At 45.0% G+C, this 137587-nt stretch overlaps 3 protein-coding genes across 9 annotated transcripts; 1 reads left to right on the top strand and 2 right to left on the bottom strand.

Moving 5' to 3' along the window:
• Positions 1–10473: 10473 nt before the first annotated feature.
• Positions 10474–63326, bottom strand: PAK2 (p21 (RAC1) activated kinase 2). 2 transcript variants are annotated; one of them, XM_077291225.1, is made up of 15 exons: positions 63168–63326; positions 28748–28959; positions 27637–27731; positions 26978–27128; positions 26800–26834; positions 26096–26200; positions 25606–25732; positions 25033–25096; positions 23514–23562; positions 22872–22984; positions 20468–20585; positions 18331–18430; positions 15869–16065; positions 15494–15631; positions 10474–14162 (listed from the first exon to the last, which is right to left on the bottom strand). In XM_077291225.1, exons 2-15 carry the CDS (start codon positions 28935–28937, stop codon positions 14076–14078), a joined length of 1569 nt encoding a protein of 522 aa, XP_077147340.1. In that variant the 5' UTR covers positions 28938–28959; positions 63168–63326; the 3' UTR covers positions 10474–14075. The 2 variants fall into 2 exon arrangements, with proteins under 2 accessions (XP_077147340.1, XP_077147341.1); XM_077291226.1 differs by lacking the exon at positions 63168–63326 and adding an exon at positions 37688–37810.
• A 3910-nt stretch (positions 63327–67236) lies between these two features.
• On the bottom strand, positions 67237–84594 carry PIGX (phosphatidylinositol glycan anchor biosynthesis class X). Of its 4 annotated transcripts, none has more exons than XM_077291229.1 (7): positions 84444–84594; positions 83929–84004; positions 80915–80972; positions 76559–76700; positions 75692–75902; positions 72803–72903; positions 67237–70274 (listed from the first exon to the last, which is right to left on the bottom strand). In XM_077291229.1, exons 2-7 carry the CDS (start codon positions 83996–83998, stop codon positions 70107–70109), a joined length of 750 nt encoding a protein of 249 aa, XP_077147344.1. In that variant the 5' UTR covers positions 83999–84004; positions 84444–84594; the 3' UTR covers positions 67237–70106. The 4 variants fall into 4 exon arrangements, with proteins under 4 accessions (XP_077147344.1, XP_077147343.1, XP_077147342.1 ...); XM_077291228.1 differs by having other exon boundaries at positions 84302–84454; XM_077291227.1 differs by lacking the exon at positions 84444–84594 and adding an exon at positions 84322–84434.
• A 21-nt stretch (positions 84595–84615) lies between these two features.
• Positions 84616–97950, top strand: CEP19 (centrosomal protein 19). 3 transcript variants are annotated; one of them, XM_077291233.1, is made up of 3 exons: positions 84616–84734; positions 87053–87219; positions 96133–97950. In XM_077291233.1, exons 2-3 carry the CDS (start codon positions 87084–87086, stop codon positions 96492–96494), a joined length of 498 nt encoding a protein of 165 aa, XP_077147348.1. In that variant the 5' UTR covers positions 84616–84734; positions 87053–87083; the 3' UTR covers positions 96495–97950. The 3 variants fall into 3 exon arrangements, with proteins under 3 accessions (XP_077147348.1, XP_077147347.1, XP_077147346.1); XM_077291232.1 differs by having other exon boundaries at positions 84722–84775; XM_077291231.1 differs by lacking the exon at positions 84616–84734 and adding an exon at positions 84829–84950.
• The last annotated feature ends 39637 nt before the right edge of the window (positions 97951–137587 follow it).

Below are 137587 nucleotides of genomic sequence, written 5' to 3' on the forward strand. Positions count from 1 at the left end.
TCCTGGCACCAGCCGCTTTCTGACAGTGGTGGTGCAGTGGCACATAGATGCTGCAAGGGAGCCTCCACTGCAGTAACTTTGATGGGAAAAGAGGCATGAGGGGCCACGGTCGGCGGCTTTTCTGGGTGAAGGCCAGGCTCTGGAAGAGGGTACGTGAGGGCGACACTCGGAGAGCGGACCCATTAAAGGATCCATCTCCCCTATGAGAGCCCAGGCAGAGGTTGCAGGAGGGGGAACAGGGAGTGTCGCCTGTTGATGATTTTGGGAGATCGAGACCTTAAAAGGCCCGGTCGCCCCTGGAATCCGAATAAAAAAATAAACAAAAAAATAAAATAAAATCGGGGTCTGAAACCAGACCCTAGTGCCTCCTACAGACTAAGCAAGAACTGGTTCACTAGAGAGCCAGCAGAGGGTGTATACTGTGGAGGAGTTAACTTTTTTTGTGTATTTGCTTAGTGTCCTCCTAGTGGCGGCAGCATAACACCCATGGTCCTGTGTCCCCCAATGAGGCGAAGGAGAAAGTAAATTTAAACCTACAATGAAGAGGTTGTCCACTATTTTATCATTGATGACCCATCCTATTCCAATCAATAGGAGGCGGATGTGCAGTACCCGGCCGCAGCCACCATCAGAAGATGCAGTAGTCACGCAATTGAGCACTTCTGCCGGAGGCCGATGACACAAAGAACAGCTGATCGGCGTGGGTGCCAGACTTCGACTGAGAAAACATTGATGACTAGAGATGAGCGGTGTTCGAGTCGAACTGTTTGCAAATTTCAAATTCGAGCTGTTTTGGGCAGTGTTCGAGTCGTTCGACGAACCCGAACAATTTGCTTAAAATTCGGCTGTTCGAGTCTCTGTTCGATAACTGTTCGTTCACCAAAAGCCCAGCTTGATTTGCACATTAAGACTGTTTATCATTGTTAATGGACTGTTTCAGTGCATAGTGGGCGGGGGATAGATCTGTGCTGAAATAACGCCAATCTCCATTTTTTTTTCTTTCCCGCATTTACAGAGGGGAGGTGCAGTCTCTCAGCCTATCAGCAGTGCGCACACACACAGCAATGTGCATGTGATGCACACAAGCAAGGGCATGTGTCATTGGCTGTGTATGTCACATGTCCTTGCCCTATAAGAACCAGCCATTTGCCCCGTCACCACCATTTCCTCACTGCTGCAGCTTAGTGTTAGACGGCACCGCTGCTGCTGTGGGCGCTATACAGCCTAAGAGTGTTTTTTTGCCAGCGAATTTTCTGAGAGATAGGTTTAGGGAGTAGGGAGTTGGAACTAGTTGTAATATCATCCCTTTTCAGGGTAGGTTACAGCAGTTCATAGCACTGTTTGCCAGGCAGGTCTGAGCCAGTGCTGTGCAAGTGTTAGCCACAGCATTTGGTGTAATCTAGCTCAGCCAATCCTTTTGGGCTAGTAGCATTGTCTGATACTCATCTGAGTAGCCCGCCTGTGAAGCTAGCTACACCGCCTGTGTATCTCAATTTTTACTGCATCTAACCCAGTAAATCGTTTTGGGGTTTTGGGCTTAGTAGCAGCGTCTGCACGACAGCAGCGTAGCCCGCCTGTGAAACAAACTATACCGCCTGTGTATCTCAATTTTTACTGCATCTAACCCAGTAAATCGTTTTGGGCTTAGTAGCAGTGTTTGCACGTCAGCAGAGTAGCCCGCCTGTGAAACTAACTACACCGCATGTGTATCTCTATTTTCACTGCATCTAATCCAGTTAACAGTTTTGGGCCTAGGAGCAGTGTTTGCACGTCAGCAGTGTAGCCCGCCTGTGAAAAACTATACCGCCTGTGTATCTCAATTTTTACTGCTCGGTTTTCATCCATCGGTTGTTGTGCCAACAACTACAGATACAGAGTTGCCAATTAGTTAAGCACTAAAATGAGTGGCAAAAGGCCTGCTGCTGGTGGAATGGGGAATAGGCGTGTTCGAAAGGGAAAAAAGGTTGTGTCCATGGGGTAGGTGGTAAAGCAACAGTAACATCTGCAGAGAAAGACCATCTTCCAGCCAAAGTAAGATGTCTACTTCTTTTCGTGGACAATCTGATATGATCCCTTTCTTACGACCATCGCTACAAGCATCGCCAAAAATTCCAGATGAGGCACAAAAACAGCAGGTGCTTGAACGGATATCAAGTGCTCGTTAAAGTGGGCTCTCCTCCATGTCAACTTCAACATCACAACTACTCCAGTCCTCAGAGTTGTCACCACAATCGCACTTGCTTCCTCACAGGTCCCAAGTCTCCAGCTGCCCGTCTGAGCATGGGGTAACACACATGGTTGAGTCTGTAGAGCTGTTTACGCATACTATAGCCGGGGAATCAGAGGTCTGCTCCAGAGCTTCTGTGATTCCAGATGAGGAAATGATCTGCACTGATGCCCAGAATCTTTGTGAGTCGGATCCAGGCCCAGATGAAGAAGGTTCTGAGCATAAATGTAGACCCTCGTTCCCAAACTGTAACTCCTGTTGGTGGAGACAATGAGGAAGATGATGAGGAGACTGAGATACCTGATTGGAACGAAAACTTGACTTTTCGGTCGGGGCAGGAAGAGGTTGGCTCTGAGGACGACGGGTGTGAGAACACACAGGATGATGATGACAAGGTTGTAGACCCCACTTACTGTCAACCCCCAGTCCATGATGGCAGCAGAGGAGGTGGAGGAGGATGCTAGTGACGAGTCTGACGACGAGGTAACGGTGCGCCTTCCTGGACAGAGACGGAGTACTAGAAGCACGTCATCAACTGCATCCTCAACCCCAACTGTGCCTCAGACCAGAAGTCGTGATGGCTCTTTAGGTCGCACGGGCTCTAAGCCTTGCATAGCCTGGGCAATTTTTGACATCGCAAAGGATGACCCAACTCATGTTGTCTAAGATTTGTCAACAAAATCTCAGTAGAGGCCAAAAAAATCACTAGCTTAAGTACTTCATGCATGAACCGTCACATGAATATGAGGCATAAGTTGCAGTGGAAAGCTCAATGTGCTACAATGCAGCCTAGTGGGCCGGGTCAACCACCGTCTGTCCCATCAAGTGCATCCGCGTCCTCTTCATCCTCTGTGACTGTGGGGACAGCAGTTGCACTTGGTTTTGGATGCAGACCTTCCACCTCTTTACCCGCAACAGCCAGTGTGATTGGCAGGTCGTCAGGACATTTGCAAGTGGAAACACCTGCTGGTGTTGAGCGCTCTCTGACATCGACACCACATTTTGATCAAGGCAACATAACATCTCCGTCTGCATCTTCCTCACAGACCAGCAGTATGCCGGGGACACCCTACTCCACTCCGTCTAAGCACGGCAGCCAGCCCTCAGATGTGGACAAGTAAAAGACCATTTCCTCCTAGCCAAGACAAAGCTAAGAGGTTGAATTTCTCCATCTGCAAGCTGTTGGCTACAGAAATGCTGCCTTTCCGCCTGGTGGACACAGATGATTTTCGAGACCTTATGTCCGTCGCAGTGCCCCAGTATCAGATGCTCAGTCGCCACTACTTCTCAAAGAAAGCTGTGCCTGCGCTACACCAGCATGTCGCATACAACATCACCGCTTCCTTGAGAAACTCTGTGTGTGACAGGGTGCATTTCACCACAGACACTTGGACGAGTAGACATGGACAGGGGCATTACATGTCGGTGACTGGTCACTGGGTAACTACGGCGACATCAGGAGAAGGGGCTGCTAAGTCTTGCCGTCCCCACGAGTTACTCGTCGATCCTCAGCATCTAGAAGTTCCTCCACTGCTTCTGCCTCCTCAACCTCCTCTCGGTCCTCCACCTGCACCCAAAGCATGTCTGGTAATGCCACCCGCATTGTAACTGCGCAGAAGGAATCCTGCACACCTCCTCACTATGCTGTCCCCAGGGCTCAATGGCATCAGGCAGTATTTACATTGAAATGTCTGGGAAATGTGAGTCACACAGCTGAGGAGTTGTGGTCAGCTCTGGAGACCGAGTTCCATCAATGGTTGTCTCCACTCAACCTGCAGCCAGGGAAGGCTGTGTGCGACAATGCTGCAAACCTGGGTGCGGCCCTTCGCCGGGGCAATGTCACACATGTGCCTTGCATGGCTCACGTTTTGAACCTGGTTGTCCAGCAGTTTTTATCCCACTATCCCGGACTAGATGGGCTTCTGCAGAGAGCAAGGTCGCTGTGTGCTCACTTCCGCCATTCGCATCCCGCAGCTCGACGAATTGCATCTCTACAGAAGTCGTTGGGCCTGCCAGTTCACCGGCTGAAATGCGATGTGCCCACACGGTGGAATTCAACTCTGCACATGTTGCAGCACCAACGAACCCTGGTGCAATACGTTATGACGTATAGCATGGGCCAACGAAATCAAGAGGTGGGGCAAATCACGCTGCAGGAGTGGTCTCAGATCAGGGACCTATGCAGCCTTCTGCAGTTTTGAAATAACAACTAAGATGTTTAGTGCTGACGATGCCATTATCAGCATGACCATTCCGGTGATTTACGCATGCTGGAGCACACCTTACAGTGTCTGGAGTCAGGTGGTGAAACAAGAGGAGGAAGAACAGGAGTCGTATGCGGAAGGCATCATATCTCCAAGGTCAAGAAGGTTGGCAGCACCAAGGCGGCTGGCATTGGAGGCTGGGGGAGACAGATTACCGAGGGCACATGGTAGCAGCCAAACTGTTGAGGAAGGTGCAGGAGGCGAGGAAGAAGTGGAGGACGAACTGGCGCTGGGCATGGAAGACTAATCAGATGAGGGAGACCTTGATCAAATTTCTTTTGAGCGAGGTTGGGGGGAGAGGGCAGCCGAAGGAAGCATGATTCTCACCTCGCACCACCAAGACAAGGACTTGGTCCTCCCGGACACAAGTGCTTTCTTGCTGCACTACCTGCAACATGACCCTCGGATTGTCAGAATCCGAAGTAATGCCGACTACTGGGTTGCCACACTCCTAGATCCCCGGTACAAAAGCAAATTTGGCGAAATAATTCCTGCCATAGAAAGGGATTCACGCATGCAGGAGTATCAGCAGAGACTGTTACAGAATCTAACATCTGCTTTTCCACAAAACACCAGTGGTGCACGTAGTCAATCTTTGAGTTCTAACTTGCCAACCGTGGGACTATCGAGTCATCATCACTCTAACCGTAACAGTAACATCGTATCTGGTGGTAACAGCAATTTTTTCCAATCGTTTCAAGATTTTTTTAGACCATCCTTTGCAAAGCCACAGGAGACAAAGTCTGACGCACAGCCAACGCCTAGAGAGGATGGTACAAGAGTATCTCCAAGTTAACATCGATGCCATGACTGTGGAACTGGACCTTTGCTTATTTTGGGCTTCCAATCTTGAAAAATGGCCTGAGCTCGCCACTCATGCCTTGGAGATCTTGTCGTGCCCCGCAGCCAGCGTTCTCTCTGGATGTGTGTTCAGCGCTGCTGGTGGTGTGCTGACAGATAAGCGCACGCGGCTGTCCAGTGACAATGTAGACAGACTAACGTTCATCAAGATGAACATATCCTGGATCCGCAAGGACTTTTCTACCCCTGTGTCATCTTGGGGAGACTAAAAAGCTTGGTTTTTGAAAATCACTTCACCGTTTTAAAAAACTCTGGCGAAATTGATGCCACTTAAGTGGTGTTTGTGGCCGAATTTTTTGAAAAAAATGGAGACTTATTTACTCCCCTTGCTGAGTTTTACATGACGTTGCCATCAATTCCAGGTGGGTGGGGTCGTCTGCAGAGTTGTTTACTCATACTATGGCCTGGGATTCAGAGGTCTGCTCCAAAGCTTCAGTGTCTGCTAGTCAGCAGAGTAGTCCAGCCACCCACCGCCTGTTTACCTAAGTACTATTTTTAATGGCATCTGGCCCAGGAAATCCTTTTGGGCCTAGTAGAATTTAGTGCTACTCAGCAGCATACCCCACCCATGAAGCAAGCTACACCGCCTGTTTACCCAGCTATTATTTTGTAACGGCATCTAGCCCTGGAAATCCATTTGGGCCTAGTAGAATTTAGTGCTACTCAGCAGCGTACCCCACCCATGAAGCAAGCTACACCGCCTGTTTACCTAACTACTATTTTGTAACGGCATCTGGCCCAGGAAATCCTTTTGGGCCTAGTAGCAATTTCTGCTACTCAGCAGAGTACCCCACCCATGAAGCAAGCTACACCGCCTTCTTTCTTTCTCAATCTAACCCCTCGGCTCTGGGGTGTCCTCTCCCTCAAGCTCTCTCCTTCTCACAGGTGGACTACCGCTTGTTTTCACACTGTGGCGAATCTTTTGGGCCCATGCATAAGAAGTCGTCGAGGTAATGGACAATATGTGCCGCCTTACAAATGTCCATGACGAAACATTTGAGGAAGCAACTAAACGCCTCAAATAGTGAGCAGGATATGGAGCACCCCATGGGCAAACAGCGATCTATGTAGTATGCTCCTTCACAGAAGCAGCCCAATGGGAGGACACTATTCGGAGGCACAGGTAGTAACCGGAACACCCCCTCAATGTCTGTTTTGGCCATTAGGGTGCCCCTTACCAACTTCTTGACCTGCCTGATTGCCTCATCAAAGGAGGTACAGTACATAGTACTGTACTTGGTTCCGCGTCGATGTTGTCGTTTACTGACCTGCCCCTTGGATATGACAAATGGTGGATTAGTCTGAATGTATTGGGTTCATTTTTTGGCACAACTCTCAACGGGGGTACCACTACGTCTTCTAAGGAAAGTGTTCTGAATGGACCCGCCGCCATTCTACCTAAAGATATTTATTTTTTAGTTTTTTTGTCAAAACGTCTGGGTGTTGGTAGAGTGAGTTTAGATTTTTACTCCAGCCTTTCTTGATTTTAGAAGGGCATGACATGCCTATATCCGTGTCTCCTCCTCCTTTTACTCCTGCACCTCTTTTCTTTTCGCATGACTATATGTAGTTGTGACTTTTCCATGTGTTTGTTGTGTCTTCTGAGCAGTTTGTCAGCTTTTGGTCACCTTTTAAGGTGTTTTCTATGTGTTTGCCTGCCATTGGTTTCAATGGGGTTCGACGGTGTTCGAATGTTCATCGAACATCCCCCTGTTCGACGAACCGACCCTGAACACTAGGGAGGTGGCTCATCTCTATTGATGACCAATCTTGAGGATAGCTCATCAATGATAAAGTAGTGGACAACCTCCATGTCTCACAATAGCATATTCAAAAATGAGACTCAAAAAGTGAAAAAAAGGCCACACCCCTAACTAGTATTGACTGCACAAAGGGAACAATACATCGATGATGTACAAAACAGTTGTCAAAATATCCCTTTTAAATTGAGTGATCTAAATGTACCGAGCAAGCTATAGAATATGTATTATGTAAAGTGCAAATATAAGCAATATAAATAATAATTGGTCATAGATATAGCCCGATGTGAGGCAAGCTTCATACTGTATTAAGAGCAAACCGTTAAGTGCATAGATGAATGTAAATGTTAGCAATAAAGTGGTCCTCTCGTTGGTGTGCTCATATCCCTGAGATCATCTGTCACTCAATTTTAAAGGGATATTTTGTCAGCAGTAGTGATGAGCAAGTATACTCATTGCTCGGTTTTCCCGAGCACGCTCGGGTGATCTCCGAGTATTTATTAGTGTTCCGAGATTTAGTTTTCATCGCAGCAGCTGAATGATTTACGGCTACTAGCCAGCCTAAGTACATGTGGGGGTTGCCTGGTTGCTAGGGAATCCCCACATGTATTCAAGCTGGCTATTAGCCGTAAATTATTCAGCTGCAGCGATGAAAACAATCTCTGAGCAGTCATAAATACTCGGGAGACCACCCGAGCATGCTGGGGAATACCCGGGCAACGAGTACACTCGTTCATCACTAGTCAGCAACTGTTTTGTGAATCACTGATGTATTGTTCCCTTTGTCGATTATACAGGTCTTGTACCTTCTGTACGGTCAATATTACCTGGTCTTTTTGCCTCCTGAGACTAATTTTGATATATATAATTTATAAGCCACCGTGAGACTTAATAAAGGTTAACACACTGGCCTTCATCAGTGCACTTGTTTTTTTTATAGGTTTATATGGCAAATAGAGATGTAGGATTCGTCAGTCTAGAGAACATGTTTTCTCTGCTCCAGAGTTCAGTGGCTGCTTTACACCACTCTATCCGATGCTTGGCATTATGCTTGGTGATCTACTGCATGCAGTTCCTGCATCACGGAAACCCTCGCCATAAAGCTTCAGGCTTACAGGCTTTGAATTGCACAGTTATGGAGTCAGCAAAAAGTTTAGGACATTTTTATGTGTATAGGTAACAGTATATGCGGCAGAATGCACCTTCGTCATCTTGCTCAGTTTTGATGCTGCCAAGGCTAGCTGTGGGTGTACTTACTAGAATAAATCTACAGCTCATTTCATCTCACCTATTAGATCGATCATATACAAAGTTCTGTCTGTAAGACATCTGGTTTAAATTGATATCAAAATCTGTATATTTCTCACCATGCTCAGTGTGGTCTAAATGGTGATACATCCAGCAAAGTTACTCCACAATGTGATGCCCAAGAAGAAAAGCCAACATATAGCTACAGGAATAACCTGCCAAAAGATGAAGGCCAGTTCAACGGCTCCTGCATGTTTTGCTAATGTTTATTCCATCATGGATAAAATAAGGTAAGTCTTAAGGTACCGTCACACTAAACGATATCGCTAGCAATCCGTGACGTTGCAGCGTCCTGGATAGCGATATAGTTGTGTTTGACACGCAGCAGCGATCAGGATCCTGCTGTGATATCGCTGGTCGTTGATTAAAGTTCAGAACTTTATTTGGTCGTCAGATCGGCGTGTATCGTTGTGTTTGACAGCAAAAGCAACGATACCAGCGATGTTTTACAATGGTAACCAGGGTAAATATCGGGTTACTAAGCGCAGGGCCGCGCTTAGTAACCCGATGTTTACCCTGGTTACCAGTGTAAAAGTAAAAAAAAAAACAAAAACAGTACATACTCACCCTCTGATGTCTGTCACACGTCCCTCGCTGTCCGCTTCCTGCACTGACTGAGCGCCGGCCGTAAGTGAAAGCAGAGCACAGCGGTGACGTCACCGCTCTGCTGTTAGGGCCGGCACTCAGTCAGTGCAGGAAGCGGACGCCGGGGGACGCGAAGGGGAGTATGTAGTGTTTGTTTTTTTACATTTTACACTGGTAACCAGGGTAAACATCAGGTTACTAAGCGCGGCCCTGCGCTTAGCAACCCGATGTTTACCCTGGTTACCCAGGGACCTCGGCATCGTTGGTCGCTGGAGAGCGGTCTGTGTGACAGCTCTCCAGCGACCAAACAGCGACGCTGCAGCGATCAGCATCATTGTCTGTATCGCTGCAGCGTCGCTTAGTGTGACGGTACCTTTATAGCACGGTCTCTGCATTGCTGGACTTTATGTTTTGGATGGAGACATCTGTGGATCCAGAGGGGATGTCCATGCAACATGAGTGTCCTCAAAACACCAACAGTGAGCAGCATTATGGTATGTTACAGCTAAGAGATGGTGCAAACTTAGACTAGACACTAAAGTTGGGCCAAGTTACAGTAGAACTGGTTAATCTAAAAAGTAGCATCAATAAATTGGCCCCATTATATCTACACTGCTCAACATTGGAAGTTGTGGAATTACGGAAACCACAGGATCCAGACATGTTGTTAATGATGTGCAAATGATAAAAAACTGGTACCAAAATTTCAAGGCACTTTGAGTCATTCAGCGTCATGTACGAGCGCCATGAAGAAGAATGTTCTGCCATGCTGAAGGCACACAAATCATTAAGATCCACTGCTAGCAGATGCTTTGCAATTGCCAAAGGCTTCCCAGATGGGAGGCAATTAGGGAGACTATGCAGGCCATGGTAGCACATTTAGGCCATGCAGCTGCTCACAGTAGCACGAGCAATATGCTTCCTGGCATTGTCAAGTTGAAAAATGTCTCCTAGGAAACACTGGCTTTTTCCATTACCAAATCAATGTAACAGCGAGCTATTAGCGCACTGGAAAGAAGACTAGAAGGTTCTGGCAACCGCACATTATGCCACCCGACACAAAAATGTCAGTAGTAGGACCGTTGTGATGCTCCCTCGTGAAGGTGATCCCATTCACTTCACTCTTCCGCTCCCAAAGGCTATTATGGTGAAGAGCAAAAAGGCAATGGAGGTCTATCTTCTTCAGTGATGAATCCTAGTTTTGACTTGGACACAATGATAGTGGGAGATGGGGCTGGAAACTACATGGGCAACTCCATTACAGAAAGCCATCTGCAGCACAGGGGAGGGCGTGGGACCTTTACAATAATGGGCAGGTTGTTTTAATGTTATGGGTGCATGGTGTATAATCTTCAAGTCCCGAATCTTGCCAGTGTTACTCTTACACCAAAAAAGCGCCGATCTCCCCTTAGTATACAATCTACACAAACACAATGCACTTCTAAAACAGCAATAATGAGATGGATACTTCTAAAATAAAACAAAACGTTTATTCCAAGCAAAGTTGACGCACACAAATGATTCAGTAGTTATTGCCGTAATTAAATAAAAAGATGGGATAAATTAAACAAGACAGGAAAAGGAAGTACTGCAGAGAATGGAACCACAAAAATATGTAACATCTGCATGCAAAAGCTACAGGGAGAAGAAGAACCATAAGACAGAAAGGCAAATATCTTGGGTTTTTTATGAACGGAGACCATACTCTTCCAAATATGAGACACTTGCCAAGTCTCATGACGAGGAACCAAGCAACTTCAACAAAGTAACCAGAAAGCCATTCCCATAGTCTGTGACCTTTATGAATCTCAAAGTCTTTCTTGGTTTAGGAGAAGTTGCGAGATCCCACTTCAGAGTGCCGTGAATGTTTGCAGTTAGAGATGCTGGTTCCTGGAGATGTCCAACTTTTGCATAGTTCTTTTGCATCTGGGACTTCAAGGAAAATATTACGCTTTGTAAAACACTTTTTTGAAACCCTGTGTGTATATTGTGAACATGAGGTCTCCCTTCAAGTCTCAAATGTTAATAAGGAACCAAGGTATTAATGCAAAGAAATCATTACAAATGCCCTACGTTTGTTAATGCAATCTCCGACAAAAACTCAAAAGGACACAACATTCACGTATTCATTCTCTAGATCCTCGCTATGTACATGCATTTCTAAGCATTATTTACGGGTGAAATACTACAGCCATCTTCACACAACTCGGATACAGTATGATTCGTCAAATGCGACAACTTCTATACTAAGCAGTAATCACAGACTGCTGCTGCCGATGCCACATCAATACGGACAGGACAGACGGCTTCCACCATGAAGCCCTGTAGGGAATCAAGAACAGTCTGCTTCATTCTATAGTTCAGTGAATACGTGTATAATTCTTAAGCAAAAAACTGACAAATGGAACCAATGACATTACCTGAATTGATAGATTCAACAGAAAATCACTGTATATTTCTATGGTTCTTTGTAATTGCAGCCCTTGATACCCACAATTATCAGCACCATAGGTTTGATATGTCCTCTTCTATTAAGCTGGCAAATCACTATAGACAGAAGTCGCTAATGCTCAACTAGCTGGAAATTATTATTCCCAAAGACACCCGACCGCCTCCATTTCAGTGTGGACAAGGGTTGATGCATTCTGAATGGGGAGAGGCGAATCAGCCATTCCATGTCACTTCTGGTCTCAGATCACGTCTGTGAACAAAAGGGCTGAGCATACTGAAATCCAACAACCCGATCCTATAGCTGAGCAAAAAGATTTGCAGGATGCTTATCCAAAGCACAAGTTGGCTCACTATAGTAGTTGGACCAGGAAAATCCAAACTTCCTCGGCTACCACTTGAATGCAGAAATCCTCAGGTGATTACTAGGCCTTTGTGAAGGCATGGTATTCTCAAGAGACCTAGTGACCAAGGCCATGGATTATGGATATAGACACCAGTCCTGGATCCTGCAAATCTTTTTGCTCATCTAAGACTATCCCCATCCCCCAACATCTACAGTCATGGGGAATTTGGGATATCTTGACGCACATTAAAGGGGAGATCCGGAACTTTGTTAAAAAAAAAAAAACTGTGCTTAAGCACCAGCAAGCAGGTAGTTGCTACCTACATGCCACGTTGGATTCTTTTCCGCCCTTCTCTGACGATGAGGCATGGGTTCTGACGTAATTCTGATTTAGATATGTACCCGTGGCTACAATCAGACAAGACACTGCTGTCAGTGTTGGAAGAATTATCTAAGGCAAAAACGGGGACAGGATCAAGCTGAGGAACTGAACACTCAGCAATGACATAGTCCTACACCAACTAGCCACGGAGGCCTCCAAAATCTCACTTCTGGGTTTGCCTACGGCTTTATCACCACCCTTGGACTAAATATTATTAGTTGAACAAAAGTAACGACTGTGCTTTCAGCCATATTAACTTTTCTATAAAAACCTTTCTTCCCAGCAGCACCGGGGAAGAGTAATGGGCTTTGAAAGTCAAAACTAACATAGATAGATCCTTCCCGAAACTGCAGCAGCACAAGGCCACATATGATGATCTAAAAACCGATCTGGAATAATAAATCCCAGCAGTTGATATGTTTAGAGCGTATAAGCGGAAACTGTAGATACCAGGCTGTTTGCCAACGTCAAAGGCACATATTACACAATCACACAGCTTGTTCAGAATAGGACAATGTGGTGTTTCTTTGTGCCATGTTGGTGTTGGCAGGGTCAGATATATTTCAATATAATGTCCAAGGCCTAGCTTCCACTTCCTGCTTGAAAAGGTGGCAGGGAAGCAATGCAGGGACACACATTGCGCCGTGTATCACGATACTAGAATTCCCTTTTGTCCAATGGGTTAGAACACAATGAAAGGATTAGGACATCTGGCAACTTCTTTACAAGTAGGACCGTATCTCACTTGTAGTTTCACTGAAGTTTTGGGACTTTTGGCACAAGCTACATCTCAACGCAAACTTTTAGAAGAAACTGGAGTACTGGGAAAGGCAAGAGAAAACTAACTTTTAACTGAGAGCGAAAGCTCCGTTGCATAAAATACTTTATGATGCTCTGGGGGATCTTAGTTGCCTAACATAGAATACTTACTCATAGGCACTTAATGTTGTCAATTCTTACAGTATTTTTGAAAGAACATTATAAAAATGTATCAAATCGAGTATAAAAAAAAAAAAAAACATCCTGCATAGAAAATGGTTGTAACTTTGGCACAACTTCCCTTAATGTGACATTATAGAAAGCATTTAAAAAAAAAAAAATCAGATGATTTTATCCTTGGGTGTTATGTTAAGAGCACTTGGAGATTACAAAAAGTGTCCATATTAATTACAAAAAAAAAAAAAAAAAAGAAGAGGAGAAGAGGCCACTGTTGTGAAAGAATCATTTTGCTCTCGACATAGCATGGCGCAAGCAAGGACAGTCCTCACTTCCTCAGCCCTTTCCCTACTGCAAAAATCAATGACGTAAGTATTAGTTAAGACGGTCTCAATTCACTTTCCCACCTGCGATATGCCTTACACATCATAGACCTGAACAGCGGTGGTCGGGAGCATCAATGAATTTCTCAGGACGCCGCTGTATGGGAGTGACGCATTCACGCTGCCCCAAGCACAAGACAGCGATGAATCCCAGGCACACGGGCAGCGAATGGAATAAAAAGAAGCCAGCAAGAGGTAAAAGCACCGGCACTGGCATGAGAGTTATTCAAGTATCAAGAAAAGGCCAGAAAACAAGAGCAGGCGTCTTCAGAGGGCAGAGACGTAGAAAGTTATTCCCACAATGCGGTTGGAATCCCAAAAAGATCGGGACCTGAAATGGCCACAAACAGTTCAATCCTTCTTTCAGGAAGAAAGACGCACAGCATGGGGGTGCCACATCCTCCCTCGCACTAAGTACGTTCACTGCCACGACAAGAAGAGAGCACCAATCTCTGGTCCGGTTATCTGTCGATTATTGCCTCAGCTGCCGATGAGCAGAGGAGGAGTGACACTTGTAAAATGTTAGGAGGGTTAACGGGGCCGAGGGCGTACTGGAGGAAGGTCTTCACTCGATGTTAGCGGTTGCCTTTCATTGCTTCTTTTGCAGCCAGGATGAGAGGAGTCAGGCTGGACAGTGGTTTCGCAAGTTTCAAGAACGGGTGCTGTAAAATAAAAAAAAAAAGGAAAAAAAAATTATTAAAGTATAACCGTGGTCAAAGAGAAAAAAAAAAAAAAAATAGAATGTTGACATTTTCCCAGTAACAGTAAGGCTATATTCACAGCTGCATTCAAAACGCAGGCTTGTCTATAGTACATATTTTATAAAGTTAGGTGTACTCAGTAAAAAGACATAGCTATACACAACCTCAAGAAATGAAATGAGGAAAGACGATATATTGCAAGTTTTTAAGATTAAAAATCAAATCTTTGTCATTAGAACATAGTAAAGAAAAAAATAAGTATTTTTGAAATTAAAGCTATAGAACATGAGAAAGCACGCTCGCACGGAAGTAAAATGCTAAGATTGACAATAATTAAATACACAGATTTGACTATGAAGCTTACTCAAAGTAAAACTTTTTTTTGTGCACACGCCACTCAGAGTGTAAAATAATGTATATGCGATATCTGTGTACTGTTTAAATTACAAGGGTACAACCTATAAAAAGACCCACAGTATGAATATAAAGTGCACATATAATGATGTGGACCACTAAGTTGCCAATGTAGACATCACAACATTATGAGGAATTAAATGATTAGAGGAGACCAGTGCAAGTCACTGAGTAGAACATGGGGCAAACTAAGCAGCATGCCCCTTCGGAAGAAGCTCATATGCGAAACGGCGCTGTCGGGGCAGGAGCACGCAGTGGTCAGGAACCATGCACATATCACTTTGTAAGTACCGTAACTTTCCTGAACTATGACTATACTTTATTTTTCCACATACTCAATGCAGCAGTGGGTAGCCGAATATATTTTTCGAGCATCGGGCACACCCAAGACAATCTGTTAGCACCCAAGCATGATAACTTATTGAGCACGTTCGCTCTGCACTAGTTTGAATGCTATCAATTTTTTTCCCTTCATTTGAATGAGCAAGTTTAAAATGTGACTTAGATTGGTTTTCTTTTTTGAGGACACTCTCTCCCCCCCCCCCCCCCCCTTAAAATTAAAAAAAAAAAAAAAAAAAATACAGAGTCGTGAACAGCACCATAAAGTATAGTGAGTGACAGCACCTGCTGGCTGTATAACACAGCCAGTGTCTGCTGGATTGATATTATCCCAGACCCAGAAATTGCATCAAAGAAGGCGACTATATCATAATGGTATGTGTCATATGTCTGGGAGGGATAGATCATCTCATCTCAGGCTGATGTAAAATGTAGAAGCAGTTACTAATTCTGTCATATGCAGAACAGATATTTTGCACCAAATATTCAGCCAATGTAAAAAAATATTTCCGTAAAGTTTGAGCATTTCTTCCACTAACCTGTAGGAGGTCTCTTGCTGATCCTCTCTTTTCTACATCCATCTCCAAAGAACGATTCAGGAAATCTCGGAAAATTGGTGAAAGTTTTTCAGGGTTTTGCAGTTCTGGGGTGCCATTAGTAGCAATCAAATACAAAGCCTGGGAAATAAGAAGAAAGTAATAGGAAATAGAACTTTCAAGAAGAACATTTTGATATTTCAAACTTTAGCAACTCCTCTTATATTAAATGTAAGGCTTAACCCTGAATTCTAATGAATAAAATATATATATATTTTTTTTAGCAGAAGACTACTACTCACTTTTATTAAAATCTAACATGGCAAGCCTTTTTCCTACATTCAGCAAACCACGTAGGGTGAAAACCATAGTACCTACCCTTAGAGGGTTCTCGTTGAGATAAGGTGGCTCTCCTTCCACCATTTCAATAGCCATGATTCCAAGCGACCAGATGTCTACCTTGGGACCATAGGCTTTCCTGGTCACCACCTCAGGTGCCATCCAGTATGGTGTCCCCACCATGGTGCTCCTCTTACTCTGCTCAGGAGTAATCTGGGCACAGAAACCAAAGTCCGCTGAAGGTGACAAAGGAAAAATAAAAGGTGATTAGTGAGAGTGAAAACAACGAAGAACTTCTGACATCCAGGTAATGGGAAATCACATTTTACAACATTATAACCAATACGAGTATAGACAAGCTATGAGTGCTGGTACGGTCACACAATCCATATACATTGCTCTACACACCCACATTTACCACAACATAAAAGATAAATTTCTAAAACCCAGAAGTGGAACCAAATACCAATATGGTAAACTGTTTAGCTTATTTAACCCTTAAGATCATAGTTATTGTCTGAAAACATTTTTGGTGTTACATGTATAAGAATTTTTGACATTTCTTTCCTCCACATCATAGATTTCTATTGATTTTTCCTTTTAATAATAATGCAATTTTCACACCTGGTGCTTGTGAAGCCCAAGAGTTTCCATCAGTTTTCTCATCATCCCAGGCTTACAATAATATTACTTTTATATACAACTGATCACACGGGAGCCACCAATCACAGCAGGCGATATCACAGCTCACCCCTTACCCCTTCACAATGACCTTTGCACCTGCTCATTAGACACTTCAGTACAAGATTGATAGTGTGTCAATTGCTTCTAATGTACATGTATTGTTGTAGAAACAACTGGAAGGAGTGTAAAACAGCCTCAAAGGCCAGTTGGAAAATGCAAGATATCAAAGTTTTTTAATGACACCCTGCTCATAAATCTGATTCATGACATCTCTGAACAGGCAGTACATGAGAGCTGACAGTGCTAAGTGCTAGGTGTTTGTAATGTGACACCACTAAACTCAGCTGCACTGTCCCAACCCCCACTGACATGCAGAATGTTAGATCCAGGGGATCAGTGCTGTATCATTACATCTCACACACCGAGAAGCCTGCTCTAAACTATGGTGTGGGTGTAAACATTTTTCCTTTGAGTGTTGAGGTCTGCTTATGATTGGATCAGGGGTCATACAGGGAGAAGTGCATGTCCCCAGTGAGAATTGTCTGATAACTTATTTGGTAGGTCTAAGTCTAACTTATTAGGTGGCAAATACTTTTGATTGCAAATCTCAGCAGCGAGGAAAATTAAAAAAAAAATATATATATATATATATATTTTATTCTGCTCTGCATTGCGATTCCAGTTCAACATGAAAGCTTTGGTGAAAAGTTTTATTAATAAAGATTGTGATATGGAAAAACAAATATTGCCAATTAACAAAAAAAAAATAAAAAATACATGTACATAGTCAATGACTAAAGACTGGAACATGCATGCTTGTCTTGGTGATAGAAGCTGTGATTTTATTTACAAGACAGGTTCTTATTAGAAGACACTGGATTTTCTTGTTACTACAGCACAGCATCCGACCTTGTGGCACTACAAGTTTCCATGCATCTTGTCTCCTGGTGACTGAGCGGACTTTCCAATATATTTGTTGAGTTAACAAGAAGTACAAGTCTAAAATAGCCTCAGTGGCAAGTGTGAAAATTGCAAGATTTCTATATATTTTATTTTAAATAAAGATTGTAATACGAAGGGGAAAAATACAAACATGTGACACAAAAACCTACATTTAAATAATAGGCTATTTTCTGATGACATTCCCTTTTAATTCAATTGTTACTAAATCTAATTTTTATTTCTTTTTTTAATTTTGACACAAAGTGTTGTAAATAAATTTAGGGATTTAACTTTATTCTTGTAAAAAATTTGTATCCGAGTGGCTTCCAAGAACTTGCTTTTCTGCCTCTTGTATATTTATCCGCATTATCAGAACGTAATCATTTGATGTACAGATGGGATCAGTGAAAGGGTGTGATTATCAAAATAATCTCCTCCAGCAGATTATCCCCAGAGTTAGTGAGACAGAGGTGCTGTGCCTTTTACTGCCATCATCAGTACTCCAAATGTGTGCGTTCTAATATCGATGTCGCTAATGGCAGGCAAACAGGGGAAAAGCCGGGGTTTGGAAGCCAATTACATGCAATATTTGTAATAATGGTCTCAACCTACATGAAAATGATCATCAACACCTGATTGGTATAATCAATTACTTTTACACCTGATCCTACAAAACCCCTGACCGTGTTGTCTAGAATAACTGACGTGGTTTTGAAGGTAAAGAGCGGTCACACCAAGGAATGATCCAACTCATACTTCTATTTTTGAAAGCATTCTTACTTCACAACACTTTTTCCCCACAACTACCTAAAACTTTTGCACAATAGTAATAGATATAATACCGATCTATAAATAATAATCTACGATATACTCACTAAGTTTGACAGAGCCGTCCATTCCTAAAAGTACATTATCACTTTTGATGTCTCTGTGGATAACCTGGTTGGCATGCAGGAACTCCAGTGCTTGCAAACACTAAAATCAGAACATTTTGCAAATAAATCTTCTGGTTACGAAAATATTATATATTGTTATAGTGTCATTTATTTCATGGCACTTTACATGTGAAAAGGGGTATACATAAGAGAAAACAAGTACAATAATCTTGAACAAAAACGAGTCACTGATTGGTATAAGAGGAGAGAGGACCCTGCCCGTGAAGGCCCAGTGTCTACAAAAGTTGGGTGAGGACAGGTAGGTGAGGACAGAGCTGGTCGCGTAAGCAGTATGGTAGAATGAGGGTTACTGCAGGTTGTAGGCTTGGTCTTCAGGTTCCTTTTGAAGGTTTCCATGGTAGGCAGGAGTCTGAAATGTTGGGGTAGAGCTTCTCCAGAGTAGTAGGAAAGGGGATACACAGGAATAATCTTGTATGCGATTTCGGGAAGAGGAGGAGAGGTTGCGTGCAGGTAAGTACCAGGAGACTAGGTCACAGATGTGTTGGGGGCACATAGGTTGTGGATGGCTTTGTATGCCATGGTTTGCGTTTTGAACTAGAGTCTCTGGGCAATGGAGAGCCAGTGAAGGGATAAAAAGAGGGGAGAAGCTGGGAAAAAACAGAGGAACAAGGGATTACTTGGGCAGCGAAGTTTTAGATTGGTGCAAGAGTGTTAGGCTGGGTTCACATTACATTATATGCGTCCGTTAGACGGACTACGTTACACCGTGGCATAACGCTGTGTAAAGCAGTCCGTTAACGCCGCCATTAAGTCCTGTGTCAGACGCATCGCTAGCGCACGCCCACAATGTGCCGTCATTGAGTGACGGACCCTGGAACGCGTTTCCGGGTCCATCACTGCTAGCACAGATAGAGCTTGTGCTAACAAGCACTTGTGTTAACAGCAGCCCGTTAACACATGCAGGAAGAAGTGATATGGGGCGATAGCTAGACAGAGAAGATGTGTCAGGTGAGGGCTTTTTGAGGGTGGGTGTGATCGAGGTATGCGTGAAGCATGAGGGGAAGACATGGGATGAAGACTGTGGTGAGGTTTGGGATGATGTGGAACGGGATTGGGTCAAGTGCACAGTTGGTGAGATGTAAAGAAAGTAGAGGGGAAAGTTGATCTTCCATAATGGTGGTGAAGCTGGTTTTGGAGGAGGGCGGCTGAATAGTTATGGGGAGGGGCTGTGGGGACTTTAGGCCAAAGCTTTGTCAGATGTTATCAATATTCTTGTTGAAGGAATGAGGCAAAGTCTGCACCCGAGATGAGAGGAGAAGAAAATTTAAAGTGTTATATAGCCTTAAGGGTTTTGAGCCATATCTGTTATGAGAGAAAAGTAGGTTTTGCTTTGCTGCAGCGAGCGCGGAAAGTAGTGAGGGAGTGAATGTGAAGGTAACCTGTCTTGTCAGATATTGCTCTTAACCGTATATCTGCAGATCAATAGCATTAGAAATGTGTCTGTCCACCTTACTAAGGAAGGAGCTCTCGGGAGAAAATAAACTCTCTTTCCAGGGAACCACAGGCTTTCAGTCATGCAGGTTTGCGGATGTGACTATAATCCCTGCTCACGTCACTGAAAGCAGTGACTGTAAGCATGTCCCAGCACTTTGACCAACTGCACTGCTGTAGGTATGTAGGGTACATCAGCCTGCATTTTTTCTCTATTACCCATGTGGCCGTGATAAAGGTCATGTGAACGAATTGTTTGGCTGACCATACAACATTAAAACCATTTTCCTTTGGAATCTGTAGTACCACAGCTCAATTTCTACCACTAAGCACCCAATCTGCTGTTGTGTGCTTACCATATTGTACTACTTCAACAAGATAAAATAGCAACGCTTTAAACCAGCATTGAATCACTATAGATACGGTAAGTTGAGTTTACCAAATCCACATGAAGTCAGTGTATTGTGCCTGTAATATGGTTTATGCTTAGTAAGGTGGATACAACGTTTTATTCCACGTGTCAGAGTATAGAAGAGGTCAGATATGGCCAAACTTTGCTGCAAGTGCTTCTGTGCTCTTCTCGTGGAGTTTCACCATGGTGTGCTTCGGTTACAGCTGTACATACCTCTCTACATACAGCTGCTATCTGTGCTTCATCCATGCAGGTTTCTGTTACAACATCAGTGAGCGAGCCACCGGCCAGGTACTCCATCACAACGAAGAGCTCATCTCCAACCAAGAAGCTGCAAAAAACAAAAGTATGAGACCAAGAGAAGGGGCTACAGAAGAAGAGAATGTCAAGAGACCGGGAGCAGGGGTTAAAGAAGAAAAGAGACTGTACGAACACAGGAGCAGGGGGTACAGAAGAGGAGACAATATATGAGACCGGGAGCTGGGGCTACTAAAGAAGAGGCACAATATACAAGACCGGAAGCAGGGGCTATAGAAGAGGAGCAACAATGTAGGAGACCAGAAGGAGGGCCTACAGGAGAAGAGACAATATACGAGACAGAGAGCAGGGGCCATAGAAGAAGAGACAATATACAAAACCAGGAGCAAGACACAAAGTATGACACCAGAAGCAGGGGCTACTGAAGATAGGTCACAGGCTACAGAGAAAGACACAATGTACGAGATCGAGAGCAGGGACTATAGGAAGAACAGAATTAACAGGGAGCAGAGATCATAACGTTACAACTGTGATGCATCTACAACAATCTACATGAAAGCCTATGAGTTATTCTATTATACCTCACTAGCTCCAATTCTGGTTTAGATATATTAAAAAGCCCTTACCAAACTGTTCAAATTCTGGAATGCGCACGTGAAGGTTATTCATGCATTGGGACAACACATTCTATTAGTCACGTTTGGTGCTCATTAGTGATGACCGAGTATACTCGTTACTTGGGCTTCTGATTGGGTGATCTCCGAGTACTTTGGCATGCTCGGAGATTTAGTTTTCGTCCCCGCAGCTGCATGATTTTCGGCTGACAGGCTGAATACATGTGGGGATTCCCTAACAAACAGGCACTCCTCACATGTATTCAGCCTGTCTAGCAGCCACAAATCATGCAGCTGCGGCGACGAAAACTAAATCTCCGAGCATGCCAAAGTACTCGGAGATCACCCGAGCATGCTCGGGGAAACTGGAGTAACGAGCTCATTTATAGTAATAGCATTTCAGACAATTGGAAACAAATATTTACTGTATATACTAGAGTATAAGCTGACCCGAGAATAAGCCGACCCCCCTAATTTTGCCACAAAAAACTAGGAAATCTTAATGACTCGAGTATAAACCTAGGTTAGAAAATGCAGCAGCTACCGGTAAATGTCAAAAATAAAAGCAGATAAAAATAAAAGTAAAATTAATTGAGACATCAGTAGGTTAAGTGTTTTTGAATATCCATATTGAATCAGGAGCCCCATATAATGCTCCATAGAGTTCATGATGGGCCCCATAAGATGCTTCATATTAAAATATGCCCCATATAATGCTGCACAAATGTTGATTATGGCCCCATAAGATGCTCCATAGAGACATTTGCCCCATACAAGGCTGCACAAATGCTGATTATGGCCCCATAAGATGCTCCATAGAGATATTTGCCCCATATGCTGTTGCTGCGATAAAAAAAAATAAAAAAATATCACATACTCACCTCTCGTCGCTCAGGCCGCCGGCACTTGCTATACTCACCTTCCCCGTTCCACCGCTGAGCGCCGCTGTGTCTTCTGCACTGACTGTTCAGGCAGAGGGCAGCGCGCACATTAATCGTGTCATCGCGCCCTCTGACCTGAGCGTCACTGCAGAGGACGCGGAAGACGGAGCGGCGCCGACGGTGGACCGTGGGACAGGTAAATATGCCCCCGTTATACTCACCTGCTCCTGGGGCGGTGTCCCTGGTTTTCCGGGCGCTGACAGCTTCTTTCCATATTGAGCGGTCACATGGTACCGCTCATTATAGTAATGAATATGCAGCTCCACCCCTACGGGAGTTGAGTCGGGTACGTATTCATTACTGTAATGAGCGGTACCACGGCTCAATCCTCTGCAGCTTTTAATGCAGGTTTAACTCAAACACTGCAGCATTTCAGAGACAGGCAAACCAGATCATATCATATAGCCAGCGCCTGATACATGTGTAGGTATATTTATATATTTGACTAGTGCCATTTTAAATTGTAATAGGTGGGGAATTAGTTGCACCCATCAAATAAAATGAAGGGGAAAATGCGTTTAGATGTCCCCATGAAGCCAGGTTCAGACATCTGTATGAAAAACAAAAATTGTAAAGTCAAAATTGCAGACACAACCGGCTCCGGAGCCGCCTTTTTGTACACGCAGTAGCCTAGTCTGTTATACTGAAGGAAATATTGAAGGCGGCAATAGTTATCATTCCGTGTGGGAAATCACTGGTGGGTACGGGGACATCTTATTTCTTTTACCTATTTAGCACTACCAGCTTAACCTTAGTGATACAAAAATCAGTGAACACGTTTTCAGTGGGACAGTAGACTTGTACCTGTCCAGGAAGTTTACAATATTTGGGTTCTTCAGCTCCTTCATCACAAGAATTTCATTTATGATCAGTTCTTTCTTCGGCTGCTTCTGGAGGTTGATTTGTTTAATCGCAACCTGTGGGGGAAAAAAAAAAAAAAAAACGTACAAAAAAACTGTCAAATTACAAAAGCCATAACCAGCACCCACTTCACATTTTATAGAAGGCATAGGTTTCAAATAAACAGCCCAGGCCATACTGTGGACTGCCGCAGAATGATGGTGTTGTATGAATAGATGCAATAGACTATGCACGTCTTTAGTATTTTTTTTTTCTGCAGAAAAACAGCTGCAAATACTCGAGTGTTGGCAGAAAAAACAATGCGGAACACACACACTTTTTTAGCAACTTTTTTTCTACCCATTTATTTCGAATGAATGAAAAACGCTACAAAGACACTGGAAGAATTGACACGCTGCACATATGAAAAAAAATGGTTTGATGGCTCAAATCCGCAAGCCAAAAATAAGCAGCAAACAGCGTGTGCATGAGGTTTCAGAAATTACATTCACTCTGCTGATACTGTAGAAAGCGGCTTTTTTAAAGGGAAAACAGAGTGTGAACAAGCCCATAATCTATGTTTTTTTTCTACAGGTTTAGTCTTACCTCTTGACCAGTGGCAACATCGATAGCAGTAAAGACAGTTCCAGAGGCGCTAAGAGGACAAGATAAATATGTCAGGGGTACAGTCCTGAGCTTAGCCAGTATTTGCCACATCAGATAGTGATTGGCAGTAAGCAACATAGATCTCTTTAACCCCTTCACACCTGGGCGAATTTCCATTTTCATTTTTTCATCTCCTTCCAAGAGCCACAAATTTTTTTTTACGTCCACATAACCACGAGCGCTTGTTTTTTGCAGGACGAGTAGTCCTTTTAAATGGCACCATTCATTCTATCACATGATGCACTGGAAAAAAAAAACTCCAAGTGCATTGAATTGTTTTTTGGGATTTTTTAGTTACCATAAAAAAAAAATAATAAATAATTTTTTTTTTTCTGTTGCAGCTTTCTGAGACCCAATGTTTTAATTTTCCAGGATCTGGGGTTGTGTGAAGGCTTTTTTTTTGCGCCTTCAGCTGATGTTTTTACTGATACCATTTCGGGCTAGATAAGAGGTTTTGATCCAGTTACTGCAATCTTGATGTGGCCAAAAGAAAAAAAAACAGAACTCTACCGGTTTTGTTTTTTTTTTTCTCGTTAAGCAGTTTACAGATTAGATTCATTTTATATTTTCATAGATCGGACATGAACATAGCGATACCAAATGCGTATTTTTTTGTTTGATTTTTATTAGGGCCAAGAGGGGATAGAGGTGTGATTTGAAAATGCGTTTTTTTTTTTTCACATTTAAATTTTTTATAGCTTTCTACTGTATTTAATAGTCCCCTTAAGGGACTTGAAGCTGCAATTATCTGATCGCTTGTCCTAGCAGAACTGAAGCGCTGCTATGTATAGCAGAAATCACAATCTCCTATGAACACCAGCCACAGGCTGGCTTCACAAGCAATTCACACTAACAGGTACGGGGGGCCATCAGCAGACCACCGGCTGTCATGGCAACTGCTTGGTGCCCTGTGATCAAGTCAAGGGGGCACACTGATGGGTGGGTGGAATGATGTGCCCCGTAACGGTGCGTGTTGCATGTCGTATGTCAGATTGACAGTGGCATTTAACAGATCAACACAGATCCTGAGAACTAAGGCTCCAAAATGTCTCATGCCTCCGGTCTTTTAATTCACTATGGACTGATGCCCATGTACAACATTTCGATGCAGAATGAATTCCGTCATAGTGCTACAGCCCCATTCTTGGGATCAGTGGTGGTCCACAGTTTAGGTGATACCCATTTTATTAGCCAACAAAACTGTTGTAGTAAGGGGATCTATAACCTTGTTGGTACATTTTGGTCAAACATAAGATTATACTTTCTACTTTACATCAGAAATTTGCAAATAAAATGGGAGAGCCCGGGGACTTCTATCTTAAGGACAGGACATAAGTCAGTGTCACAGTAGATCAACTTCTGAGACACCCAACCATGGGAGGACAGGAGGCCATGAAGGGTGACTAGACAATTCCTGCAGGCACTCCCACTTCAATAAAAGAATAATAAAGATCCTTACCCTTGACCAATCTTTTCATATCTGGTGTACTTCTTCTTCGGGTCACCTATGCTCACTATGGTTCCTGGAAAGACATAAGGCGGTGAGAACCAGAATACAAAAGAAGAATAGAAGTCTTATCCGTTTCTCATCTTCAAATTTTCTTACACAATGGGAAGACATTTTTTCTATGTCTAAATCATTAATTTCAGAGCATAAATAGGTAAGTTAGAACCATGCCATCTCAAAACCAGATTCAGAGTATACTGCACAGACAGCACAAGCAAACAATATGGAAGACAAAAAAGGTATTCATGTAATAAAACAAATCTGGTAGATTTGGGTCACATGGTAGCCATTGGGTCACAATGGAGAGAGCCGAGCATGTGGGACGCTGTTCCCAGAACAGGTGCAGGTCCCAGAGAAGTGACCGGCATCCATCAGACATTTAGATGTTACATAGGTTGACAGCCGTTCTTAAATCAGCAATATTTTTTATGGCTAAATTTACTGGTATATCCCCCATCACCATTAATTAACGCATATATACACAAACACATCTATAAAAGCTGCGCACAGCGACATATAACTCACGTAGCTTCTCCATGATCTCATCATCGCTCATCTTGGTCTTCTTCTTCTGCTTGTCCGCATTCCTTGCTGCGCTGTCAGCATCTCCAGCAGGGGGCGGTATTGGGTCAATTACAGATCGGGTATACATCTGGAGGGAAACCGATGAACACGTTTCTTACTTCTCCAAACTTCAGCCAAGCACCTATACCCTGCAGCCCTGCCACCAAGACGCCATACAGCAGGTGGAACATTTATTTTATCCGTCACACGATGGGGACATGCTTTCACGTTTGGAATAGGACAAGAGCGGTGAACAGGTGCCTCGTCTTTAATAGAGAGATGGTTGCAATTTCATATGGCTCAGCAGGTCCCAGAGGAGGGAGCCCCATTCATCAGGAATATCTGCCATATTAAATGGATGTGCCATAAAGGATTTTCAGAAGACAATTTAACCCTTTGAAAGCCATACGTTCAAGCCCAATTAAACTCATGGCTCGCTCTCAGTTCCTACCGATTTTGTATGTTCGGGTCGCGGAGCAATAACTGGAGGAACAGGATCATCGTCGTCATCATCCTCTGCGGTTCCTCTTGTAGGCTCAGATCCTTTAGCATTTGGCTAGGAAGAAAAAAAAGAAACATCACGTATGTTCAAATATGCAGAGAAAAATCTGCGGTGCCTCACAGTACCAGCATTGTGGGAGTGATATTACAAAATGTCATCCACATAATGCGCAGAAAATCTGCAGCAGAAGATGACCGTCGCTGTGCGGCTGATATTTACATCACGTCAAAGAAGCTGCAGACCTTTCCCAGCAGACACGTGACTTCTGTAAGAAACCACTAAATCTGCTGCAGAAACCCCGAAGCAGACACATTTTGCATGGATACCTTTGACATTGATAGAATTATTTTTATTAATATTTGTGGCAGTTTTGTGGGATGCATGTCAGACAGCCTCACAGCCAGCTATTTACACAGGTTGTATAGACTCCGTAACAGGTAAAGAAGTTTTAATCAGTATATAGAAACTTGATTTATTTTACATTTAGGAAGTGAAAGGACAATTATTAAAAAAAATTAAATGCAAAAGGTATCCATAGTCACGCAAGTCAGTAAATATCTGCAGACATGATGCCCGATGTGGAGGGTAGAGAAACTGAACTCCCCTTTAACCCTGTCATGTAAGCATAAAGGTGAAAATGTCCCGATACTTACTGCAGGTGACACGCCAGAAGGGAGGCCATCTTTATCTGAATAAACAACAAAAATGCTGTTAGGTGCAGTCAGCTGTGGAAGGAGTGGGGAATACTACAGGAAAGGTAGATTTGGCAGCTGCTCATTTTCCGTTTGGCAGAGAGGACGACATGTTACACCTGTGGTGCAGACCACTCACCTGGGGCGGAGAAGCTCAGGTATTTCTGTTTCGCGGTGTCCTTGGAGTCGTAGAACTTTAGCACGTCCAGCACGGCCTGTGGGTTCTTTTTCTGTTCGAGCTTGGTGATGTTTGAGGTCTGCAGCAGCCGTGCCCATTGCTCTGGCATTCCCTGCACAAAGCCACATGGAAAATGACATTGCTACATAACCGTCCATGGTACAGAGAACTGGAAATCTGCTTTGTTTAACCCCTTCCCAACTTAAGACCGTACCAGGCAGATGTCAGCTGTAATATACAGATGGAATCTGCCTGTAACTACAACGACAGGAAACCAGCCTAGTGGTTGGGAACGCCAATGAGCAGAGGAAACAGAGCTGTGCTCCTTTTTTTCCTCATAAATTGGTGGAGGTCCATGAGAGGAGATTGCCACCAGTCATGAAGTGATGGAATATCCTGATGATAGGCCATGACTTTATAGCATGGGAATTCTCCTTTACTGCAGTTTTGGGGGGAGCCTTTCCTTTTAAGTTCTTGTGCATGGACGTAAAGCCTACAGTGAATACTGAAGAGGGTAAGATACATCTTCCCGCTGGCATTATGGCATCTGGTCCTGGCAGACATGATTGATGTGTCTCTGTAAGCCCATTCTATGTGCAGTGATCACCCATATAACTTACGGTAAACTCTCCAGTCACGGCATCAAAGCCCACGTGTATAGTGTGCTCAAAGTCGGACGGCGGGGAGATCTCGGGACGTTCTTTCTTCTTACCCACTGTGATTACATAAAGAGGTAAACGTCTTACAAACTCATTAAAAATACAAATAAACATACATCCAAATAAGCTACTGTGATCACACACACAACAGTCCCCAATCTCAAGTTATCCACCAGGAGCAAATACATGTAAAATAACAATCAACCTGCAGCTACGGGGTTAATTTGCAGGTTAAGAGTGTTTTGATTCTGGCACCGTAAGCCCAGATGGCGGCAGCCCCAGTCTGTGTATAGAGAGACAGCAGTAACAGACCCCGTCACTGACTGACAGCCGGTATAGCATTAGAGCAGAGAATCGCTGGTTACTAAAAGATAGAACAGTACCTCTTTTAAAGGGGTTGTCCACTTTTATATTTTTAACTTATTCAGACCCTTATAAAATAAACGAAGGAAGCAATGTTTGCTTGACTGACCACCTGCCACTCCTGTACTGAAGCGGCTTGGTCCCCTGCTGGTCTCTATTACTGCCGTGCCTATAGGGACAAGTGACCCCTGTGAGACTGGCTGAGCCGTCATTACCCCTGTGTGTTGAGAGTAATAAGAAGTTGATCCCAGCAGGGAACCCGGAAAGTGTCAGATTGGGAGTAGCAAGGTATTAGCAACATGAGTCAGGTTTATGTAATGTAAGTTTTTTTTGTTTCTTTTTTTTGGCATTTACAGATATTCATCATGAAAAGAGACAGTCTCTGCTATATCTACATAAACCCTACATTGGCATTGTATATTTAAAACGGGTTGTCCAGTCAAGACAACTGTCTATCTGCTTTATGATTCCACTACCGAAGTCATAAAACGGAGGGATCCTGCATGACACAAACACCCCATACACAGCCAGATCTGTCTGTGATCCATGACGCCCCATATCCACCATGCAATACAATATAGCCCCCCATAGAGGAGTGACTGCTGCTCACGCATCCCCTGCCAGATCACAATGGAGGGAGGGTCCGATCCCTTCAGCGTGTTAGCGGATGTAAACTACTACAGCCCCTTATGTGCACATGTCCGCTCACCTTTCTCATTGTAAGAGAAGATGGAGATGATTTTGTTTCTGGAGGATTTCCTCTCTTCGGGGATCAGTGGCAGAGGCTTCAGGCTATGGTTGCTGGACAGAGGGTCTTTTGTCCCAGAGCTGAAGACGGCGCTGCTCATCCGCACTGGGGGGGCCGGAGGCTTATCTTCGAGCTCTCCATTATCAGACATGGTTTATGCAGCTGACAGAGACCTAAAGTGGAAAAATATATAAAATATACAGTCTGTCACAATACTTTATACACTGACATGACACAGCAATAATACAAATCTTTGGCAAGTCAAAGTGACATAAAATGAGGTTTTTCACTTCAAGAAAATAAACAACAGAGCAGATGCTCCCCTGCCTGGGTCCAGTGCTGGCTCCCGGCTACTGCTCGAGTCGCAGCGTTTTGACTGCAGCGGTGACATCCACCTACTGTGTAGCTCCCATTACCGCTGTAGCCAATCACTGTGCTTGGGCAGCTCATGTTGCCTAACTCAGCGTCTGAGCTCCGCGGCCTACTACAGCGGTGACGGGAGCTGTCACTCCGAAGTCACTGCTGCAGTCAAAACACCAAGACCAGGGCAGCAGCTGTGAGACAGCCATGGACCAGGGGAGGGGGTTCAGCTCTGTTATGTTACAGCTTTTGGGGGTTCCTGAAAGTGGCAAAATCCCTTAAACCAAGCGTCAAGTAGTAAATGATGCAACCAGAGAATCTTCAGAACCGGCGATCATTCTGTCTGGCTCACATTACCAGTCATTAGGTTGACCAGAAGTCTAAAGGCCCCGTGCAAATTGGATCATTTAGCCGACCACCAACTCACCCAATCTCCCCATAAAAGAGGCGGCTCAGTTGAGATTTCCTGTGTTCTCTGCAAAATTCTCCCAGACAACGTCTTGTCTCAGCACTGGAGAAAAGGATCGGCCCTGAAATTCCAACAGCTGGATCCCCCTAGCACCAGCTATGGGAAAGGGGGTGGGGAAGAATTGGGAGGCCTCCATATAGATCAGACTATCGGACAACTATAGGCTAATGCAGTGTTCCCCAACTCCGGTCCTCAAGAACCACCAACAGGTCATGTTTTCAGGATTTCCTTAGTATTAGCCAGGTGGTTATGGCAGTACCTGGACAGGCAAGAATTCCATCACCTGTGCAATACTAAGGAAATCCTGAAAACATGACCTGTTGGTGGCTCTTGAAGACAGAAGTTGGGGAACACTGGTCTAATGTGTATGTGTGTGGAGTTCAGACGACTACAGTCTAATGCGTATGTGTGAGGGGGATCAGCACCCCATAGTCTAATTCGTATGTGTGAGGGGGATCAGCACCCCATAGTCTAACGCGCATGTGTGAGGGGATCGGCACCCCATAGTCTAAAGCGTATGTGTGAGGGGAGCGGCACCCCATAGTCTAATGCGCATGTGTGAGGGGATCGGCACCCCATAGTCTAAAGCGTATGTGTGAGGGGAGCGGCACCCCATAGTCTAAAGCATATGTGTGAGGGGATCGGCACCCCATAGTCTAATGCGCATGTGTGAGGGGATCAGCACCCCATAGTCTAATGCGCATGTGTGAGGGGATCGGCACCCCATAGTCTAAAGCGTATGTGTGAGGGGAGCGGCACCCCATAGTCTAAAGCATATGTGTGAGGGGAGCGGCACCCCATAGTCTAATGCGCATGTGTGAGGGGATCGGCACCCCATAGTCTAATGCGTATGTGTGAGGGGATCAGCACCTTAGTCTAATGTGTATGTGTGAAGGGGTCACATGACTACAGTCTAATGTGTATGCGTGAGGGAGAGGGGGGTGGAATCAACCCCCTAAAGTCTAATGCGAATGTCTGAGGGGGATCAACCCCCTATAGTTTAATGTGTATATGTGAGGGGATTGGCACCCTATAGTCTAATGTGTATATGTGAGGGAATCAACCCCCTATAGTCTAATGTGTATGTGTGAGGGGATCGGCCCCTCCACGGCTTCCAAGTAACCACTTAGCAGATACTGAACATTTTAAGGTTTTCTGACATCAACATATAGATTCAATTCATTCCCTAAAATAACAGTGCATTGAGACGTGCCAATTTCATCTCATCAAGTGCAGCTTAACGAGTGACCGTCACCTTTTTAACAAGTCGCTCTGCGCTTCTTTTTTGTAATATGATCTTTCTGTCTCCATATAGTATGTTATTGGCAGAACACTTCCTATTTACTGTGTGCGATGTCCTACCGAGGACAATTACATTTTTGTAATCATGAACGATCCAACACCTGATGAATGAGCATTTTGCTTGTACGTTGGGCGATAACCGGCATTTTTTCACAGCCATGTATTTGGGAACAAGTGCTTGTTCAATCATCCAAATCCATGAAAAAGCGTCAGCAAACATGGACCTTCACTGCTGTGCTAGATCAATCTATATACTATAGAAAAACCTATTCCCATCATTGTAATCACACGTGCAGTTTTGCAGCCAGATATTTTACAGTAAGGCCCTGTTCACTTTACTTTGTCTAAGGCTTTTAACAGCATTGCCAACCGGATGTTACTAGAAGCCTTCCTGTCATGCCTCCAATACAGCTGTGAAGATACCAAAAATAGAATTGGCCATTATACTATCAGGACCTTTTTAGGAAAAAAGAACATCTAGGTACCGGCTCATTCACAAGTCCGTTTTTCTTCAAGTGAGGTCTATCAGTAATCTCCGCAGATAGAACTCATACCTTTCAAAGTCTATAGGGTAATTCACATGCCCAAAATTTTCTAATGGTCTTGGTTATTTGCCTCCGTATTTTGTGCAGTACCTTGGTTTTGCAAAATGCAGCATGTCACTTCTTTCAGCGTTTTTCAGCCTTTGAAAGCATTGAGTGGTGAAAAAAAAAAATGATGAAAAAAACCCCCAAAACACAGGTATCTGGTTTTTCTCCTTTTTTGGTGTTAAAACCTGATGAAGTAGAATCAGATTTTTGTGGGAGGCACTAAACTATCAGCATACACAAGAGACAAAGGTAACCTGACAAAACCGCAGTTTATTACTGCCAAGAGAGCAGGTTTTGCCTGGAAAAAAAAAAAGGCACCAAAAACGCAACTTGTGAACATAGCCTTACATCACTATTTCTATGTCAAAACTAGGAATGTGTATTATAAAAAAAACAAAAAAAAACACAGAACTGGTGTAAATCTTTCAATGATCGTTCTTCCCTGTATGCTCCCTACTCCAGGTTTTGCCATACAAACGCTGACACAAAAATAGTGACGGGTGAATTAGGACTTACAGGGTTTGTCCTCTTTTAGAATATGTATTGCCCTATGCAGATACAATATTAAAAAGGACAAATCGAGCTTTTCTTAACCTTCCCGGGACCAGCACTGAGTCTTCACCGCTGCCCTGGTCTCTGCGCCATTGCAACAGTGATGACACGACGGCGCCACTGCAGCAGTGATGACACGACAGCGCCGCTGCAGCAGTGATGACACGACGGCGCCGCTGCAGCAGTGATGACACGACGACAACACTGCAGCCAGTCATGGAGCTCAGCGGACAGCATGCGCTAATACTGAGGAGGCTGAGTAAAGTTTAGTACATTTTAAAACTATATCAACATATGGCAGAAAGTTTTGTATATCAGGTGTATTGCCCATGATCAGACAAAGGTAGACTTATCGGATTAGTCCAGTCTGCAAGTTTTGGACAGGTCCATGACCTTCCCCCATGTATACGTAAACCGTATTATTTCCATGAGAACCTGAGGTCCTTTTGGAGAATCGTCCGTGTGCTGTACAATATGCTGTGCACAGACACTTACACCTCTGTGAATGTGACCTAATCTGGAGAGAACCCTGGCGATATCGTGCGTCATCTCCGCTGGGGATTACACAGCAATGTGCAGGCTTCTTTATACAAGGATTAGACCATTGTGCCCTTCCTGAAGCGATACGGCCACATTGTACGAGTTACACATTACACATGGAGGGAAACCACCTCTGCTGACAAGTTACTGGAAATACGAAGCGTTAAGTATCGGTGCCTATTGTGGAGAGACACGTCTGTGGAGGAAGTGGCTACAACAGAAAAAGCTGAAAGCGGCCAGACCAACGCGGCGTCACTGTCAGAAGTGGCAGGTTAGAAGGTCGCAGGGAACAAAACCCAAGAACCCAATCAGAAAATAACAATGTGCACACTATGTCTAACAGGTGGATCCAATCCCACCTGAAAGGGTGCTAGAAAAACGCAGAAAATAAAGAACAGCTGGACCGCAATGGCCGTACATGTGTCCCGTCTTCTGCAACTTCTCTGAAAATCGCTCAAATGGACCTGATTTATCTTCAGGGGGCTTCTGCTTAGAAGTAAAGAGAATCTTATATATGAAAAGGTTTTGTTTTTGTTTTTTAAGTCAAGAGTAAAGACTATGGAAAAATGATACAAAATGTGTCTAGGAAGACAATTTAGGAAAAACACTGCCTGTGTTCTCCTAAAGAATCTGTCTATAGCAAAAACAGTGCAGGTACAGTGTCATCTTAGACACAGTGTTAGTGGACAGATACAGGCTGTCTTGGGGTATGTGCACAAACTCACAGGCAGCGCAGCCAGCTGCTTCTCAGAGGGAAGGATTAAAGGTTTTTTTCCCCCAAGAACAAAGTATATTTTAATCAACAGATCGTGGAATAATAAATTTCCACAAATGGATGTGATTAAATAAAATGTTCCTGTGCTGAGATAATCTTATAAATGTGCCCCTGCTGTGTACTGTGTAATGGCCGTGTGACTGTGCAGGAACATGGTCTGATCATACCACAGCTCCTGGGCAGAGGAAGAAGCAAAAGAGTATACAGGCAGGACAGCACGGGATTAAAAATGATTCTGTGAGGTAAAACATATGTCACTCATGGCTGTTTAAAAACATTTTAACTCCCAAAAAGAATTAGCTATGATCCCATGCTATCCTGTCTGTATACTCTTACTTCCTCACCTCGTATAGAACCGTGGTATGATCAGATCATGAGCTGGAGCAGCTCTGCACGGTCAGACACAGCCATTACACAGTACATAGCACGGACACAACTGGAAGATCTCGGCACAGAAACATTTTTATTTTAAACACCTCAAATTGTGGAAATTATTACTCCAAGATTAATTAAAATGTGCTGTGTTCATGGGATAACCCCTTTAAAGCCTTAGGCACTTAAGACCATGTTGCTTGTCCTCTCTTGGACCATACGTGGTAGTTACTAATCACTACATACCGGGAACACATTGCCAAAACCTGCCGATTTGGAGATGCTCTGACCCTGTTCTCTAGCGGTCACAATTTAGTCCTTCATAAAAAGAACTATTGTTGTACTGGTCCATATCATCAGCTTCCAACACATCAATTTCAAAAATGGACTTGAAAAATATTTAGAATTGAGAGTCCTCAGTAGTTGATACCTTTTAATGGCTGACTGAAAAGATGGTGACAAATTGCAAGCTTTCGAGACTACTCCGGTCTCTTCATCAGGCATAGACTAATACAGAATCTGAAGAGTCACATTTATACACAACAGGGCACAGAAATAATGAAATCGATAAGACAGGTGACGTGAAGCAGAACCACCATTACGGGAGAAGGATAAACAGTTGTGATTCTCTCTGCTCACGAGGGTTCACAATCTACAAAAGATGGTTGAGGATCATGAGTTTATACTCCCAGATCTTGCTGTCTCTCAGATTTGAAGTTATCTTTTATTGTGTGGCAATGAGAATTCACCCTTGTTCTAAGCTTTTGCTCTGCATACAAACCCCCAGTTGGACATTTAGCACAAATAAATAAGTAAACCACATTAGATGTGATGCAGCTGCAGATTTATAAAGCCAATACAGTAAGAAGCTGCAAGGTTTGAATGGAAAATCCACTATTTTATTGTCCCATGGGAACGTACCTTAAGATTTCAATTTGGGGAGGCATCCGGACTGCAGCTTAAAAGGTAACCCAGGACCCAACAGGTGATTCATGCTGCCCAAACCAAGGCTGAGAGTATCACACACCAGCTGTTATGTCAGCCATGTGGGCTTTACTCTGACAATGCAGAATTTCAAAAAACACAAGCTATCATTTAAAACCAAAAAAACGGCCAGGAACAAGGTGACCAACACAACGAGTCCAAGAAGCAGGTCAGAGGGAACTCTCTCCGCCCTGGTCACCTTTCCATGGTTTTAGTTTCATGTGGCATGTAGTTTGGACAGAATGAATCTGCTGTCAGGTTTCATATATCGTAATGGGCATGTACGGTGATCTCTGGCAGCTCTATGGACCACCACAGGATAAATGCCTCTGGGAAAATACACGGTCTGAGGCAGCACATGTTGGAGCACGCGGTGGCATTTTTTACCCTAGACTACCCAAAAAAACACCTTCTGTGTCCCTGTATGACTAGCATTTTTTTTTAATGTTTTTACGATCTCTATTCATTGGTGCACATCCACATGTACCTTTACTGCAGTGTAGGGGTCCCGTGGTGTAAACCTTCAGTTTAATGCTACATTTTGTGGAGCTGCTGTTGGGTCCTGTAATTGGATGCTCATGATAAATGACAGATGTGCATCTGATCAATAGAAATCAAGACCTGTCCACATATCACAGGGGAGATGGATTGGACGCTTCTGTAACATTTGGCAATGAAGTCCACAACAACATCCTTCAATGATAAAAATGGCACATGCGGTAATTCAGAAAACTACTGCCCAAAATCTCTTATGAGCAGCCACCTCTCACCGGTCCCGATTATCGTGCACGCACCGGGCGAATGTGCAGCCGTGACATCATTAGCGCCCCTCTGCTGCAGAAGTAGGCGGTGCAAGGCAACCCCAAGTGCCAAGAACTTTATAGAACTGCAGTCCCTGGTGAACAGTTCCCGATGTACAGACTAATTTCATGTACAGTGATGGGATTAGTAATGCTGTGATTCACAAGCTACAAGTCCTGTACGTGCAGGTCCTACACACCTGTACATTCCTCCTCTCTCCTAACACCCAGATCTTGGGCTATGGAGGGAGTTAATGTAAGAAATCTGGTTGCATAAGATAAGGAGAGACATCTATGAAGTGGGATTAACTAAATCATTACCAACTGGGGGAGAGAAAAAAAACCTCCTTTTTTCACATTTTAGACAATCCCTCTAGTATACAGTCAGCTATAATAGTATACAAAAGGGAACCAGTCATTAGATTAACGCTTCGCAACTCGAGTCAGGCACGTTTCACTCCATTACCGTGGCTTCTCAGAAAAAAAAAAAGAGTTTGCAAACCAGCTGAGGACTATAGGGAGACACCCAACTTGTCTACTGGTCCCCAGCTGGCTTCTTCCTGCCCCGCGCTGTTTGTGAGTGACGGTAAGACATACCTGGGTGCGAGGCTCAGATTCATTATGCCTGTGGTTAGGGCAGCGTCAATCACGTCAATGACAGGTTCCCTCTAAAGAGTCGAGAATCAGCTATCAATGTGCAAAACTGCAATATGTGGATGGCTTTTACAGCTTATATTCTACCATATATCCCCGATCTGTGAAGCTGGGGTCAGCTCCCAGAGGAATAAGGCCCCGGGTGTCTGACAGCCGCTTCCTCTCCTTTCCCCATGCAGAATACATGCACGCTCTGCTCAGCTGAGCATACATGTGTACAGTCCGGAGAAAAAACAGTCACCCACACAAGCGTGGAGCCGACAGCCATCTAAAAGGGTAAGCGCCCACTGAGTTATTGGAGCAGAAACTCAAAATAATCCTCGAAAGAGAGTTTTGGCTCCAAAAACTCAGCAAACAGACTTCATCCCAAGGTGCGCCGTCAGCTTTGTGTGTGCCGCCAGCCTTACTGTTGTTTTGTGTTATAAAACAGAGTTCAGTATTTATGTACTGTACACTCAGCTTTGGTTGGATGCACTGAATAAATTCAGGATGGCAGAGCTCTTCCCAAATGCCCACTCTTCCTAGCTGCTTCATTCTGGGAAACAGGTCACATCTGTATGGCAGGAATGCACACGTGGAAAAGCAGAGCTGCCTGCGCTCAGCCGTGTGCGGAGGAAATCCTGCCGTGATGACAGCTCGTTTCACAACGCCAGTTACACACCACCTCTAACTGCAGCACAGGCACAAACTACACACTCAAAAGCCACTTGGTAAATGTATAGATCTGCAGGGATTAAAACGGTTCAAAAAGCCTGATCCCATAGGGGTCAAAACAAGCGGATGTGCATCGGAGCCCTGTGCTGGCGACAGACGCCTGGCATTCCCCTCAGAAGAATCAATACAATTTTTCTCATTGAAACCGATTTGTGTTGCAAGAAATATTTGGATAGAAGCAAAAGAAGATAAAGATAAATGTATTTACATGTAAATACAGAATTTGCAAAATGAGCCTGAGTTCACAAGCTGCACATGCTGAGGTCGCCATCACTGTGGATAAAGTCCGCCACAGAGCACTCTGGTGCAGACCGCATATGGCACGTGTACAACATAAAACCCAAAATCAGTGCCACACAGGGCTGTGGAGTGGGAGGCCATTTTGGTGGAGCCGAAGTCATGGAAATCGAGGAGTCGGAGGTTTGGCTTAATGATTCCACAGCCCTGGTGCCACGCATGGCCTCCCCACACAAGACCCCACTCGCCAGGATTTGGCTGTGGATGACACATCCCAGCCGGTGGGATGTCAATCAAGCCAAGAATGGAACCAAACTGCCTTCTCCCATATAGCAGAACCCAGATGACTCTTGAGATGTAATCTATTTACACAGGGAAACGCTGAGGATGGTACACTATCTAGTACGATGGAGGTTTAGGGTGAGAAAATCCAGTGACAGGATGGGAAGATAAAGTGCCAGCGGCTGCCGTATATTTGCAGTGGACATGAATGGGCCCGATGGGCACACAACCCAGTTCTCGTTCTGGCACAGGTATAAATAGGCATCCTACCTGAAGTTCTGGATACAAGGTTAGAACAAAGCCGCGAGATCCGGACCACACCGTAAACCATGACTTTTGCCTGCAGGTGCACAAACAGCAGGTCTCATCTGCGCCCCATAATGAGTGTAAAGTAAGCTCAGCTCAACAGGAAAAAGGATACCGGCTCCGCAGCCTAAGAATGTGTATATAGAAGGAAGTTCCCTGCAGGATTTCCTATTACAGAAGCACTTACGCTCCCTGTGCACAGGCATAATTAGACTTACAGATGACGAGACTCCTCCTCGGTCGGCCTCAAACACGCACTTCAGGAAAACAGGTCCAGGCACTGTGATAAATAAAAAGGGCTCCAAACAGACCCATTACCAAATAAGCGGCAGTAAGCAGGGTCCCAAGCTCCGCACAGCTCAGCGTCCCGGGACTGGTGTCTGCCCCCACAGATCTGCAGAGGGGTCAGTGTGGGGGATTATTCTGTATACAGCTGGGAAGGGGTGAGCGGATTGGTGATGTACGTGTGGATCTGTGTACTGAACGCTCACCACATTTACAGCACAGCTTTTATTCCTGATGGTAGGCTTACTGCACACACAGGAGGGACATGTATTTGCAGCTTCACTGCGCCTTCTAATCAGAGGGTCATTATGATCTCACATTACCAGGGTAATCTGCCAAAGAAGCAAATGCGTTACCCATAGGTGAAAGCAGCAGGAACTCAATACGGTATGTGTGCGTGCTAGGTAATAGCTGTGTGCACAGACCCTGTATAGAGGCTCTACAGGTCTGGATTAAGTGTGCCGCCATATGGTGCTCATGATAGGCTATGTGCACACAGGTTGGATTTTCCAAGCATAAAATCTGCAGCATTTTGCAGAGGAGATTAATCATGCAGTGTGTCAATTTAGGATTAGGATTTTCAGAGGATATTTTGCGATGCAAAGATTGAAGTCTGGCCAAAGCATTTCCACAGCAGAATCTGCAAGAATTTCTGGATCAGCTGTGGACTGCCCACTGTGGGAATTCAGCAGTGGAAACGTCCCACGAGTAGAATAAATGTTGGTAGCTTCTTCAACATGTAACAGAAAAAAGTTACATGGAAATACAGTCATGTATAACACGGCTGAGTGCTATGTGATAAAACATGACAGCACTGGTCCAGTGTTATGGGGAGCTCAGATCGGCGATTCGGCATGATAGAACAATGGCAGCATGCTGCGAATGGCTGCGAGACTTGGCTCACCCATACAAGTCTATGGGTGCGAGTGACAACACACAGCACTCTTATCATCCAAGTGCAGCGCAATATAAGCCGACAGCAGAGGAGATGGAGAAATTCATTTTCCGCCTCCTCCTCAGCTGTGTGATAGGATCGGAGCACAGAGCTGACACTCAGCAGAGCTGGAGCCGAGGGTCACTACCATATCCCTGCGGATGAGACTCCAGCCATATAGCTATACGGTACACAGCCTTGTCCAGTGATGGTGCATTATTGATTTATGCTAAATAATTCCTTATGGCAAGTGCTTTAGTCTCTGAAGAAGAGATGATTGGACATTTGGCCAAGTCGAGGATTTGCAGGATATATTGAAGTCGGGGTAGGGGTGGGGGTAAAGATTCCAAGATTACATATTTTCTTCTGTGTCATATATCCGTCCCAGAACACATAAGGAGATCACCTATGTAGGCAATAAACAGAGGAGTCCAGCCCCCTTCTCTACCCGCAACACAGATACAACCTGCACATGAAATACCAGAAACAAAGTGTAAAAAGTCATCATGCTCCTGAATGGCAGCGCACCGTCCTGGTTACAACAACCTGTCTCTCCCATAGTGGTCCGGCCAGTAGAAAACAGAGAAACTGGTGCAGAAATGGAGTCATATCCAGGAATCCAGAGACGGATGAAACGAAACAGAGGAATGTGAACACTGATGATCCCGTCCTGCTGCAGACTCAGTATACGCACGGTCTGCAAGAACAAACACTGGGATTGTGTAAAGGCCAAATTCCAACCATCCCGCCCTGTTACCAGGTAGTCAGATTACAGCACCATGAGAGCAGGTGGAGTGCAGCCCACAGGGGCGCCGATGTGAGAAGATGGGAACCTCCTCTGTACACTGCGCCGTCAGACACACCGGTGTGAGAAAACAGGACTACAAGCAGCGAGTGCACATAGCTGCCCACATCTGCCAGGCACCCCATGGCACTGTATGTACAGAGCTACCGGCGCCACCCCTTGAATATTATACAGGAGCTTCTCACAAAATAGGAATATCATCAAAAAGTTTATTTCAGTTATTCAATCCAAAAAGTGAAACTCCTATATTACATAACGTCATTACAGAGTGATCTACTTCAAGTGTTTATTAACTGTTAATGTTGATGATTATGGCTTACAGCCAATGAAAACCCAAAAGTCATTATCTCACTAAATTAGAATGCTTTATAACACCAGCTTGAAAAAATGATTTTAAAATCCAAAATGTTGGCCTACTGAAATGTATGTTCAGTAAATGCACTCAATACTTGGTCGGGCTCCTTTTGCATCAATTACTGCATCAATATGGCATGAAGGTGATCAGCCTGTAGCACTGTGGAGTAGGGTTGAGCGACCTTTACATTTATAGGATCGGGTCGGGTTTCACGAAACCCAACTTTTTCAAAAGTCGGGTCGAGTGAAATCGGCCGATCCTATAAAAATGTCGGGGTCGGCCGAAACTCGAAACCCAATGCAGTGCATTGGGTTTCCAATGGTTCCCAGGGTCTGAAGGAGCGGAAACTCTCCTTCAGGCCCTGGGATCCATATTTAAGTGTAAAATAAAGAATTAAAATAAAAAATATCGCCATACTCACCCTCTGCCGGGCCCTGGTACTAACCGGGAACCTTCCTTCCTTAGAATCAGCCTTCCATGACCTTGCGGTGACGTCACGGTGACGTCGCGGCTTGTGATTGGTCCGCGGCCGCCCATGTGACCGCTCGCGCGACCAATCACAAGCCGCGACGTCACCGTGACGTCACCGAAGGTCCTAGAAGGGCTGATTCTTAGGAAGGAAGGCTGTCGGAAAGAAGCCGAGGGTGAGTATATTCCTATTATGTATATACTCACCCTCGGACATGCCCTGCTTCTTTCCGGCAGCCTTCCTTCCTAAGAATCAGCCCTTCCAGGACCTTCGGTGACGTCACCGAAGGTCCTGGAAGGGCTGATTCTTAGGAAGGAAGGCTGCCGGAAAGAAGCCGAGGGTGAGTATATTCCTATTAGGTATATACTCACTCTCGGACATGCCCTGCTTCTTTCCGACAGCCTTCCTTCCTAAGAATCAGCCCTTCTAGGACCTTCGGTGACGTCGCGGCTTGTGATTGGTCGCGCGAGCGGTCACATGGGCGGCCGCGGACCAATCACAAGCCGCGACGTCACCGCAAGGTCATGGAAGGCTGATTCTAAGGAAGGAAGGTTCCCGCTTAGTACCAGGGCGCATCAGAGGGTGAGTATGGCGATATTTTTTATTTTAATTCTTTATTTTACACTTAAATCTGAATTCCGATACCAATTCCCGATATCTTAAACATATCGGGAATCGGTATCGGAATTCCGATTCCAGATTCAGAAGATCGCCGACTTCATGGCCGACCCCACACAGGGGTCGGGTCGGGTTTCATGAAACCCGACTTTGCCAAAAGTCGGTGACTTCTGAAAATTGCCGACCCGTTTCGCTCAACCCTACTGTGGAGGGGTTATGGAAGGCCAGGTTGCTCTGATATCAGCCTTCAGCTTGTCTGCATTGTTGGGTCTGGTGTCTCCTCTTCCTCTTGAGAATACTCCATAGATTCTCTCTGGGGTTAAGGTCAGGCGAGTTCCCTGGCCAATCAAGCACAGTGATACTGTTGTTTGTAAACCAGGTATTGGTACTTTTGGCAGTGTGGACAGGTGCCAAGTCCTGCTGGAAAATGACATTTCCATCTCCAAAAAGCTTGTCGGCAGAGGGAAGCATGAAGTGCTCTAAAATTTCCTGGTAGACTGTTGAGCTGACTTTGGTCTTGATAAAACACAGTGGACCTACACCAGCAGATGACATGGCTCCCCAAACCATCACTGATTGTGGAAACTTCACACTAGACCTCAAGCAGCTTGGATTGTGGCCTCTCCACTCTTCCTCCAGACTCTGGGACCTTGATTTCCAAATGAAATGCAAAATTTACTTTCATCTCAAAACACCTTGAACCGCTGAGCCACAGTCCAGTTCTTTTTCTCCTTGGCCCAGGTAAGACGCTTCTGGTGTTGTCTATTGGTCATGAGTGGCTTGACACAAGGAATGCGACGCTTGTAGTTCATTGTCCTGGATACGTCTATGTGTGGTGGCTCGTGAAGCAATGACTCCAGCAGCAGTCCACTCCTTGTGAATCTAACCCAACTTTTTGAATGGCCTTTTCTTTACAATCCTTTGAAGGCTGCGGTTATCCTGGTTGCTTGTGCACCTTTTTCTACCACACATTTCCTTCCACTCAACGTTCTATTAATATGCTTGGATACAGCACTCTGAACAGCCAGCTTCTATAGCAATGACCATTTGTGGCCTACCCTCCTTGTGGAGTGTCAATGACTGCCTTCTGGACATCTGTCAAGTCAGCAGTCTTCCCCATGATTGTGGAGCCTACTGACACCATCTAAGGGAACTTTTAAAACTTAGGAAGCCTTTGCAGGTGTTTTCCGTCAATTATTCAAGTTTACAGAGATAATGACATTTGGGTTTTCATTGGCTGTAAGCCATAATCATCAATATTAACAGAAATAAACACTTGAAATAGATCACTGTGTGTAATGACTATATGTGCTTCACTTTTTGTATTGAAAAACTGAAATTAACATTTTGATGATATTCTAATACACCTTATCACATGACAGACCAGACAACGGCAAAACATCTCAAAACCCACACACTGGGAAAATGTACATTGTATGTAAAGGGGATGGCTTCTTCCTAAAGGGGTTGGCACACTATAATAATTTATATTATATTATTATTATATATATTGGAGTAACATACTTCAGATCTACCCATAGCTCTTCAGCCTGATTTGCATATCAAATTCCAATGGCTATTTCTCAGTAATGGAAAAACAGGACGGCCATGTAGAGATATTACTGGACTTGTCCTTGAAACAGCTACATGTGCAGATACATAGTTTAGGGGGTGAAATTCTGCTGACAAATTCTTTTTAAATTGTATTCACACTTGACTGTTTTTCCAATTTTTCAGACTCAATGTAAATGGTCATATTCTAAGAAAATCTCACCATGACATGTGGACACAGCTTTACACTCCATTTATCACAGCTTTCACGCATATATTGGGCTATAATATGCTACAAGGTGTTACAATGGAGGGAAGTTTGGTAAGAAGCAGCTCAAGAAAATAAATATTACTGCAGGATTTCAGAAAAGAGTCAAGATGAAGAATTATGGGGGAGGAGGGGTAACTTTTCTGGAATTCCTGTCCATTATCTCAACAGAAAACAAAGTTCTAAACGGAGCCAAGGTTGTAGGAAAATATCACAAGATTCTTAGAGACGGCAGCGGCAGAAAAGCCGATTATCCAACTGTTACTTCATCACTCACCTGAAATAGTTTGTGTATTGTGTCACCGCATAACACAGCACAGCGCTATATGCATAGTGCATCATACAGCACAGTGGTATATGTATAGTGCGCCATCACTTCACACAGTACAGCGGTATATGTATAGTGTGCCACCACATCATACAGCACAGTGGTATATGTATAGTGCGCCATCACTTCACACAGCACAGCGGTATATGTATAGTGTGCCACCACATCATACAGCACAGTGGTATATGTATAGTGCGCCATCACTTCACACAGCACAGCAGTATATGTATAGTGTGCCATCACTTCACACAGCACAGCGGTATATGTATAGTGTGCCACCGCATCATACAGCACAGTGGTATATGTATAGAGCGCTACCGCATTATACAGCACAGTGGTATATGTATAGAGTGCCACCACATCATACAGCACAGTGGTATATGTATAGAGCGCTACCGCATTATACAGCACAGTGGTATATGTATAGAGTGCTACCGCATCATACAGCACAGTGGTATATGTATAGAGCGCCACCACATCATACAGCACAGTGGTATATGTATAGAGCGCCACCACATCATACAGCACAGTGGTATATGTATAGAGCGCCACCACATCATACAGCACAGTGGTATATGTATAGAGCGCCACCACATCATACAGCACAGTGGTATATGTATAGAGCGCCACCACATCATACAGCACAGTGGTATATGTATAGAGCGCTACCGCATTATACAGCACAGTGGTATATGTATAGTGTGCCATCGCATCATACAGCACAGTGGTTTATGTATAGTGCGCCACCACATCATACAGCACAATGGTACAGTGGGGGAAATAAGTATTTGATTCCTTGCTGATTTTGTAAGTTTGCCCACTGACAAAGACATGCACAGGTTAATTTTAACATTGAGAGATAGAATATCAAAAATAAAATCCAGAAAATCACATTGTATAAATTACATAAATTTATTAGCATTTTGCAGTGAGAAATAAGTACCGTATATACTCGAGTATAAGCCGAGATTTTCAGCCCAAATTTTTGGGCTGAAAGTGCCCCCTCGGCTTATACTCGAGTCACGGTCGGCGGGTGAGGGGGAGAGGGCGCTGAGGCATACTTACCTAGTTCCGGCGTTCCTGTCGCTCCCCCTGCCAGTCCCACGGTCTCCGGGTGCAGCAGCTCTTCCCCTGTACAGCGGTCACGTGGGACCGCTCATTAGAGAAATGAATAGGCTGCTCCACCTCCCATAGGGGCGGAGCCGCATAATTCATTTCTCTAATGAGCGGTGCCGGTGACCGCTGACAGAGGAAGAGGCTGCGGCACCGAAGACCAGCTGTCCGGGGGAAGGAGCGGGACGCCGGGAGCAGGTAAGTATCGCATATTCACCTGTCCGCGTTCCACACGCCGGGCGCTGTCTCCATCTTCCCGGCGTCTCTCTCTCTCCACACTGACAGTGCAGGTCAGAGGGCGCGATGACGCATATAGTGCGCGCGCCGCCCTCTGCCTGATCAGTCAGTGCGGAGAGACGCCGGGAAGATGGCGCCGAGGAGCTGCAAGCAAGAGAGGTGAGTATGTGTTTTATTATTTTTATTGCAGCAGCACAGCTATGGGGCAATAATGGACGGTGCAGAGCACTATATGGCACAGCTATGGGGCAATAATGGTGCAGAGCACTGTATGGCACAGCTATGGGGCAATAATGGTGCAGAGCACTGTATGGCACAGCTATGGGGCAATAATGGACGGTGCAGAGCACTGTATGGCACAGCTATGGGGCAATAATGGTGCAGAGCACTGTATGGCACAGATATGGGGCAATAATGGACGGTGCAGAGCACTGTATGGCACAGCTATGGGGCAATAATGGTGCAGAGCACTGTATGGCACAGCTATGGGGCAATAATGGTGCAGAGCACTATATGGCACAGCTATGGGGCAATAATGGTGCAGAGCACTATATGGCACAGCTATGGGGCAATAATGGTGCAGAGCACTGTATGGCACAGCTATGGGGCAATAATGGACGGTGCAGAGCACTATATGGCACAGCTATGGGGCAATAATGGTGCAGAGCACTGTATGGCACAGCTATGGGGCAATAATGGTGCAGAGCACTATATGGCACAGCTATGGGGCAATAATGGACGGTGCAGAGCACTGTATGGCACAGCTATGGGGCAATAATGGTGCAGAGCACTGTATGGCACAGCTATGGGGCAATAATGGTGCAGAGGGGGGCGTGGCGATGTAGTGGAGCTGTGAGGACGCGTCCGGCTGGAGCTCCGATAATCCTGACCTGAAACCCCTGCTAATACTTACCCGCGAGGGTCCTCCGAACCACCGCTGTGCTCCCCTGGGTGCCTGGAGGCGCCTGGCTTCAGAGAGGCTGCGAGGTGCGGCTTCGGTCGGGTGGTCTCCGGGAGAGCCTGGACGGAGGACGGAGCTGCAAGAGGCGGCGGCCATTTTCATTAACTGCGCGCGCTGACGGCGGAAGGCGCGAAGCTGATCCTGCAGCACGGGAGAGAGCTGGCTGGGCTCCGGTGCCGCTCTTCAAGGTACGGGAGGGGAGTCTCACGGTGTGTGCCCTGAGAAGCGGGCCCCGGGCTCCCCCTCAGTGCTGTATAACGCTTTATAACGCTGACTTGTCCTGGCGCTTGCCACACTGGAACTTCTCCCCCACTCCGCTACCTGCACGGTGGGCGCAGACCTGCCATGATCTAATTATATACCACAGCTGCCTGGGTGTAATCCTGAGAATTAATACAGACACTACGCTCTTTTTGGTTGCTGCTGAACCTACTTCCTGGATCCCTCTCCCTTCTGAGGATACATTGGGCTGGATTATAATATATCATTAACCTTGTGGTGCACGGCTGAGAGGGCCCTAAAGGCTATTTGTGTATTGTGCCATATTAGTGCATTGTTCGGGCAGAAACTGATCCTCACTATGTCGACCACACATCGCACCAAAAACCTAAGTGCAACTGAAAAGCTCAAAAAATTTACACGGTCCGATCCCCCTGATAATTTGCGCTCAAAAAAGAATAATATTTCTCCTGTGGGGAAATTTGAAACCCAGGTACAAAATCGTGCCTCCGAGGATGAGGAGGATGGAGATCAGGAGGACTTAACTCTGAGACAGGCATCCGAACAACTGATGCAAGCAATATCACTGACTAGAACCTCTCTAACTGGGAAGATAGAGGAAGTGCACTCTGAGGTGGGGCGCCTTCGTCAAGATATGCAGTCCATGAAGGGTCGTATTACAGAGGTTGAAACACGGGTGTCTCGCCTGGAGGATAACTCTATACCTATGGAAGCTAAATTGACAAAAGTGGCGGGCTCCATAAATGCTTGGAAACAGAAGGCGGATGATTTGGAAAACAGACTACGCCGAAATAACATCCGTATTATTGGCCTGCCGGAACGCTCAGAAGGCCAACAACCTGAAAAATTCTTGGAGGGCTGGCTCAGAGATATTTTGGGAGATGAATTCTCCCCTACATTTGCTGTGGAAAGGGCCCACAGGGTCCCAACAAAATCTCCTCCTCCAGGCGCTCCGCCGAGACCCTTCTTGGCCCGCCTTCTTAATTCCAGAGACAGAGATGCGGCTCTCCGTATGGCGAGGCAAAAAAGCCCTATTAAATTTAACAGCGCTACTGTCTCGATATTCCCAGATTTTTCTATGGAGCTACAAAAACAACGGGCTCAGTTCATGGAGATAAAGAAGCGACTAAAAGAGAAAAATGTCGTGTATTCAATGCTTTATCCTGCCAGACTCAGAGTCGTGTATAAGGGTTCTTCTTCCTTCTTTACCACCCCGGCGGATGCTGAAGAGTGGCTGCGGTCATGTGTGGGAGTGGACAGGGGAGGAGAGAAATCCTGAGTTGGCTGCTGTTTATATTTACCTGGATCTACAAAAGGAGGAATTCTCTCGTCGGGGAGATTTTCTAGTTTCTTTCTATCAAGAATTTGGATTTCTCTCACCGGATTTTCCTTGTTGATGAGGGGAGCTCCTTTGCCAGCGTCCTGGGAAACAACGTTACCGAACTCTGAGTTCAGAGATGGTATCCCCTTTTTTGGACTGGGTTATGCGGAGCACAAATTTTTGCTCCCTTAAGAAGCATTTTTTGCTCTTCAATGTTCTGGTTTTGTTTACTGTTAGTTTTATAGACATTACTGCCATGTTTTTCTCCACCACCGGCGTGACGGACACTCGACGTGATACTATATTTTCTAAACTGATGAGTTATGGCGTCTGATGTAACATGCCTGACTTGGAATGTGAGAGGTCTTGGGTCGCCTCGTAAGAGAATCAAAGTATTTTCTCAGATAAGACGTTATCGCCCTCATATAGTAGCTTTGGTTGAAACACATCTGACTAGAGACTCGGCCCGTTATGTGCAGAAGCCTTGGGTACAATGGTCTGTGCACGCATTCCATACTAGTTATTTTAGAGGAGTATCTTTGTTAATCCATAAGGATATTAGATGGGAGGTCAGAGAAGTTCGGAGGGATCCGGAAGGTCGTTTTGTGTTTGTGTATGCGAATATGAATTCAGAGGACTATATTATAATGTGTATATATAACCCTCCTCCTGCTAATATGTCGGTTGTCAAGAAAGCGGTTGACTTTGCTTTAAATTATCCAGATGCGCATGTTCTGTGTATGGGAGATTTTAATATGTTAATGAATGAAGGTATGGATAGACTCCGACTCGATGGAGAGACCACAGATGTAAGTCCTTCCCAATCTCGATTGTCAATATTCATGGAAGGTACTGGCTGGTTAGATCTTTGGAGAACACATCACCCCGATGTAAGGGAATTTACTTGTCATTCGTCTGTCAGACGCACTTTGTCTCGCTTGGACTATATATTCGGCTCCAGTGAATTGGCGGTACGGGTGGGGGAGGTGAGTCATGGGAGTAGAGGGGTCTCAGACCATAGTCCAGTGATCCTTAAACTCAAGTTGGGTCGGGTGAGGAACATTATAACTTGGAAAGTAAATCCATTCTGGCTGAAGTTAATAGGCCCAGAGGACCGGACTGTTGACCAACTGGACTGCTTTATTACATCCCACCCTATGCCGCAAAATATTAATATTCTTTGGGATGCCCTTAAAGCATACCTGAGGGGTTGTTTGTCTTCTACCATCTCGTATATTAAGCGACAGACCTCAAAGGAAGACGATGACATGGACAAGCGACTGAGAGACTCGGAGGCGGCCTATGTAGCTAACCAGACAAGTGAGAACAGGACGGAGTGGCTACACTTGCACAGACTCCATAGTCAATACACTGACACCAAATCTAAGCGCAAACTATTTTTTACTAAACAGACATACTTTGAACTGGGAAATCAGTCCAGTAAACTCCTAGCATACATGGTGCGTCAGCACAATACGTCCAACACTATACTTAAAATCCGGAAGCCAGACGACTCTGTAGTAACCTCGACAGATGACATACTCCAATGCTTTTGCGATTTTTATAAAGAACTGTATAGTTCCAAGGGAGACTTTGATACCTTGGAATGCCTAAATTACTTATCAGACTTAGTATTCCCTACGTTGAATGCTGCACAACAAGCCTTTTTAGACGCTGACTTTACTCTTGACGAGGTGAACAAGGCCATAACAGACATGGCTTCTGGCAAGGCACCTGGTCCGGACGGCTTCCCTATAGAAATATATAGAAAATATAGAGATGCTCTGGTCCCAATTCTGTTGAAAGTGTTTCGGGGGATTTGGGAGGGTGGTTCCTTGCCGGATTCTTATTATGAAGCAAATATCATAGTCTTAAAAAAGGAAGGGAAGGACCCCCTAGACTGTGGATCTTATCGTCCTATTTCATTAGTTAATGTGGACTATAAGATTTTCACCAAAATTCTAGCTACTAGATTAAACACGGTAATATTAGATATAATACATCCAGATCAGACAGGTTTTATGCCAGGTAAGAGTACCTCTATTAATATCAGGAGGGTTCAATCAATAGTTCAATATAGTACGTTGGTACCTGAGAATAAATGGGCCATGGCCTCGCTGGACGCGGCTAAGGCATTTGACTCTCTTGAATGGCCTTTTCTGTCTGCATGTTTACAGCGATTTCAATTTGGTCCTAAATTCCAAAAATGGATTGCAGCATTATATTTGAAACCAAGAGCCCGGATAATTATTAATAATTCTATTTCTGAATCATTCTCCTTAAAGAGGGGGACTCGCCAGGGATGTCCTCTATCTCCGGCCTTGTTTGCCCTTGCAATAGAGGCATTGGCGATTCGTATGAGGTCCTCCTCATTGGTTAAGGGCATTACGATAGCAGACCGCGTGGATACTATCGGTTTATATGCGGATGATATGGTTGTATTTCTTGATGAGGTGGAGGAGACCCTGCCACACGTGATCACTACTATAGAAGGATTCAGTAGACGTTCCGGATTATATATTAACTGGGATAAATCTGCTTTGATGCCTCTCTTTCATGGCTCGGCGGCACACCTTAATACTTTATCCCTTTTGCCGGTTGTTACTAGCTTTAAATACCTAGGAATAATTATACCAAAAGATAGTAAACTGGATTTACAATTTAATATTCTCCCGTTGCTGGAGTTCGTTAAACATAAATTTGCTATATGGAGTAAACTGCCTTTATCTGTCTCGGGCCGCATAAATTTGATAAAAATGATACTCCTCCCGAAGCTTAATTATTCCCTCCAACATAGTGCAGTACCGGTTCCTAAATCCCTTTTTGCCAACTTGAACTCATTAACTACATCCTTTATTTGGGGGAGGGCTAGACCCAAACTCAAATTATCCACCTTACACAGATCTAAGCAAATGGGAGGGGCGGCGTTGCCAGATTTTTTTCTATACTATTTAGCTGGTCAGCTTAGAGCTCTGGGAAAATGGATGCCTGGGGGAAATTTACCGAACTCAGAGAACCATCTGGCCCATGCTGCCAAGATTAGCTGCCCGTTGGGCTTCTTGGAAATAAACAAACCCTCTGTCCCTAGATTATTGCCTTTGCTTCGGTTGGCAAGGTTGATTTGGCGGCAAGTGAAAAAGGTAATCCGTTTTGATGGTGTTGTAGCTGAAATGCCATTATGGGATAGTGAATATTTCCCGAGCTTACTGAATCACCCTTCCGCTCAATTCTGGAAGTCGCATGGTGTATTGTCGCTTAATGATATTTATGAACGGGGAACCCTAATGTCCTTTGAACAAATCCAACATAAGCATGATATACCAAGGCCTCAGTTCTTCCGATATCTTCAACTTAGATCTGCGATTCAGTCACATCTTCGAAATGTGGAAGTGGCACAGGTAATATCCTCTTTCCCACTGATAGGGATTTTCAAGTCACAGGGACCCCGTGGTCTCATCTCTGCATTGTATACTTATATGTTGTCCGTGGGTGCTGATGCCACCTTGTTGCCAATAAGGGAAAAGTGGAGGGTCCTGATACCCGACTTACAAGGTGAGGACTGGGAGATGGCCCTGGAGTCCCCAACCAAGGTGTCGCCCTCAGCTAACAATAAAATGATACAGTTATATATTCTGCATCAATCATATCTAACCCCATTGCGGCTATTTAAAATTGGGTGGTCCCGATCTTCAGAATGTACTAGATGTCATATGGAGGAGGCGGATTTCATACACATGATATGGGAGTGTCCAGTTATTATGTCTTATTGGAGAGAGGTGGCCTCGTTGTTGACTTCCCTTGTACATATTCCTGTTCCCTTGACCCCGTCAGTGTGTTTGTTTGGGATACTGGAGGAGGAGATGTGGGGCCACCATGTTCAAATGTTTTTGAGGGAGACACTTTTTCTGGCAAGGAAATTGATTGCCCTGCGTTGGATGGGCACTTCACATCCGTCCCTTAGGGCCTGGATAGACTTGGTGAATCTGATTGTGCCATATGAACGCACCTTATACCAGAATAGAGGTTGTTTAGAGAAATTTAATAAAATCTGGGACCTATGGAACTCGTCGTACCTCACCGTGTCACCACGTAGTTAAGGGCCTAGATTCAGTATAGTAAAGAGTTGAGAAACTGTGCGATTCACGCTGAGCACTAAAACCGTTATGCTAATGTGGTGGAGATTGTTTTGTTTAGGCAGTAAGATAGGTTGAGTTTTAGGATTTTCAGTATATGTGACATACTATTGTATCTTAACTATGCATAATCCGATCGGTGTATATAACATTATGTGAATGAATCTATCATTATGATGTATCTGCACTGACCTGGAAATGTGTAAAATGTGTATGTACATGTGAATTAAGTGTTTTAATAAACAAATTTAAAAAAAAAATAATGGTGCAGAGCACTATATGGCACAGCTATGGGGCAATAATGGTGCAGAGCACTATATGGCACAGCTATGGGGCAATAATGGTGCAGAGCACTGTATGGCACAGCTATGGGGCAATAATGGTGCAGAGCACTATATAGCACAGCTATGGGGCAATAATGGTGCAGAGCACTGTATGGCACAGCTATGGGGCAATAATGGTGCAGAGCACTGTATAGCACAGCTATGGGGCAATAATGGTGCAGAGCACTATATGGCACAGCTATGGGGCAATAATGGTGCAGAGCACTATATAGCACAGCTATGGGGCAATAATGGTGCAGAGCACTGTATGGCACAGCAATGGGGCAATAATGGTGCAGAGCACTATATAGCACAGCTATGGGGCAATAATGGTGCAGAGCACTATATGGCATAGCTATGGGACAATAATGGTGCAGAGCACTATATGGCACAGCTATGGGGCAATAATGGTGCAGAGCACTATATGGCACAGCTATGGGGCAATAATGGTGCAGAGCACTGTATGGCACAGCAAAGGGGCAATAATGGTGCAGAGCACTATATAGCACAGCTATGGGGCAATAATGGTGCAGAGCACTATATGGCATAGCTATGGGACAATAATGGTGCAGAGCACTATATGGCACAGCTATGGGGCAATTATGAACGGTGCAGAGCACTATATGGCACAGCTATGGGGCCATAATGAACGGTATGGAGCATCTATTTTTATTTTTGAAATTCACCGGTAGCTGCTGCATTTTCCACCCTAGGCTTATACTCGAGTCAATAAGTTTTCCCAGTTTTTTGTGGCAAAATTAGGGGGGTCGGCTTATACTCGGGTCGGCTTATACTCGAGTATATACGGTAGTTGATCCCTCTGGCAAACAAGACTTAATACTTGGTGGCAAAACCCTTGTTGGCAAGCACAACAGTCAGACTTTTTTTGTAGTTGATGATGAGGTTTGCGCACATGTCAGGAGGAATTCTGGTCCACTCCCCTTCGCAGATCATCTCTAAATCATTAAGACTTGGAGGCTGTCGCTTGGCAACTCGGAGCTTCAACTCACTCCATAAGTTTTCTATGGGATTAAGGTCTGGAGACTGGCTAGGCCGCTCCATGACCTTAATGTGCTTCTTTTTGAGCCTCTCCTTTGTTGCTTTGGCTGTATGTTTTGGGTCATTGTCTTGCTGGAAGACTCAGCCACGACCCATGTTTAATGTCCTGCGGAGGGAAGGAGGTTGTCACTCAGGATTTTACGGTACATGGCTCCATCCATTCTCCCATTGATGCAGTGAAGTAGTCCTGTGCCCTTAACAGAGAAACACCCCCTTAACATAATGTTTCCACCTCTATGCTTGACAGTTGGGACAAAGTTCTTTGGGTCATAGGCAGCATTTCTCTTCCTCCAAACATGGCGAGTTGAGTTAATGCCAAAGGCCTCAATTTTGGCCTTCACATGTGCCTTCTTGAGCAGGGGGACCTTGTGGGCACTGCAGGATTTTAAACCTTTACGGCGTAATGTGTTACCAACGGTTTTCTTGGTGACTGTGGTCCCAGCTGCCTTGAGATCATTAACAAGTTTCCCCCGTGTAGTTTTAGGCTGATCTCTCACCTTCCTCATGATCAAGGATACCCCAACTAGGTGAGATTTTGCATGGTGCCCCAGATCGATGTCGATTGAGTCATTTCGTATTTCTTCCATTTTCTTACTATTGCACCAACAGTTGTCTCCTTCTCACCTAGCGTCTTACTTATGGTTTTGTAGCCAATTCCAGCTTTGTGCAGGTCTATGATCTTGTCCCTGATATCCTTATAAAGCTCTTTGGTCTTGCCCATGTTGTAGAGGTTAGTCTGACGGATTAATTGAGTCTGTGGACAGGAGTTTTTTTTATAGAGGTGACTATGTAAGACAGCTGTCTTTAATGCAGGTAACGAGTTGATCGGTAGCGTCTAACTGGTCTGTAGGAGCCAGAACTCTTAATGGTTGGTAGGGGATCAAATACTTATTTCTCACTGCAAAATGCAAATAAATGTATATAATTTATACAATGATTTTCTGGATTTTATTTTTGATATTCTATCTCTCAATGCTAAAATTAACCTACCCTTAAAATTATAGACTGTTCATGTCTTTGTCAGTGGGCAAACTTACAAAATCAGCAAGGGATCAAATACTTATTTCCCCCACTGTATTATGTATAGTGCGCCACCATCACAATAAGGTTAAAATTACAAATAAAAAGCATTTTTAGAATTGCTCACAAGAATTGTGTGGTTTTTTTTTCCTGGGCTAAATTACTAAAAAAAATAAATAAATAAAAAAATAATATGACAACACAACAAAGAAAAGTGACTTAAACCCACCACAATGATTTGGACCCATTGCTCCTTTTTAAACTACATTTTCTCTGAAAATGACGCAGCTTTCCTCTTTCCTGCAGTCCATGGTTTGGGCAGGACAAATGAGGACGGGGTCACATGAGAGAGAAGAAAAAGAAAAAGAAAAAAAAAGGGAGAGGGGTTTTACTTTATATTTAGCCAATTCTGGCTACTTACAAAACTACACGTTTGCTTCTAGCCTAAAGAAAAGACAAATTCAGCAAGTTAAAAAAAAATAAAATAAAAAAAAGGGATCTGCCTAGAAGCTGAGGGAACATTGTCAGCTCCACTGCGCCGTCCGACAATGTGAACATTCCTTTTGTATTTGCAGTCCGGCAGCGCAAACAGATCAATGTTGTCAATAAGGAAGCTGCAGGGACATACCTATACTATAGGCGTGGGATGAATCTATGCCCCCCTGGCGGTAATCCAGAACATTTATGGTACGTGGTGGATGTGGTACGTGATAAAACTCCCTTCACCTATGTGTAAAAGCAGAAGCAAGCCGCGCGATCTGAAGCTGGAGGTGCCCGCCGGCATGGACTTTGTGAAAGCAGGTGGAATTTGCTGCAGAATGTGGGAGACATGCAGAAACAAGCCAAAACTAAAGCAATCAAAGAGCTGCGGCTTAGAGAGCACAGAAACTGGATCCAGACCCGGGCACTGCTGGGCGGATTTAAAGCGACAATGCCAGATAGAGGAAGCTTCATGCGTGCAGCAAGGAACCAGCCCTGAACATAAAGAGATAGATATATATATCTACTATATAATTGTCTAAGGGTACTTCCGTCTGTCTGTCCTTCTGTCGCGGTTATTCGTTCGCTGATTGGTCTCGCCAGCTGCCTGTCATGGTTGCCACGACCAATCAGCGACGCCCACAGTCCGGAAAAAAATGGCCGCTCCTTACTCCCCGCACTCACTGCCCGGCGCCCGCATACACCCCTCCGGTCACCGCCTACACAGGGTTAATGCCGGCGGTAACGGACCGCGTTATGCCGCGGGTAACGCACTCCGTTACCGCCGCTATTAACCCTGTGTGTCCCCAACTTTGTACTATTGACGCTGCCTAACAAAATGTTAAAAATAAATTAAAAAAAAAAAAACCTGCAATACTCACCCTCTGTAATCCGCTGAGCCGCTCGCGCAGCCTGCCATCTTCCGTTGCAGGTTGCGGTGGCAAAGATGGTATGGCAGAAGGACCTGCCATGACGTCACGGTCATGTGACCGCGACGTCATCACAAGTTCTGCGCGCCTGCGTGGAAGGGACCTGACGTGACGTCACAGTCATGTGACCACTACACAGTCATGTGACCGCGACGTCATCACAGATCCTGCGCTCAGACCAACCCTGGGACCGCAAGCTGCCGTTGACTACAAGGGGCCCTTGGAAAGGTGAGTATGTGTTTATTTTTTAACCTGTGACAAACGTGGCTGGGCAATATACTACGTGGCTGGGCAATATACTACGTAGACATGCATATTCTAGAATACCCGATGCGTTAGAATCGGGCCACCATCTAGTGTGTGTATATATATATATATATATATATATATATATATATATACACACACACACACATATATACATATATACATACACACACACACACTAGATGGTGGCCCGATTCTAACTGACTGCAGGGGAGTAGGGGGGGACAATTATATAATAGAAGGGGTTTGTAACCTTAAAACGTCAGCGGGGAGTTTAAATAATAACATCAGATGTGGTTATTCACCCTCCCCTGGTCTGGCGCTGGTGCTCCGGAAATCTGAACATAAGCCAGGACGCTGAGATGAAGCATGAAATAGTAATTGATGTGCAGAGGGGGCCGCTCACCATCACAGCCGCTGACAGACAGGCCTGCAGGGCTCATCCCCGGCCTCCTGATCCAGTCTCTAAAAAGATCAACTATTTCTTACAAGTGACAACAAGATCGCAGGAAATTCTTTTGCTTCTTGTGTAAAAAAAAAAAAAAAAAAAAAATCTCAAAACTCCAAGCAGCAAGGGGTAGCAAACATTAGCCTTCTCCCTGACTGACCAGTTGTGTCCCTCACACCCTTCTGGGGACCTGCAGCGGCTCATGGACAGGCGGCCATGTAATACATAGCGGCCTCGGCTAGTGCTCCCTTATGCTGGATTCACAGACTGGGGCCTAAAACACAAAAGCCTCCATAGATCCATATGAGGCTGGGGAGCTCATGTCAGGAAGCCCACAGCCAGTGACACCCATGTGTGTGAATACAGCCTTAGGCTGCTGTCACACAATCACTATTTGGTCAGTATTTTACCTCAGTATCTGTAAGCCAAAACCAGGAGTGGGTGATAAATCCAGAAGTGGTGACGTGTTTCTATTATACTTTCCCTCTGATTGTTCCTCTCCTGTTTTCGGCTTACAAATACTGACCAAATACTGATGGTGTGATGGCAGCCTTAGGACACAAGACATCATTTAGAGATTGGCCAGGCGTATCAGCTTCAGAAAACCGGCAATCATTTCCAGAGGCGGCCTCTCCGTCGTTCCTGCAGCGGCTCTGCCAGCATCGGCTTTACTATACCGCTAAGTGTAAAGAGCGGGCGATTTCCCAGCAGAAGCCACTGCTTACCGAATCCTAAAGTAAACACAGGAACAAAAGCGGAACATGTGCAGGAATGTCCGTATGACACAGCGGCAGGGTGGATTGATTTAAATCACGCCGATTTAAATCATGATTTAAATCACGATTTAAATCAAAAGATTTTTTTCTATTTAAATCGGATCAATTTAAATCATGATTTTAATCATGATTTAAATCACTGATTTAAATCAAAAGGTTTTTTTTAATATAAATCACGATTAAAATGAGAAGTGAGAGCAGTGCGCATGTGCGCCCATAGTTACACGGACGAAACTAGGGGCAACGATCTAACGCCAGGGTGAGGGGGGGACCCCAAAGTAAGTAAAAATCTTTTTTGTTTTACTATATGGCAATAGGTAGGTGTTTAAAAGCAGCATGTCTTAATTGTATAAACTATTAATAGCCTCCACATTTTGTTCATACTGCCCCTTTAATTCCACACTTCTAGCTTGGTTTCACTTTTGGTTTAGTTTCTTTTTCCATTCAGTTGACATGCCCAAACTTGTTGGATAGTCAGCATCCTACAGAAACCTCTGGAAGAGCATGGCATTGTGAATGTTACACATATACAGCCTTTATTCTACTGAGTTAAACAACTCAGCTTTATCTCATGATGGAAGAACCTTTGGATGGTTAAATATTTTCCTCAAAAAGCAGTTTATTGAAAAAAATCCGATTTAAATCAAAAAAATCCGATTTAAATCAAAAAAATCCGATTTAAATAAAAAAAAATCCGATTTTTTTGATTTTTTTAAAAAAACATTGATTTTTATCCACCCTGCACAGCGGTGCAGGATCCGCCTGACAAAGCGCAGTGTGCACACCGCATTACACATCTGGCTAATAGGAGGATGAGTAAACTGTATCACAGCAAATAGTCGCGGTTGCCTTCGCGAGGTGACCAAGAAAATGAGTTTCGTAAACCTCCAAATAAAGGTTTTTGAGCTGTGAAGGATACAGCTCCCTGACCCCCACTGATCCCATAAATAGGCATCCTTAAGGCCCCGTCTCACATAGCGAGATCGCTAGCGAGATCGCTGCTGAGTCACAAGTTTTGTGACGCAACAGCGACCTCCATAGCGATCTCGCTATGTGTGACACGTACCAGCGATCAGGCCCCTGCTGCGAGATCGCTGGTCGTGTCGGAATGGCCTGGACCTTTTTTTGGTCGTTGAGGCCCCGCTGACATTGCTGAATCGGTGTGTGTGACACCGATCCAGCGATGTCTTCACTGGTAACCAGGGTAAACATCGGGTTACTAAGCGCAGGGCCGCGCTTAGTAACCCGATGTTTACCCTGGTTACCAGCGTAAATGTAAAAAAAAACAAACAGTACATACTCGCCTTTCGGTGTCCAGGTCCCTTGCCGTCTGCTTCCTGCTCTCACTGACTGCCGGCCGTACAGTGAGAAGTGAGAGCACAGCAGTGACGTCACCGCTGTGCTCTGCTCTCAGTGTACGGCGGCTCAGTCAGAGCAGGAAGCAGACGGCAAGGGACCTGGACACCGAAAGGCGAGTATGTACTGTTTGTTTTTTTTGGTAACCAGGGTAAACATCGGGTTACTAAGCGCGGCCCTGCGCTTAGTAACCCGATGTTTACCCTGGTTACCCGGGTGCTGCAGGGGGACTTCGGCATCGTTGAAGACAGTTTCAACGATGCCGAAGTCGTTCCCCTGATCGTTGGTCGCTGGAGAGAGCGGTCTGTGTGACAGCTCCCCAGCGACCACACAGCGACTTACCAACGATCACGGCCAGGTCATATCGCTGGTCGTGATCGTTGGTAAATCGCTAAGTGAGACGGGGCCTTTACAGTCCCCCTTAATTGTATTCTCAGTTAAAGTGCCTCGGGGTTATCCTTGATGCTGATCTCTCCTTCAAACCACATATCCAAGCCCTTTCCACTTCCTGCCGACTTCAACTCAAAAATATTGCACGAATCCGTTCATTCCTCAACCAAGAATCTGCAAAAACCCTAGTCCATGCCCTCATCATCTCTCACCTTGACTACTGCAACCTCCTGCTCTGTGGCCTCCCCTCAAACACTCTCGCACCCCTCCAATCTATTCTAAACTCTGCTGCCCGACTAATCCACTTGTCCCCCCGCTATTCTCCGGCCTCTCCCCTCTGTCAATCCCTTCACTGGCTCCCCATTGCCCAGAGACTCCAGTACAAAACCCTAACCATGACGTACAAAGCCATCCACAACCTGTCTCCTCCTTACATCTGTGACCTCATCTCCCGGTACTTTCCTACACGCAACCTCCGATCCTCACAAGATCTCCTTCTCTACTCCCCTCTTATCTCCTCTTCCCACAATCGTATACAAGATTTCTCTCGCGTATCACCCCTACTCTGGAACCCTCTACCACAACACATCAGACTCTCGCCCACCATCGAAACCTTCAAAAAGAATCTGAAGACTCACCTCTTCCGACAAGCCTACAACCTGCAGTAACCACCGATCGACCAAACCGCTGCATGACCAGCTCTACCCTCACCTACTGTATTCTCACCCATCCCTTGTAGATTGTGAGCCTTCGCGGGCAGGGTCCTCTCTCCTACTGTACCAGTTATGACTTGTATTGTTTAAGATTATTGTACTTGTTTTTATTATGTATACCCCTCCTCACATGTAAAGCGCCATGGAATAAATGGCGCTATAACAATAAATAACTAATAAAAATAATAATAATAAAAAAGTGTTAAGGGGAAAAAAATGCTAATTTTGCACTGCTGACCGGATTGTCTTGTACGATACGTCCATAAAATGCAGTCTGCCAAGCAACAGCCTGCGGAGTCTTCACATAATGTGGGGGCGCTGGTGTTGATTTTACACCCTGCAGACATGGCCACTCCGAAAGAATGAACCCGGGAGACCGTTTGTTCAGCAGCTGCTGAGAAAGCAAAGTCTGGAAGTAGAACGGGGGGGGGGGGGGGGACACGACACAGGAGTTATAGGGGGCACACAGTGCTAAGGAGTCAGAGTCGTGGGCTTGGCTTACTGACTCCACAGCCCCAGGGGGACATGGAGTTATAGGGAGACAATGTTCAAGGAGTTTACAAGAAAAACATGAAGCACGACCACCGTACAGCTGGAGTCCGGGGACCTAAACATTGCAATCGCTGAACTTCCATATGAATGTGTAGTGATGCCCGGTAGGGATGGATTTCTAGATAAGTGACCTCTTATCTCCTGCCTTTACTGGCTGCCAAACTGCACATTTACCATAGAACTTAAAGACTTTTATGAAAAGTATTAAAAAATAAATAAAACTTTTACGTTGTCACATGAGACCGGCCTCATATACCAAGTCCTCATTATCCAGAAGCTTTAGGGGAGAATATATAGGAACCCCCAATATGGCGGACACAGTGGGTCCATGACAGCGGAGATGTACAGAGATCTGGAGAAGCTGTTACATAAAACACACCGAATATACCATGCAGACAACCCTTAAAGTATGCACGCACCATTAAACTTATTATTAGCTAAACCTGTGTAATGTATACACAACGATCACCATGCGCTCCAGTTATCGGCATCGCTGAAGTCCTCCGATCAGACGACGGCCACCCTGAATGGCCAGATCGCTCTGCGTGAGCCGGTAACTGCTTTTACAATGTAAGTTTATGGAGCCTGGTTCCGACACTCCATAGACCCCGGTGGGATCCGGCGAGTCAGAATAGCAGATACGACAGTGTTCCTGCACAGATCACGTTTTCGGGATTCCTTAGTATTGCATAGGTGAGGGATCACCTGCACAATACTAAGGAATCACCAAAACCAGGATCGATTGGTGGTCAGGAGGAGTGGAGTTGAGGAACACAAAAAACAAAAACATATTCAGCTCACAACAAACTAGGCCGAGTCTGTGGGAAGAGAACGGATCCCAGGTGAAAAGGATAAATGTGAATCCAGGTAAGAAATAGCAAACTCCAGCACATGGTCTCCAGTGTAAAAATAAAATCATTAACATTTATTGGCGGAAACAAAAAGAATAAAATGTACATATATTTACAAACCGGACACCCTGACGGGAATAACCCCGGCCTGTGCGGCTCTTATTCGTGGCACTGAGGAATACTGCATTGTGTGACCCAGAAGAGGAGCGAAGCTGGAGACCGGGGCAGACGGGTCGGGGAATAACGTTAGCAACCAACACTCACGTTGCATAGCTGGTGCAGATTTTACACACGGATTTCTAAACTTGAATAGAAAAGCACGTGTAACAATCAGTGCTTATTCCCTGTACTCATTCATAGCTTTATGGTGGGATTTTTGGGTTCAGTCAACTCACCTGCAAAAAAAAAAAAAAAAGAAACCGCACCAGAACATTGCTGGCCCAGTGGTTTAATCTGCAGATATAGGGTCCCAATATGGGAAACTTCATGTCTAAAATCTGCACCAAAAGGGGGCATTTCCGCAACAGAAACGTGACATGCTGCGGATTTTTTATTTATTTTTTTTAAAAGCCATTTTCTGCACAAAAACAAATCCTGTAGCATGAGATTAAGCGGAGCCTGTCTGGTGATGATACACGCTGTCCAATCCATGGGCACCATCAGGCACTGGTTGTACGTGATGTCGGAAACGCTGTGAGGGTATGTGCACACGCTGTGGATTTTGCTGCGGATTCGCAGCAGTTTCCCTGAGTTTACAGTGCCATGTAAACCTATGGAAAACAGAAACCACAGTGCCCATGCTGCGGAAAAAACGAGCGGAAACTTAGCGTTGCTTATTCCGCAGCATGTCAATTCTTTGTGCGGATTCCGCAGCGGTTTACACCTGCTCCATACTAGGAATCCACAGGTGTAAACCACAGTGGAATCCGCACAAAAGCCGCGGTAAATCCGCAGTGCGGTTTACCAAAATCAGTCCGGAAAAATCTGCAGAGTAATCCGCAGCATGTGCACATAGTCTGAAGCTTCAGAGGAAAAACATTTTTAACAGCTGCCAAGATCTGAGCCACACGGGTGACTATTAGTACAGGCGGGTCCCTGCCGGCTTCTCCCCATTAGCCGACAGCGAGTGCAAGTCTCTGCCCACATGCTCATAGAGGCAGCAGCTTGCTAGTCACTGTCAGCAAGAAACTGCTGGGGGCCGCCTGTGCGACTAGTCACCCACACGGCTCAGACACCGGCAGCTGACAGACTTGGCTGTGATGGTACAACCAGTGCCGGACACCTGCTGTCCATGGTTTGTGCAGCATACATCACCTGACAGGGTCCCTCTAAGCCCAGGCTCATCCAGTACTGGGAGATGCAGATTTTACATGCGGAGCGTCCACACCAGAAGCGCAGTATCTCTATCAGTCTACAGACACTAAGGGGAACCTGTCAGCCGGGTTATGCTGCCCGCACCACAGGCGGCACGTATCGGAGACCGGCTTCAAAGATCTGGGCAGGACAAGACTCTCGTTTCTGCTTCTCAGCTGGATCCTTAAAGGGAACCTGTCACCCCCAAAATGGAAGGTGAGCTAAGCCCACCAGCATCAGGGGCTTATCTGCAGCATTCTGTAATGCTGTAGATAAGCCCCCGATGTATCCTGAAAGATGAGAAAAAGAGGTTAGATTATACTCACCTGTGCGTCGTGGTCCGGTACGGCGCCTCCCATCTTCTTACGATGACGTCCTCTTCTTGTCTTCATGCTGCGGATCCGGCGTACTTTGTCTGTCCTGTTGAGGGCAGAGCAAAGTACTGCAGTGTGCAGGCGCTGGGCCTCTCTGACCTTTCCCTGCGCACTGCAGTACTTTGCTCTGCCCTCAACAGGACAGACAAAGTACGCCTGTGCCAGAGCCGCAGCATGAAGACAAGAAGAGGACGTCATCGTAAGAAGATGGGAGGCCCCGGACCGCGACGTCCACCGTACCGGGAGCGCCCCTGGGTGAGTATAATCTAACCTCTTTCAGGATACATCGGGGGCTTATCTGCAGCATTACAGAATGCTGTAGATACGCCCCTGATGCTGGTGGGTTTAGCTCACCTTCCATTTCGGGGGAGACAGGTTCCCTTTAAGGTATAATGTTCTCTGAAACGCTGCGGCGCTCATGCTGCGATACGTGCTGCCCGTCCTGTGGGTGACAAGAATCAGCTGACACATTCCCTTTAGATGGAGCGATGGCGACACGTGCACTGCCATTTACACCAAGTACTCGGGGGCAGTGGGGGTCCGCGGTTGGACCCCTGCTGACCCGACACCTCGCCATTGGCCAAGTCATAGGGTTTGATTGCAGGAAGTCCCCTCTCAGTGCTGCAGCTTTGGAGGCAGGAAGAGACATGGCTGACATTAGGCAGGTACATCCCAGAATCCCCGCCGCTATGGAGATCACTGCCCGCCTCGCCGGTGGCTCCGGGCCTTACACTCGGTCCCTCCAGGCACAGGGGCTCTGGAGAGAGGAGTCACATGACTGCAGCAGTCAGAAGCCGCACAGCCATGTACACACCTGCCTCCGAAACCGGCAGTCCTAACATCCGGGTATCACAAGCCGAGGACCCCGGCGCGCACTCCGCCCCCTGCAGGAGGCAGAGAGAAGTGTGCAGCACAGAGCGCGGATTAATAATTACCGGGCGTTACACTGCAGAGCTGCGGCCTGAACTCCCCGCCGGTGCCGGCTCCCTCCTGCGTGCTGCTCAGACCCTTCTCTCGATGCACGGCTCCTCCTTCTCCTCACCCTTTCCGCTTCCGGGTTGCCACACCTCCTCCTCCTCCTCTTCCCCTCAGGCCTGCACACACTGCACAGCGGCGCCTTCTTCCTGCTCACTGAGGGCGCCCTCTGCTGCTCATCCTGCGCAGTGCGGCTCCTGCAGGTCGCCGGGTGTAGAGCGCCCTCTGCTGGGAGCACTACAGAGCCTCTACTCAGCGCCATATTATTCCTTTACCTGACATAGCGCCATCATATCCGCAGCGCTGTACACACATCATCGCTGTCCCCATTGGGGCTCACACTCTACACAATCCAGTGACAGGGTGCACAGTTTCATGTTACCATGGTTGCGTACTACTTTTCTCCCTAGGGATCTATTAACTTTGCCCTTAGTGTGTTATTGCGATATTATGTAATGTCACAACATCATTTTTTTAGATTTCAAAAAATTGACCGTCACATCCAAACATAGGCCGGTGTCACACTAGCGAGTTTTACGGACGTATGAGCGCAGAAAATACGTCCAGAAAATTCACATGAAAATTCACATTACACACGGCCCAATGAATCTCTATGGAGCTGCTCCTATCAGCCGTATATTACGCATCCGTATTATACGGTCTTGTACGGCCGTAGAAAATCGCAGCATGCTGCGTTTGTCACCGTATTGCGCAAAAAATACACCAATGAAAGTCTATGGGGGCGAGAAAAAAAAAATAGCCAGGAGAGGGTCCATGGTTATTGCCCCCCCCGTGGCTACAAACATCTGCCCCCAGCCACCCCAGAAAAGGCACATCTGGAAGATGCACCTATTCTGGCACTTGGCCACTCTCTTCCCACTCCCGTGTAGCGGTGGGATATGGGGTAATGAAGGGTTAATGTCACCTTGCTATTGTAAGGTGACGTTAAGCCAGATTAATAATGGAGAGGCGTCAATTATGACACCTATCCATTATTAATCCAATAGCACGAAATGGTTAATAAAACACACACACATTATTACAAAGTATTTTAATGAAATAAAGACACATGTTGTAATATTTTATTATACTCTTAATTAGTGTTGAGCATTCCGATACCGCAAGTATCGGGTATCGGCCGATATTTGCTGTATCGGAATTCCGATACCGAGATCCGATACTTTTGTGGTATCGGGTATCGGTATCGAAACAATATTAATGTGTAAAATAAAGAATTAAAATAAAAAATATTGCTATACTCACCTCTCCGACGCAGCCTGGACTTCAGCAAGGGAACCGGCAGCGTTGTTTGCTTAAAATTCGCTCATTTACAGTCATGAATAGGCGGCTCCACCCCTATGGGAGGTGGAGCCACATATTCATGACTCTAATCGGCGGCCCCACGTGACCGCATACAGGAGAAGGGGCGGCCAGCACAGGAAGCATCGACAGCCAACGAGGGAGGCGGGTGAGTATTTTCAGAACAGCGGGGGGGCGCACAGGGGGTGGGGGGGCGGCGGACAAATAGATCTTTCTTTTAAACACTATTATTCCTATCTTCTATGCAGCAAACGCTGCTGCACAGAAGATATGAATGGCGGCTTCAGCACCATGTGGGGGGGACAGCGCTTACTGTAGCGCTGTCTCCTGCACGCCACAGGGACTGCACACGGAGACCGTCCGTGTGTGGTCCGTGTTTTACACGGACCCATTGACTTTAATGGGTCCGTGTAATACGTGCGCTCCCACGAACACTGACATGTCTCCGTGTTTGGCACACGGAGACACGGTCCGCAAAAAATCAATTACATCTGCACAGATGCATTGATTTTTATGGGTCTACATGTGTCAGTGGCTCCGGTACGTGAGGAAACTGTCACCTCACGTACCGGAGCCACTGACGTGTGAAACCGGCCTAATGCAGCAGCCAGGGTCATCTATCTGGCTAAGGCTAGTTTCACACTAGCGTTTAGCCGGGCTGCGGACTTCCTCCGTGAAGCCCCGCCCACTGCCTCACCTCTTCATGCCGCTGTATGCATCGTTTTAACGGTGCGGCATCTGCATGAAATTGCAACTCGTTGCGTTCGGCGCCGGTCGTCGCATCATCAAAACGACGCATTTGGAGGCATCCGCATACAGCGGCATGGCCTGCGTACCCAATGTTAAAGATAGGATGCGCACGCCGCATGCAGCCATAGGCGGAACTGAAGAGGCGCGGCAGTGGGCAGAGCTTCACAGAGGAAGTCCGCAGCCAGGCTAAACGCTAGTGTGAAACTAGCCTAATCGGTATTCAGATGCATCCGCTCTTCGCCAGTCATTACACTGGCTGCCCATTCATTATAGGATCCAATTCAAAGTACTTGTTCTCACCCACAAAGCTCTCCACAGTGCGGCACCCCCTTACATCTCCTCCCTCATTTCTGTCTATTGGCCTAACCGACCTCTGCGCTCTGCAAATGACTTCCGACTAACCTCTGCACTAATCCGTACCTCCCACTCCCGACTCCAAGACTTCTCCCGTGCTGCTGTGCCAATCTTCTGGAATGCTCTACCCCAAGATATTAGGACAATCCACAATTTGCTAGTTTTAGGCGCTCCCTCAAAACACATCTATCCCCCACCCCCTGAAGATGGCTGGACCATCATTGTAAATACACACCTGTACTTTGTATCTCCCCCACCCCATTGTGGATTGTAAGCTCTCACGAGCAGGGTCGTCTTATTTTGCTTTAATTATTGCATTAACATTATTACTTATGACTGTTGTGTATGAACCGTTAAACTGTAAAGCGCTGCGGAATATGTTGGCGCTATGTAAAGATTATTATTATTAGGGTATGTTCCTACTGTCAGTAAACGCTGCGGGTTGAACGCTGCATACATCCGCAGCATCCAGATGTTACAGAACAATGGATGGCATTTCAAGAAATCTCATCTCTACTATGCGTGCACGGACACCCACAGCTCACCCGCAGAGACGGACATGAGGTGCGTCTTTCCAGGCCGCAGCACGTCTATTTATCTTGGGGAGGCACTCAGTCTCCACAAGATAAATATCACCAGTGCAATGTATTGGATGTGGTGATTCTACACGGTTCAATGAACACGAGGATTCCCCTGCGTTCAAAAGCCGGCAGCGCTTTGGACGGAGCGGACATGTGCTGCCTCCAAAGCGCTGCTGGTTCCTGACCTTGGGAACATACCCTTATAGTTGGAGAATCATTCACCAAGTCTCTAAGGCCCTAATGTTTTGTGATGTCTGGTCTGAGAAGATGCCGTTCAGACAAGTAAGGCCACATTCAGTATTTGGTCAGTATTTTACCTCAGTACGTGTAAGCCAAAACCAGGAGAGGAACAATCAGAGGAAAAGTATAATAGAAACACGTCACCACTTCTGTATTTATCACCCACTCCTGGTTTTAGCTTACAGATACTGAGGTAAGAAACTCACCAAATACTGAGTGTGTGAACATGACTTTAAGGCTATGTGCACACGTTCAGGAAAGTGTGCAGAATTTTCCTGAGGAAATCCGGCCGGAGTATTTACGCGTTTTTTTGTGCGGATTTTTCACGTTTTTTTTCCGGAGCTTCCCAATGCAATAATAATATAGTGGGAAATCCGAGAAAAATCTGCAAAATTAATGAACATGCTGCGTTTTTTTCCGCGATGCGTTTTTTTCCACAAAATGTGCACATGTGCACAAAAATTGCGGATTGCATTCTAGTAATAGGATGCTTAATGTAAGCTTTTTTTAGCGTTTTTTATGCGGAAAACAACCGAAAAAACGCGACAATTCCTGAACGTGTGCACATAGCCTAAAATTCGCACACTGACCAATGTGATTTAATAGGGCTGTTCAAGGTCAGGTTTTCCTTACAGGCCGAGTCTCTCTTCCGTATTTTGGATGAGACTCGCCTATCCAAATCTATGGGGGCACAAAAAAAAATCAGATGTCAAATGGATCATGTGTATGGCGTGAGATTTCATGGCTATTTCTTCTTACATGCCAGTTACTAAACCTGGAAAACTGAATTTAGTCTTGTGAATTTTATTAACTTTGGTTGTATAAAAACAGATGACAGGCAGATGTAAAATAAAGCAGAGGGACAGACGGCGCACGGACGGAATACAGATGACAATACGCTCATCTGAACCTGGCTTTAAGGCCACATTTCCTTCTGTTAGGCCTCATTCAGACGTCTGATTTCTGTATATGAGGGCTATCCAGTTATTTTCATGGCTGGCACTCATACCTGTGAATCTGTGAGGCCAGTTACATGTCCGTGATGGTTTGTGCAGCGAGCAGTCAGCGGAAATGTACAATTTTCATCTTGGATCAAGGGTCGGATCAAATTGGCGATGCAAGTATATGGGTAAAAGAAATCGGACTGCACTCGGATGTCATCCAGACTATCAGAAAGGAGACGGTCAAGAAACTTTTTTTTTTTATCCGTACGAGAAACACAGATGACACTCGGACCAAACTCTGATCCGAATAATCAGTCTGCTTTTCTAGTACGAGGAACTATCAGACATCGGAATGAGCCCTTGGCGCTTATTCAGGCATCAGTTTTTCACGTACACGTGAGATCAGTGTTTTTCAGATGGCACTCATACTCATGATAGTCTAGGGGCCCTTTCACGTGTGCATGACCCGCTCAAATTCGAGGAGACATTTCCTATGTTGATCTGATATGACAATGAAAGTCTATGGGTCTGTGAAAAAAAAAACTGGGATGCCCCCACAGACTGATGGCTAGGAGCCTGGTGAGAAACACTTTTTTTTCACGGAAAATAGAAAAAAAATTGGAGTTCGGCTCAACAGGACTGGATTTTCCTTTTCTTTTTAGTTTCAAAAAAGTTTTATTGAAATTTCAACATCAACAGTCATAAAATGAAATTGCAATGTAAATGAACTCCCTCGCAGGTGAGTCTATAACTGAGTAATATAAGAACACATATTCCTTATAGATACAAGGGTGGACAAGACAAAAACAACACAAGGGAAGAACATGAAGGAAAGAGAAAATTGTATTTACTTTTTAATTTATAACAAACGTTATCCCCACAGAATCAAATTGCTAGGGGGACAGATGAAGAGTCTGACTCAAGTGTAAATTAGGTTGCAGATCCATCCAAGGGCCCCATATCTTAAAGAACTGATCCCACATATCATTTCTAGTGGCCTCAATGCGTTCATAGAACATAATGTTATTCATCCTTTCCGTAACCATACGTAGCGACAACGTGGGGTTCCTCCATTTCGAAGCAATGTGAATTTTAGTAGCCATAAAGAGAGAAGAAACCAACTTAAATAGATTTTTAGGAAGAGCTGGGTGTCTCGCCCCCAGCAGAAAAACAGAGGCGTCCAGATTGGTTTTTTTCCCCGCCAGTTGGTCAACTAGAAGGTTTATCTTTTGCCATAAGTTGGACACCACTGGGCAAGTCCACCATATATGTTTCATGTCCCCAGGTAGGTTACATCCCCGAAAGCATAAATTCGAGACATTGGGGAATATGCTATGGAGTTTAGTTGGCACTAGATAAGTCCTATGAAGGACCTTGATCGAGGTTTCCACTAAAGATGACTGGTGACTACCCTTAGTTAGCGTGTCACAACACCTCCTCCAGTTCTCCAACGTCAGCTCGACACCCAACTCCTCCTCCCACCGTCTCATGAAACCCAACTTCTTCATATCATGGGGTGGGTTTATAATAGAATAAAGCAAAGATATTGCCCCCCTTCCCATTGGGTCTGAAAGGCATTTTTGTTCATAACCAGAAACAGGAACGGGGCGTTTACCATGAGTTAGGCTACCTGCAAAGTGCAAAATCTGATTAATGTGCATTATTTCTCTAATCGGGGGTTCAAACTTCCTCACGAATTCTGCTCTGTCCAACAGGACACCGAAAGGGTCACACAAGTGTTTTATTGTGGTAATCCCTCTCAATATCCACCAAGTGAACAAACGTGAGTCCAGACCAGGAGTGAACATCGGGTTCCTTTTCTTTTTAAAAAGAAAATATAGTCATGAGTAAGACTGCTTAATGCAGTCGAAACGCATCAACTGGGTCACGTCGACTGTGTAAATTTTTCTTTTGTATGCATTATATTTTCTTTTGAAAGATAAAAATAAAAGTAAAATCCAGTCCTGTTGAGCCGGACTCCAATTTTTTCTATTTTCCTTGATGTGAGGCCAGGGCGAGGTTGGTGGATGAGCATAGACCAACTAGGTGAGCTGGAATCAAGGTATAATTTTTTTTTTCACCATTTGATCAAAAACGCTGGTGACTGACGGATTATCTTGTACGGCCAAACCCTAGACGTGTGCATGAGCCGTCATGGCGGTATGTGGTCATGTACCATCGTCCCATCTCCTCCTCACTCAGTGACACCATTATATTTCATTACAAAACCCAGGCTACGTTTCATGATTTTCTTTTTTTTAAACTCCACTTTGAGTTATTACTTTACCATAAATCCATGAGGATTTACCATTATAAACCCCATTTCCATATGTGAAAGTAACACACAACACTATCGTCCTCCATTGCTCATTTCTGTTCCGCCGACTGGATATCCCCGGGTTTCTGGAGACATCCCATCGAGTACTTTGTAACTTCTGGGATATTAGAAGCATTGTCATCCAGGTGTTGAGCACATCCCATTTCGGAGACTCCGGTCTCATGTGTGTAGGGACCTTCCCGTCAGATGATGTTGGGGAGAGGAGTGTCGGGCAGCCTGAATGTTAGCACCTGCCTCTGTCATTCCCCAGGACAAGAGCTGCTGCCGGAGCTGTCTGGCGGTGGCTTTCTCATTCTCATATGGAAACATGAATGTTCAGCCGAGCCCAGTGTTCCAGCGTATGGGAAAGGTGGGGGTTCATTTGGACAAGATCTAACGTCTCTGGGGGTCTTTGTATAACTCGTAAATCTTTCTGTGATTGTACACTGATGTGAGTATCAGTCCAGTGCAAAACAGTGTGACAGCGACAGTAATGATGCAGACGGCGGCTCCATGTTGTATTCTGCCCACTGGCACCTGGACAGCAATTTTCTCTGTAACCTGTGTAAGTACAACAGTATCATCAGTCTCAGAAATACCACAGCGATCAGACGAATACAAGTGTGGATGTGTCTATTGTAACGCAACAAATTGTAAGAATATCCGTCACCAGCAGAGATGGTGCAAATCCACTCACAGGGTCCGGTCCAATCGGGCGCGGGATGGGAGCCTGGAGGACCACGCCCTACGTCCCAGCATCCACAGCTCATTTCGACTAGCCGGCCTGGAATGACTTCATCGTTGTGGCAGCATGATGCACATGTGATGTGGCGCCAGGTTGGCTAATCACAAGAGGAGCCATGGATGCCATCATGTAAGAGGCGGTCATCAGAGACTACAGCTGCTGTGACCTGTAATAGCGTGACCGTACGTGATACAGGCTAGTTACAGGTCACAGCAGCTGTCGATGTTGGCCATTTTAAGGGTAAGTTCACACAGGGCGTTTTTGCTGCGTTTTTTGCGGCGTTTCTTTATGCTAATTTTCAGCTGCTTTTTCCATTACCAGCAAAGCCTATGAGGTTTCAGAAACCTCAGGCACACACATTGGTTTTTAGTGTGATCAGTATTTTGTGCTTTGCTGCGTTTGTTTGGACATAGAGCATGTCAATTTCAGCGTTTTTTCAGCATTTTTCACCCATTGACTTGAATGGGTGTTGAAAAAACGCAGCAAAAGCACAGGTATCATTATTTGCTGCTGAATATTCAAGGATATTAGCATGGACAAAGAGGAAAAAAAAACACACCAAAAACGCACCTAAACCTGTGTTTTTGACACAGCTTCTTTCCTGCCAAGAAGATCAGGTTATGCTGCAGAAAAAAATGCAGCAAAAACACCCTGTGTGAACTTACCCTAATACTTTATTGATTACCCCACTAGACAGAAGAGTGTGATTTACTAACTAAAGACATTTATTTATAGTCACATTTCCCTTCTTTTTTTCTATTCCCGTGGAATACTTTTAATAAATGGATCTTAGACTTGAAGAGGCTGCTGTATTTATTTTGAAAATTCATAACAGAGTGGCTGTATAATCTTTTTTGAAAGTTTAACCCAATCTTGCCCACCTAGCCTGACTGACAGCTCCTCAGTGACCTTCCTCCCAGCACCAGGTCAGATTACCAATGCACTAGCAGGGTGCAGTAGACCCCCATGATGAAGGCAGGGCAGCAGGGGTGCCTAATACTGATGCACACAGCCACCTACTTCCTCCCTTGCCGCTGCTGAGCTCTCGCACTGATTAGTACAATCTGCAGAACTCAGTCAAGCTGGGAGTATGGAGGCCGAATACATGGGATCCTGAGTTATTTCATTCTATAGCTGGACTCAGAAAAAGCTCATCTTAATATCAGGATAATGCAGCCATTCAAACATGAATTTTCAAAGTCAGCACACCAGCATCATCAGGTCTAAGAGATCTGCTTAATAATGTATGCAATTTGTATTATAAAGTCAGCTCATAGATCTGTCCTAAGGTGTTGTCTGGGATTAGAAAAAGCAGCCTGCTTACTTGTCTGACTACAAGGACTGTCCAGATAATGTGTGTTGGTATTCAGATGAATAGCACTGAGTTGTAATAACAGACCTAGCCTAAGGACAAATATGTTTCATGAAAAGACAAAAAGGCAGAACAACCCTGTTTCCATTCAATACATTTTTATTTATTTACCAGTGGAGAAATTGGCAATTTACTATTCTTCTGCACCAGGAAGTATCCACATTAGTAGCCATCTATGACTTGGCTGAAAGGGAAACAATCAGAACAGTCCACCATCCCCAACCTGTTTGTATGGTCATGTTGCTCTCTGAGACATAATATCATCCACACCTTCACTGATGCAGTCTGTTTCCTGCCTGAGAAATCACTGTTTTAATTAAAAGGGAATCTGTCACCAGGTTTTTGCTATGTAATCTGACAGCAGCATGTTGTAGGGACAGATTCCCTGATTCTGGTGGAGTGTCACTTACTGGGCTGCTTACTGTCATTTTGATAAAATTACAATTTTATCTGCTGCAGATCTAGCAGTTCTCTGAATGCAGAGCTCTGTATAACCCCGCCCACACCACTGATCGGCAGCCTCATGTGTACACTGTGCATAGGCAGAAAGCTGCCAATCAGTGGTGGAGGCGGGTTATACAAAGCTCATGAATATGGAGAACTACATGGCAGCAGGTTTACTAGTCCTCTAGTGACAATCTCCTACAGATAAAACAGGGATTTCTTTTAAACTATACCAAGCAGTCCAATAATTGACACATTGCTAGCATCAGGCTCTCAGCCCCCTTATCAAGCTGCTCTCAGATTACATAGCAAAAACAGATTCCCTTTAAAATACAAATGAGGATAAAGTGCCCTGGGTGTGACCAGAGCACTTCCCAAGCCTCTGCCTCCCATGCTCTAGTTTCCTGCCTAGCCCCAACTTGACTACACAGCGATGAATAGAGAGTAATTATTAGAGAGAATAAAATAAGATTTGTTGACAAACTATTCAAGAGAAGCAGTATGAGATGCACAAAGACTGGCACCGACCTCGGCGTAAGGCAGGTTCATCCACTGGCATTTCACTGCACCAGAAGGTACACAAGGAGCTTCAACTAAAGGATAATCCAAGCAGCCGCTCAGAAGGAAGTCTACACAAGGAATAAAAAATAGCATCACGAGTAAAAACAATAACATAAAGAAGTTACGGGTGGTCAGACTGACCAACAACAACACGTATGTACTGGGGGCAAGATGGATGTACTAAACTACTGCACTAACAGTGACCAGGTCACATCCTATTATATAAAGAAAAAATACAATATAGAAATTAAATGAACATAAACCCTGCTGTAAGTAAAAGCAATAGCACAGATGAATATCACAGGGTACATAGTAAACACTCTTTTTGATCAAAAAAGGCATAAAAGCCATCCTCACCAGCGCCAAAATTCAGGATGGTCCTAACCTCTAGTATTAGAACCTTACCACGTGTCTTGGGAGGAGGCAAGAGCCTTAATACGCAGGGTCCTCTTTATGGAGGCTGGGCTAGATACAGATATCTACCTTCTAAACGTCCCTCTTAAAGGGATGGGAAAGATCTCAGCTAGACCGTTACTCCACATGCTTACCGCAGCAAGGTGCATGATAGCTCTTCCCCCCTCATCAACATTTATTAAACAGAATTGCTGACATTCGTAGGATAAAATATATGGCGGCCTTGATGGGAGGGAGAGTGGACAGATCTGACACTGTTAGGGCTCCTTGGGACTATTATTGGGCTCAGAATGGCGCCTTCTTCTCTCTTCTTACTACTATCGGACCTGTGCTTCTTCCCCCCTATCCTACCTTGCGTCCGTTTGGTCTTCATATGTGTAAGTCAGTTATTAAAGGTAAGGTACCGCGATTGTAGATTATTAATAAATCACTGTAATGTAGCATAACATGCTGCTATAACCAAGTTTTAAATGCATGTGAAACAGATTTCGTGTGTTATATGTGTTTAAAGAAGAAACTGGGGGCTGACATCTTGGTTTTGCAGCAGTAGCAGGGCACTAACAGTGTCATTTTACCGCACCCCATGGACAAAGGAGATAATAGACCGGCGCTGACCCCATCTTTAACATTGGAGAGGTGTTAGCAGTGAGCTGGGCACGTCTCTGTGGGCTGCACAACTCACTGCTGTAGGTATGACTAGCAGCCATTTTATTATAGCCCAGTGCTCTCTGCCCAAGCTCCACTTACTCTCTATCACAGGAGCTCCATTCACTCCATTAAGCTGCATTCCCAGCCTGCAGAGAGAGGTGACACCTGACACCTGTCTCAGCCATACACTGTATCTCTCCCCTCCCTCCACAATGCCTGGCCATTCACTGCAGACCTGGAGCTCCTTCTTATCTTACTGACGGATGAGTCACAGACAGCTCTGCACAGACAATGCTGCTCCATACACACCACATAAACTAACTGTGCTCCTGATGCAGTAACTGCTGGTGATAGCAGGTCACAGGGCAGTCACACACAAAATGGCTCTGCCCTGTGATGCTGCTCTTCATTCTGCCCCAGGGATGTTAGACCACCCAAAAGGGGAGGGAAATGGTGATGTCAGCAGTCACTGCCCAGATTTTCCAGCTAACAGTAAAGCTGGTGAGTCTTACTATAGCTGCTTGAGGTCTAAAATGGAAAATGCTCCCCCTAGTGGTCAATATATATATTTGTAAGAAAATATATAATATTTTTCATATAGAAATGTTTGCAAACAGTGCAAACATTGCATTAATACATTTTATTTACTATTTTAAGCTTAATTTCACAAAAAAACAAACTACAAGAAAACTGGTGGCACCTTCCCTTTAAGCATTATTTGGTAGGTTCATCATTGGAGCTAGTTTACAGTGGTGTCAGATATAACTGTATTAGAAAGCTTAGCTGAGTTCTAGTATTTACTGTATCAATCTACATTTTGGTTTTTCACCACTGAGGGAGTGTATTTTGCCTTTGAAGCTCCTTTACATTTCTTCAAATTGTCCTTTGGGAAATGTTTCTGCATGCAATTGTTGGAATTTTTGAATTCTTACTTTAAATTGTTATATTCTGAAAAATGTAACAAAAATTTACAGTTTTTAAAAAAAAAAAAACCTTGCCATATGTCATAGTGATGTCAATGCGAGCAAGGGCTGAGCAGGAGCGGGGCCCGACTATGGACACCCGCCAACCCAAAGAAATGGAGGCTGCACCCTTGTGTCACTGAGTGCAAGAAATTAAAGCAAAACCGAAAGAAATCAACTAGAGTAAAAGTTTTATATAAAGAAACAAAATACATATGTGCATGATAAAAAAGGTACTTTTTTATGGAAAAAAACCCAACAAGTCTTACCATTCTGATCCAGTTCAAACTCAGATTACAATCCAAAAGATTACAAAGGGTTGTACACCTTTGGGGCTCTTTTGGTTACTTAAATGCCTGTATGTGGGGCTAAAAATCATTTTTGCAGTTGGGTTTCATTAAAACTTTAGCCTTCTGCAGTCTTCGTGCTGCACTGTCTGTTTATGGCTGTAGATAGAGTTAACTGAGAATCCATCAGCGAGCTCCTTCTCATGGGGTAGATTTTAACTTAGTCTTTTTCTGAGCTCCTCTCTGCTGATTTAAGACCAAAGATCGCATCAAAAGATGAATGCGCAGAGAAACAGAGAGTCTGTGAAAGCCAAACGGTGCAATATTTCCAATGGAACTCAATTGGAAATATTATTTTTCGCCCTAAATACATGCAATTAAGTAAAGATGTCTCCAAAGCTGAACATCCCCTTTAGTAAGTTAGTAAATATCTGCGCCATTTTGGTGCACACAGCAGAATCAGTGACATTTGTGCACGTAGTGATTTCCAAATACTGCTGAAGTTCCCTGGATGACTCCGGCTTGGCCTACATTAGTGACTTTACCTTTGCTGCAGTGAACGAGCAGTTGGGGTCCTGGTAGAACAATGGACACGTCGCTGCCTTGTGCTGATGGGCGGTGGTATCGGGCATGGACTGGCACCGAGGAGATGAAACCACCGGCCCCAGACTGGTCCGGCCCCATATACACCAGTGCCTGCGATTCTGCGGACAGGTACTCCGGAGCTTCCAAATCCACCAAACTCATCAAAACCACCTGAATCGGAATAATTCACAAGAGTTTAACTACTGAACTCATTAAATCGCCATTTGTGGATTTTTCAGAAAGACATGTCGGCATTTAGCTACAATATCGACAACATCCAACCTGTATGATCTAGATTTGCAGGATGTCCAGGGGACCCGTCACCATGTGAAAAGTGACCACTTCATATTTTATTCTTGCTGCTCCCCTTAGTATTTTGTTTTTTATAAATCCGCCATATGGTGCGCTTTTCTTAAATGCTGATTTTTCGGGTCTTTTCCAAGGGGGTTTGGCTTATCGGACTCACTGAGGGGTCTGTATTGTTACCCTGTAAGCCACGCTCTATTGATGAAGACCATAAAAAGTAGCAAGAAATAAAAAGTCCCAAATTTGTAGAACCGCGAGGTGGATTAAAAAAAAAAAAAAATTGTCAGGGGAGGTAGCAGGAATGAAGCATATTTGCCTACATGGCAGAATGGATAACGTGCAATCATTGGCCTCAACAGTCCCAAGGTGAACTTTCTGCATTACCAGTGCTGGCCAGCAGGGCACCACAAGAAGTCTCTGAGCAGAAGGGGCCGAGCTGGCCAGTGCTCTGGGATGGTTGTATTTTATCTCGTGAAATCCGTGACAAGAAGGCTGTGTGGTGGCATCTTCCAGGACCTCACCTCTGTTAGATTGTGCTGCCTCAGGGAGGAAAGCTGATAGGGGTCCAGAAATAGCCCCGATGGCAGCGTCTCTCGGAGCAATATGCTGCAACCGTCCATCTGCTCTGCAGAGCTGGAAACCTGCACTCTGGTCACCACATCCCTAAAACCACCAAAACACACGGATTTTACACACATATGTCCTGCCTCGATATAAGCATTTGCAACAAAGGTCCCACAACTAGAGATGGGCGGATACCTGGATGTTCGGGTCGGCCGAACAGTTACAAAAAGTTCGGGTTCGGGAACCAATACAGTACCCGGACCACATTCACTTCAATGGGGGGTCCGAACATCCAGTGTTTGCGGCGCTGTAATGTGAAAGACAGCACGACAATCAACGCTACTGATCGGCGGTGTAACCATCCCCGCCGGTCAGAGAGCCGCGGTTCCCACACTGTCAGAAGACAGCGTGAGTGCTCCGCTGTGATCGGAGGTATAAACTTCACCTCCGATCACTGGTATCAGCTGATGGGACTACTGCTCCCATCATCCGACACATGCTGCCGCTATTAACAGTGAGAGTAGGAGCGGCGGATGGGAGAATTCACCAGCCGCTCCTGTGCTGTAAATAAATAATTAAAAAAAAAAACGGCATGGGCTCCCCTGTATTTTCTATAACCAGCCAGGAAAAACTCACAGCTGGGGCTGCAACCCTCAGCTGTCATCTTCAGCAAGGCTAGTTATCAAGAATAGAGGGGTCCCCATGCTGTATTTTCTAATTATTTAAATAAATTTTAAAAAACGGTGTGCGTCCCCCCCCATTTTTGACAACCAGCCTTGCTAAAGCAGACAGCTGGGGGCTGGTATTCTTAGTCTGATAAGGGGCCATGGATATTGCCCCCCCAGCCTAAAAATAGCATCCCGCAGCTGCCCAGAAAAGGTACATCTATTAGATGCGCCAGTTTTGGCACTTTGCCCGGCTCTTCCAACTTGCCCTGTAGCGGTGGCAAGTGGGGTGAGAGGTGACATCAAGCCCCGAGGTTAGTAATAGAGAGGCGTCAATAAGACACCCATCCATTACTAACCCCATAGTCACATTGTCAGAAAACACAGACACCAAGAATACGTCCTTTCATTGAATTGAATTACTCTCAAGGTGCTAGCGGGGATCTCACCGAGGTCACCGCAGTTCGTCCCGGCTGGGAACGGAGCCTCAGTGACATCACTTATAGTCACTGAGGCTGCGCTCTCAGCAGACCATTCACCAGTGGTTTTCAGCCTGGACGATCGCATCTTGGCACCGTCCACAATGAAAACTATTTAGCCCCCAGACATGGATTACGATGTGGGAGAGAACGACGGACAGGTATGGTATATTATTGTTTTTTGATTTTTGGTTTATTACAGGAGAACGAGGGCTTCCGAGGAATTAGGTCGGTGAAGTCGTAAGTATGGTTTAATTGTGAATACTAAAGGAGTCAGTGTTATTCTTTCAATTAAAAGGACTTTATCCTTGGTGTCTGTGTTTTCTTACAATGTGACCATGAGGTTAGTAATGGGGGTGTCTTATTGACGCCTCTCCATTACTAACCTCGGGGCTTGATGTCACCTGACGGTGACATCAACCCCCCCAACTTTCACCCCACTTGGCACTGCTACAGGGCAAAGCGCCAGAATTGGTGCATCTAATAGTTGTGCTTTTTCTGGGCAGCTGCGGGCAGCTATTTTTAGGCTGGGGGGCCAATTTCCATGGCCCCTTTCCAGTCTGAGAATACCAGCCCCCAGCTGTGAGCTTTAGCAAGGTTGGTTGTCAAAAATGGGGGGAACCCGACGCCGTTTTTTTAAATTATTTATTTAAATAATAAAAAAAATACGACATGGGAACCCCTCTATTCTTGATAATTAGCCTTTCTGAAGCTAACAGCTGAAGGTTGCAAAAAGTTAATTTCAGTTCTTCAATACAAAAAGTGAAACTCATATATTGTATAGAGTCATTACAAACAGAGTGATCTATTTCAAGTGTTTATTTCTATTAGTGTTGATGATTATGGCTTACAGCCAATGAAAACCCAAAAGTCATCATCTCTGTAAAACAGATTAACAAAAAACACCTGCAAAGGCTTAATAAGCGTTTAAAAAGGTCCCTTAGTCTGTTTCAGTAGCTCCACAATCATGGGGAAGACTGCTGACTTGACAGATGTCCAGAAGGCAGTCACTGACACACTCCACAAGAAGGGTAAACCACAAGAGGTCATTCTCCAGGAGCACTTGGCACCTGTCCACACTTAGGTAACAAACCAAACTAAATACAATCAGGGTATACTTAAAATAGAAAACCAAAAGAAAATTACCCTTAAAAAGATACTTTTATTTCTACTCTTAAAATTGGATAAGATAAAAAAGTCAAATATAAACACTAACACCAAAAAAGGAATAGGGCTGGGTATTGGTGGTCCGATGCAATGGACTGAAAGAGCAGGGGGTGGAGAGTGTTGGCAAATACCTAATACAACCCTGATGAAATCCTAAATGACCTGTGCCCTACCTACCAGTGAAGGTTAGCACCCTACACCACGATGTGGCGCCCCCACTCCGCGTCGACTGTCCCTTAAGTCCCTACTACGCCCTAATCACTACCCAAACCCGGATCCCTACACACCACACACACAAAAACAGAGATCTAGCTGAGTAATCTATCTTAAAGAGTATTCTGCCTAACATATGGGCCAGAAATAAAATTTGCCAATCCAATGAGGCTGAAATAGGTGGTACAAAATCTTTACCACATGTAAACCACAGATGTATATGTTTATATTCAGATGAAAATGTGGACTAGGGTTCTCTATATAATAAATAAGGTCTATTAACTGTAATATATAGTAGATAAACTTATCTGGGAGTAGATAATTCTACCAGTATCAGATATGTGTGTAAATAGCACATTCCCTATACCATAGTGATAAATTACCATAGGTCTACATGTGTGATAAATTGCCAAGCCAAAAGAAATTTTAGTATATCTCAGCAATCAATGCATCTTATAATAGCATGCTATAAATATACACACCTTGCTCCTTCCTCCATGGAGCGAAATATATCAATAATCTTTTAACTGAATATCATAAAATATGTCATAATACAAATTTTTAGACAGCAGCATGCTACAGACACCACAATGGGTAAACTTATCTGGGAATACGTGACATTCTATGTCTCAGCGTCCTTGTCAAGTCCCTACGCGTTTCGCCCCCTCCTAGTATAGGGGCTCATCAGGGGACCGTAAATAGGAGTGTACCATCATGGCATAATCATAGATGTCATAGATGTGGACACGCTACGGGTATCGGAAAATGGCCCAATTTTTTTTTTTTTATAGCAAAGTTTGGAATTTTTTTTCACCACTTAGATAAAAAATAACCTAGACATGTTTGGTGTCTATGAACTCGTAATGACCTGGAGAATAATAATGGCATGGCAGTTTTAGCATTTAATGAACCTAGCAAAAAAGCCAAACAAAAAACAAGTGTTGGATTGCACTTTTTTTGCAATTTCACCACACGGAGTTTTTTTCCCGTTTTCTAGTACAAGACATGGTAAAACCAATGATGTCGTTCAAAAGTACAACTCGTCCCACAGAAAATAAGCCCTCACATGGCCATATTGACGGAAAAATAAAAAAGTTATGGCTCTGGGAAGGAGGAGAGCGAAAAACAAAAAAGCAAAAATGAAAAAGGGCTGCATCTTGAAGGGGTTAAAAACAGCAGTATCACGGTGCTTGATTGGCCAGCAAACTCGCCTGACCTTAACTCCATAGAGAATCTATTGGAGTATTGAAGACCCAACAATGCAGATGAGCTGAAGGCTGCTATTAGAGCAACCTGAGCTTCCATAACACCTCAGCAGTGCCACTGGCTGATCCTCCTCCATGCCATGTCGCATTGATGCCGGAATTGATGCCAAAGGAGCCCCGACCAAGTATTGAGTGCATTTACTAAACATACATTTCAGTAGGACAACATTTCGGATTGTAAAATCATTTTTTAACCTGGTGTTATAAAGTATTCTAGTTTACTGAGATAATGACTTTTGGGTTTTCATTGGGTGAAAGCCATAATCATCAACATTAACAGAAATAAACACTTGAAATAGATCACTCTGTTTGTAATTACTCTATATAATATATACTTTTTGTATTGAAGAACTGAAATAAATTAACTTTTTGATGATATTCTAATTTTGTGAGAAGCACCTGTATATTATACACAGTGATGTCATAGTACTGGAATGTGAAAGGGTGAAGAAAATGTTTTGGAGAAGTTGCGTTTGAGGTCAAAATGTAAAAACCTCCGATAACCCCTTAAAATTAATCTGTACCTGTGAAAACCATTTTTCAAGATCTCTCTCCTTACAGTGAGCTTGGGGCAGAAAGTTTCTGCAATTGAAAAACAAAGATAATAAAATATTACATAAAAGATAACAAACTTTGCAGCAGGTAAAGCAATGATAGTCGGGCTAAGCGCATACGACGTTTACATCAGGAGGACTCCAGCAGAGATAATACCGCAACAGCAGCAAAAAATGAATGTCAAGTAACAGAATGTAGTAATGACATCGCTGTGCACACGTTCCACCTGACGTCATGGCTTTTACCCACTCCAGGGTTCAGGAACCTTGAGACTGTTGTAAGGAGGGACATGCTCATACTTCAGACGACTGATGTGGAAGCCCCCAGCACTACATACAGGAAAGTATGGAGCACAGATGGCGGTGGCAGAGCTGCTGCAAAAACCTCAAATGATGCGCCGGTGGAGACACTTAAAAATAACGACCATTGCATTTTCCTGAAACCTTTTCGCCTTGGGAAAGAAGCCGCTTGGACATTCCCCAAGGCCGGCATTTCAGGGTCCAGTCTTAGCCCAGGGCACTAAGAAAACGGGACAAGTCTCCTTTAATACACAGTCAGAGACATATTCATTTGTCACATCTTTCCTCCTGAAAAGCCATCAATCCTTCCATCATAAACATATGATCCTCTGCTGTAATAAATCTCATCATAAATCCGCCACCTGCAGTTTGTGGCATCTAAAAATGCAATTTCTGAGTCAAATCCACAAGTGGATACAAAAGGAATGGAAAATATACAGGAGGGTCTTCTACTGCTCGCTCCTAGAGCCAATTCTGGCTTTAAGTAAAAAAACTACATCAACATCTGCAGCAGCGTATTCCGAAAAAGACACAGAAAACAAAATCAGTAATGAGCACTTAGGGGGAGTTTATGAAGTCTGGCATGTAATGTTGCTTGTCAGTCTTAAGCCTCATTCAGACGCCCATTTTTCACATACAAGTGTTACGCAGGTTTTTCACAGATAGAACGCGTAACTACTATAGTTTATGGAGCGGTTTCCATGTCTTTTTGGAGATCTGCAAAAAAAAAAAATCACGGAGACATATCTGTTTATGTTCTGAGCCATGGATGAAATTCTGAGCCATCCAAGTCTATGGGTCCTTTAACTTGTTCCTTCTTTGGGGAGGTTTTGGGGGATTGAATTTCCTGAAGCATTTCTTTTGCAGCCTTTTGATTGGGGCCACTTCAGAAGTGACTACACTCTCTTTTCTCCAATCATCTTTTTGAAGCATTTAAAAGATGCTCAGAAGCCTGAGCACATAAGCGACAAGTCGATTTTCCACAGAACTTAAAAGATTCTTTTGAGCATTTTTTTAGCACTTTTTCCGCCATTAGGAGTGATCCCCTCATAAAAACGCATGATGTTTTTTTCTATTTATTGCATATGAAAAAAATCACTGATGGTAGAAGCTGACACATACACTGACCACTGATGAAAGTCAGTCTGGTTTTTTTTTTCACGCAAAAGAAAACCAACCAGACATCTGAAATGACCTAATTTCAAGCCAGCTCAAGCAAGAAGCACCAATTTAGGAAGAGGCAAGAGCCTCGTAATAAAGGCCCCGTCTCACATAGCGATTTACCAACGATCACGACCAGCGATACGACCTGGCCGTGATCGTTGGTAAGTCGTTGTGTGGTTGCTGGGGAGCTGTCACACAGACAGCTCTCTCCAGAGACCAACGATCAGGGGAACGACTTCGGCATCGTTGAAACTGTCTTCAACGATGCCGAAGTCCCCCTGCAGCACCCGGGTAAACATCGGGTTACTAAGCGCAGGGCCGCGCTTAGTAACCCAATGTTTACCCTGGTTACCAAAAAAAAACAAAAAAAAAAAACACTACATACTCACCATCTGATGTCCGTCAGGTCCCTTGCCGTCTGCTTCCTGCTCTGACTGAGTGCCGCCGTACAGTGAGAGCAGAGCGCAGCGGTGACGTCACTGCTGTGATCTGCTCTCACTTTCTGGCCGGCAGTCAGTCAGAGCAGGAAGCAGACGGCAAGGGACCTGACGGACATCAGATGGTGAGTATGTACTGTTTGTTTTTTTTTACATTTACGCTGGTAACCAGGGTGTAAACATCGGGTTACTAAGCGCGGCCCTGCGCTTAGTAACCCGATGTTTACCCTGGTTACCAGTGAAGACATCGCTGGATCGGTGTCACACACACCGATTCAGCGATGTCAGCGGGACCTCAACGACCAAAAAAAGGTCCAGGCCATTCCGACACGACCAGCGATCTCACAGCAGGGGCCTGATCGCTGGTACGTGTCACACATAGCGAGATCGCTACTGAGGTCGCTGTTGCGTCACAAAACTAGTGACTCAGCAGCGATCTCGCTATGTGAGACGGGGCCTTTAATGTGGCGCATCGCTGGCTGTCAGCGCACCAGAAAGCCAAATCTACAGCCACGTTGAATCGCACAGCTCCATTCAGTGTGTAGCAGACGTTGCTGGGTCCTGCAGATCAGCTCTTGGACTCGGCAGTGGCTGCTACACAGTGAGGCTGCCGTCACACTATCAGTATTTGGTCAGTATTTTACATCAGTATTTGTTAGCCAAAACCAGGAGTGGGTGATAAATACAGAAGTGGTGACGTGTTTCTATTATACTTTTCCTCTAATTGTTCCACTCCTGGTTTTGGCTTACAAATACTGATGTAAAATACTGACCAAATACTGCTAGTGTGACGGCAGCCTGAATGGAGCTGTGCCGTACAGATCTATACAATGGTTACATCAGGCCGCTGAGCAATGTCAGACCCCACCGAGCTCGTAGTGATGACACTTCATGTCCTATGACCGGACAGATGAACAGACAACCCCTGGAATCAGAGTATGATACCTCACACAATCACTACATGGTGGCGCAGCTCCAGACACAGAGCCACAGGGACAAGTGCCGCCATATGGAGAATGAAAAAAAAGGAAATGTACTAAGAAGTTCACTGTCACCCCGTAATGCCAGAATATTTCATTCTACCTGTACTGCTCCCAGAACAGAAGAAGCTTATCAGTGTGAAGAACACCAAAGTCTCCGCTGATTTCGACATGTCAATCTGTAAAAAAAAAAGGAAGAAAATGTTTAATCCGGACCATTGGTAGAAAACGTAATTTACACAAAATTCACGTGTCCCTTGTGTCACAGTTACATAGTGAGCATGTAATGGCGGCATAGTGAGGGCGCCGCCTAGAAGGCCTGGCTGCTGCTTATCATGTGCACACCAGGTATACCATGTCAGTCAGGCCTCGGTCACACGCCCGTTTAGTTCATGTACAAAAAAAATGGGCAAAAATACAAGATTATTTCTAAGCGGAGGGATAAAAATAAGAAAACTAAAAAACCGACTCCCTACCGTCACGCTTCAGCCAGGACCTTAGAGCCACGTTCACACGTTACACATGCTTCCCGCCTGCTCAGGACTGAACAGCGCGCATGCGCAGAGGGCCAGCAGCTACAGCAGCCTCTGCTCACATCAGCAGTCATCACCCACCGACCAATGTCCTCTGCTCAGCCTGCAGCCACTTCCGCGTTCCACGGGGGTCCTCCTAAGGACCCGTCATAGATGTATAGGACGGTGCCTGTGCGAAATAAACACGCAGTAGTCACGGACACACCATTGTCACGCCGCCCTGGAGTCCCGTCACTTATTGTACACTGCTAACAAATCATTACCGTTCTGGCTTCCAACCGTCAGTCTTGTGTTATTTCCTGCAGGCAGCTGGGGCAGCCTCAGTGAGGGGCCTGGCGGCTGGTTGCCCTGGTAACGCCTTCTCGCCAGGTTCCAGGTGAGTGATACAAGGTTTCCGTTCAGAACCACCTGATACATGTGAGTGTGTGGCCGCGGCCTGGGAGGTCCCTACATGGAGATCGTGGCCCTGCAGGCCCTGGGCTTCCATGGCAGGCACCGGATGCTGGGATTTGTGGTTCTCTGATCCCAGACTCCTGTACATGGGATGTCCCCTCCACATTCTGAGCTTTTGTCACGTTGTCTTTGAAGTGAGGTATCTGGGTTATAATTATATGGTTATATGGCAGAGTGGGGGAGGGCACGTTATACCCTCAGTGATGTACCCCAATAATCCCACCGACAGCGATGTGGAAACACTTCTGCCACTAGTCCGTCACTGTACAGCACAGTCTGCTGAGCCCGACATATGGGGCACCTAACATGGCAGCAGCCAGCCCTCCCACTAAGCCAGTGGTGGTCCGCACCTCCTCCGACCCCCTATAGGACTGCTGAGAGGAGCCGAGCGCTGCCTCCTGAGATCCATACTTGGAATTACTGCTAGGATTGGGGCGGAATCCCCAGCGATTATTAAGTTATCACCCATCCTATGGGATAATTGACATTTTGGGAATAACCCTTTAAAGGATTGTCCGGCCTTAGGCTACAAGTCTAAGTCTATGTGACTGCAGACTTGTAAATCCTCGCATCGCGCTCACTGTGAGGATTCTCCGGCCGCGGGCGTGTGACTCGCATACATGAGGTCGTGTTCCAGCTAGACATGCGCTGCCTCATTCCAAGCGAACAAGTCTAGTCGGAATTATGCAAGTCCCATTCTTGTGGTCACATGACCCCTCGCTCCCAGTGACGGCGAATCCTCACCACACGGAGTGCACACGCGATAGTGACTGCAGACTTGTAGCCTAAGGCCGGACAACCCTTTTAAGCTCATGATGAGAATCCCAGCACTAACAGTTTATGGTTGAATGACATTCGCCCATCCATGTGTGTTACCATCCAAGAGATGAAGACTGATTTTTTTCTCAGTTGCTCCCTTTTTTTCTAATCCATTTTTTTCCACTGAAGAGCTGTGATTACTTTAAAGCCAATAAGAAAACCCTGGGACGTTCACATGTTTTTATTCCAGGAGATCCACAGATGTAAAATGGAAGCTTCCGGTGTAAATTTGTGTCTCACGGAATCCCATAGACTGGATGGGAGTAGGACTTGGTCTGTGTCTCACTGCGATCACTGATTTTATAGGATGTGAGAACTCTTCCATTGTACTTTATGGGTCTGAGCACTGTTTGAAAAGAATGGGACAGCACTGGGGCGTGCTCACAGATGTAGCCCTTTAAATCTCTATGGCCCATGCTTACCATCTTCTTGTGTGTGATTTCGGGCAGCACGTTATGCTAATATTTTACCGCTCCTCTTCGTCACTGCAGGTTCTCCAGAACTATCAGAAAATGTGGACAGTTTGACATATGTAAAGCGATTCTGTCAGCATAAAGTGACTGTTCAAACCAAGCACAGGCGCTTAGTGCACCCTTGGTGTGGCCAATCACAGGCGCTCGGTGCACCCTTGGTGTGGCCAAGGACAGATGCTTGGTGCACCCTTGGAGTGGCAAAGCACTGGTGCTCAGGGCACCCTTGGTGTGGCCAAGTATAGGTGCTGGGTGCACTCTTAGTGTGGCCAAGGACAGAAGCTGGGTGCACCTTTGGTGTGGCCAAGGACAGAAGCTGGGTGCACCTTTGGTGTGGCCAAGGACAGGCGCTGGATGCACCCTTGGTGTGGCCAAGGACAGGCGCTGGGTGTGCACCCTCGGTGTGGCCAAGGACAGACTCTGGATGCACCCTTGGTGTGGCCAATGACAGGCGCTGGGTGCACCTTAAGTGTAGCCAAGCACAGGTACTCGGTGCACCTTTGGTGTGGCCAAGGACAGACGCTGGGTGCACCTTTAGTGTGGCTAATCACAGGTGCTCGGTGCACCCTTTGTGTGGCCAAGCACAGGCGCTCTGTGCATTCTTGGTGTGGCCAAGGACAGGCACTGGGTACTCCCTTGGTGTGGCCAAGCACTGTAGCTCGGTGCACCCTTGGTGTGGCCAAGCAGGTCAGAGCACCTTCCCACCTACTTGTTTTTCATCTATCTCCTCCCTCCACCTTTTTGATTGACAGCTCTTGCTTTACATAGGAAGGCAGAGACAGATTGAAGACAAGTATGTAAGGGGTGCACTGAGCCGCTCGGGAACACCAAGGGTGCAAATAACAATGGAAAACTCATTGAAGAGGTGGAGGTTCCGGTCTGTCTAAAACCTTCCTGCAGGAATCTGTAAAAATAATTCTTCTTCTTTGTGTTTTTGCTCTTGATCTTCTAGGTGGTATCACGTTGGTGATTTCTTATTCTGAATGGATAATACGAGTTACACTGCTAAAAAATGTGGCGTTCGGTTTCAGCCGCCGGCCATTATCTTAGTATATGAGAAGACAGAAGGGAAATCCAGACAACGCATTATGCCCATCAGGAACTTCTCCAAATTCTCCGGTAAGATGATGTAGATACTTTTTTAGGTCAGACCTGGAGACCTGTGGCCCGAACATACATCACGGTCCATACTCGGTGAAACCCGCCTAACTTTCAGACCACTGTTCAGTGACAATATGGGTGATAAAGAGTAGGGTAGGACTGTGCTGATGGCGGCTATTTCTGCAGAGTTTATACAAATGAAGAAGATGGACGCTGCCATTGGCATCACACACTAGGATCTACCGACCTGCTATATTCTGATGTCAGGAGAAATTATAGCAATTTCAATAAGGAATCTGGAAACTTGCTTTAATTGCCAGAAATCACCATATCTTTATATCTTTGACAGTGTACTGACTTTCACATTTTTTTTGTAGTCTTTGGTATGAACTTTATTCAATTACCTGAAGATGGAACTAGAGACAGTGTTTTTCTTTTCCGATTGCCTAAATTTGACATGTGAGACAGTTTTCTTGCTTTTGATCTGCCTGTAGGTGGCAGTAAAGGGCTTTTTCTGTTTTATCAAACAGGTGAAGAGCACTATTAAATGGAATCTGTCAGTAGAATCCACTCTCCTAAGCCGTCCACATGTTCATGCAGGTCATAGGAGGCTGAATAAAAGGATTCCTTGATATCTGCGATCTTTTGTCTTATTCCAGAGACATTCATGTTTTTCTTATATGTCAATGGGCTGTTAAGATCCATGGTCCAGACATACAAGTGCTTCTCACTAAATTAGAATATCATCAAAAAGTTGCATCAATGTGGCGTGGCATGGAGGTGATCAGCCTGTGGCACTGCTGAGATGTTATGGAAGCCCAGGTTGCTTTGATAGCAGCCTTCAGTCCATCTGCATTGTGGGGTCTGGTGTCTCATCTTCTTGACAATACCCCATATATTCTCTATGGGGTTAAGGTCAGGCGAGTTTGCTGATCAATCAAGCACAGTGATACTGCCATGTCCTGCTGGAGATTTAAATTTCCATCTCCAAAAATCTTGTCAGCAGAGGGAAGCATGAAGTGCTCTAAAATTTCCTAGTAGACGGCTGTGCTGACTTTGGTCTTGATAAAACACAGTGGACCTACACCAGCAGATGACATGGTGCCCCAAACCATCACTGATTGTTGACACCTCACACTAGACCTCAAGCAGCTTGGATTGTGGCCTCTCCACTCTTCCTCCAGACTCTGGGACCTTGATTTTCCCTTCACCATGACAGCACCGCACGTGAGAGATGGCATCCGCCCCCAGGAACAGGAAACCTGCAGCAGAGATAAAAGAATGGGGCGGCCCTTCTCTCCTCAGTTTGGTTTCTTGTTCCTGCAGGTGGATGCCTGTCGCAGAGCTTCTACCTCCGGAGGGATCCACTTCTGCTGATACCGGTCCGGAGGCCGAGGTCCGCGGGGGGGGGCAGCCATACTCGGCGGCATTGCGTGCGGTGCTGTCCGGGTGAAGAGGCTGCTGTGTCCGCTACTTTTTTCCCCTTCGCTGGACTCCCCGGCGTCCGCTCTGTGCAGGAGGCTGGTCCGGGGATAAGGGGCGTGTCCTTCACTGACGCTGGCGCCGAAGTCCGGTCGCACGGAAGTGACGTCACACGCCGAGGGAGCCGGTGTGCTGGACACTTCCGGGCGGAAGTTGTTCCAGAGGCGCGCACACCACTCCTGGTACATAATAGAGCAACCAAAGGAATCGCTGGTCCTTTACAGCAAGCAATCTGCCTGCTAAGATGACCGAACCAGCGATGGATCCGGACACACTGATGATGCCTGCGCCCAGAATGTCTGAGGAGGCACAAGCTACCGCGGTATCCGGGGTCCTGGAGGGGTGAGTGCCTTTGTAAGGCGAGCCACACATACTGATTCCCTGTACACTGTGTCTTTTAGGGAAGGAAAGCCACCTCCAAACAGAAAAATAGGGTCTGTGCACTATGTAAAGAAACACTCCCTAAACTATACAGCAAGAAAATCTGCCAGCCTTGTATTGACAAAACGGTTGCAGAAGAATCTTCTTCCTTATTACAAAATATTAAAACGATTATACGGGAGGAAGTCAAATCAACGGTTAAGGAGCAGCTGAAACATCATACAGCAAAGGGAACCCCCCCTCCCCCAACAAGTGAACAAGGGTCGGACATAGATTCAGGGGATGAACCGGGAGTATTAACCCCCTCTGATGCCTCAGACCTAGACTCCTCAGATGAGGAGTATGGCCACCCTTATTTCCAGTCTGAAGATATTGGGAAACTGCTCAAACTCGTTAGAGCGACTATGGGGGTAGAGACCCCTAAGGAGCCGCAGTCAATTCAAGACACCATGTTCAGTAATTTGGAGGGGAAAAAGCGTAACTTTTTTCCCTTCCATGATAATATAGTCAATTTAATTAAAAAAGAGTGGAAAAAGCCCAATAAAAAGATATCCATCCCTCAGGCCTTAAAGCGCAAGTACCCCTTTGATGAAGAGATCTGTGAAAAGTGGGAAAAGGCCCCTAAGTTAGATGCTGCCATTGCCAGCACCTCTAAAGGGGTAGCATTGCCATTTGAGGACATGGGAGCCCTAAAAGACCCCCTCGACAAGAAAGCAGATGCCTTTCTAAAATCGGCTTGGGAAGCAGCGACATGGTCATTTAAACCCGGGGTTGCTGCCACTTGCACAGCACGTGCTATGGTCAAGTGGTTAGAGGAGCTAAGTGACCAGATCAAAAACAAATGCCCGAGAGAGACTACTTGAAGCATTACCCTCTCTACAGGGCGCCGCAAGATTCCTGGCAGATGCTTCAATTGATTCTGTCAGAAGTGGCGCACGTGCATGTGCTTTATCCAATTCGGGTCGTAGAGCATTGTGGCTGAAAAATTGGACGGCTGACTTCCAATCGAAGGTCAAACTCTGTGGGGTACCCTGTGAAGGGCAATATCTTTTTGGTAAGGCTCTAGACTAGATCCTTGAGAAGGCATCGGACAAGAAGAAGCGATTTCCACCTCTTCCCTTTCCTAGGCGCCGATGGGAAACCTCTCGTTCGTCCTTTCGTGGATCTGGATATAGAGGGACCCGCGGCCGGTCAGAAGACAGGTCTAATCGGGGCAGACCCTGGAAAGATCGAAAAGAAAGGGGATTCCTTTTCAACAAGCCTCCCCCCAAGTCTGATCCCAAACATCAATGACGCCAAAATTCCGGTGGGGGGGAAGACTCCGATGGTTTGTCCACCACTGGGCAGCACTGCCGGCTTCTCAATGGATAACCAACTTGTTGTCAGAAGGTCTAAGACTCAAATTCTCCAGCCTCCCGCCAAATCGTGTAATAATGACACAAGTGGCCGAAAAAAATCAGGCCACACTAGAAAGAGAAGTTCATCTCATACAAAAGGAAGTATTAATAAGAGTACCTTATCAAGAGATAGGGAAGGGGTTCTACAGCACCTTGTTTCTAACGCCAAAACCAGACGGCTCGCTGAGAGTGATATTCAACCTGAAGGCTCTAAACCATTATATTCAAATAGAGAGATTCAAAATGGAGACCCTAAGAACGGCGATAAAAGTACTCGACCCAAACTGTTACATGGCAGTGATCGATCTTACAGATGCTTACTACCATGTGCCAATCGCTGTCCAACACCAACAATACCTGAGATTAGTGGTAAACCTTGCAAAAAAAACCACCCATCTACAATATCAATGTCTTCCCTTCGGGGTGGCTATAGCGCCCCGCGTGTTTACAAAAATCATTTCCGAAGTGGCGTCCTTCATCAGGAAAGAAGACATAATGCTGGTACCTTATTTTGACGATTTTTTGGTAATCGCAAACAACAAAGAAAATTGCTAGAAAACAGTCACAAGAGGTGCTGACCAAATTAGGATGGATTATAAACCCGAAAAAATCAAGACTTATCCCAACACAGACTCAAGAATTCCTCGGGATCCTATTGGATTCAGTCAAACAGGAATGTATCCTCCCACAGAGGAAAATTCTAACTATTCAACAGAAAGTACAACTGTTTGAGCTACAACGGACCATCTCACTACGGAATGCAATGTTGCTCTTAGGAGTTCTAACGGCAACAATTCCAGCAACACGGTGGGCACAAAGCCACACACGAGAATTACAATGGCAGATACTAACCGAACAAATGAGGAATCCATACAATCTGAATCGGAAAATTCTTCTATCTCCAAAAGTTCAGGACTCACTAGAATGGTGACTGAGAGCAAAAAATTTAAGCAACGCAGTGCTTTGGTCAGTGCAGAATCCAGTAGTCATTACTACCGATGCGAGTCCATGGGGGTGGGGAGCACACTTGGAGGATCAGGTCCTTCAGGCCTCAATGACAGCAGCGTCCTCCAATCTAAAAGAATTGTCAGCGGTAAGGCAAGCACTTCTTCATATAGGAGAAGGGATACGAGGAAGACGTGGTGGTGTTGTCCGACAACAACATAATGATAGTCTATATAAATCGTCAAGTGGGCACAAGATCACCATCCCTTATGGCAGAAGCCAAAGAACTTTTCACATGGGCCGAGAACAACCTTCTTTCCTTAACCAGAACATACTTAAAAGGGTCAGAGAATCAAATAGCCGACTTCTTAAGCCGTCACATATTACATCAAGGGGAGTGGTCCCTGAACCAGGGAATATTTGGGAAAATATGTGCCAGCTGGGGCGTTCCAGAAATAGACTTGTTCGCCACAAAAGAAAATCGGAAGGTGAGGAAGTTCTATTCTCTGAACCCAAGAGAACACCCGGAGGGAGTGGACGCGTGTCTATACCAATGAAACTTCCATCTAGCGTACGCATTTCCCCCGATGCCATTAATCCCGACAGTCCTCAAGAAAATTCGGGAAGACAAGGCACGAGTGATCCTCTTAGCTCCTTTTTGGCCGAAAAGGGCATGGTTCACGTGGCTCAGACGCATGTCTATCTCGGACCCGTGAATCCTCCCGGATGCCTCGGACCTCCTACACCAGGGACCAGTTCAACATCCCCAAGTACACAGGCTACATCTCACTGCCTGGAACTTGAGAGGGGGCTTCTATTAGCAAAAGGATTCTCAAACCCTTTGGTGACCACGTTGCTCGCCTGCAGGAAAAAGGTCACCTCAGAGAAATACCAAAAAATTTGGCAGAAATTCCTGGAATTCTCGGGGCGACAGTTGTCCGAGACAAGCCAAGAAGTCCCGGTAAAAGAAATTCTAGAATTTCTCCAAAAAGGGTTAGAGAGGGGGCTATCTACTACCACCTTAAAGGTGCAAGTCTCCGCCCTGGGTGCGCTGTTTGATCAGAAACTTGCTGACCACCCTTGGGTCTATAGGTTCTTGGCGTCAGTCATCAGCCCTTTTTGTCACCTTCCAGGGGACAAACGGGAAAAAAGGCCTCAAAGGCAACTATTGCACGGTGGTTGCATACGGCTATTTCACTTTCATATTCCTCTTCTGGCCAAGTTCCCCCACAGGGTGTTACGGCCCACTCCACGCGTGCTATTGCCACATCCTGGGCGGAAAGGGCAAACGCTTCGGTGGAACAGATCTGTAGAGCGGCAGTGTGGTCTTCACCCTCTACCTTCTTCCGACATTATAGGCTAGACTTAGGTCTATCAAACTTGTCTTTCGGGAGAAAGGTATTATCTGCTGTTGTCCCACCCTAGGAGTCTTCTATTTCTTCCTCTCACGTGCGGTGCTGTCATGGTGAAGGGAAAAAATGATAATTACCTACGGGCAATTTGATTTTCCAGAACCATGACCGCACCGCATTAATTCCCGCCCTGTCTTGGTGATGGTTGGGTGATTCACAAAAAAAAAAAAAAAAAAGTTTATTATATATAAGTATATGTATATGTATGTGTGTATATATATATATATATATATATATATATATATATATATATATATATATATATATATATACTATAAAGAGCTATACAATGTAAATATAATACAACAAAGCGGTCATCTTCCATACTCTGAAACAAACTGAGGAGAGAAGGGCCGCCCCATTCTTTTATCTCTGCTGCAGGTTTCCTGTTCCTGGGGGCGGATGCCATCTCTCACGTGCGGTGCGGTCATGGTTCTGGAAAATCAAATTACCCGTGAGTAATTATTCTAACATTACCAGAAATAAACACTTGAAATAGATCACTCTTTGTGTAATGACTCTATATAATATATGATTTTCACTTTTTGTATTGAAGAACTGAAATATATAAACTTTTTGATGATATTCTAATTTTGTGAAAAGCCCCTTTAGATCTCCCTGAGTATCTGCCTCCAGAGATTATTTTAAAGCTTTGGAGGCAGAGCTTTGGCTTTGTTCACATTAAGTTTTATTTGAGGAGTTGACAAACCATGACTTTTCAAGTAGAAACCCCTTTAGGAAATCCTCTTTTTTGGGGTAAGTTTTGGAGGAGTTTTTCTTTTTCTGAAGTTGTTTGGAAGAATGTTGGACACTTTTTTTTGCCTGAGTAGTTCTTTACAGCCTTTTTTTGGACAATGCCTTGTTGGGAGAGGTTTCCTTCTGCTCTAACAGGGGTTGGGAATCTTTTTGTGCCAAATTGTGCGCTAACTCCGCCCACAAAGTACGTCCTGACACTGGCACAAATGCTGCGTGCACCTGCTCACAGAGCAAGAAGGAACTAATGAGCTGGTTGCCATCAAAGCACAGGTGCTGGCTCAAGCAGTGGGGGGAAGGCGGCTAAAAAGTCATCGAGGGCCATGAACTACCCACAGGCCTGCAGTTCCCCATCCCTGCGCTACAAAGAAGTGGCAATCACTTTCCGTTTTACCCCCAGGAGTTTTTCGCAACCTATTCAGAACAAAAAAAAGTCATAGAAATAAATTGGAAGAATTTTACTAGTGTTTTTGAAGCAGTGTTTATGGAGGATTTTGGAGAGTTTCTGCTTAAAAAAAAAAAACTCAGTGTGACCATACGCTTATAAACACTCTTAGTAGAAGCTCACTGATGAATTCTTACTTAAAGGGAACCTGTCACCCCAAAAAATCGTATCTGAGCTAAGCCCACCGGCATCAGGGGCTTATCTACAGCATTACAGAATGCTGTAGATAAGCCCCTGATGTATCCTGAAAGATGAGAAAAAGAGGTTAGATTATACTCACCCAGGGGTGGTCCGCTGCGGTTCGGTCCGATGGGCGTCACGGTCCGGTCCGGTCTTTTCTTCTTGCAGCGGCTCCGGCACACTTTATCTGTCCTGTTGAGGGCAGAGCAAAGTACTGCAGTGCGCAGGCGCCGGGCCTCTCTGACCTTTCCCAGCGCCTGCGCACTGCAGTACTTTGCTCTGCCCTCAACAGGACAGATAAAGTGCGCCGGAGCCGCTGCAGGAAGACAAGAAGAGGACGTCATCGTAAGAAGATGGGAGGCGCCGGACCGCGACACCCATCGGACCGGACCGCAGCGGGACCGCCCCTGGGTGAGTATAATATAACCTTTATTTCTCATCTTTCAGGATACATCGGGGGCTTATCTACAGCATTACTGAATGCTGTAAATAAGCCCCTGGTGCCGGTGGGCTTAGCTCAGATACGATTTTTGGGGTGACAGAGTCCCTTTAACTCATTATGCAGATAACAAGAGACAATGCAGCACAAAGACGATAGGAGGCAAACATTGGATAACTTTTAATGAAACCTAACTGCAATTTATGCCAAAATGCTTCCATTTAAGTGAAAAAATACTGTATATAGCTGTATATTTTCACCACCCTAAGTATTCCATATTTCCATATAATCGAACAATAAATCGTGAATAAAGAAGAAGAGTTATGGGAATGGCTCCCCACCAAGCTGGCTTGATTGATAGGTCTCTTCTAGTGATAAGCGAACTTGTTCAGATAAAGTCATATCAGGGCATGCTCGGGTGTTATCAAAGTATCTTGGGCGTGCTCGTATATTATGTTCACATCCCTGCAGCTGCATGATTTGTGGGTGTTAGACAGCCTGATCAGATGTGGGGTTTCTTTAACAAACAGGCAATCCCCACATGTGTCCAGCCTAACAGCGGCAGGGATGCAAACGTAATATACGAGCATGCCCAAGATACGTAGGACGGAGATCGTAAGAAGATGGGAGGCGCCGGACCAAGACCAGGGATGCCCATTGGACCGGACTGCCCCAGGTGAGTATAATAAAAGTTACTTTTCTTCTCTTACAGGTCACGATGGGGGCAGATATACAGGATAATAGAATGCTGTATATCAGCCTTGAAAGGTGGTGGCCGTATCTCTTATCGGCCAAACCTGGTGACAAGTTCACTTTAAATACCCCACACACTGCCCTTCTCCAAAATATCCCCCTCACTCTGCCCATCTTTATAATATCCCCCTTACACTGCACCTCTCCAAAATATCCCCCACACAACCCCTCTCCATAATGTCCCCACACATACACATACTGCTCCTTTCCATATTTCCCCTAAACTGTTCCTTTCCAAGTTCCCCCACCCCACTGTCCCTCGCTGTACTATGCCCACTTTTACAATGCCCCATAATGCCCCAAATTGTCACATTATGTGCCATCGTATTAACACAACCCTTCCCTCCCCCAGCTCCTCATCTAACATGACATTTAATCTTCAGCTCCTCTTTGGAGTGCTTATCAGTGCCCGACGTCTCCTTTGCCTGTGAGACCCTGGCATCAGGGTTCTGACCTCATCACGCCGCCGCACGTCAGGTCCACGAAAGACAGAAATATATTTAAATATGGGAAGAAGGAGCGGTCGCATCCCGTACAGCTCCAGTGACTTCGGTGGCCCGCTGGCAGCCCATGGGCCATATGTTGTGCAGGCCAATTCTAGATAATGGGCAGACGCCATATGTGACAACTACTTTTCAGTGATACATACATCGTTTGTGACTGAGACTGGCTACGTGACATTGCTGATGTTTTATCCCGGTGGGTTTTGTGATACTTTGTGTTGTTGGTTTTCTGTGCCCATAGATTGCGGCCGAGCAGCGGAACAACTTAAGAACAATCCCCGGCACAGGGACTACTTGGAAGGCGTTTCATTGAAGCAGGTGGAAAGATTATATAAGTTACTGAAGGCACATCTGAAAGGCGAGAGTCTAGACGTTAGCCTCAATGCCATCCGGAGAGAAGAAACTGTAGATCCAGATGAAGATCTCAACAAACTGGATGACAAGGAGCTTGCCAAGAGAAAGAGCATCATGGATGAACTATTTGAAAAGAACAGAAAGAAAAAAGATGACCCGGACTTTGAGTACAATGTTGAGATGGATTTTCCTGAGGACGGGGTTGTGGAAAGCTGTGGTTGGGATGATGAATCTGAGATCGGCCTCTGACCACTGTCGGTAACACTCAGGTCTGATGTGTGAAGTGACGCTGACAATTCTTTGCCTTTGAAAAGAATAAGAATTTTTAAAGAGTATTACACTACAGAGTTTATTCCCAAACATCCGGCCTTCAGAGCTGAAATCTCACAGCACTTTTTATTTGAGTGCCTGCACTTTCTAGGAAATGTAATTGAATCAAAACCTAACTGGCTCACCGAGTCTCAACTAATCAGATTTTACTATCGGACTGCGTGGCTCAGGAACAACCTAACTGGGGCATGGGCACACTACTTCTTATTCAGGCGGATTGCATCTGAAAAAATTATCACAAAAAATGAACGCTACACAGCAACAGAAAAACCGACATTGCTGTGCACGTTCCTTCTTGCATCAGGAATTTTAACCGATTCAGGGTTCAGAAATCTTGAATCAGTTAAAAGAAATGATATATTCATTCTTCTGGCAGTTTTGTTTCCAACCCGCGCACTCTATATACTGGAAAGTATAGAGCAAAGATGGCGCAGCCGCCATATAAAATCAAGTGACACAACGCTGGCAAAGGTAGCGGTAGCTTTAGATGGTCACAGTTAGGCCGGGATCACACTTGCGAGTGCAATGCGAGAAACCCGCACGAGTCTCTCGCATCAACACCCGGCACTGCCGCCGGCACTCGGGACCGGAGCGTTCATCTGCATAGAAATACATGCAACCGCACACTCCGGTCTCGAGTGCCGGCGGCAGTGTCGGGTGGTGATGCGAGAGACTCGTGCGGGTTTCTCGCAAGTGTGACCCCGACCTTACACTGCATGTAGCAATTTTCTTCTTGTCAAATTGAAGGACACCCCAGTGGAACAAAGTGATGTCAGTGATATCTCTACAATACAGACGTAGCCGCAGTGTGCTGCTCCATGTCCTGAAATATGCAGTAATGTGAGACTTGGTTTCAGACTGCAGTTACACAAAATGTTCTTGGGCTTTTCTTATGTTTTATCATGCAGCTTTTACAAAGGAAACACATTTTAATAAATATATTTCACCTATACAATTTGTGGTGTAACTACATGGTGAAAAGCATCACATATAAATGCGTTGTTCAGCAAAATATTGCATTTCCAACTCTTCCGGCAAATCAGACACTTCTCGTAATTCCATCTGATTTGCACACTGCAGTCATACTGCTAATTAATGAGAAGAGATTTACCTTCTGGTGCTAAATGTTAAATATGAACACTGATCCAGGAATACACTTTTTATATTTAAGTCTGTAACGTAAAATTAGACTGACCGTAGTCCTACTGTTCTTATGTCTTATTCACACCTCTGTGATTTGTCACGTAGTCAAAAACCTGTCGGAGTGTCATCTGTATTTTTCATCCGAATTTCATCAGTGTCAGTGTCGTTTTTTTACCATCAATTTTTTAGCAGTAATTTTTACTTATGTAAAAATAAATAAATTGCAAAGCTTCTCCGATTCATTTCAATGTTTTTGAAGGGAACCCCTCATGTAAAATAACGCTATTAACCAGCAGATGTGGGGTTATTCTGCAGGTTAATAGCGTTCTAACCCTATGCAGAGCTGGCATTGAGAGCCCCTCTGCCAGGAGGAAATAAATTTTATTCCCCCCAAGCAGCCTCATTCTTTGTCACGCATGGTGCTGACAGTGTCAGTCACCGCTCGGAACATAGTGAGTGACGGCTTTAATCGCGCCGCCAGTACTGACTGACACTGGCTCATCATTAGGGCTGGCAGTCAGTCAGTACAGGTGGCGCGGTTACAGAAACTGTGTCGGCGCAACCCCTGTGACTGAAAGCATGAGGCTGCCGGGGAAGAGGATAAAGTTCATAGCCTCCCGGACAGTAGATGACATCCATGTGCTGTTCATGATTTTCACGGACCTATAGACTTGTATGGGGGACCTTTATTTGTGACGCCAATAAAAAACAGGCATGTCACCAGTAACGGAGGTGGGGGGGATGTAAAACCAGAAGGCAGAATAGTGCCCGGAACGTTTCCACCACACTCCAGGTGCACTAAACACCCTAATCGGTATGTTCGATAGCGCTTTGGTTTCTGCAGAATGAAGGCAGCGATGAGAACGCTCAGGATATGTCCACACAAGGCATGAAAAATGCTGTTTACAATACGAGTGTTTTTCTAACGCGTTTTCTGCTGCATTTTTCAGGTATTCATCTGAAAATTACCGCAAAAAATGCTGCAATAATTGACATGCTTCGTTTTGGGAAAAATCTCATTTTTACATGAGATTTCAGAAAACTCCTTGACTTCACTGGCACTGTAAAGCGCTGCGTATTTTATGCACCAAAATCGTAAACTCCGCAACTAAAACGCTGCAATTCCGCTACATGTGACTGTGTGCTTATACAGTCAGGTTGGGCTGACACATTCCCTTTAATAGTTTGAGGTCTTTCAGTGGTCTTTAAAACTGACAACAATGCTGGAAAAAATAAGTAAAATATGTTTTTTCACTTCTTTTAGGGAAACGGTAATAAAAATAATTATTGCCAACTAATCAAAAAATATTAACCTCTTCTCAACATGCACCATACCTGTACAGTATATGTCAGGTGCGGGTATCTGGCGCGGACTCAGGAGCTGAGCCTACACCTGACCCTGCAGGTACCAGTTGTGTTACATAGACAATATAGACATATCAATCTTTGACAGCAACATTTAAGGTGCACTCCACTGCAGGCATTCATTGTGACCCAATAAGGCTACTTTCACACTAGCGTTGTGTGACGTCCGTCGCAATGCGTCGTTTTGGAGAAAAAACGCACCCTGCAAAGTTGCCCGCAGGATGAGTTTTTTCTCCATAGACTTGCATTTGCGATGGATTGCCACACGTTGCATCCGTCGTGCGACGGATGCGTCGTGTTGTGGCGGACCGTCGGCACAAAAAAAGTTCCATGTAACTTTTTTTGTGTGTCGCGTCCGCCATTTTCGACCGCACATGCGTGGCCGAAACTCCGCCCCCTCCTCCCCGGACATTACAATGGGGCAGCGGATGCGTTGAAAAACTGCATCCGCTGCCCCCGTTGTGCATTTATTTCACAACGTGCGTCGATACGTCGGGCCGACGCATGGCGACGGCCCCGTACCGACGCTAGTGTGAAAGTAGCCTAAAACGATGGTGATGGACTACATTGACAGCAAGGGGCTTGCTGAAAGCCCCCATTGCTTCCATATTGGTACTCCTGTAAAGCACAACCATCGGAGTCATTTAGCTATATTGAGCAACACATTGTGTCATATATTTTAGTTTTATATATTGTAATACAGTGTATAGAACAAGCAATAATATAAAAACAGATTCAAGTATCCTAAGCGGGAAAATTAAAAGGAAAAAAAATAAATAAAAAATAACTGAAAAATTCAACTATTTTGGGACCCCTATTTTCCCTTATTAAAACTAAAAACAAAAAAAATCATATGTTGCTGCATCTGTAAAAGTTTGATCTAAAAAAAGGTAATCTTATTGAAAGGGTATGGTAAAAGCTATAAAGTCCCCAAAAATTGAAATGCCAGAATTGCTGTTTTTCAATTGCTAAATCTCCATAAAAAATGCAATAAAGAGTTATCAAAACACTGTATGTACACCAATATAGTGTCCATATAAAAATGTCAGCTTGCCACACAAAACAAGCCCTGACACAGCTCAATAGGCAAAAATTTTAAAATGTGAGGGGTCTCAGATAATAGTGACACAAACCAATTTTTCTTTTGTTTACAAATTTCTCTCTTTTTGAACTATTAAAATAAAAAAACCTATACAAGTTCAGGATCATCGTAATCGTACTGACCTGTAATATCATATTGCTATGTCACCATAAAAAGAAAACCTAAAAAAACAATGGCGGAAGTCCTTTTTTTCTGCAGTGTCACCAAATTTCAAATTGTTTTTTAGATTTTCCAGTACATTTTATGGTAAAATAAATATTGCACATGAGTGGGGTCCCCAGCCTGCTGTCAGGTGACTGAGAAGGATGCAGTACTGGCTGAAACACCATGGCTCCTTATTCACTGATCAGCAGGTGTTGGGAGTTGGACCACCACTAATGTGATTGTCATTGCTTATCCTTAGGAAAGAGTCTGTACTGTAGTTTGAGAAATCTACAGAAAACGCTTTTCTGAAATACTAATGCATTGTTAGATTAGGCCACGTTCACCCGTTGAGTATTTGGTGAGTTATTTACCTCAGTACGTGTAAGCCAAAACCAGGAGTGCAACAATCAGAGGAAAAGTATAATAGAAACACGTCACCACTTCTGTATTTATCACCCACTCCTGGTTTTGGGTTACAGATACTGAGGTAAAATACTGACCAAATACTCAGTGCGTGCACATGGCCTAACAGTGTGAGTGCACAAGTTTCTGCAGTTTTCAGACATTTAGTGCACAAACAATAACTGTATTTAAGCCTAAGACTCTTTCAGTTCATACCTAGCAGACAGTGAGTACGGAAAGTATTCAGACCCCTTTAAATTTTTCACTCTTTGTTTCATTGCAGCCCTTTCATACGTTCATTTTTTCACATTAATCTTGACTGAAAAAAAAACAGAAATTTGGAAATTTTTTCAAATTTAATAAAAAAGAAAAACTGAAATATCACATGGTCATAAGTATTCAGACCCTTTGCTCAGACACTCATTTAAGTCACATGCTGTCTGTTTCCTTGTGATTCTCCTTGAGATGGTTCTACTCCTTCATTGGAGTCCAGCTGTGTGATAGGACTTGATTTGGAAAGGCACACACCTGTCACACCAAATGAGAATCATGAGGTCAAAGGAACTGGCCAAGGAGCTCAGAGACAGAATTGTGGCAAGGCACAGATCTGGCCAAGGTTACAACAGAATTTCTGTAGTACTCAAGGTTCCTAAGAGCACAGTGGCATCCATAATCCTTAAATGGAAGAAGTTTGGGTCCACCAGAAGTCTTCCTAGAACTGGCCATCCAGCCAAACTGAGCAATCGTGGGAGAAGAGCCTTGGTGAGAGAGGTAAAGAAGAACCCAAAGATCACTGTGGCTGAGCTCCAGAGATGCAGTAGGGAGATGGGAGAAAGTTCCACAAAGTGAACTATCACTGCAGCCCTCCACCAGTCGGGCCTTTATGGCAGAGTGGCCCGACGGAAGCCTCTCAGTGCAAGACCTATAAAAGCCCGCATAGAGTTTGCTAAAATACAGAAGATGGACTCCCAGAGTGGCTTCAGAACAACTCTGACCATTCTTGACTGGCCCAGCCAGAGCCCTGACCCAAACCCAACTGAGCATCTCTGGAGAGACCTGAAAATGGCTGTCCACCAACGTTCACCATCCAACCTGATGGAACTGGAGAGGATCTTCAAGGAAGAATAGCAGAGGATCCCCCAAATCCAGGTGTGAAAAACTGGTACTGGTACTGCGGGACTGGAGTGTGTACGGCTGCATGTATTTCTATAATACATGCAGCCGCACACTTCAGTCCCGAGTGCCGGCGGTAGCGCCGGGTATTGATGTGAGAGACTTGCGTAAGTTTCTCACATCACACTCGCAAGTGTGACCCTGGCCTTATGCACATAATTACCATTACATTTCTTGTGTAAATGTGTAACTTGCTCAGGCAGATGCAATATAATAAATAGATTATCCCTGTGCAATATCACTTTATTATTAGCTCATTATATATCTGCGTTCAGTGTTATTTAGTTACACACATTTACATGTTAGCCTCCATTATGGAATCATGGACAAATTTCCTTAATATACTGCTCAAAAAAATAAAGGGAATACTTAAACAACAGAATATAACTCCAAATCAAACTTCTGTGAAATGAAACTGTCCACTTAGGAACCAACACTGTTTAACAATTTCACATGCTTACCACCACACCACTATGGATAGGAAATCACCAAGAAGTCTATGACGAAGGAGATATATCCGAAACGCGCGTCGGGCGCATATTGGTTCAGGTCCCTGCTCACCCCCAGGTATATGTATATTTTTACGCATATTTTCTCCTATATATAATAATAGTGTGTGGTCCTATGTAAACACATGGTTACCCTTTGTATGGCCGATATATGGGCCTGCACATACAAGCACTTTTTGCCACTTTGATTATATGGCCATTGCACTTGTGATCAGTTCACGGTTTTGCTTTGATATATGGCAACAACCCTTCCTTATTTTGCACTACTTGCACAGTGTTAACTAATTTTTTATGAGATTTGCACATATATTTTTTATATATATAATTTTATATTGTTTTTGTATTGCACTTTTTATGGTAACCATTGCATCATGTGTACCACTAGGAAGGAGATATTATAATAATTTTTATTGGGGGCTACTATATTGGGCATGTGTTTTTCCTGACCTTGTGAATAGAATATATAACTCTTTTATTGACAAATATTTTTTATTTTACTGTCGTATGTGATTAATTGCCAAATTTATTAATAAAGGCATATTTTTTTTTTTTTTTAAACTATTCCCGGGCTCATAGACTTCTTGGTGATTTCCTATCCATGGTGGTGTGGTGGTAATTTTTCACTGCAGTGGCTTCCACTGATGTGTTTCACAGTGTACCCTAATCACAGGTGCATTCTGGTCTATTGGTGGTAATTCCTAAAGTGACGATATAATTGTTTGGATATAATTGGGTATACTGTGTTCAATAACAATTTCACATGCTGTTGTGCAAATGGAATAGACAACAGATGGAAATTATTGGCAATTATCAAGACACACTCAATAAAGTAGTGGTTCTGCAGGGGGGACCACAGACCACATCTCAGTACCAATGCTTTCTGGCTGATGTTTTGGTCACTTTTGAATGTTGGTTGTGCTTTCACACTCGTGGTAGCATGAGACGGACTCTACAACCCACACAAGTGGCTCAGGTAGTGCAACTCATCCAGGATGGCACATCAATGCGAGCTGTGGCAAGAAGGTTTGCTGTGTCGGTCAGCGTAGTGTCCAGAGGCTGGAGGCGCTACCAGTAGACAGGCCAGTACACCAGGAGACGTGGAGGAGGCCGTAGGAGGGCAACAACCCAGCAGCAGGACCGCTACCTCAGCCTTTGTGCAAGGAGGAACAGGAGGGAGCAATGCCAGAGCCCTGCAAAATGACCTCCAGCAGGCCACAAATGTGCATGTGTCTGCACAAACGGTTAGAAACCGACTCCATGAGGATGGTCTGAGTGCCCAACGTCCATAGATGGGGTTGTGCTCACAGCTCAACATGGTGCAGGATGCTTGGCATTTGCCACAAAACACCAGGATTGGCAAATTCGACACTGGCGCCCTATGCTCTTCACAGATGAAAGCAGGTTCACACTGAGCACATGTGACAGACGTGACAGAGTCTGGAGACGCCATGGAGAGCGATCTGCATGCAACAACTTCAGCATGACCGGTTTGGCAGTGGGTCAGTAATGGTGTGGGGAGGCATTTCTTTGGAGGGCCGCACAGCCCTCCATGTGCTCGCCAGAGGTAGCCTGACTGCCATTAGGTACCGAGAGGAGATCCTCAGACCCCTTGTGAGACCATATGCTGGTGCTGTTGGCCCTGGGTTCCTCCTAATGCAGGACAATGCCAGGTTTGACGCTGTGGCTGCATAAATATGCAGCGTCAAGCCTGCAGCAGTTCCCGATCGTGGGCACGGACCCTTAGTAGTTGCATAGTCTTCTGATTGAGCGATTCATCTTGAGCAATCTAAGAGTGAGCACGAACATTTGCTTTCCCTTGAGAATGAAGAAGTTCTGAGCAGGAAGCAGCTGTTATGTAGGTCTTCTTCTTTTTTTATCCTTCAGCAACTGGTTTCCTCTGAAGAAACGTGCAGAGCTTGGAGAACTGCACAAAAAGGGGAACTGAGTGGGCATGAAAAGTCCCCCATTTTACTTTCCTGCCAATTTCCAATCACATCTGTTCTCTTTAGGTTTCCCAATATATGTGGTATGATGTTCTGCCCAGAATCTTTATTTTAAAGTGAACCTGTCACCATTTTTTTGTGTATGAACAAAGCTGTATATTATCTCCCTGTATACACCCAAAAAACCTTTTGAATTTCTCCTGTGCTATAAGCACATTGGGACGGTCCGATGGGCGGCATTGCTGCGGCATCTGTCCCATCCCTCCGCTGCTAATCGCTGTCCTCCAGCTTTGATTGATGTGGATGACGTATCCTCCATCATACACATGCAATATGAAATCTGGTGTCTGTAAAGCGATGGCCGGGGGACCACCACGGTGCAGGAAGACTACCGTACACAAGATGAGGTGCAAAAAAAAAGGGTAGATTTATTGGAAGGCAAGGAATGAAGTGGATGGGAAAGATGCAAACAGGGGTATGCAATGGCAAAACATAATTTACAAGAGTTATATTCTTTAGCTTGTCCGTAAAATAGCACGGTGCTCCAACTGTTACAGAATCAACATACGTCACACAAGTAAATGCAAACAATATGCAAATAATGATGCTACTCTACGTATAACCTCCCTGGCCTTTGCTAAGCAGGCCACACGGCTCCCCGTGTACTGACTACTGAAGCTTACACTAGGCCCTAACGTGCACAAAACAGGAACAAACTCACAGTGATGTTGGGGACTCAGATCCAGTCCCGGGAGGCCCCCAACAGTCCAGTACGGTGGTGCGCACGGCTTTCTGCCAGCTCCGAGAAACGAGGTCTTCTCCTTGCTTCTGGGTCCTGGAGGTGCTCCTGGAAACTGTAAATTCCTTTCTCGGTATCTTTGAGGCTTCTCAAACTCACACAGGACAGCCACTCTCGCTGCACCCGGAAAAGTCTGTCAGATTTCACAAGTCCACTCTGTTACAGGCTGTGGGTCCTCTCTTGCAGAAAAGCAGCACAAAGTTCTCTCTGCAGCAGCTTCAGCTCACACACGCTGTTCAAGCTCCACCCCCACCCTCTGCACAGTCCTGGTCATTCACACAGTCTAATTGCAGGGGAGAAGCAGAACATTCCATCACACCAGACAAAGGGGTGCAGTGTCTTAAAGTGACAGTGTCATCCCTGACGCTGCGGCCGCTTCTTATGTCGGCTCCTCCCGCTGCGTCTCCGCCCACCGCTCTGGGCATCACGCTGGTTCCTCGGTCCCTCTTCCTGCTGCTCGGGGATTTCGGCGTGGTGTCCGTGCTTCCTCTTTCCTCGTTTCCTGTGTCTGCTCCACACATGCACCTTAGGTCGCGGGCGCGCGCTCCTCCCTCTTCTTAACCCTTCCTTCGTCCTCTCTGCTCCTGGGTTCTCCAATCAGGTAACTGCTTTGGCTATATCAGGCGTCTCCTCCATAATGGAGGCGCCTGATTATTGTGTGCAGTTCGTACTCAGTTTAGGCCTTGTCTGTTTTGACTCCTTGTTCGCTCTAGTCTAGTTTGCTCTTGCAGGCTATTTTCCCGTATTATCCTCCTGTCTCCTTCCGTTTCCTAGCCCAGTCTTCTGTAGTCCGTTCTGTGTTTCCCGTTTCCTTTTCCATTCAGTCCTGTTCATTTTCCTCTCCTCACTCACGTCCTCCCTCTCCTGTCTCTTCCTGAGCCATCCCTTTTGGTGCCGGCTGTTGCGGTATTTGACCCCCTCGTGCCTGCTCCCAACTTTCCCTGTATAGGGGTTGTCAATCCCGGGTACACTCGTTCGTGGGTGCGTCAGTACCGTGACCCAGAGGGTCCACTCTCTTTTTGTGAGTCTCTGACGTCACAGACAGCATGTTCCTTACTGTCCATAACAGCACCACCCTCTTACATGCCTCCCTTCTTAATGATGGTCGCCTTCGGCCATCACAGCATTAAGGTCAAAGTGTAATGAAGGAATGTGCAATGCGGAAACAGCACCTATAGAGGAGGCAACAAAGTTGGATAAACAGACAGCACACTGTTCTATATATCGGACTGATGGAACCCCTGTATTAGACCTCTGGGATCTCCAGAGCTCTTGGCTGTCAGGCAAGGCTTGACTATCTTCCAGAGGTACACTTGCTGCAGGAGTCATCGTGTTCTCTTGTCTGGTCTCTTCCTCGCATGGCGGTACTGGTACATGCATGGGATTACCGTCTCTGTGTGGCTGAGGACCCCCTACTGTGTCAGGGATGGTCCACCACTCGTCATCGATTTCACCATCAGGCATGACAGATTCAGGAAGTGGAGTAGCTCCTTCAGGCGACAATGGCGTAGAACAGATCTCAGACCGGCAGGGCCGCAGCATATTTCTGTGAAGTATTCTAGGGGCGGACGCCCCACTCTCAAGCTGCACCTTGTAGACAGGGCCATTAGCATACACTCACTCGATTACTCTGTAAGGCTGTACTTCCCATCTTTTACTTAGTTTTCCCTTGGGGTGTTTCTCTCTGACTAATACTCGGTCTCCGGGTTGGAGCGGTACCTTTTGAGACTGTCTACGGTCCGTATGTTCTTTTTCTTGCAGCTGCTGACTCGCCAACCGCCGTATCGTTTGTAATCGTTGCCGGTGCTCTTTCACCCATGAGATGACAGTTCGCTTCATCAGCTCCTCTGGCTGTTCCAAATTCAGCTCAATGATCTATCATCCAGCTCTTCCAAACAGCAGTAGATAAGGTAAAACACGACACAAGGATCCCAACTATAATGCAAAAATCAATATAAGTCTATTAGGTGCTCAGGTACAGATGACAAAAAGGAAAAGACAAAGGAGGGGGGTACACCCACAGACACATGTCAAAAAATGGCGCTCACTGGACCAAGGATATAAATAGGCACATAGGAATATACAGTTAGGTCCGTATATATTTGGACAGAGACAACATTTTTCTAATTTTGGTTATTGAGATTACCACAATGAATTTTAAACAAAACAATTCAGATGCAGTTGAAGTTCAGACTTTCAGCTTTCATTTGAGGGTATCCTTATTAAAATTGGATGAATGGTTTAGGAGTTTCAACTCCTTAGCATGTGCCACCCTGTTTTTAAAGGGACCAAAAGTAATTGGACAATTGACTCCAAGGCTATTTCATGGACAGGTGTGGGCAATCCCTTCGTTACGTCATTCTCAATTAAGCAGATAAAAGGCCTGGAGTTAATTTTAGGTTTGGTGCTTGCATTTGGAAGGTTTTGCTGTGAAGTAAACATGCGGTCAAAGGAGCTCTCCATGCAGGTGAAACAAGCCATCCTTAAGTTGTGAAAACAGAAAAAAACCATCCGAGAAATGGCTACAATATTAGGAGTGGCAAAATCTAGACTTTGGTACATCCTGAGAAAGAAAGAAAGCACTGGTGAACTCATACATGCAAAAAGACCTGGGCGCCCAAGGAAGACAACAGTGGTGGATGATCGCAGAATAATCTTCATGGTGAAGAGAAACCCCTTCACAACAGCCAATGTAGTGAACAACACTCTCCAGGAGGTAGGCGTATCAATATCCAAATCTACCATAAAGAGAAGACTGCATGAAAGTAAATACAGAGGGTTCACTGTACGGTGCAAGCCACTCATAAGCATCAAGAATAAAAAGGCTAGACTGGACTTTGCTAAAAAATATCTAAAAAAGCCAGCACAGTTCTGGAAGAACATTCTTTGGACAGATGAAACCAAGATCAACCTCTACCAGAATGATGGAAAGAGAAAAGTATGGCGAAGGCGTGGTACAGCTCATGATCCAAAGCATACCACATCATCTGTAAAACACGGCGGAGGCAGTGTGATGGCTTGGGCATGCATGGCTGCCAGTGGCACTGGGTCACTTATGTTTATTGATGATGTGACACAGGACAGAAGCAGCCAAATGAATTCTGAGGTATTCAGAGACATACTGTGTTCTCAGATCCAGCCAAAAGCTGCAAAATTGATTGGTCATCGTTTCATACTACAGATGGACAATGACCCAAAGCAAATCAGGAGTTTATTAAAGCAAAGAAGCAGAATATTCTTGAATGGCCAGGTCAGTCACCTGATCTCAACACAATTGAGCATGCATTTCACTTGTTAAAGACTAAACTTCAGACAGAAAGGCCCCCAAGCAAACAGCAACTGAAAACCACCGCAGTGAAGGCCTGGCAGAGCATCAAAAAGGAGGAAACACAACGTCTGGTGATGTCCATGAGTTCAAGACTTCAGGCAGTCATTGCCAACAAATGGTTTTCAACCAAGTACTAAAAATGAACATTTTATTTAAAATTATTGAATCTGTCCAATTACTTTTGGTCCCTTTAACCCCTTCACCCCCAAGGGTGGTTTGCACGTTAATGACCGGGCCAATTTTTACAATTCTGACCACTGTCCCTTTAGGAGGTTATAACTCTGGAACGCTTCAACGGATCTTGGTGATTCTGACATTGTTTTCTTGTGACATATTGTACTTCATGATAGTGGTAAAATTTCTTCGATATAACTTGCGTTTATTTGTGAAAAAAACGGAAATTTGGCGAAAATTTTGTAAATTTTGCAATTTTCCAACTTTGAATTTTTATGCCCTTAAATCACAGACATATGTCACGCAAAATACTTAATAAGTAACATTTCCTACATGTCTACTTTACATCAGCACAATTTTGGAACCAAAATTTTTTTCTGTTAGGGAGTTATAAGGGTTAAAAGTTGACCAGAAATTTCTCATTTTTACAACACCATTTTTTTTTAGGGACCACATCTCATTTGAAGTCATTTTGAGGGGTCTGTATGATAGAAAATACCCAAGTGTGACACCATTCTAAAAACTGCACCCCTCAAGGTGCTCAAAACCACACTCAAGAAGTTTATTAACCCTTCAGGTGTTTCACAGGAATTTTTGGAATGTTTAAATAAAAATGAACATTTAATTTTTTTTCACACAAAATTTATTTCAGCTCCAATTTGTTTTATTTTACCAAGGGTAACAGGAGAAAATAGACTGCAAAAGTTGTTGTACAATTTGTCCTGAGTACGCTGATACCCCATATGTGGGTGTAAACCATTGTTTGGGCGCATGGCAGAGCTTGGAAGGGAAGGAGCGCCATTTGACTTTTCAATGCAAAATTTACTGGAATTGAGATGGGACGCCATGTTGCGTTTGGAGAGCCCCTGATGTGCCTAAACATTGAAACCCCCTACAAGTGACACCATTTTGGAAAGTAGACCCCCTAAGGAACTTATCTAGATGTGTGGTGAGCACTTTGACCCACCAAGTGCTTCACAGAAGTTTATAATGCAGAGCCGTAAAAATAAAAAATCATATTTTTTCACAAAAATGATCTTTTCGCCCCCAATTTTTTATTTTCCCAAGGGTAAGAGAAGAAATTAGTCCCCAAAAAATGTTGTGCAATTTGTCCTGAGTACGCAGATACCCCATATGTTGGGGTAAACCACTGTTTGGGCGCATGGCAGAGCTTGGAAGGGAAGGAGCGCCATTTGACTTTTCAATGCAAAATTGACTGGAATTGAGATGGGACGCCATGTTGCGTTTGGAGAGCCCCTGATGTGCCTAAACATTGAAACCCCCTACAAGTGACACCATTTTGGAAAGTAGACCCCCTAAGGAACTTATCTAGATGTGTGGTGAGCACTTTGACCCACCAAGTGCTTCACAGAAGTTTATAATGCAGAGCCGTAAAAATAAAAAATCATATTTTTTCACAAAAATGATCTTTTCGCCCCCAATTTTTTATTTTCCCAAGGGTAAGAGAAGAAATTGGTCCCCAAAAAACGTTGTGCAATTTGTCCTGAGTACGCAGATACCCCATATGTTGGGGTAAACCACTGTTTGGGCGCATGGCAGAGCTCGGAAGTGAAGGAGCGCCATTTGACTTTTCAATGCAAAATTGACTGGAATTGAGATGGGACGCCATGTTGCGTTTGGAGAGCCCCTGATGTGCCTAAACATTGAAACCTCCTACAAGTGACACCATTTTGGAAAGTAGACCCCCTAAGGAACTTATCTAGATGTGTGGTGAGCACTTTGACCCACCAAGTGCTTCACAGAAGTTTATAATGCAGAGCCGTAAAAATAAAAAATCATATTTTTTCACAAAAATGATCTTTTCGCCCCCAATTTTTTATTTTCCCAAGGGTAAGAGAAGAAATTGGTCCCCAAAAAACGTTGTGCAATTTGTCCTGAGTACGCAGATACCCCATATGTTGGGGTAAACCACTGTTTGGGCGCATGGCAGAGCTTGGAAGGGAAGGAGCGCCATTTGACTTTTCAATGCAAAATTGACTGGAATTGAGATGGGACGCCATGTTGCGTTTGGAGAGCCCCTGATGTGCCTAAACATTGAAACCCCCCACAAATGACACCATTTTGGAAATTAGACCCCCTAAGGAACTTATCTAGATGTGTTTTGAGAGCTTTGCACCCCCAAGTGTTTCACTACAGATTATAACGCAGAGCCGTGAAAATAAAAATTCTTTTTTTTTTTCACAAAAATGATTTTTTAGCCCCCAGCTTTTGTATTTTTACAAGAGTAACAGAATAAACTGGACCCCAAAAGTTGTTGTCCAATTAGTCCTGAGTACGCTGATACCCCATATGTGGGGGGGAACCACTGTTTGGGCGCATGACAGGGCTCGGAAGGGAAGGAGCGCCATTTGGAATGCAGACTTAAATGGATTGGTCTGCAGGCGTCACGTTGCATTTGCAGAGCCCCTGATGTACCCAAACAGTACAAACCCCCCACAAGTGACCCCATATTGGAAACTAGACCTCCCAAGGAACTTATCTAGATGTGTTGTGAGAACTTTGAACCCCCAAGTGTTTCACTACAGTTTGTAACGCAAAGCCGTGAAAATAAAAATTCTTTTTTTTCACAAAAATGATTTTTTAGCCCCCAGCTTTGTATTTTTACAAGGGTAACAGAATAAATTGGACCCTACAAGTTGTTGTCCAATTTGTCCTGAGTACGCTGATACCCCCTATGTGGGGGGTAACCACTGTTTGGGCACATGACAGAGCTCGGAAGGGAAGGAGCGCCATTTGGAATGCAGACTTAAATGGATTGGTCTGCAGGCGTCACGTTGCATTTGCAGAGCCCCTGATGTACCCAAACAGTACAACCCCCCCACAAGTGACCCCATATTGGAAACTAGACCTCCCAAGGAACTTATCTAGATGTGTTGTGAGAACTTTGAACCCCCAAGTGTTTCACTACAGTTTGTAACGCAAAGCCGTGAAAATAAAAATTATTTTTTTTTTTCACAAAAATGATTTTTTAGCCCCCAGCTTTGTATTTTTACAAGGGTAACAGAATAAATTGGACCCTACAAGTTGTTGTCCAATTTGTCCTGAGTACGCTGATACCCCCTATGTGGGGGGTAACCACTGTTTGGGCACATGACAGAGCTCGGAAGGGAAGGAGCGCCATTTGGAATGCAGACTTAAATGGATTGGTCTGCAGGCGTCACGTTGCATTTGCAGAGCCCCTGATGTACCCAAACAGTACAAACCCCCCACAAGTGACCCCATATTGGAAACTAGACCTCCCAAGGAACTTATCTAGATGTGTTGTGAGAACTTTGAACCCCCAAGTGTTTCACTACAGTTTACAACGCAGAGCCGTGAAAATAAAACATATTTTTTTCCCACAAAAATGATTTTTAGCCCCCCAAATTTTTATTTTCCCAAGGATAACAAGAGAACTTGGACCCCAGAAGTTGTTGTTCAATTTGTCCCGAGTACGCTGATAACCCATATGTTGGGGTAAACCCCTTTTTGGACGCACGGGAGAGCTCGGAAGGGAAGGAGCACTGTTTTACTTTTTCAACGCAGAATTGGCTGGAATTGAGATCGGACGCCATGTCGCGTTTGGAGAGCCCCTGATGTGCCTGAACAGTGGAAACTCCCCAATTCTACCTGAAACCCTAACCCAAACACACCCCTAACCCTAATCCCAACGGTAACCCTAACCCTACCCCTAACCTCACCTCTAACCGTTTAATGAACATTTTCTGACAGTCATAAGTGCCACGTATTTAAGTGCCACGTATTTAAGTGCCACATATTTAAGTGCCACGTATTTAAGTGCCACGTGTTTCAGTGCCACGTGTTTCAGTGCCACGTGTTTCAGTGCCACGATATTTCAGTGCCACGTATTTCAGTGCCACGTACTATAAATACTATAACTATGTGGTTATACGTGGCACTGAAATATCGTGGCACGTAAATACGTGGCACTTAAGTACGTGGCACTTAAGTACGTGGCACTTAAATACGTGGCACGTAAATACGTGGCACGTAAATACGTGGCACGTAAGTACGTGGCACTTAAGTACGTGGCACTTATATACGTGGCACTTATATACGTGGCACTTATATACGTGGCACTTATATACGTGGCCACTGAAATATCGTGGCACTTATATACGTATATAAACGTATATTTTAGTGCCACGTATTTCAGGTTAGGGGTAGGGTTAGGGGTAGGGTTTTTTTTTTTTGTTTGTTTTCTTGTGTTTTTCTATAAAAACGCATGCGTCTAAAAACGCAAGTGTGAAACCAGCCTAAAAGACGCTTTTTATAGCAAAAAAGTTTTTGCGTCTCCACATTTTGAGACCTATAATTTTTCCACATTTTGGTCCACAGAGTCATGTGAGGTCTTGTTTTTTGTGGGACGAGTTGACGTTTTTATTGGTAACATTTTCGGACACGTGACCATTTTTGATCACTTTTTATTCCGATTTTTGTGAGGCAGAATGACCAAAAACCAGCTATTCATGAATTTCTTTTGGGAGAGGCGTTTATACCGTTCCGCGTTTGGTAAAATTGATAAAGCAGTTTTATTCGTCGGGTCAGTACGATTACAGCGATATCTCATTTATATAATTTTTTTATGTTTTGGCGCTTTTATACGATAAAAACTATTTTATAGAAAAAATAATTATTTTTGCATCGCTTTATTCTCAGGACTATAACTTTTTTATTTTTTTGCTGATCATGCTGTATGGCAGCTCGTTATTTGCGGGACAAGATGACGCTTTCAGCGGTACCATGGTTATTTATATCCGTCTTTTTGATCGCGTGTTATTCCACTTTTTGTTCGGCGGTATGGTAATAAAGCGTTGTTTTTTGCCTCGTTTTTTTTTTTTTTTTCTTACGGTGTTTACTGAAGGGGTTAACTAGTGGGGCAGTTTTATAGGTTGGGTCGTTACGGACGCGGCGATACTAAATATGTGTACTTTTATTGTTTTTTTATTTTATTTAGATAAAGAAATGTATTTATGGGAATAATATTTTATTTTTTTTTTCATTATTTTGGAATATTTTTTTTTTTTTTTTTTTTTACACATTTGGAAAAAAATTTTTTTAACTTTTTTACTTTGCCCCAGGGGGGGACAATACAGATCGGTGATCTGCCAGTTTGCATAGCACTCTGACAGATCACCGATCTGAGGAAAGTGCAGGCTGCTTCACAGTGCCTGCTCTGAGCAGGCTTCTGTGAAGCCACCTCCCTCCCTGCAGGACCCGGATCCGCGGCCATCTTGGATCCGGGTCTGGGAGCTGCAGGGAGGGAGGTAAGACCCTCGCAGCAACGCGATCACATCGCGTTGCTGCGGGGGGCTCAGGGAAGCCCGCAGGGAGCCCCCTCCCTGCGCGATGCTTCCCTGCACCGCCGGCACATCGCGATCATGTTTGATCGCGGTGTGCCGGGGGTTAATGTGCCGGGGGCGGTCCGTGACCGCTCCTGGCACATAGTGCCGGATGTCAGCTGTGATAATCAGCTGACACCCGGCCGCGATCGGCGGCGCTCCCCCGTGAGCGCCGCTGATCGCGTATGACGTACTATCCCGTCGGCGGTCATACGGGCCCACCCCACCTCGACGGGATAGTACGTCGGATGTCAGGAAGGGGTTAAAAAAAGGGTGGCGCATGTTAAGGAGCTGAAACTCCTAAACCCTTCATCCAATTTTAATGTGGATACCCTCAAATGAAAGCTGAAAGTCTGAACTTCAACTGCATATGAATTGTTTTGTTTAAAATTCATTGTGGTAATGTGTATAACCAAAATTAGAAAAATGTTGTCTCTGTCCAAATATATATGGACCTAACTGTAGATAATATTATTTAACATCATATATCAATATTGCACATATCCCATGAAGTCTACTCTGCCTAAACTTGACGAAAGGGGTTTAAATCATAAATGAACAAGGGGATATAGAAGCAGCATGGCATAGCAAACATAATTACCCGTATCTGTCAGGAGGGAGTCCAGGAGCGTCCACACCGACGCGCGTTTCGGCGGTGTAGCCTTTCTCAAGGGGCCTATCCCCTTGTTCATTTATGATTTAAACCCCTTTCGTCAGGTTTAGGCAGAGTAGACTTCATGGGATATGTGCAATATTGATATATGATGTTATTAAATAATATTATCTATATTCCTATGTGCCTATTTATATCCTTGGTCCAGTGAGCGCCATTTTTTGACATGTGTCTGTGGGTGTACCCCCCTCCTTTGTCTTTTCCTTTTTGTCATCTGTACCTGGGCACCTAATAAACTTATATTGATTTTTGCATTATAGTTGGGATCCTTGTGTCGTGTTTTTTCTTTGTTTTTGGTATGGCTTTTGTGACTTTTTTTCCCTGGATTATGTCCATAATTACTTAAATTCACAGTACATTTAATTTGATTGATATTGTTTCTGTGATTTGTTGTTTTCATGAGGTGTGTTTACAGCAGTAGATAAGGTGTATAACCCGTGGTGGAGTGGACCCGATTGTTGTAAACGCCTTCTTATCCTCCTCCAATGTCCTCAGCATTTGAAGTAAGGTTCGGTTGAAGCGTTCACATGCTCTGTTGCCTTGAGGATGGTAAGGGGTGGTCCGGGACCGCTTGATGCCATACATACGATACAGTTCTTTCATCACCTTGCCTTGGAAACATGCTCCGTGGTCGGAGTGGATGCTCTTTGGGCACCCATATACCTGGATGAAGTCTTGACAGATGGCTCGTGCCACCGATTCTGCAGTCTGATCTCTAGTTGGGGTGACTACTGCAAACTTAGAGTAATGGTCGGTCATCACCAAACAGTACTCTAGCCCCCGGGCCGAGTGTCCCACGTGGAGATAGTCGATCATCAAGACTTCTAGCGGCTCCTTAGTTTTTATGGTCTGGATGGGTGCCCTCTGTTCAGTACTCTTAATGAGATCACATACTCGACATTGCCGGCAAACCTCTTCCATCACAGACTCCAACAGGGGGCAATACACATACCGCTGTAACCATTGTTAGGTCTTCGTGGGCCCAAAGTGAGCTCCAAATTCGTGGGCTTCTTTAGCTACTTCTTGAGCCATTCTTCCTGGGATGACCACTTGCCACCTTACTTCCATATCTTTTGGCTGTTGTCTCTTACGATATAGCACCGACTCTCGCACTTCCAGTCTATCCCACTGGTGTAACACACTCTTCATTTCAGAGTCCAGATCATCTCTCTCTTGTTTGCCAGGCTTCCGCTTCTGAGTTACCCACCATTTCATCTGTCTCAGCCCTTCGTCTTCATCCTGAACATGTCTCCATTCCTCATTGGTTCTCACCAGAGACCGGGTAATGCACAGGCCTCCCTTCTTGACTGGGCCGCAACCACTGGGGGCTTAAACTTACAAAAGTCTGGGGTTTCCTCCTCTTTGAGTTGCTCATCGAGATCCCCCATTGGAGTCTCCACTGTTATGATCCTGGTGGTTAGGATCACAAAAACTGACCTGATGGGTAAACCGGAGTATTAGGACTAGCTCTGGGGATGTGGGAAACTTTACTGACCGCAACCCTGAACCTATCGACACACACTATAGGCAGCCGTGGAACATACCTAAAAAACCTAGACGTCTCTTCACAGCCTGAGAAACTAGCTACCCCTAGAGAGAAAGCAAAGCCTCACTTGCCTCAGAGAAATAACCCCAAAGTTTAGACAGCCCCCCACAAATAATACCGGTGAGATAAGGGGAAAACACAAACGTAGAAATGAAAACAGGTTTTAGCAAATGAGGCCCGCTAACACTAAATAGTCAGAAGATAGCAAGGAATCTGTGCGGTCAGTATAAAATACTATCAAAAACCATCCACGCAGAGAATGCAAGAACCCCCACACTGACTACGATATGAGGGGAGCAACTCTGCGCCCCAGAGCTTCCAGCAAGCGAGGAAATCACATATAAGCAAGCTGGACTAAACTAATAATATACTGAGAAATATTTTCAAGACAATAATGAGCAATAATGAACTAGCAAGACTTAGCTTCTCCAGAAGGAGACAGGTCACAAGTAGTCCAAGAGGAATCAGAACCAGTACTGAATACAACGACAGCAGGCAACCAGTAAAGGTCCAGGTGGCATTAAATAGGAGGCCAGACTAGCAGATTACAAGGCAGCTGAGCCCAGCTACCAACCAGCCATATAGCTAAAAGCCACCAGAGGGAGCCCAAGAACAGAACTCACACAGTACCACTCACGACCACAGGAGGGAGCCCGAGAACGGAATTCACAACACTCCACAGTCACTCTTGACAGCACATCAGCATTTGCGTTTTCGGTAGCAGAGCAATAACGGATGGTAAAGTCAAACTTGGCTACGCGAGCCACCCACCGTTGTTCTAAGGCCCCCAATTTAGCATTCTCAAGGTGGGCCAGGGGATTATTGTCTGTTCGAACTTGAATCTTGGTCCCTGTCAGGAAGCCCCAAACTTCTCTGTCATGGCCCACAAGAGGGCCAGGAGCTCTAACCGGAAAGAGCTGTAATTGTGAGGGTTTCTTTCGCTGTCTCGCAGGGACCTGCTGGCATACCCGATGACTCTCTCATGTCCATCCTGTATCTGAGAAAGTACTGCACCGAGTCCATGAAGGCTACCATCTGTGTACAACAGGAACGGTTGATCGAAGTCTGCGTAGGCCAAAATCTGGGCTGAGGTAAGGGCATTCTTTGTAGCCTGGAAGGCCTCATCTTGTCTTTGGGCCCAAGGGATGTACTGAGTCTTCGGTACTCCAGCGGTCCCCTCAGCAGCTCATTGAGAGGACCCGCTACCTTCGCAAAGTCTTTAACAAACCGGCGGTAGTACCCGGCGAGCCCCAGAAAGTCCTGGAGTTCTCTCACTGTTCGAGGGACTGGCCACTTCTCAATAGCAGCCACTTTTTCTGGTGAGGGTAGAAAACTCCATCTTGTGACAAGATGTGGCCCTGGTACTCGATCTCTCTTGAAAAGGTTGCACTTCTTTGCTTCACCTTCAGGTTATGAGCCTGCAGTCTTCCAAGTACCTGTCCAAGCCAGGCAAGGTGTTCTTCGAATGAGGTGTCTCCGCGGCTTTTCTACATGCATTTGCATATTTTCCTTCAGGGATGGGGGCAGTGTTCTGGATCACTGCGTTGAGAAACACGTGATGGTGTCTCCGCGGTGTTGGATGTTTTGATCTCGCCGAGGTCATTCATCCTTATGTTTAAAAACACAATGATGAAAGATTGACCGTAGGCACTACTATATGGGGTGGTGCGCAAGTAGGTGCCCAAACCATATGAACTAGTAAAAATAACTTGGCACACACGTGATCTGATGCTTCGTGAGATTTAATAAGAGGAGAGTACATACAGACGTTTCGGTCATGGACCTTCCTCAATGTACTGGACAAAAATAATAGAATAAAAATAAATAAGGTATATACAATAAATACAGTTCATTCATGGTCACATACAGAATCCAGTAAATACATGGTACAACTGCTCAAAAATCTGCGGCATATTCAATATGCTATTTACTACCGTAGTGCAGTTGTTATAAAGGAACGTGCCCATATACATGCACAAGTGGTGTCCGAAGGTTTATTTACTCGTGACCGTACATGTGAAGGTAGTGATCTAATTGTATATAGGGGTAGCAGGGGAAGAAAGAAAGACCTACCCTCTCTCAGAATTGATTGTCTGATAAGCGGTTTTTTTTGGGGCGTAAGGTACCTGTAAATGTATAAATTCTGTCTCAGAATGGTGACTCCTATAATGGCGCACTATACCATGATGGAAAAGATTGACATACCCAAATCCAGGCTGTGAGTCAGTCTGGCACTATAGGGAGAGGAAGCACATGTTGCTGCATATGTCCTGAAGTGACATCCTAAAAGGTTCTGCATATATGTGAGGTGCTCCGCTTACCTAAAGATGATCGCATCCGGACGCGGTATCCACCGCTCGTCCTTAGTGTGAGGAAGAAGTGGCGTGCGCGTCGTATAAATGCGCGTTCAGAGACGCGATACCGGAAGTGTCCAACCGGAAGTGACGCCGTGGTGTGGGCATGGTTTCAGATGCGTTCCACCGCTGATGGTGTAGGTGGGGCTGTGCGTTCCACTGCGGGCATGTGCACTGTGTTAGTGCTAGAGGGTCTGAGATACAGGATCCGCCCATCCTGGCTAAGATGCAGGCGTACTCGTACATAAGCGGTGACAATGTGATCATACTTTGTGACCATAGGCTGTGAGGTAACCGAAGTGATTCATAGGTTGTGAGATTTTAGCTGAGGTGATGTCACAATCCGGATAAACTTAATAAAGTCGATTCTGTGAAGAAAGATAATGGTGTTAGAAGTGAAGATCACAGTTGCATATTGTAATATACAAGATGGTATTGTGAACATGGCATAAAAAAGTCCTTGTGATGCATAACACCCTCCACTTTCTCCAATATTACGAGAGGAAGGACTGGATGTCATAGTCTCTGTTCAGGCCCCTTGGGGCCAAAGTCTGCAGTTCATGTATCCAGTACGCTTCCCTCTTTTTAAGGAGGTTAATCCTATCACCCCCCCTGCGTGGTACTGTTACCTGTTCAATCACCTGGAACCTTAATTGGGCAACGGTGTGGCCCTGAGTGACAAAATGGTAGGGAATGGGTAGGAGAGTATTTTTGCACCTTATCGTGGATTTATGCTTCGAGATCCTCTGTTTAATTGGTTGGGTTGTTTCTCCCACATAGTACAGTCCACACGGACACTTGATGATGTAGATGACAAAAGTCGAGTCGCATGTAAAGAAGCCCTTAATAGGGTATTCCTTACCATTGTGTGGGTGGTATACAGTCGTGCCTCTTTGAATGTTGTTGCACTGTATACATTGCAGACATGGGAATGTGCCTGTCCTTGGATTAGCAAGAAAGCGTTGTCTGGACATGGATTGTGTGCTACCTATGTCAGCCCTCACCAGCTTATCACGTATATTCCTAGGTCTACGAAAGCAGGGGAGGAAAGGCTCTGTAAACTCTTTAATCCCTGGGTGGGCTGCTCCTAATATGTGCCAATGGCGTCGAATTGACTTGTGGAGTAAGTAGGCCAGGGGGTGGTAATTATGGACGAAAGGGATGCGGTATTTGGTTTCTCTCTTCCTATTGGGGAAAGGCTGTGTGGAGGAAATATCTAAAGAATATGGGGGATACCCCCTCTCTAAGAATTTTGTCCGCATCTCGTCCAACCGTTTAGTTTGTAAATCTTTGTCTGAGACTATTCTCTGGACCCGCTGAAATTGGGATTTTGGAATTGAGTCTTTCATGCCTTTAGGATGGAAACTACCGTAGTGTAACAGACTGTTACGGTCTGTCGGTTTAACGTGTAAATCAGTGGAGAGTGCGCCTACACTATTTTTGAGAATTGTGGTATCCAGAAAGTGTACTTGATCTTGATCATATGTGATCGTAAAATCCAGGCCTGGCCATGAAGTCTTAATGAATTCGTAAAAAGATAGCAATGTTGTTTCAGGGCCATTCCAGATGCAAAATATATCATCAATGTACCTTTTCCACACTATGGCATGTGTGTGGAAAGGTCATTGACATAGATGGTGCTGTTTTCGTAGTCTGCCATGTAAGCGTTAGCGTACGGAGGCGCAGCGTTACTACCCATCGCGGTGCCCCTCTTCTGTAAATAAAATTTATCCTCAAATAGGAAGTAATTCTTAGTGAGCACCAGGGATAGTAGTTCACAGCAGAGGTTGACCTGGTCTAAGTCAAGATCTGAGGTGTTCAATAACCTCCTTACTGATCTGATGCCTTCCGCGTGGGGTATGGACGTGTATAAGTCCTTTACGTCAAATGTGACTAGATAGGCTTCTGCTGGAATGGTTTTAAGCTCATCTATAAGTTGTAAAAAAGCCCCCGTATCTAGGAGAAACGAAGGGGTTTGTTTGATCATGGGAGTGAGAATTTTTTCAAGATATTTAGATATGGGTGAGAGGATTGAGTCCGTTGAAGCCACTATGGGTCTTCCTGGTGGATTGGATAGGCTCTTGTGTACTTTTGGTAATACGTAAAAGACTGGTGTAATGGGATTTTGTTTGATCAAGTATTCACATGTTTTTTGGTCCAATATTTTCAATTCTCTATATTTGGTAAGTGTATTTGCTATTTGTTCCCTGATGTTGTTGGTTGGGTCCCTTTCTAGCGGTGTATAGATGGAGCTGTCGTTCAATTGGCGGTAAACTTCCTGTCTATATGTAGATTTGTCAAGTACAACTATAGCTCCCCCCTTGTCTGCCGGTTTCACTATAATATCTTTGTCTGCCTGTAAGGAGTTAAGTGCTTGTTGATCAAGGGCAGTGAGATTGGATGGGGTGTGTAATCTACCTCTATTTAAGTCACTCCGTATTTTTTGGAATGAGTCATTCACAAATGAGATGAATGCCTCTAACGCTGGGGAACCTGGTGGTGGTCTATAATTGCTCTTGTTTCTTAGACCTAGACTCCTTGCAGTGAGGAGTCGGTCTTCTGTTGTACCCGGGGGTGGACCTAGAGTATCCGAATCGGCAAAATGTAGTTTGAGTCTCAGAGATCTATAGAATCTCTGTAGGTCCATTTCTAAGTTGAAGGTGCTTAGTCTATAACTTGGACAGAAGGATAACCCTTTCTGTAGTACCTGGTGTTCTGCGATACTTAATGACTTAGAGGAGATATTAATTACCAAAGGGTTCGTACCTGGGAGCGGGTTATGCGTGTGAAGTCTGTGTTTCTTTGACCGTCTCTTTCCTCTACGGGTCCCCTTCTTCTTGGTTGTCTTCTGCCACGTCCTAAAAAACGACCTGTTGTTGGCCTCTCCCGTCGCTCTTGGTCCGATCCTGATGTTGAGATGTCTGTCGTGGATCTGTAGTTTGGGCGTGTGGAGAAGGTCCCGGAGCTGAAGTTGTCTCGCCATTTATAGATTTTGTTCTGCTCGTAGTCTTCTGCGTCCCTGATGAATTTTGATCTTTTCCTTGCTTCCGTGTCCCGTCTATGTTGCTCGATGGTGGTGTTGATGCGGGTTTTGAGGTCCTGGAGTTCTTCCGGAGTGGATGATGATGCCAACTGCTGCTCGATGTTCGTGATGCGTTCTTTACTCTGGACGATCCCTTGGTGTAGATGCTCCAGCGTCAGCGTCATGAGATCAAAAGAACATTTGTTTAGAATTCTTTCAAAACGAGAACAAAAATCGGGAGAGTCACTAAAGAGGGTAGGGCGGAGGGGGACCCTTAGTCCCCTTGGGATCCTCTGTACTTTGAGGTACTCCGTAAGGGTTGCACAATGTAGTTCTAAATTTGTACTCCGTCTTAGCTCCCTCTCTAGGTCTCGTCCCCTTGTTTCTTTAGGAGGAACTCTAAGGAACTCGGTGGATGTTGTGGATTGTGCAATGATATGGGTCGTTTCTTCAGTATTGTATGAGAACGTGAGTGATGACATGGCCAAAATAGTGTGCTCATACGTAAGGGTTACAGTTTATGAAAGATTGACCGTAGGCACTACTATATGGGGTGGTGCGCAAGTAGGTGCCCAAACCATATGAACTAGTAAAAATAACTTGGCACACACGTGATCTGATGCTTCGTGAGATTTAATAAGAGGAGAGTACATACAGACGTTTCGGTCATGGACCTTCCTCAATGTACTGGACAAAAATAATAGAATAAAAATAAATAAGGTATATACAATAAATACAGTTCATTCATGGTCACATACAGAATCCAGTAAATACATGGTACAACTGCTCAAAAATCTGCGGCATATTCAATATGCTATTTACTACCGTAGTGCAGTTGTTATAAAGGAACGTGCCCATATACATGCACAAGTGGTGTCCGAAGGTTTATTTACTCGTGACCGTACATGTGAAGGTAGTGATCTAATTGTATATAGGGGTAGCAGGGGAAGAAAGAAAGACCTACCCTCTCTCAGAATTGATTGTCTGATAAGCGGTTTTTTTTGGGGCGTAAGGTACCTGTAAATGTATAAATTCTGTCTCAGAATGGTGACTCCTATAATGGCGCACTATACCATGATGGAAAAGATTGACATACCCAAATCCAGGCTGTGAGTCAGTCTGGCACTATAGGGAGAGGAAGCACATGTTGCTGCATATGTCCTGAAGTGACATCCTAAAAGGTTCTGCATATATGTGAGGTGCTCCGCTTACCTAAAGATGATCGCATCCGGACGCGGTATCCACCGCTCGTCCTTAGTGTGAGGAAGAAGTGGCGTGCGCGTCGTATAAATGCGCGTTCAGAGACGCGATACCGGAAGTGTCCAACCGGAAGTGACGCCGTGGTGTGGGCATGGTTTCAGATGCGTTCCACCGCTGATGGTGTAGGTGGGGCTGTGCGTTCCACTGCGGGCATGTGCACTGTGTTAGTGCTAGAGGGTCTGAGATACAGGATCCGCCCATCCTGGCTAAGATGCAGGCGTACTCGTACATAAGCGGTGACAATGTGATCATACTTTGTGACCATAGGCTGTGAGGTAACCGAAGTGATTCATAGGTTGTGAGATTTTAGCTGAGGTGATGTCACAATCCGGATAAACTTAATAAAGTCGATTCTGTGAAGAAAGATAATGGTGTTAGAAGTGAAGATCACAGTTGCATATTGTAATATACAAGATGGTATTGTGAACATGGCATAAAAAAGTCCTTGTGATGCATAACACCCTCCACTTTCTCCAATATTACGAGAGGAAGGACTGGATGTCATAGTCTCTGTTCAGGCCCCTTGGGGCCAAAGTCTGCAGTTCATGTATCCAGTACGCTTCCCTCTTTTTAAGGAGGTTAATCCTATCACCCCCCCTGCGTGGTACTGTTACCTGTTCAATCACCTGGAACCTTAATTGGGCAACGGTGTGGCCCTGAGTGACAAAATGGTAGGGAATGGGTAGGAGAGTATTTTTGCACCTTATCGTGGATTGACTTCACACGCATAACCCGCTCCCAGGTACGAACCCTTTGGTAATTAATATCTCCTCTAAGTCATTAAGTATCGCAGAACACCAGGTACTACAGAAAGGGTTATCCTTCTGTCCAAGTTATAGACTAAGCACCTTCAACTTAGAAATGGACCTACAGAGATTCTATAGATCTCTGAGACTCAAACTACATTTTGCCGATTCGGATACTCTAGGTCCACCCCCGGGTACAACAGAAGACCGACTCCTCACTGCAAGGAGTCTAGGTCTAAGAAACAAGAGCAATTATAGACCACCACCAGGTTCCCCAGCGTTAGAGGCATTCATCTCATTTGTGAATGACTCATTCCAAAAAATACGGAGTGACTTAAATAGAGGTAGATTACACACCCCATCCAATCTCACTGCCCTTGATCAACAAGCACTTAACTCCTTACAGGCAGACAAAGATATTATAGTGAAACCGGCAGACAAGGGGGGAGCTATAGTTGTACTTGACAAATCTACATATAGACAGGAAGTTTACCGCCAATTGAACGACAGCTCCATCTATACACCGCTAGAAAGGGACCCAACCAACAACATCAGGGAACAAATAGCAAATACACTTACCAAATATAGAGAATTGAAAATATTGGACCAAAAAACATGTGAATACTTGATCAAACAAAATCCCATTACACCAGTCTTTTACGTATTACCAAAAGTACACAAGAGCCTATCCAATCCACCAGGAAGACCCATAGTGGCTTCAACGGACTCAATCCTCTCACCCATATCTAAATATCTTGAAAAAATTCTCACTCCCATGATCAAACAAACCCCTTCGTTTCTCCTAGATACGGGGGCTTTTTTACAACTTATAGATGAGCTTAAAACCATTCCAGCAGAAGCCTATCTAGTCACATTTGACGTAAAGGACTTATACACGTCCATACCCCACGCGGAAGGCATCAGATCAGTAAGGAGGTTATTGAACACCTCAGATCTTGACTTAGACCAGGTCAACCTCTGCTGTGAACTACTATCCCTGGTGCTCACTAAGAATTACTTCCTATTTGAGGATAAATTTTATTTACAGAAGAGGGGCACCGCGATGGGTAGTAACGCTGCGCCTCCGTACGCTAACGCTTACATGGCAGACTACGAAAACAGCACCATCTATGTCAATGACCTTTTCCACACACATGCCATAGTGTGGAAAAGGTACATTGATGATATATTTTGCATCTGGAATGGCCCTGAAACAACATTGCTATCTTTTTACGAATTCATTAAGACTTCATGGCCAGGCCTGGATTTTACGATCACATATGATCAAGATCAAGTACACTTTCTGGATACCACAATTCTCAAAAATAGTGTAGGCGCACTCTCCACTGATTTACACGTTAAACCGACAGACCGTAACAGTCTGTTACACTACGGTAGTTTCCATCCTAAAGGCATGAAAGACTCAATTCCAAAATCCCAATTTCAGCGGGTCCAGAGAATAGTCTCAGACAAAGATTTACAAACTAAACGGTTGGACGAGATGCGGACAAAATTCTTAGAGAGGGGGTATCCCCCATATTCTTTAGATATTTCCTCCACACAGCCTTTCCCCAATAGGAAGAGAGAAACCAAATACCGCATCCCTTTCGTCCATAATTACCACCCCCTGGCCTACTTACTCCACAAGTCAATTCGACGCCATTGGCACATATTAGGAGCAGCCCACCCAGGGATTAAAGAGTTTACAGAGCCTTTCCTCCCCTGCTTTCGTAGACCTAGGAATATACGTGATAAGCTGGTGAGGGCTGACATAGGTAGCACACAATCCATGTCCAGACAACGCTTTCTTGCTAATCCAAGGACAGGCACATTCCCATGTCTGCAATGTATACAGTGCAACAACATTCAAAGAGGCACGACTGTATACCACCCACACAATGGTAAGGAATACCCTATTAAGGGCTTCTTTACATGCGACTCGACTTTTGTCATCTACATCATCAAGTGTCCGTGTGGACTGTACTATGTGGGAGAAACAACCCAACCAATTAAACAGAGGATCTCGAAGCATAAATCCACGATAAGGTGCAAAAATACTCTCCTACCCATTCCCTACCATTTTGTCACTCAGGGCCACACCGTTGCCCAATTAAGGTTCCAGGTGATTGAACAGGTAACAGTACCACGCAGGGGGGGTGATAGGATTAACCTCCTTAAAAAGAGGGAAGCGTACTGGATACATGAACTGCAGACTTTGGCCCCAAGGGGCCTGAACAGAGACTATGACATCCAGTCCTTCCTCTCGTAATATTGGAGAAAGTGGAGGGTGTTATGCATCACAAGGACTTTTTTATGCCATGTTCACAATACCATCTTGTATATTACAATATGCAACTGTGATCTTCACTTCTAACACCATTATCTTTCTTCACAGAATCGACTTTATTAAGTTTATCCGGATTGTGACATCACCTCAGCTAAAATCTCACAACCTATGAATCACTTCGGTTACCTCACAGCCTATGGTCACAAAGTATGATCACATTGTCACCGCTTATGTACGAGTACGCCTGCATCTTAGCCAGGATGGGCGGATCCTGTATCTCAGACCCTCTAGCACTAACACAGTGCACATGCCCGCAGTGGAACGCACAGCCCCACCTACACCATCAGCGGTGGAACGCATCTGAAACCATGCCCACACCACGGCGTCACTTCCGGTTGGACACTTCCGGTATCGCGTCTCTGAACGCGCATTTATACGACGCGCACGCCACTTCTTCCTCACACTAAGGACGAGCGGTGGATACCGCGTCCGGATGCGATCATCTTTAGGTAAGCGGAGCACCTCACATATATGCAGAACCTTTTAGGATGTCACTTCAGGACATATGCAGCAACATGTGCTTCCTCTCCCTATAGTGCCAGACTGACTCACAGCCTGGATTTGGGTATGTCAATCTTTTCCATCATGGTATAGTGCGCCATTATAGGAGTCACCATTCTGAGACAGAATTTATACATTTACAGGTACCTTACGCCCCAAAAAAAACCGCTTATCAGACAATCAATTCTGAGAGAGGGTAGGTCTTTCTTTCTTCCCCTGCTACCCCTATATACAATTAGATCACTACCTTCACATGTACGGTCACGAGTAAATAAACCTTCGGACACCACTTGTGCATGTATATGGGCACGTTCCTTTATAACAACTGCACTACGGTAGTAAATAGCATATTGAATATGCCGCAGATTTTTGAGCAGTTGTACCATGTATTTACTGGATTCTGTATGTGACCATGAATGAACTGTATTTATTGTATATACCTTATTTATTTTTATTCTATTATTTTTGTCCAGTACATTGAGGAAGGTCCATGACCGAAACGTCTGTATGTACTCTCCTCTTATTAAATCTCACGAAGCATCAGATCACGTGTGTGCCAAGTTATTTTTACTAGTTCATATGGTTTGGGCACCTACTTGCGCACCACCCCATATAGTAGTGCCTACGGTCAATCTTTCATAAACTGTAACCCTTACGTATGAGCACACTATTTTGGCCATGTCATCACTCACGTTCTCATACAATACTGAAGAAACGACCCATATCATTGCACAATCCACAACATCCACCGAGTTCCTTAGAGTTCCTCCTAAAGAAACAAGGGGACGAGACCTAGAGAGGGAGCTAAGACGGAGTACAAATTTAGAACTACATTGTGCAACCCTTACGGAGTACCTCAAAGTACAGAGGATCCCAAGGGGACTAAGGGTCCCCCTCCGCCCTACCCTCTTTAGTGACTCTCCCGATTTTTGTTCTCGTTTTGAAAGAATTCTAAACAAATGTTCTTTTGATCTCATGACGCTGACGCTGGAGCATCTACACCAAGGGATCGTCCAGAGTAAAGAACGCATCACGAACATCGAGCAGCAGTTGGCATCATCATCCACTCCGGAAGAACTCCAGGACCTCAAAACCCGCATCAACACCACCATCGAGCAACATAGACGGGACACGGAAGCAAGGAAAAGATCAAAATTCATCAGGGACGCAGAAGACTACGAGCAGAACAAAATCTATAAATGGCGAGACAACTTCAGCTCCGGGACCTTCTCCACACACCCAAACTACAGATCCACGACAGACATCTCAACATCAGGATCGGACCAAGAGCGACGGGAGAGGCCAACAACAGGTCGTTTTTTAGGACGTGGCAGAAGACAACCAAGAAGAAGGGGACCCGTAGAGGAAAGAGACGGTCAAAGAAACACAGACTTCACACGCATAACCCGCTCCCAGGTACGAACCCTTTGGTAATTAATATCTCCTCTAAGTCATTAAGTATCGCAGAACACCAGGTACTACAGAAAGGGTTATCCTTCTGTCCAAGTTATAGACTAAGCACCTTCAACTTAGAAATGGACCTACAGAGATTCTATAGATCTCTGAGACTCAAACTACATTTTGCCGATTCGGATACTCTAGGTCCACCCCCGGGTACAACAGAAGACCGACTCCTCACTGCAAGGAGTCTAGGTCTAAGAAACAAGAGCAATTATAGACCACCACCAGGTTCCCCAGCGTTAGAGGCATTCATCTCATTTGTGAATGACTCATTCCAAAAAATACGGAGTGACTTAAATAGAGGTAGATTACACACCCCATCCAATCTCACTGCCCTTGATCAACAAGCACTTAACTCCTTACAGGCAGACAAAGATATTATAGTGAAACCGGCAGACAAGGGGGGAGCTATAGTTGTACTTGACAAATCTACATATAGACAGGAAGTTTACCGCCAATTGAACGACAGCTCCATCTATACACCGCTAGAAAGGGACCCAACCAACAACATCAGGGAACAAATAGCAAATACACTTACCAAATATAGAGAATTGAAAATATTGGACCAAAAAACATGTGAATACTTGATCAAACAAAATCCCATTACACCAGTCTTTTACGTATTACCAAAAGTACACAAGAGCCTATCCAATCCACCAGGAAGACCCATAGTGGCTTCAACGGACTCAATCCTCTCACCCATATCTAAATATCTTGAAAAAATTCTCACTCCCATGATCAAACAAACCCCTTCGTTTCTCCTAGATACGGGGGCTTTTTTACAACTTATAGATGAGCTTAAAACCATTCCAGCAGAAGCCTATCTAGTCACATTTGACGTAAAGGACTTATACACGTCCATACCCCACGCGGAAGGCATCAGATCAGTAAGGAGGTTATTGAACACCTCAGATCTTGACTTAGACCAGGTCAACCTCTGCTGTGAACTACTATCCCTGGTGCTCACTAAGAATTACTTCCTATTTGAGGATAAATTTTATTTACAGAAGAGGGGCACCGCGATGGGTAGTAACGCTGCGCCTCCGTACGCTAACGCTTACATGGCAGACTACGAAAACAGCACCATCTATGTCAATGACCTTTTCCACACACATGCCATAGTGTGGAAAAGGTACATTGATGATATATTTTGCATCTGGAATGGCCCTGAAACAACATTGCTATCTTTTTACGAATTCATTAAGACTTCATGGCCAGGCCTGGATTTTACGATCACATATGATCAAGATCAAGTACACTTTCTGGATACCACAATTCTCAAAAATAGTGTAGGCGCACTCTCCACTGATTTACACGTTAAACCGACAGACCGTAACAGTCTGTTACACTACGGTAGTTTCCATCCTAAAGGCATGAAAGACTCAATTCCAAAATCCCAATTTCAGCGGGTCCAGAGAATAGTCTCAGACAAAGATTTACAAACTAAACGGTTGGACGAGATGCGGACAAAATTCTTAGAGAGGGGGTATCCGCCATATTCTTTAGATATTTCCTCCACACAGCCTTTCCCCAATAGGAAGAGAGAAACCAAATACCGCATCCCTTTCGTCCATAATTACCACCCCCTGGCCTACTTACTCCACAAGTCAATTCGACGCCATTGGCACATATTAGGAGCAGCCCACCCAGGGATTAAAGAGTTTACAGAGCCTTTCCTCCCCTGCTTTCGTAGACCTAGGAATATACGTGATAAGCTGGTGAGGGCTGACATAGGTAGCACACAATCCATGTCCAGACAACGCTTTCTTGCTAATCCAAGGACAGGCACATTCCCATGTCTGCAATGTATACAGTGCAACAACATTCAAAGAGGCACGACTGTATACCACCCACACAATGGTAAGGAATACCCTATTAAGGGCTTCTTTACATGCGACTCGACTTTTGTCATCTACATCATCAAGTGTCCGTGTGGACTGTACTATGTGGGAGAAACAACCCAACCAATTAAACAGAGGATCTCGAAGCATAAATCCACGATAAGGTGCAAAAATACTCTCCTACCCATTCCCTACCATTTTGTCACTCAGGGCCACACCGTTGCCCAATTAAGGTTCCAGGTGATTGAACAGGTAACAGTACCACGCAGGGGGGGTGATAGGATTAACCTCCTTAAAAAGAGGGAAGCGTACTGGATACATGAACTGCAGACTTTGGCCCCAAGGGGCCTGAACAGAGACTATGACATCCAGTCCTTCCTCTCGTAATATTGGAGAAAGTGGAGGGTGTTATGCATCACAAGGACTTTTTTATGCCATGTTCACAATACCATCTTGTATATTACAATATGCAACTGTGATCTTCACTTCTAACACCATTATCTTTCTTCACAGAATCGACTTTATTAAGTTTATCCGGATTGTGACATCACCTCAGCTAAAATCTCACAACCTATGAATCACTTCGGTTACCTCACAGCCTATGGTCACAAAGTATGATCACATTGTCACCGCTTATGTACGAGTACGCCTGCATCTTAGCCAGGATGGGCGGATCCTGTATCTCAGACCCTCTAGCACTAACACAGTGCACATGCCCGCAGTGGAACGCACAGCCCCACCTACACCATCAGCGGTGGAACGCATCTGAAACCATGCCCACACCACGGCGTCACTTCCGGTTGGACACTTCCGGTATCGCGTCTCTGAACGCGCATTTATACGACGCGCACGCCACTTCTTCCTCACACTAAGGACGAGCGGTGGATACCGCGTCCGGATGCGATCATCTTTAGGTAAGCGGAGCACCTCACATATATGCAGAACCTTTTAGGATGTCACTTCAGGACATATGCAGCAACATGTGCTTCCTCTCCCTATAGTGCCAGACTGACTCACAGCCTGGATTTGGGTATGTCAATCTTTTCCATCATGGTATAGTGCGCCATTATAGGAGTCACCATTCTGAGACAGAATTTATACATTTACAGGTACCTTACGCCCCAAAAAAAACCGCTTATCAGACAATCAATTCTGAGAGAGGGTAGGTCTTTCTTTCTTCCCCTGCTACCCCTATATACAATTAGATCACTACCTTCACATGTACGGTCACGAGTAAATAAACCTTCGGACACCACTTGTGCATGTATATGGGCACGTTCCTTTATAACAACTGCACTACGGTAGTAAATAGCATATTGAATATGCCGCAGATTTTTGAGCAGTTGTACCATGTATTTACTGGATTCTGTATGTGACCATGAATGAACTGTATTTATTGTATATACCTTATTTATTTTTATTCTATTATTTTTGTCCAGTACATTGAGGAAGGTCCATGACCGAAACGTCTGTATGTACTCTCCTCTTATTAAATCTCACGAAGCATCAGATCACGTGTGTGCCAAGTTATTTTTACTAAAAACACAATGATGTCATCCAGATAGATCAGGGTAGCCTCAAAATTTAAGTCTCCCAAACACTTTTCCATCAGCCGTTGAATCGTGCCCGGAGCATTGGAGAGCCCGAAGGGCATCCGGTTAAACTCAAACAGCCCCATAGTGAGGATGAAGGCATTTTTTTTCTTTGTCTTTCTCTGCCACGGCTACTTGCCAGTATCCGCTTGCTAGGTCCAGGGTGGAGAAGTACTTGGCTTTCCCAAACGCTGTCAAGGATTCCTCGATGTGGGGCAACGGAACGAGTCTCGAACAGTGCAGGCATTGAGTTTCCTGTAATCTACACAGAACTGGATGGTCCCATCCTTTTTCTTGACGAGCACCACCGGGGCTGCCCAAGAGCTCTGATTATTCTGCACCACTCCTGAATCCAGCATCTGCCTCAGTAATGTTTTCACCTCTTGATACATCTTGGGCGGGATCTGCTGGTATCATTCTCGAATTGGACGAGCTTCTCTGGTCGGGATCTCATGCTTGATGGCTTCAGTACAGCCGAAATCTTCGGCGTGACAGGTGAATGCAGCCTGATTTTCCCACACCATAGCTTCTATTGCTTGCACACTCTCGGGGCCCAGAGCCTTCACATCCACTTCCATATGATCAAGGATGACTTGTCCACTCCACTCCAGGGATGGTGTCTCTTCGGCCCCCGCAGCAATTGCTAGGGTCCACCCCACACCTTTCGGCGATAAAGGCATCTCCTTGTGACTCACCACTTCACCCTTATGTAAGTACACCAGGGCCAGATCTGTCCCTCGTCAAAGGTCAAAGATAGGCTCCGAAAGGAATAAGGAATTTGGCTTGGATTCTGTGTGCGAGCCAACCCAATCTGCATGATTTGTGGGATATACTGTAACTAGTGTCCTTCCTGGGATGTAGCACCCTAGCCAGTGCCCTGCCACCTTTATATGCATGTTCATACATAAATCGACGGAATCTGATCTTTTGATGGGAATATATTTGATCCAGTAGGACCCTGAGCTCCTCCCTTGCTTTTAACAGGTCCACATACACAGAAGAGGATTAAGATTGTTTATGTGAGGATTCCAATGTATTAATCCGCTGGAGCAGACTGGAAATTAGCGAAGCTCTCTCTTTTTTTAATCTAGAGCCATGCTTTATAAAAAGACCCCTTATAACACATTTAAGTATCTCCCACTGGGTAGGAAGGGATGTCTGGTCTCATTCATGGATTTCTAGAGTAGTTTTTTAAGTAGTGCATAGAGGGTCTTTACGCTTGTCCAGTTTACTCAAGAAAGTGTGCTGCCGAGAACGAAGATCTTTTGTGCAAACCAAAATATCATGTCACCCAACAAACAAGAGTTTTGCTTGTATATTAAGAGATCGGCAGCCTGAAACTCTCGCTTTCCATAATGTTCTCCTTAACACTGACCCCTCTAAATCCCACCGTGCCAACTCTCAGTCTTTGCTACTTGGTGTCATTTAGACACAGACTCTGGGTCTCCGTCTCTTGACCACACTGACAATCTGACGGCACCGAGGGCACTACTTCCACTCAGCCTCTCTGTCACTTGTCCAAACTAATCTATACTTTCAGCCCATCAGCACACCTATGGGCGGCTAAGATCAAACCTGCGTTCCATTCAGGACAATGACAGACTTGTCAGGCATCTTATCCAGTCATCAAATGGACTGCAAAGCCTATGAGAAGCAATAGTGCAGCAGGACAAAAATAATAGCATCTCCTAGCATCAGTGTAACCTGTACGGGCAGCATGAGTAGAGTTTTCTTCCATTAAATTTAATGGAATAAGCACCTCATATATCCAGAGAATCAAACTACAGGTTTAAACAGAATGATCATAATGCTTAATGCAGTCACTTACTTTACTCACTAAAATACCCCCAAAATTCCACAGTACTGTTTTTTCACGACAAGCTATGATAAGATAAATTACGCCACTTACACTTCCCCTTTAAAAACTCTTAATGTTGCAATGCGTGACTGCAGAAGAATTATTTTCAGTTATGAATACAAGTCATAAATAGAATAAATCCCTACATTTTATTTATTGTTTATATTTTTTATTCAAATAAGGCATATAATGTATATTCAGAGAACATAAAAAGTCTACACAGCTCAGTAAAAATGCCAAATTTGTGCCATGTAAAGAAAAATAATACAAAGAAGCCTTTCAGAACTTTCTTTACCTTTTAATGCCACCCATAATCTGTACAAAATCTGTAGAAATAAACTGAAATAATTTTGTGGGAGAAAATAAAAATAACAAAACTAAAATAGAGTGGCTGCATAAGTGTGAACATATATATACTGTATCTTCTATTTCGACATGTGGTTGTGTTCAGAATTAGTCAATCACATTTAAACTCGTGTTGAATAGTAGTCAGTACACAGCTGCCATCATTTACACTGATTGTGATTACCGTATATACTCGAGTATAAGTATAAGGTTTTTTTAGTGCAGCAGCAGCAGCATTACATGTGGCACAATGCTATATGGATCGTCTATGGGGCCATAAAGAACTGCATGGAGCATTATATGGGGCATCTATGGGGCCATAACTGCATGGAGCATTATATGGGGCATCTATGGGGCCATAACTGCATGGAGCATTATATGGGGCATCTATGGGGCCATAACTGCATGGAGTATTATATGGAGCATCTATGGGGCCATAAAGAACTGCATGGAGCATTATATGGGGCATCTATGGGGCCATAACTGCATGGAGCATTATATGAGGCATCTATGGGGCCATAACTGCATGGAGCATTATATGGGGCATCTATGGGGCCATAACTGCATGGAGTATTATATGGAGCATCTATGGGGCCATAAAGAACTGCATGGAGCATTATATGGGGCATCTATGGGGCCATAACTGCATGGAGCATTATATGAGGCATCTATGGGGCCATAACTGCATGGAGCATTATATGGGGCATCTATGGGGCCATAACTGCATGGAGCATTATATGGAGCATCTATGGGGCCATAAAGAACTGCATGGAGCATTATATGGAGCATCTATGGGGCCATAAAGAACTGCATGGAGCATTATATGGAGCATCTATGGGGCCATAGAAAAACTGCATGGAGCATTATATGGGGCAACTATGGGGCCATAAAGAACTGCATGGAGCATTATATGGAGCATCTATGGGGCCATAAAGAACTGCATGTAGCATTATATGGGGCATATTTGTATATGGAGCATCTTATGGGGCCATAAAGAACTGCATAGAACATTATATGGGACATCTATGGGGCCATAATGAACTGCATGGAGCATTATATGGGGCATCTATGGGGCCATAAAGAACTGCATGGAACATTATATGGGGCATTTATGGGGCCATAAAGAACTGCATGGAGCATTATATGGGGCATCTATGGGGCTATAAAGAACTGCATGGAGCATTATATGGAGCATCTATGGGGCCATAATGAACTGTATGGAGCATTATATGGGGCCTATTTTGTATGGAGCATCTTATGGGGCCATAATGAACAGCATGGAGCATTATATGGGGCTCCTGATTCAATATGGATATTCAAAAACACTTAACCTACTGATGTCTCAATAAATTTTACTTTTATTGGTATCTGTTTTTATTTTTGACATTTACCGGTAGCTGCTGCATTTTCCACCCTAGGCTTATACTCGAGTCAGTAAGTTTTGGTGGGTTTAACCTTTCCTGCCTCTCTTTGGTTAGTGGGTGGCTATTTATTGGTGCCACTCACTGTAGCATTTGTCAGTGATAGTTCCAGTCACTAGCTTGAGCAGTTGACCCGTATACCCTAGTGATCTTTCTGCCTCTGATTCGGTCTGGTTCATCATAGATGAGGCCCAGAGCCTCAAAGAACCTGTCCACAGACATTCTCTCAGGGGCAGTCAACGGGTAAGGAAAAAGCCCAAGACTGTGGACCCTCCCTCAATAAAGATATAATTATTCCCACCCACTGACTCTAATCTCCTGAAGATCAGGGTCTAAGGGAAAATAGTAGTTTTCAACCCTCCCTGAACATGCAGAACTTATCCTTCTCACCAGAGAAGGTGTCAGGGAGTTTCACCGAAGGTTCAGGAGAGTGCAGATACAAGTCAGTCACCTCACCAGATTTACTGACGGAGGGAGTCCCCTAGACTATCTTAGCAGTCTCAGTCATCTCCCTCTGCACCTGCTTCTGGGAAGTCACCAAAGCCCTGTGCTCCACAGATAACTCCTGCATCATCTGAGTAAGGTTAGCCACTTTGTCCGCCAGAGTACGGAGCGGATCTATACCAGAGAAAGAAAAAAAAGTGCAAAATCCCCTTTAAATGCTTTGGGTCAGTGATAATGTAATACAACTGCAAGGCAGTTGCAGGCAACCTCCACCAGGGGGTGCGGGTAAGGGGGAAAAGGTAGCACTCACAGTGTAGCACAACAGTGCAAAGCGAGGAGTGCCACCAGAAGGCGGTATAGTAGTTTGGCTAGGGTCACATTGCGTTAGGGCAATCCGTTAAGCGCATAGCGAGGAACGGACCTCGGGCGCGCCGCGGACGCTGCAAGCAGCGTCCGAGGTCCGTCACTCAAATGACGCCACATCGCTAGCGCACGCCCAATGTGGGCGGGCGCTAGCGACGCGTTCACTATTACAGGCTATGGCGGCGTTAACGGACTACGTTAACACCGCGTTATGCCGCGGTGTAACGTAGTCCGTTAAACGCGGTCACATAACGCAATGTGACCCTAGCCTTAGACAGACCGGTCAGCAACAAACAGGAAGACAAAGCACCAGAAGTCACAGCAATACACATGGTCAGAGACAAGCCAGAGATCAGAACTAGACAGGAGCGCGGGGTCCAAATCGTGAGACAAAAGAAGTAGTTGGGGTATGAGCCAAAGAGTCAGAGCCAGACGGGAAACGTAGTAGCAGAGACAGAAAGCAGGGTTCAGAATTCAAGCCAAGTCATACACTGTAGGAACCACCAAACACACACTAAGTCTGGTATAGGGAACAGGTCAGGCACAAATATGGGTAATCAGAGGCAGAAGGATCACTAGGGTATACAGGTCAGCTGCTCAAGCTAGGGACTGGAACTATCACTGACAAATGCTACAGGTAGGGGCACCAATAAATAGCCACCCACAAACCAAAGAGAGACAGGAAAGGTTAACCCCACCATAACCAGGCCGGGGAAGGAAAAGCAAGAAGCAAACCACAACCTGGATTATGACATTACACCATTTCACTGCCCCTCTCTGCAACAGGAAGAAGAGATGGAAAGTTCTCTGTGTAGCGTGGGTCGTGAAGGGTGAACAACCAGTAATCAGTGTTGGCCAAAATGCGTATAACGCAAGGGTCTTGGGAATGGCAGAGACTTGCCAGACTCCCAACAGAAAGACTTTCCTGTCCCCAGCAGGAGGATGACTCCATGTTCTCCTGCTTACTCTCCTCCTCCCCTTCAGGTCATCCACGCTCAACAGACTGGATGAAGCTGGTGTGCATAGTACCCGCTGTAGTGTAGGCAACCATCTCTTGTTCCTCCTGCACAGCCTTCTCCTCCCCACTGTCACCCAATCTGCACTGAGAAGATGAGATGAGGCTGGGCTAGGTAATATCACCCTGTGTATTTTCTTCCTCTATCTCCACCTGGTACATATGCAAAGCTTCCGTGAGCAACGAGAGTTTGTACAGACACAGAAGTGGCATGGTTAACCTGATTATGATGTAATCAGGCTACCCATTTTGGTTGATTCCTCAAAGTTTTGAAGAACCTCTCAGACGTCAGACATCCATGCCCACTCATCTGTTATGTGCGGAGGTTGACTGGAATACCGATGGACATGTTGCAGCTGGTATTCAGCTATTGCTCTCTGTTGCTCACAAAGCCTTGTCAACATGTGTAATGTAAAGTTCCAGCCATTGGTACTGTCATGGTTCCACCCCTCAGGGTGTCTGGGATGCAGTTACTGATAGCTCGGCCATCCAATCTGGTATAGGGGCGTGCTGAAGCTGTCAGTATTTTGATTGACAGCATGACCGTCTAGTCTGTTCAGGAGTGTGTTGAGCTGTCGGTGTGTTTATTGACAGCTCGACTAGCCAATCTGTGACTGGGAGGCGTCGGCTGTCTCAGTTGTTCACTATCCCGGGTAATGGCCATGCCTACTTAACTGAACAGCTTCTCCCAGACCACTGCCAGACGTACATTCATCTTGTGAGGTTTGTGCTTTGTGCTTCTTGGGCCTTGAGTTCTATATGCTTGATCTGTTGCCTG

The sequence above is a fragment of the Ranitomeya variabilis genome, chromosome 2 (assembly GCF_051348905.1).
Source record: "Ranitomeya variabilis isolate aRanVar5 chromosome 2, aRanVar5.hap1, whole genome shotgun sequence".
Taxonomy (NCBI): Eukaryota; Metazoa; Chordata; class Amphibia; order Anura; family Dendrobatidae; genus Ranitomeya; species Ranitomeya variabilis.

What these genes read in the sequence shown, in the direction of transcription:
- PAK2 (XM_077291225.1), bottom strand. Translation starts at nt 28,937, where the DNA reads ATGTCTGATAATGGAGAGCTCGAAGATAAGCCTCCGGCCCCCCCAGTG. An exon ending in CCTGAGCTTCTCCGCCCCAG is followed by an intron (nt 26,835 to 26,977) that starts GTGAGTGGTCTG and finishes TTGTTTATTCAG; the next exon opens with ATAAAGATGGCCTCCCTTCT. An exon ending in GGACGGCTCTGTCAAACTTA is followed by an intron (nt 16,066 to 18,330) that starts GTGAGTATATCG and finishes TGTCACCTTCAG; the next exon opens with CGGACTTTGGTTTCTGTGCC.
- CEP19 (XM_077291233.1), top strand. Translation starts at nt 87,084, where the DNA reads ATGGATAATACGAGTTACACTGCTAAAAAATGTGGCGTTCGGTTTCAG. An exon ending in GAACTTCTCCAAATTCTCCG is followed by an intron (nt 87,220 to 96,132) that starts GTAAGATGATGT and finishes CTGTGCCCATAG; the next exon opens with ATTGCGGCCGAGCAGCGGAA.
- PIGX (XM_077291227.1), bottom strand. Translation starts at nt 84,432, where the DNA reads ATGACTGCTGATGTGAGCAGAGGCTGCTGTAGCTGCTGGCCCTCTGCG. An exon ending in GGCAGCACAATCTAACAGAG is followed by an intron (nt 75,903 to 76,558) that starts GTGAGGTCCTGG and finishes ATTCCGATTCAG; the next exon opens with GTGGTTTTGATGAGTTTGGT. An exon ending in GCTCGTTCACTGCAGCAAAG is followed by an intron (nt 72,904 to 75,691) that starts GTAAAGTCACTA and finishes TTCCTTGTGTAG; the next exon opens with ACTTCCTTCTGAGCGGCTGC.